The 121896-nt window shown below is 30.4% G+C and overlaps 2 protein-coding genes, 1 long non-coding RNA gene and 1 pseudogene across 8 annotated transcripts; 2 read left to right on the top strand and 2 right to left on the bottom strand.

The window, feature by feature from the left end:
* The first annotated feature begins 515 nt into the window (after window positions 1–515).
* On the top strand, window positions 516–59167 carry LOC121113681 (uncharacterized). The gene is made up of 3 exons (XR_011779019.1): window positions 516–675; window positions 30992–31186; window positions 58828–59167. It is a non-coding gene; the product is annotated as an uncharacterized lncRNA (long non-coding RNA).
* LOC121113680 (beta-hexosaminidase subunit beta) lies at window positions 59052–86572 on the bottom strand. 2 transcript variants are annotated; one of them, XM_040707525.2, is made up of 7 exons: window positions 86307–86572; window positions 60980–61196; window positions 60806–60918; window positions 60211–60740; window positions 60009–60142; window positions 59694–59944; window positions 59052–59640 (listed from the first exon to the last, which is right to left on the bottom strand). In XM_040707525.2, exons 1-7 carry the CDS (start codon window positions 86511–86513, stop codon window positions 59419–59421), a joined length of 1674 nt encoding a protein of 557 aa, XP_040563459.1. In that variant the 5' UTR covers window positions 86514–86572; the 3' UTR covers window positions 59052–59418. The 2 variants fall into 2 exon arrangements, with proteins under 2 accessions (XP_040563459.1, XP_040563460.1); XM_040707526.2 differs by lacking the exon at window positions 86307–86572 and adding an exon at window positions 64008–64907.
* Window positions 86573–104691: 18119 nt separating this feature from the next.
* Window positions 104692–109857, bottom strand: LOC121113683 (uncharacterized). Of its 5 annotated transcripts, none has more exons than XR_011779018.1 (9): window positions 109677–109732; window positions 109352–109574; window positions 108347–108478; window positions 108009–108242; window positions 106839–106992; window positions 106705–106782; window positions 105412–105899; window positions 105157–105344; window positions 104692–104798 (listed from the first exon to the last, which is right to left on the bottom strand). XR_011779018.1 is itself a non-coding variant. In XM_071886747.1 (8 exons), exons 1-8 carry the CDS (start codon window positions 109821–109823, stop codon window positions 105295–105297), a joined length of 1227 nt encoding a protein of 408 aa, XP_071742848.1. In that variant the 5' UTR covers window positions 109824–109857; the 3' UTR covers window positions 105133–105294. The 5 variants fall into 5 exon arrangements, 3 of the variants coding, with proteins under 3 accessions (XP_071742848.1, XP_071742846.1, XP_071742847.1); XR_011779017.1 differs by having other exon boundaries at window positions 104712–104802; XM_071886747.1 differs by lacking the exons at window positions 104692–104798; window positions 109352–109574 and adding an exon at window positions 109783–109857 and having other exon boundaries at window positions 105133–105344; window positions 109677–109726.
* Window positions 109858–115498: 5641 nt separating this feature from the next.
* On the top strand, window positions 115499–116280 carry LOC121132239 (chymotrypsin BI-like; annotated as a pseudogene).
* The last annotated feature ends 5616 nt before the right edge of the window (window positions 116281–121896 follow it).

Genomic DNA, 121896 nt, shown 5'->3' with positions numbered 1-121896 from the left:
AAAAAATCAGTATTGATCTGCTCCTAAACAATTTTTTTCTTATCGAACAATGTCAGTTATTTAAGAAATAAGAAAAAATGACTATTTTTGTAGATAATTTGGGGTTCACAGATTGAATTAAAGTCTACAATATACATTTTGTTCGACAGTTAAAATGACGTTCGTTTCCACCAAAATATCGTTCTAAAAAAACCCTAAGGACTGAATTGAAAAAAAAAAAAAAGTTTTCAGACCGAGTCTCAACACTAACAGATATGCATATTGTATACTACGCTTTAAAACTGTGTCAAGTCAATACAGTATTATATTATTGTGCTTTTTTTTTCGTACAAAAAAGTGTCCAGCTCTATATACATGTATGTTTGTATGTAGAATATAACCACATAAGAACGCGCGCTCATTTATTTACTCCAGACCATGAGGAGCAACTCGTATGTGAAAAAAAGTACATACATACATTCAAAAATAAATAAAACCAAAAATATGAACAGAAGAAACAAATCTTACATTATTACCTTTTTTCCTTACATGAGATGTTGTTGGAGTTGTATATTTATTCATTCTCTTAAAGTGGAAGTGTATCATCAAATAGGCAAAGTACATACTTATTCATTTTGTGTATCATATTGTTTATATGAAGTTGAATAGATTTTGAAGATCATGGACTTATTTAAGGTAAGAAACTGAGACGCATTCTATAAATAAGTGAAGACTTTATATTTAGATGTCTAGGTCATTGTATTATAGGTATATACAAGTCTATCGACATTTTTCCCACTTGAGTCATATATTCTTCTTCTATTACATATACACGTTATGAACATACACGGAGTTATCTCCATTACACAAAAATTATCATTTATTTTCGACTTCTTTTCTCATGATCAATCGATTCATTGAATTGAAGTTAGAGCTCCTTTTAAACTTATAACAATTAACAACAATTATTGAACTAATTATTACATATTTTGCAATTAATTGGCTAACTAACAAATGATTTTAGGACTGTCTCTGCTTATTTTTAGAGGAGAGGTTGGATGGTAGAATAAAGGTTTAGTGCATAGTTTGTATTTAGAAACATATTTCGTTGGTAATTCCTTGGGAATAATATATTCAACGATATCCGTGGTACGAAACGAGCTTTTTGTAGAAAAAAATAATTGTTAGAATTTAAAATGGGTAATGAAAAATCACCCATCGTTGCATATATTGGTTTATTGATATTTTAGAAAAAATGTTGAACTCTATACATGTATTCAGCCCATATTTTACTCATATCTACATATTGTTGTACTCATTAAATAAAAATTGACTCATTTTGGGAGAAGGAAAAATGTCGTCTTTATTCCGGATATTTAGAGTTCCATTAGGCTACATACTTTACAATCAGTATGGGTCAGAGATCTCAACTCAACATGTATATATTTTGAAATTTTCACCATAATTTAAAAAAATGTTGTCAAAGAAATATGCAAATACTATGTTTCTCATAAAACGATATTGCAACAAATACAACTTTGAGAACCTTTTCATTACATTGATTAAATCAATATTTTAAATAATCCATTAGGTATGAATGGATTTCAATTATTAATAGATAAAAATTGATAATTATTTCCACTAGAAATAAAGGCCAAAAAATGGATTATATTTAAAATGATTAATACTGGCAATAATTTTATTTGAAGGAGTCAAAATAGGAATTATGTAATTGAATATAAATATACATAAAATGGTAAAAAAAACTACATAAGCTCCGTTATTGGTTAATCAAGGTAAATATGTCTAACTGAATGAACAGTTAGTTTTTTGTCTGTGTTTTTAATACAAAGTTAATATCCGTATTCACGAGGAGATTCATATTTGAGTTGAAAAACGAGTTATTAGTTTGGATACTTATTATGTTAGTTATTATCTACATAAATGGAAGGTCAGCGCAGCCGGGATGTATTTGCAAGTGTGGGGAGGGGGCAAATAATATCATGGTGACCTCAAAGTCATGCCAACTTAGAACTTTATTAGAAAAATATTACACTTAGTCTAACAAAGTGAGAAGTCAATGGCACTGATTAAGGTGCAAACAAAATGAATGAAAATCAAAATTATAGGTGATATTTGTTTCCATGTACAGTTCGATCTTTCATTCCGTGTATGTACAGGGTGCATGAGGAAACTTTTCCGAAATTGGTCACTTTTAAAACTGTGTAGAATATATAACTAAAATTACATTTTATAGATAATATTTATTTATAAAATAACTAGCATAACTCAATGGGGCTCTCCTTGGAAACAACATCATTCACGATATAAGAACCAAACCTGGAGCAAGTCTTCTGGATGTATTCCTTGGAAATTTACTTTTAGTGCTGCATGACTTTAGTCTTCAACTAGTGCATATTGAGTTATAAATATTACAATTTTGGCCTCCAAAACCCTCAGCCACTTTAGTTAAGAGGATTGAGATAAGACAAGGATGCCGCCAAAAGACTTTGTCTTTTTGTAAGAGGCAAAGTTTTACAGGCAAAACTGTTGAGCCTTCGGAGATGTATAAGACATCCAGAGTACATACATAATTGCCCTTGATATAATTTATACTCATTATCTGGAGGACAGTCAACCTCAAAATATGGAGTACGACTTTTTCCTATTGCTCGAAGAAGTATGAGCCAATATTCTTGTCATCAAACGCAATAACTCCCAGGTACATGACCTGAGCAGCTGGATGATATGTTCTGTATGTCTTCTTAACTTATTTGAATGGTCTTGTTGGCTTAGGGCCTGGTCCATAATGAAGATCTGTCTGCCCAAGAAAATTTCAGCGTCCACAAGATCTGGTGTTGGTAGAAGGCCTAGCACCCACTGCAGATGTACTCATCTGTCATGACATGCCATTGCTTTCTGAGAGTGGCTAAAAGGGCCTTGGTGTTTGGATGAAGGACACTGCAGGCCTTCATTGTCATAAGGTATGAAGGGGGGGGGGAAGTGTCAAAAAAAACTTCAATGTTGCAACGTAAGAGATGGTTGTCTTTCATTACTGGTGTCAAAAGTGCCAACCTCATAAGGCTATTTCCAACCTACTTTTTTGATAGCTATCTTGATTGTCTGGTTTGAAACCCCGAGATCTCTTGCATGGGTCCTAATGAACTTGATGGGATTGACCTGGGCTGGTTTTTTTTAAAATCCTCTGGGTCCAGTCTGGCCTTGTTAACATAAACTTTCTTCCACTCCAACGTTTCAGACTTGCTGACGACGTAGATAGTGGTCCTCGAAACGCCCAACTACTTGGAATGACCGAATAGAAATTTGTCGATCACATACAAGTGTCATTTTCTAGGCTAAAGAGCTTAGATTTGTTGTTTTTTTGTTACTAATTGTATATACTTGAATATATCAAAATATGAATTAATTTCAAACACTCAACCTTCATTAATTATTGAATGGGTAAGTGTTTAGATTTCAATAGACCATCCTTTATAAAGGAGGTTTGAATTACCAATGTAGGAACATGAATATACAAAGATGTGTTCATAAGTGTTTACCATCCAATTTATATAATGTATTTTAACATGCATCTACAAAGTAAAATGAGTAAATAAGAGGTCTTAAGATAAACTTTATTTAGACAATAATTATAATTGATTACACCACTTGTAGCGTCTAGTAAAAATATTTTTTGATCTTCTTCATTATTGCCCATTTTATAACCAGGTACGTATAAAAACCTACAAAAAAATATAATTCTCTCACTCATCACCAAGGAAGTTATCTTAATGTGGAATAGTATACCTATGTTTGGTATATATAATATACATATATTTAAATTGCCTATCTATGTGTATAGAACAGAATACTTATAATTCTTAGGATTACTATTTTACCTTTTTGTTGGTGCTATAATTCTTAACGTTTCATGAATTATGTATTTCGAAGCTTCAGAAAAAAATTTATCTTTCTATTTCTAAAAAACTAGTATAAATTGACAAAGTTATAAATCGTTGGCATTTTGAGTACAAAAATAAAAGGGAGAAATATAACAGTTGAAGAACGCTTAGAGGTGGCAGCTTATTTATAGTGCCTTGCCAGTCCTTATTTAGGCCTGAAGACTGCAGTCCCGTCCATTTAATTCTCAGTCCAGTTTATTCCTGCATATCAGTTCTAAAAACTTATGAAGATATGTCCTTGATGATGTCACTCAACCAAGGACGGATATGAACTCTCCTAAGAGTGGACTAGACCGAATAACTAAGGGCTGACACAACATTATTTAGTTGTCATGACGTTTTATCTGGTTAACTGCTCTAAAAAAGCTAGAAATAAACACAAATCCCACTCCGTATCTATCAACCAGATTACTCTAATGTAAAGCCCCAATTCTACTTTGGCTTCAACAATAACTTATAATTAAAACTCCCCAACAAATCCTGGATGTTACTCTCCGTCATTCATGAGCACATGTATATGTGATTACTTTATATGCATTTATTTGTTCTCTCTTCAATAATAAAAATGTATTATAACAGCTTTAGAAAATAAAAAACTCTGCTCAGATTAACAACAAGTAGAAACTCTACATATACATGGGTTAAATATAAGGTGTATAAAATGTGACCAGAACGCATTGGAGATTTTTTTTTTCCAAGTCAGTAATTTAAAGAGTCTTTATTATTTTCCAAAACTGTTATTATCATTCTTGTATTGTTGATGATAGAGCATCTAAGCAGCATGAGGATTTGTTGAAAGTTATAATTATAGTATATAATAACATTATAGTAGATTTGATGATCGACATCGATGTAAATCTTGCTTGAGTCTTGCTAAATATGGTGTGAGGTTTGTTTTTATTTTCTACCTCCAAGTTTTTATCTGAAATGTAAAGATATTTTGGTTTATTTTTAAATTTTATTCTTCATATGTGAAAACTTATTTAAAAATTTGAGAAGTCAGTTGAATTAGCACAACGTTAACTTTATTGTATCACACAACCTTTCCTCAAAAAAGAAACAGAAAAAAGTCCCAAAATCATTAGCCAAATGAATTAATCACACCTACGACTATTTATCTTTTAAGCTCTCTATACTACTTATTTGTCTACAATTTTAAAATGGTTTTACATACCGGAGGCTGCATAAATACGCGGAATATTTGCGGCAAATAATTAAATGTGTAATAAAATTCGTATGACGTATTTTTTTTGAGAATTATATATTAGAGAATTTATTCCGGTATAAAATTTAATATAATTACTGAAATTAACCGCCATCAGCTGGTATGACACCCTCCAAGCGCCCACGGAAGCCCTTGCAGACATTGATGATGTAATGCTCTTCCATGGTTGCCCATTGCTCATTGACGCTGGCCTTCAATGAGTCCAAATTCGGGTGGCGGGTAGCACAGGCCCTCTTCTCAATTTGCCACCATTCACTGTAGTCAAGGGGATTCAAATCAGGTGATTGAGGTGGCCAAATGTTTTGTTCCAAAATGGGATGTTGGCAGCGAGCCAATCCTGAGTCATTTCAGAAGTATGGGCACCCACTTTCAGATCTTTTCTCTCCTTGACAAGCTTCTGGACCTTAAACACAGTAGTCCTGGATAGTTCAGTGTCCTTGATTATCTCCTTGACAGACTTACCAGCGCAGAGGAGAGAGGCAACCATATGACGTTTGGCCTCGTCATTCATCGTAAACGACTTTGTTTGATGCGAGTAAGAAAAACAAAAACAAAGCCAAAAGATTTACCGAGTTACTTGTGCTGGAATTTTTTCCCGTCACGGAACCTCGAGATATAAGCGTTTAAAAATTAGTCTGCGTATTTATGCAACTACCGGTATATATATATTGCTTAATATTAAAATTCTACTTAGATACTGTATTCTAATAGTGCTAAATAATGGTCTATTAAAAACTTAGCTATACATTTCTAATTGTATATGATACCCAAAAATTTTCTTTGAAATGATAAAATAACCAATATATTTATTACAACTACGAGGGATCAACAAGAAATTGTAATCTTGTCCTTATGGAAAGGACCATAAATATAAATAGTTTATTATTTCGTTAAAATAATAAATTTATGAAACAGCCATGACGTAGAAAGCGAGACGAGGGGATTGGCAGCTGATAACAAAACAAATTTCTTATCAAGGTAACTCCGTGTTTAAGCTTTAAGCCAAATGAGCTTATTTGATACATATTTGAACAAGATATTGTTCTTAGCAGTATTTTTTGCCTGCTACTACTCAATAACTAACATTGTACTCAGTCTCCCTGAATTCTCTAAAATGCATTCGTCATTACGAAAAATGGCATTGTGACGTCATCTGTTTTACAATAAAAAGAGACACCTTGAGTAGAAAAAATATAACTCCAGGACCATGCATCTCTTCAAGCTAACAAGTGGGGTTTCCTACTATGTTCTAACGCTTGAAGTTGAATGTCATCATCTAAATATCTCAAAGCTCTGTATCAATATAGCTGTCTTGAAAACCAAGTAAGAATATCTTAGAATTAGGTGGTAAATAAAGTTGAATTGTTTGTTTCCCATATTTAAATTCATTATTAAATTAGGTGTAGCACTATTTATTTAGATTAGTGTTTTACTATCTATACGGGTTTCGGGAAAAATAAGGCTCTACAGCTACAAATGGAAATATTCTTACATCAAATTGTATATCCTGTTTCCTGTGAAAAAATTAATAATAAAATTAAAATATGAGCAATTTAAAAAAAATAAGATTTTGTGTTATATACAATAAAGGAAGCCAGAATCAATATTAAGTGTAAATAACATCATTTTTATGTATTTTCCAATAAATTACCGTCTATCTCTATTAACAAATTCTTCTTATTTTGTCTTTGAAAGACCTGATAATTGTACTTAAAGTAGCAAAAATTGATAATCACAATAAAAGATTGGGACAGATTATATTTGGAAGGCCATTTTGGAGTTAATAAAAGTATCTCAAATCAAATAAAGGCACTAAATTATAATTAAAATTCTTTAGTATCTTGTCTCATGGACAAATATGAATATCAAGCCTTTACTTGACTTAAATATGTATTATGAAATATTGGGCTGTATGTATATGAAGTAAAAAATATTTAAAGTTTTTCATGATTTTTTTAAAATATTATTTTATGTTGACACACTAAATATACTCGTACTGGCAATTCTCAGTGGCTAAAACTTGGAGTTTTATTTATACACACAATATGATTTTTTCACTCAAGGACACATGCAATGACATATTCACGCAAATTAAATACAAATACACTTTTGTAATTAATAGTTACTGACTCTTTAACTGCAAATTAAGTAAACATACTAGTGATGGGACAATTCCCAAAAAGTCCCAGTTTCATATTTGACATAATCGTTAAAAAATGCGATTTTGCTGTTAGGATAACCCACATGATTAAATTTTGGGGGAGCATATAAAAAAATTTGAAAAATTGAATTCTTTCGGAAAAATAATTCAAAAATTATATTTCAAATAGTGTTTATTTTGAAAAAAAAAGTACAAATATACAATTCGATAATAATTTTTTTTTTCAAAAATCCTCACTTTTAAGAAAATTAAATTTTTTTGAATAAAATTTCAAAAACCCATAGTTATTTCCAAAATAAAAATAAAAATTATATTTATATAAAATTTTTTTTTTTTAAATTCTAATAAAAAAAAAAATCAAATAAAGTGTTCACAGAAAATTAAATTTTTTGAAAAAAAAAGTTTAAAAATGCAATTAAATTATCTCGTAACAAGCAAAAGTTATTTAATGTTGAGGGTGGTGTCTATTTTTAAAGTTTTATAAAAGTAATAAATAGTTAAATACCAGTTATAAATAAGAATTGGAATCGCAAATTCAAAAAAATTTCCCAATACCGATCCCAATTCCAGAAAAACACGTGATTAATGATTTTGATTACGATTAATTGTCCTATCACTAATACATATATAAATATTAATCATCAATTCATCACTATTTATAGAACGTAAAACATTTTTATTTTTAAACTCTACGTATTTTCTGTTTTTTTTATTAAATGAAGGAGGGCTTAATTTAGAAGAAATTTAAAGTGTTTGTCCCAGGGATATATTTTGTACACAAAATATTAATTTCTTAAATTACTTATTTATTATTAGTTTTAATACTCAGTCCAAAGCAGATTTTTTTTTCCTTTGGGTTCTTGTGATTATTTTTAGAGCCATTTGAACCAATATTTATATTCAGACCGTAGACCGTAATTTACTCCTTTTTAAATTGTTAACCGAGTGGCTAATCTCCATTGTGCGAGGTATAATATGCACTCTGAAGCACAAGTACCAGGAACTCTCTTCTTGGCTTTGTGAATACGTCTTTGAAAGAATATTAATTCTGGGCTCCCTCTCCATCGAATGGAAATAATACTAATACTATAATTAAATGCAATATGACTATACTAATATAAAGTGTTTACTCACGTTTACTTGTCAGAACTCGCTCGAGAACCTCATTTCTTGATCTGATTTGTTAATAACGGTTTGTTTTTTTCCTCCTTCGTTATTGTAATTAGAACTTATAATATTTTAAATTCTTACATTGATTTGTTTGTATTTTTTATAATTATTATTTGGACAATGAATGTTTTGTTTGTTTTGGATTACAAACTTACAAGATATTTGATTGGTGTAATTTATCAAATATATTTCTTAAAAATTTATAACTATATAATTTTTTCCTAGCCATTATTTAAAATATTAAAGAATTGCAATCAGCATTGGGAATAGTTATTAAAATTACATGGGAGTTTGCATCAAGATTTTTTTTGGAAATCTTTCGAATAACTACAGCATATATATATATATGAAGTAAAAAAATTGGTATTTTCTCATTTTTGTTCAGGATAGTTTTCATGTTGACGCAGCACATATTTATATTGAATATAAATGTATTTGCACACATGATTAAGGATTATGTATACATATATTTTTGGGGGAGAGGGGGGTGATTTTTGGAAGATTTTTGAAAAAAACATCCAAAAATTAAATTTTAAATAGCACATTTTTTCTAAAATCAACAATTATTGGCAAAAAAAGTAATTTTTTTTGTTAAAAAGATCAAAAATCTAAGACTATTCTCAAAAAATTAAAATTTGAATATAAAAAATTATAAAATTGAAAGCTTTTAACGAAACAGTAAATTTATAGGGGGGAAAATCCTAAAATCTACAAATGTTCACAAAACGTGAATTAAAAAAAAAATATTATGAAAAATACATAGCTATTCATAGAAAATTTAATTTTTTCCAAAAAACGCGAATATTAAGTTTTCTAGTAATAAGCAAACATTTTTTGATTTGGAGGGGTACAACCCCTTGAGGCTACCCCCTGTAGATGCCTTGATATATAATCATTCAGATAATGTAAACTATTGTCCAGATTTACCCTCTCCACTTTTTATATGTACACTGTATATATATAAGTACATATAATTTTTATTTATTTCTTAAATACATACCTATGTACATTTGTATAATGGTATGTATGTTTATATTTATATTTAACTTCAAGGACAAAAAACATTTTATAGTAATCATCAGTCGAAATTCTTAATCATCAAAAAGGTTGAAATATTTAAACCATAAGGAAGTAATGGAAGGAGGATATGAAGTCATATACATAGGTTCATAGATGGAAGTGAGGAGAAGTAAAATCATTTAAAGTCACTTACTAATAGACATAAAAATATTATGAGAAGAAATATTAAAATAATAATTTTTTCACCCTAAGGAAATAATTTTGTTCAGTTCAAATTATGTATTCATGTCTTGTGCATATCGCAAAAACAATCTTGAACACAAATCAAGAAATTGAGATATGTACAAGGGCGTCTACATACATATACTTTTTTTTTTTCTTCGGGGGGGGGGGATTGTGGATTTGGCCCTGGATTTATTGCAGTTTTAGATTTCCAAAAAAGGATTTGATCAAATGACCTTTTTTTATATTAGATTATTTTTTTACTTCTAAAACCATAATTTTTTCTTGGTCACGACAAAAAAAAATGAACTATTTTTTCTTTGACAAATTATTATTATTTTTTATCAAAGAATTACTCTTTGAACTTTTGGGAGCCCCAAATATTGCACAAAAATAACTCAATAATTCATAAGGCATATTTTGGTCAATTATCCTATATATATTCTATAGGATATATAGGATGATTTGATATATCCCAGAATATTGACTAAAGTTTATACCCCTCATTTCGTAAGTGAGAACTAATTTAGCTTTAATATTGTCTTGTAAAAAAAATTTATCAACATCTTTTATTGTGATCTTAATCTTTTGATACTTTAATTTCAATTTGTGGTATCTTCAAAAGATTCATCAGAATTATTTCAATATATGACTTGACGATAATTCGTCGTAGAACACAAATGTAATTCAAGAATTCATGAATATTAACAAAAATGAATTTTTTTGAAAAAATTTCTAAAATCCTTAGGTATTCTCAAAAAATTAAATTGTTTAAAAAATATTTTAAATTTTAAAATTTTTGGAAAAATTTCCTAAAAAGTAATGTTTTTGATAAAAATTCCAAAAATCTACACAAAAAATTAAATTTTTGCGAAAAAAATTCAAAAATTGACAGATAGTTAAAAAAAGGTTCATTTTTTTGCCAAAAAAATCAAAAATCTACAGTTGTTCACAAAAAATTAATTTTTTTTAGGAAAAAATGTAAAAAATTAAATTTCAAATATAAATATGTATAGAAAAAAAACATAAAATCTTTCTATAATTTTTAGAAAGAAATTTCAAAAATCCTATGTTTTCTAAAAAAAATTATATTTTTTGGGAAAAAAAATTAAAATATTTAATCTTCTAGTAAAAAGCAAAAATTTCTTAATTATGGGAAATTCAAACAAAAACTATTCTATATAACCCTTTTGAGTGACGGAAATTTGCACATATCGTAACCAAAATTAATTTAGCATTATAAGAATGAAATATTGATGGATTTTGTTAGGCAAATATTTTTTTATTAATTCCTTATTTTCTAATCACAATAGACTAATTCGACAGAAATTTCTTATAAAGTTCAAAATGTGAAAAAAAAAATACCCACTGCAACTACTTGCTTCATTTATTCTCACTCAATATGCTGGGCAATAGTGCCCATTGAGAACCGGAAGGCTTTAGATAAAAGTTTTTGTATAAATTAATATACCATGCCCATGATTGCTACGTTTGGAAGATGTAAGAATTCTTAGGATTACCACTAAATACGTTCAAATTAGAATTTAAAAATAAATCATTTTGAAGAACAATCATCTAAAATTACGATTCTGCAGTTTTATTATAATAAAAATAATATTATGTTTTAATCTTGTATAAAAATAATGAAAAGGAGACAATCCCAATATTTTTTTTTCATTGTAATAGATCCAGCTCAATGTTCAGGGGCGACCGTAGGATTATATATACATTTTGGGGGGGGGGCAGGGGAGAAGGTTTGAAATTATTCTGGAAAAATATCCAAAAATTAAAAATTCAGAGGGAAAACATTTAAATAATTGAGTTTTTAATATTCATTTTTTGAATTTTGTTTTCAATAATCCACAACTTTTCATAAAAAATTTCACAAATCTTCAGCTGTTTCAATGAAAAAAAAATCTTTGAAACAAATTTAAAAAATTAAATTTATAATATAAAATTTTTTGAAACATAAAATTCAAATATTGAATTCTGAGGAAATACATCCCACAAATCCCACAATGAATTTTAAAACCTATTTTTAATTTTAGAGACTTATATTGGCCATTATTTAGCCTCTCAAATAAACCTGTCTATTTCTCATGCTTTTTTTGTTAGGACCAATTTTTGGTACTTCATGTAAAATTTACGAGTCCTACAATGGGTTAATAAGAATTATTTCTTCAAAAAATGTACTATAATTCTTTGAAGAATACAAATTCTGTTATCCATACTTAATATAGAGAAAAATCATTCCAGTTTGCTTTTGTGTTGATGGGTCACATTTTTCTTCCAATTTTCATTTTATTCTTTATTTTTTATAGGAAATAAGGCTATAAATTATCCTTATCACATTATTTAAAACTGTAGCTACATAGCCTTATTTTTTCCTAAAGTGAATAGATGAGACTGTCTTTCTCTAAACAAATAATGCTGGACCCAAGTTAATAATGATAAATTTTGAGAAAAATCATTTCATCCTGCTTTTTTTTGTTGACCCGTTGTGTTGGGCCGTATTTATAATTGAGATAGAGAGAGGGGAAGTACAAAAATATCGGTTTGAAGAGGATAACATGGTTTCCTAATGTTTCCTCCCGTATTGTTCAAAAACACAAATTTCAAGGATTTCATGGACGTAAATAAACACTCTGCATATATTCAACAGGAAAATAAAACTCCAAGTAAAAAAATAATAGATATCTGAATCGTATAACAAAAACACCAAATAATTATTTTTATGACTTAGACATTATAGTAATACTTAGCTGTATACATACTAACAATTATTTATATATTTCCTCCTCTTCGTCTTAGAAGTGAGTCCACTACCAGTACACGATCATAATATAAGTAGTTATATGTTGGTCCTTACTTAGGACCGAGGAATGCAGTTTATTTCAGCTCAGTCTCATCCCACCTTGTAGTACTTTGACGTCATTGATGTGTTTCTTCCTTATTCATTAACTAACAAGAGTAGCTGGCATTGCTCGTAATAATATAAATATGTACTACCATTTTCTTTTCTTTTTTAATTTGACGCGCTCAACTTTAGGAAGCAGTTTTTTTAGTTCATGCTCCTTTAATTGGTTTGATGGAGTTACCTTGATTAAGTATAAGTAAATGTGATATTTTAGTAATACATTTACTCTAGGAATCGTTTGTTTAGGAGTGATCAAGGCGCAAACCTACACACATTGAGTTTTAATAATCTTTAATTTGACACGCTGAGCTTTACAGAATAGTTTTTAAACGAATATTTTCCTTTTTGTTTTTTTTTAATATTATTATTTTTTTTCTTTTGGTAAAAAAAAATAACACGCTAAAAATTGGTTACACTCACTATATTGCTATTGTGTTATTTTTCAGATTAAAAATATAGTTAAGACATTCATCTAGAAACAATTAGCCTTAATAAAATATATATTATTTAATTTGAATTTAAAGACTGGTCCTAGACTGGACTAATCCGAAGAATTAAAGCCTGCCATAACACAAGATACACTTTGGTGTAGATAGATCTACAGAAAATATGAAGTCTTTTAGATAAGTAAACTGTTTTAAGAATATATACTTTAATATTATAGATAGATAGTCTGTTTTAAGAATATATACTTTAATGTTATAGAAAATAACTCCCCTAAAAATTCTCAGTTTTAATGTTTTCTCTCCTCAAAAATAAAATAATCATGATAACAGCTTGAGAAAATTAAAACTTTGTTCATGGTTGTAAGCAACAAAATAACTCGTCGGTTAAAAAAAGCTCAAGATCTATGACCCCAAATCTATATCTTTTTCTTTTCATTTTTAATATGACATGCTGAGCTTTAGCTACACACACTCTTTTCTAAACCTCATCAAATGTCACATTCATTATTTTATATAATATGTTCTTCATTTTTATACTTTAATGTGAAAGGGTGGGCTATAGCTACTGACGATCGTTTCTAGATAGTTATTTTTTAGATTAAGTAGTACCCCTCAAAAATGAGGAATCAGCAAAACATCTATTTCTTCAATAATATAGGTGATTGAATAGTTTTAATATACATGTACTCAGTACTGGTTAAGGCTTTTGATTTTGTGAAAATGTATCTGCAACACCCTGTATAAGTAATATAATAAAGATGAATGTACATACATATTGAAACAATGGTATACAGGATGAGCAAATATATTATTTAAAAAAAAGAGTAACTAACTTGTCCATCTCAAGTCTCAAGGACGGAAGGAAATCCATATACCTATATATGTATGTACACTTATGTATTTAGATTCTTTGTTTTATATCATGATAGATATTTCATAAAAGTTTTATAAAAATCTAATTCCGTGATGTATGTATTGTGTATACATTTGCTCAACAAAGGAGGCAAAAAAATAACTAATGGAATTGTTTTTTGTTTCCATAACTCTGTTTATCATATAGTTATAACAATCAAAATTCAATACGTCTATTGAGGATATAGTCTTACTTTTTTACATTAGAGCCTTTTATCAATCAACTATTTATATATATTATACTAATCAATAATAATACACATCTTTATGATAAAAAAGATTATATAATAGCTATTACTTACGAAAAAAATGTTATTAATGAACAAAACATTCTTATTAACCTTTGGGTGTGAAAAAATTGATTGTCTCATTTCAAATTGAGGGCAATATAAAGCTCGGAAATCAAATAATGGTTCCAAGCTATAAGTATAATTCTTGGGTACCTAATTTATCTCCTTAATTTGAATATTAAGCTTATAATTGACTCCAGTATGTCTATAAAATATTAGGATTTAGGTACAGGGTAGGTTAGCAAAACGTGGACTTTTAATTAATGTTTATTTTCTCATTATTATACAAAAGTTTTGTTTTTATTTCTAATATTCTGTTTCCGACGTCCTTTTTACATAAACAAACTATACTAATCAATTAATTATTTCATCATCATGAGTGAGAAACAAGCAAAAAGACTGTGCATGCCAGATCTCCTAGATGCTAAAGTTGATGTGATGAAGATTACGGACATTTTGAAGTGTTCTAGGAGCCTGGTTTTTAAGTTTTAAAAACTGGAGAATACCAATCCAGGATGTCAGGAAGTGAAGGGGATAATTTAAAGAGGGATACTATGTTTTTTTTTAAGTTTGAAGAAGAATATAAGGGAGGATCTTACTAAGCCGATAACTCGCCTTGCCAACGACTTCTATGTGGCTCCTAGGACCATCAGGAGATCTAGAAAGTACAACTGGGGATTAGTTTCTTTCACAATCTGACAATTTTCTCGGGCAAGAAAATTCTCACAGTTGATCAATTTTGCAACTAACGGAACGACCACTATCCTGTGGAAACAAAAGAAGAGGTCCAAGGGGTTAACAACACCAAATATTCGTTCTAAAAAATGGTCGTCGGCATTGTGGCCTTTGATGGAAAGAAGATACCTCCATTCTCTTCAAGGTGTGACAGAAAATCAGCCAGGAGACTCGATTCTGGTCAAAAGAGATATATCCCCCTTCCTCGTAATATTTGAATATATGGGTAACTTTGGGGAGGAAACCTAACAGGACCTCACAACCTAATGTTAGCTCACTGAAGTCCTCCATAATACCTGTATGGGACAACTTTTCAGAGGAATTTATCATTAACTCCTGCATGGCCTTCAGGTAACGTGTAAAGGGTGTGGTTGATAATGAAGGTGGCCATATTGAACAAAAAAAGTTTTGTTCAAACCTTACCCACATGTTTTGTTGACATTATTTTTTGCCTATTATTGAAAATATAAAATCGTTGATATATTTTAAGTCCATTTCTCAAGTCCATATTTTTCTTTACTACCCTGTATACATAGGTATAAATGTGATTTTCTACTTTTCTTGATTTTTTTTAGGTTGACGCACCACATATATAGTTGGCTATGCTTGAATATTAACTAACTATGAACGGACAAACTGTTTTTTTTTAAATCTAAGATTGATAAATACTCGTAATCAAAGTTAAATTCAAGAAACTACAAACTCATAATTTCAATATCAAATTTCATTAATAAAACCGAAACTGATCCAACAACATGTTTTTTTTTTTTTAATCTAAATATTGTCACCTTAGAGAAGTATGCAACCTCCATGAGATCTCCATTTTAATTGAATTAACAAGGTATAATTACTAATAGAATTACAAAACTATACACTTAAGGAGGAAACACTATAAAGTGACGTCATATATTGTATTTCAAAAGAGGGAGCATACACATAGCCAAGGAAATCAATTTAATTTATCAGCCGCATTTGACCAGTTGGTCTATAGCTTTGATGTAAGCGTACGAAAATGATGAAAACTCAGTCGTATTGTGGATATAAATAATTAAAGTGTTTTCCAATCGTGAATAAGGGAATATAAAGCCACGTATAAAGTGTTTTACTTATAATGCAGTGATTGTTAATTGGAAGAGAATTTCCTGTTACGTTTTAGAGCATTTAAAAATGTATATATATATTTTTTTAATTAACAAACTTAAATTAAAAAATGTCATTACATTTCTGAACAAAAATCTGGAAGGACTTTATTGAGATTCTGAGATAGGATAACAGAGGTAAAAAGATAAAGCACCATTAATCTGTAGCATGTGATTAAAATATATTAATACATTATTATATAATTGTCAATGGCTGTTTTATGGGATACCTTTTTATATCCAAAAATTATAACAATACATACAAAATTAGGGAAACAAAGTTTGATTGTCACACTTTATATTTATGCATTCTTAATTTTCAATTCAAAAATTATTATTTCCATCATGGTCCAAGATATTAATAGTGTTATTGAAATGATTATTCATGATTTGACTGATATATAATTGGGCATGATGAGATCAATAGTTCCCAACTGGGGTTCCTTGGAGCCCTGGAGCCCTCGTAGCTAATCGAATAAAGTGTCATGATAGCTAAGCTACTCTTCTCCGCAACATACTTCAAATTGCCACGGTTACTATGTTAATTTTCGGTTTCTTTTATTTAAGTAAAAGGTAGGTCATAAATTTATTCAACTCTATTGATCAGGTAGTATACGCTCTATACAAAATACAGTCATGTCCGGTTCAGTCTCAGCTCGGTCTAGTTTAGTCCGGCAATTAAGTCCTACAGCTTATAAAGTTTTGACCGTGATGACTTCATTTCTTCTTTTCTTATTCGGTCTTTGTACTGACAGTCCGAAAATCCAGTCCTAAGGCTGGACTGGACCAAATAAATAATCTTAGGTTTTTGGAATTTAAAAAAAAATACAGAATAAATTTTTTTTGAAATTAAATTTCAAATATTATTTTTTTTGTCAAAAATCCATAATTTTTTACATAAAGTTTTCAATATTAAATTTTTGAAAGAATTAGCATTCAAATACAAAATTTTTGGGAAAAAATACAAAATTTCATAGTTTTTTTACAAAAAATTGGAAAATCTACAACTATTAACTAAAAAAAATTAAATTTTTGGAAAAAAAATTAAGATAATAAATTTTTAGATTTATATATACTTTGGAACTATATATATATATGATTAATCTCATCAAAAAATAAAAAGGGTTTGATCAATCATTAAAAAATAATTCCATCATTATTATTGTTGGTATTATTGATTAATATTTTAGTATTATTAATCCGTGGAAGAAGTGCCTAAAGATTATTTTTCATAGAATGGAATATATTCTCTATATTATATGAGTACATACATATTATCTAAACAATATGTTAACAATTTACAAAAGGAAAAAAAAAAGTTTTCCAAGTAAAGAGTTTTACTTCATCATACTGTTAACAGAAACATCATTTTCATGTCAGAAAGTTTATATATGTTGATGGAATTGTGCTTTATAGCATTAGTATAATACATAGATTCCATACAATTATGTTAATACAAAAATGTAAATAAAATATAGGGAAGATCATTAGTGAATAAACAAAACAGATATAGCATGATGAATTATCCTGGAAGTATCAATGAAATAATGATAGTCTGTTATTCTGTAACCTTAGATATAGCTTATCTATTTCAGTGATGTAGGATTTTCCGTAACACTCATTAAATGATGGATCATGAAGTGAGCCAGAGATTGATTGAAACCTTTATTAGTGCTTTTATTATTTTTTTATTTAAAAAGAGCAAGGTATGAGTAAATATGCAGTTGTAATTTTGGTGGGGCTACATGTGTATAGTTATCAAATATATGACTGTCGGTATGTTAAAAAAAAAGAAACTGTAAATTAACGTCATCGTACCGACAATTTCAATTATATATGGAGGAGGGCAGATGAGCTGTCGTGATATTATTCTATTTGATTAGTTACCAACAGCGATTAAATAAGGAAAATAAAAATAAACCCAACTTTGTATCTTTCAAGGATTATGGACAAAGGCAGGCATTAATCCACTGTGGATCCTTCATTATACTCTAAGTGCAACAGGGACTTTCACTTATAATTCTGCTACAAATCTTAAGTGCTACTCTTCGTCTTATACGGACAATTGATTACTTTATACTGAGATGTTTTCATCTCGATAATTAAAGAATAATGATAGAAGTATCGGGAAAAAAACAGAAAAACACAGCGAAGTTATTAATACAAAAAGTATTGCGCTCGTTTAAGGTAATATCTTCTATCACTCCACTGATAAATATCAAGAATATGACCTAGTCCTACCATTAAAACGAAACTACGTATACAATAGTGGAGATTTAATCGATTTATGACGTACTTCTACGTAACACAGTTTGAGTACAACTGATCTAAAATAAACACGAACATTTATATCATGCTAACTAATCGAAAATAAATCCCTTTAGGGCAGTGATGGCAAAACTATTACACACAGAGAGATTATGTTTGACACGCTGGTGAAAAGCTGATAGGAAACTGTTATAATTATAAGGAAAAATTAAGATTTAAGTGTTTTGAAAATGGATATCGATTAGTTTGCCAGATTTCATTTATTTTTCAGAACCGTTTTTAAATAACTTTATAATTGCATGATGGGGATTTAAAATCCGAATCAATAACTTAGCAACTCTGAAATCTGTGTATATATAAGTGTGATCATTAGATTTACATGACAAAATTGTTTAAATAACTTCGGAAGTCGAATACCGTGCGACCATTATTATATGCCTCCGTGTCGAGAGTACGCTCCAGGAGATCATTGAGTTAATGAAGTACTCCAAACGATACTGGGAACGCATTCAAAGAGTCTGATGGGTAGGAAAGATATGGAAGGAAAACTCATGATCGTTTTGTGTGCAAAAAATGCACTCCAGACTTCCTGAAGCACAAGGGCAAAGGTAATGTGGCCTCGTATTTCGCCGGATTAGAACCTCTTGGACTACAATGTATACAGAGTTTGGTAGAGAGCCTGTGGCAGGTTCAGGACCAGATGCAAGGCTGTGGTTGGTTTGAGTGATTGACTTCATTATAATGGACAGAGCAAAATATTTGTGAATTGTTGAATTAATTTAGGAAATAAATTGTAATATATCTTATCTTTACATTTTCTGGATAACTAATCCCAACCCTTTACACAGTCCATTTTTATCAGTATTAATATGAGTGCAAGCTCAATTAAATTGATATTTTTGAGATCAAGAATTTACCTGGTTCTAAAATGTACTCAAAATGACAGTACAAAATCTAAATATCCAGACAGACACATCTTGGTTTATTAATCTTATGTACCTCAAAAGGGACATCTTCCTAAACAAGTCATTTTGTCTTCATTGCTTTGATGAGGATCCAAGTTTAAATGTTGTGAAGACATACGAGAACATGTGTACATTATATTCATTTACATATATAATTTTTGATGCAACATAATATGTAGACGTATGGTTGCATCTTTCAAAATGACATTAATCTAGATAAACAGGCTCAAGTACCATTAGTGTCATCTTATTTACCTTTCTTTAAATCTTATTTCTTTACTTTGACATATAACAAGTAGCAATGATTAAATTATATTTTTACCTCTGTATGTATGTATATACGTAAGTTTAAATACAAAAGTAAGTTTTAATGAATAATTTAAAGGCTTAATTCAGTAATGTAAATCTGTTTTCTATGATCAAGATTAAATACTACGTATACCTCATGAAAGTACTATTTTTAAGCAGGTCCGTTTTTTTTAATTAATTTTATTTTCCTTAGAATTGGTCATTATTATTTTATTTCTGAGTAGTGAACATCCTTTCATAAATAGATCCAATAATATTCAAACCCTGATTGAACATTCGTGTGTGCTCATAAAAGACCCAAGGATTTGTTGCGGGGTTATAATTGTAAGTCCTTGTTGGACTCAGAGAAGAAATGAGAATCAACGTCAGAGTAATTATTTCTAATGTTATTTCTTCCATAGTTGACTTTAGCTGATCTCTCCCAAAGCATTATTCACATTGTCAAAATTATCATGTTGATTTTCGGTTAGTTTTTTAACATGCCCATTTTTATTACTGACTATTTGGGCCTTATCGCGGGAACTTAAAAATGAGCTATCACAGATTTAGAGATCTCAAAAATTGTCACATGTGAATAAATATCCTTGCATGCATCCCGGAATCCTTACCCAACTCCTCTCTTTTATCCGGAAAGGTTTCTGTATTAAGTAAAATAAAATTATAAGGAATTAAACTTTTTTTTTGTGGTAAATAAAACAGCTTTATCTTTTTAAAGATCCGACTTTGTGTCTGATATATTGTATTTCTCAAGTTAAATCCATCACTTTTTGAGCACGGTAAACGTTGCCCCGTCTTGTACTTGGTAAGAAAAAAGATAAAAATTGAATAGGAAAAGGAAAAATTCAGCAAATATGTTATTTTTTATCTTCTTTAGTACTTTATTTCTTTCTTGACCAATAGGGATAATCAAAACCTATTAAGTTAACTTAAAGACAGTTTTTAGGAAATATAAGAATTTAAATTCTTAGTAGAGGAATTACATTTGAAAAGTGAATATTAACAATTAAGAAAAAACGTAATAATACAAAAAGAAAAAATTAAATTAGTCCCAAAATGTAAATAATATTGATATAAATGTCTCACAAAAAAAAAGAATTAACTAAAAATCGCTTGAGGTCAGCCTCATTTCCATGCCGAAAAGATAGAGGTTTATAGCTCCAAAGACTAGCCGATCTGCTGATAATAAAAAATTTGACTGAAAATGTCAATATTTGGATTTGGATGGTAGATTGTGTTGTTAACGGAGAGTTTTGTTTCGTGGAAAAGGTAGCCATTATTTAATAGGGGAGACAAGTTTATATTTTTGTTTAAAATTCGGCGGAGTGAAATAAAATCCTAAATAGCACGTTTATGATAAGAGTGATCGGAACAAATCTTTTGTTTTTGCATTTATAGTTGTCGTTATCTCCCAATAAAGGAAAAAAGTGACAGAAGTCTAGCTTGCACTTTTTCCAATGAGTTTATTAGGTAGTTCTGAATGGATTCCAGATCTTGAATCTGTAAATTAAAATCAAGAGGATATAGAGCTCACAAAGTTTTACCATAAACGAGCTTAACCAAATTCATTTAAAAAATCAGTTAAAATATGGGGGTATACAGATAAATATTTAACAATTCAAACAAAACAAGAATCGAAGAAAACAGACACAATTACTTAAATATAATTAGGTATGTATCACAGTCACACAAAAGATAGATCGCTATAAATAATCCATGAACTTCTAGAACGTAATTTATTTTACAACTATAAGCAAGAAAAATGAATGGAGGCTGAGAGAAGTTCAAATAACGCAACAAGGCTTAGAGACATTGAAATTCATCACAACAGTCTGTATCCAAATTGTCAATCAAGAACTAAGCCAATGTAACAACAGACCGTTTATACCGATATTGGACAATTTAAAGATAAGTTCACGGGGAGGAACTTTATCGAAGGCCTTGCTGAAATCAACGTATATTACAATACAGTTAAGATTACAATTATAACGACTGACGAACATCCCAGAAATAAATTATTTTCGAAACACACGACATATTAGAACAGAATATGCGTTGCCTGCTAAAAATAAGTTTATTACTCTTAAGGAATTATTGTAGCTTCTGGTTGACGATCCACTCCATTATTTTTCTGATATGGTTAGTAATACAAGACCTACTCGTAGGTCTGTAATTAGATGGGTAAACAGGAACTTTCTTTCTTAAAGATGGGAACTATATTGGCCATTATACATTATTTTTCCGTCACTAATGCTATTTTGATCATTGAAGGTTCTGTCTTTTACAGTAGAATACATTTTTCACTCAAAAGTCATATAACAGACACCTGATTTTAACTAGGATCTTAATTCTGTTGAACCCTAAGTCTCACTCCTGCCTTCACCTTGCACTCTGCACAATGCCCATTCTTACTGATTGGTTAGATTATGCTGAACCCATTAGGTATAGATAAAGCTTATACTGGAAAATGTGCCAGTTAGCTTGAGTAGATTCATGGTCTTAGTGAAATCATTTTTCCAACGTAAGATATCGATTTTCATGAACCACAGATGATGTCATTCTATCTTTTTCGTTACGCCGTATGTAATTATTTATTCCCGTTACATAATTTATTAAATCAGTTAAAAGGGTGAATTAGTTCAAATTAATTAATCCATTAGTTAGGCTATGCAGTAATATTCAAGACTCCTAGCGCACAAAAAAAGTATCACTAAAGACCCTACCGTATAGAAATATGGATCGCATGATTTTTTTTGACAATTGGTTAATATATTTGGGCATAGAGATTGATGTATTAAAAATGTCCTACCAGTATATCAGAAATTAAAAGAAACGGATAGTTATGATCCCAAAAAAGGGTGTGGCTACCAATATCAACAATTGGAGAGCAATCATGGTGCTTAATGAGAGCTATCGCATTTTTTCAGGTGTTCTTGCCAGTAGAATAGAACCCATTTTGAACTCAAAAATTGGCAAAGAACAAAAAGGCTTCCTAAAGGGCAGGAAAATTTCAGACATTTCAAAAAGTATATAGTCTGCTGTGGAAATTATACGTAAAAAAGGAACTTTTGGTGCAATTATAACTGTAGACTTTAGCAAAGCATTTGATTCTGTCCTACACAGTCATATTTTGAAAGCAGTTAAAAGACTTCCTCGAAAAGAATACTTTAATCCTATTAGAGCGCTTCTATTCAATGGACCATCAACTATTTCGATAGGGGAGGCAGAAAGCGACCCAATTACCTTAAGAAAGAGCTGCCTTCAAGGTTGTCCTTCAGCCCCCCTATTATTCGTCGCTCAATTAAGAACACAGTGGAGATATTGGGAATTGTATGGGATTCAAAAGGTGCCTCTTATTCAAACTGGGCATGCCTAAAAAAAGTATGTGTATTCTTCCTTTTACCAATGGAGAAGTTTCAATCTTCAAAAGAGGATTGATCTATATAATTTCTTAATTATTCCTAATATCCTATATAAGGCAACAACTATTCCCTGGCTCGCTGAGAGAGCAATTGCAGAAAGCTGGCAGAAGACATCCCTATCCAAAATGAAGAATTTAGAGCTATCTTTATTTCAACTGCTGCAAGATACTCTGTCTTTGTCATTAAAATTCCGGATTCTTCTAATCTAACGTGGAAGTACACGGGGAATTTGATACGCTACTACCCATATGGTTCGAAAGACAATATGACGTTTTTGTGCCGTCTAATACACATCCACAGACGGTTTGAAAAGTTTATTGGATCCAATGCTTAATTTTTGTCTTTTTGTCTCCATCCTACGTTTTTTTTAGTTGTATGGTTTGATAATTTTTATTCATTTGTTTTTCTACCTCATCATTTTACTAATTTTATTGAAGTTTTTATGAAATGTGATAAACTACTACAGAGTATTTTAATTATTGTTTGACTCACCGTGCTAATTAACTGTTGTTATGACTTTAGTTTAGGGTTTTAATTGTAAACTAAAATGTTTAATTATATATGTAGCTTCTCTAAACGAATAAAGTCTTTATGTGAAAAAAAAAACAAAAAAAAACGAAAATGAGCCAAAAATTCCAGACAATTTGAAAAATATTTGGACATAAATAATAAATGATCCCAAATCCTACTTCTTATACATCAAATAATTCCAGAATTACCCCGATGTCGATTCTCAATTCTACTCAGAGTCCATCAATGATTCGGAGTAGGTTAGAAGTTTGGACTTATAACACCCGACCAAACCTTCATGGTTACTCTCTTTCTTTCATGAGCACTCACACTAGTTATTACTTTATGGTTAAATGTTCCCTTTTCAAGAATTAAATGTAAATAATAGCAGCATTGGAAAATAAAAAGACAGTTCAGAAAAAAAACCCGTGCTTTCTAGGACATACTTTTTACACCTCTGGATACAGATATGTATATTTTCTTCTGTAGGAGTTATCAATGTGGGAACTCACGCACATTGATGCCAAGGAAATAAGTTTTTTCAGGTGAGTGGTTTGACTAATTCACAGTCATAATTAACAAAAAAAAATGAAATATCATTTTGGAGATATATAAGGTTTCATAAATCAAATGAAGATTTTAAACTCTACATAAGATCATTGGATCATCATTTTTTCATTTAAATAATACATGGGAATTTTCTCCAGTTCTTTATATCTATTCAATCCTGCTTTTGTGTTGACGCAAAACCTATTGATTTAGTTAAAAAAATAAATATGATATTCATTACTAGTCTAAGAATAATGATAATAATCAATGTTTACATACATACGCTAGAGAATATTTATTTATGTACTTAGATAGTACATACTTTATATAAAGCACTTTTGACCAATTATGTAATAAGCTTATATTAATCATCGACAACCTACTATATGTAATATATATTCTAAAATAGAAAAAATCTAGGATGGTTGGAAAATATTTTTTGTGTGAAGCTCCATTAAACATAGCTAGTTTGAATTGGACTCGCCGAATTTTAATACAACATTTTTTTTATTATTGAGGAAATCCCTTCGCGATTTTTTAAGTTTTTCTACTGATTAAGATGGGATTGTGGTCCAGAAACTGTGCTTCTTCTTGTGCCACTCATTACATTACATTACACTACAGTGCCTTGCTCTGAGGGAAGTATATTGTTGCCCAAGATTTCCCTCGTGGAGGACTTCTTTTAATTAAATTTTGACACCTTAGATGCTATGAAGTCGTCCTTCCCCTTAAAAGAAAAACGCATCCAAAGCATAATGTTTCACACCCATACTTGACGGTGTGGATTATAATTAGCATTTTTATTCCTCCCAAAACTTTTTTTTTTACTTTCTACATATAATTTATCTCACTCTTAAAATAAACTAACGATAAAAATTATAGATACTTTTGTTTCATTGACAAAACAAAATCTACACGGAATGAAATACTTTTTTTTCCATTGTATTTCTGTTAATGATTAAATATAGTTAAAAATTATACCAATAAATAGTTTTCCGCAAATTCTAATTGAATGTAACTCGTCAAACGTTGCAACTCTCATTGTGGCCAGAGCATTTTTTTACTAAGTATATCTTGTTCATTAGTGGCCACATCGGATCACACGATAAGGTGTTGTAAAGGTGCGAGTTTGTACTCCAAACGCTTTTGAACAATATTGCGCATGGCCGGTTCATTTTTAATGTATCCATGGACAGTATTTTTTATTTTTTATAGTACACAACAGTGGTTTGAGCGATTTTCCCCCTCTGAATTCTGCATTCTATTGTGAACAACTCAACATTTTGAAAGTTTGGGATCCAACAGTAGTGGCTAGCATTGGTGACTAAGAGACAAAAATACATTATCAAGAAAAAACTCTGGGAGCTCAGATGGGCAGTTCTTATGCCTCCACTCTAAAGTCCACACCTGGCACCAATTGACTACCATCTGTTCCTCTCTATGGCCAACACTCTTGTGGGTATAAATTTAGCTGTGATCAGTCCATGTGATATTTTATGTCGAGTTTTTTGCCTAAAAGGACAAAAGCTTCTACTAAAAGGGCATTATGAAGTTAGAGTCTCGTTGGCAACAAGTGTATCTAACAGAATGGGGCATACGTGACTTAAATCAGATTATTGTAACACTCTTTATATAGCATTGAAATCAAGCGAGAAATACGAAATAACTTTTTCCTTAACCTATTACAGGTATTATAAATTATTGATCAATATTATCAATCGAATAAATTATCTTTATGGAAAGTCTTTAGAGTCCTAATATGGCAAAGACTATCCTTGATGTCAAGTATAATTTCGTTAAAAAAATGCACAAAAAATTGTAGCATTTCTTGCAACTGTGCCTTTTTTATGAGCCTTACAACTTTTCTAATGTCACCTGAATAAGTCAACTTTGAATGCTGATAAAATTATATTAACTTATAGCAAAATAGTCAATATCTAAAATGATATCTGATACAGAAAAAACAATGTAAATCTGACTGTATTATTTTTTTAAATATATCATGAATAAAATTACTTTTAAACTTAAAAAAAATGACAAAAATCAATGTTTTTTTATTAAAATGGACATCACATTTGCTATAGCTTATTTGATGTTTGAGAAAAAGGAACTGTTGCAGCTGTTCATTGTTGCAACTGTCCCCGATCTCTCCTGTGATATAAGTCTTTAGTTCAACATTGATACTACTGCTTTTATACACATTGTAAGTACTTAAGCAAATTAAATATCAACATAATTTGCTAAATGATTGAGGGACATGAAAAGTCTTTTTATAATATACATATATTTCACTCTATTACATCTCTGAGTGGGAAAATGCATCTTCATAAATTAAACTTATATATACTCTTAATGTGAATTAAGACATTACATTTCTGCAATGGCACTCATTAAATGATTATATTTTCCTAGTAATCATTTAAAAAATATATCTTACATATATGTAGGTACATTAGACTGCTTGAGAGTTGTAGCTACAAAGGAATTTTTCACGGACAAAAGCTTTTTCTCAGTATTTAGTTGAATTTTATTTCATATAGATGGTTAATATTTCTGGGATCTTGGTATTAAGTATATACTATTTAGGTAAAATTTATTCAGCATGGAATGATGTAACGAAATAGACAACGCGCTCGGGAAAAATTATTATCTTGAACTCAATGCACGTAGGTTCGGGCCCCATGTATGTGCACATCAGTATAAATTAAAAAGCTAGCAGAGATATAAGTACTCATCTAAGCATCTTTTCCCTTTCCCGAATATAGTTATTTATTTACATATATATATAAATTGTGAAAAGTATGAACGGTAAAAGTTAGCATTAATATTTAATGGATTTAAAATCTTTAAAATATTTTCCCATACTTTATAAATGTTAGTGATGGCTTTGGTCTAAAAACCATATACCAGACTGAGACGGCTATTCTTTTTAGTAAACTGAATTATTTCACTCCTCCTCTCGAAGGATTGATTAATTTTTCAAATTTATTTCCAATTCTTGGGGAAAGAAATTCTAAAAAATAAAAAATTTGCCTTGTAGAATAACCACATTCGATATATTATAATCGATATGTAGTATCCCTGGTTCCTGATATACACCCTATCAACTCCTGCATTAGAAAAATCATGATAAAATCGAACAGATATGTAAATCTATTGATCTTCTAGGAAGATTAAATCGATTCGTGTATCGTTTTTGAAGTAGTCATTATGATCATGGATTCAGATCGATGAAAATGTTGCTGAAGTCTATTTAATCTCTTCCGCTTCATAGCCCCGGCCTAATAAAAATTCATCAAACCAAAGATTATATATATATCTTTTTTTTTGGGGGGGGGGACATTTGTCACATAAGAAACTTTTTCAAAATTCACTTCATTCGGAGGGTGCGGCTACAGCCTCTCCGTCTCCTGCAGACCCTTTGCAAACTGACTTATTAAGGACTCATTTTTTTCCATTCAATCTAAACAAACTGGTATACTTTCATAGTACTCGAATCATAGTCTAAGATCGCTGAAATTACCCCTAAATTAGATTACCTTATTTTTGCTGCAAAAAAGTAAACATTGAAAACTATGCATATCGTGTCAAATCCGTTAAAAGGTTAGGTAAGTTTGGTCGAGTATCAGTGAAAAATTTGGTTTATGGGTAGGATAGTGTCTTAGTGGGTCGTAGAGAAGAAGATGTACTTATTGTCACTTAACTTTAGAGACAATTTCTGGATCAGATGGAGTAATTGTAATACTATAATTTTTGCATATCCAAAATGAATGCAAAACTATCTGATTTAAAAGGAACAAAAAAAATAAATGTTCTAAATTGGTCTCGTTTCAATTTATGCTCTGTTTGAAAATGTTGAAGATCAACCAACAATATTGTCACATAAATTTAAATTAGGTTGCCTAAACGACTAAGAGAGAAAACAATTCATTGATTGAGTACTAAAAATTCGGCCCACTGCTTGAAGAAGATGAAATTTTGGTCAGTGGTCTGAGATTGTAGTCAGGACTGTATTTTGATTTTAATAAATCTATAAGAAATCACTTATGAACGAATTGAAAAAAATTAATTCAATTGGATCAACCCTTTACACTAATGTACTAACCGTATCCATATTTATATCTTTGTTTAACTACAAATATATATGTACTGTGTACGTATATAAAATATTAAATCTAACCACATGTAATTGAAATAATAAATATTTAATAACATTGAAAAACATATATGTATATTGTATATATATTACGTATGTATTAGGATATTTCTTTCCATATTCATTTTGCCAGAATTTCTTGGGGGCTTAAACGAAGGAGAAATTTGAGATAAATATATATTTTTACAGGAAATATATAATATATAATAATTTCATAATATAAGTTTCATTTAATTATATATATTGCATCAAAAATAAGCTTGTTCAACACTTAGTATTAATTTAAATATAATGGGATCGTATACGGTTATAGAATTCAATAAAGCTGTATTCCCAAGCTCTAAAAGACAACCCATACACATACAGATCCCATAAATCCCGCAACACCCACTTATTGATTATGATAAAAAAATGAAAAACATGACAAATGATGATATTTGGTAAATTTCACAGTATTTACTATCAGGATCTTGATGTTTTCCGGGATAAGCTGTGTTTAAAAGTTTTTGCCGATGATATCACTCCAAAGTAATGTTCCAGTTCCAATGTTAAATTTAATTTATTTCCAAAAAATTAAATTTTCTGTGAAAAGCTATAAATGTTTGAAATTTTTCTCCAAAAATTTGATATTTTAATTTTTCCAAAAAATTTAATATTTGAAATTTAATTTTGTCTGAACAAATATGGATTTTTTAATTTTTTTTCGAAAAAACTTAATATATGTAGTTTAATTCTTCATTTTTTTCCAAAAAAATTAGCCCCCCTCCCCCCAAATATAATCCTGCAGACACCCTTGTACTATGTAGTCCATCAATAAAAAAACAAGCCTGGTTGATTTTTCTCAAAAATGGGTATTTGTATTAATCAACTAATGAACTACCATTTCTATTAATAACTAATTTTTGATTTGAGCTATTCCATCAATTAAATAGATATTTTAGCAATACACAGCTGAAATGTCCATAGTAATTGCTACATGGTATACTAAAAGTATCAGGAAACAAATTGAACGATTTTTTACCAAGATATCATATAAGATATAAACTTCATAATCTAAAATAGAGAAAATAATATGCAATTTTGTAGACTTAAAAGAATATATTATTTCTAAATTGATAAACTATAATCAAATATGAAATTTTCTATCAAAATAAGACATATTACTTTCCTCTACCTTTTTGATATTCATTTTTGGGATAGATAAATAATAAAAACACACAAAATATATTACTTGAAACCTCGATAGTTGATTCCAGAAATTGTTAATAACTCAAAAATTAATAAAGACCCTACACACAATACATTTTGCGATACTGAGATTTTAATATTTAGAAATTTATAAAAAAGCTTTATCCTTATATACGTATTTGTCTGTACAAGCTGCCAATTCCACAAGTTGCTATTCATTAAAAAAAATGGATAGAAAAAGCTTTTAATAAATCAAGAATTGAAATTAAAATTAGAGCAAAAAAGCGAAACGACAAGATATTACAATGGCATTCTGTTCCTGGGAGGATAAATACTCCAGGAAAGTAACCAAAGGTCAAAAATATTAAGTTCTTGTTACATAGATATTAAATATATTCCTCAAATTAAGGTCATAAAAGGTCGTCAAAGTCAAATGAATAAAAATTCGCATGTTTTGGTTTACTTAACTAAAAAATATAAAAATTTGGTATATAATATATTTTAAATAGTTTGAATGAGATACACTACGAATCATTGTACAAAAATTATCCTTCTATTAGCAAGAACAAGATGCACATAAAAATTTATAAATATGATTGATATCAATTTTATTTAGCTTAATTTGTTATGTTAATCAAAATGTTGTCATGTGTTGCATATGCAAGATTTTATAACAAAAACAAAAAACTTCCTAAATAAGTGTAAAGTTTCAATACTTTGACACTATTTATCGACCTCAAAATATTTTTCAAAATAATGCAAAATTTCAATACAATATATTTATATCAAAAGAAACTGTTTTGACCCTAACATTTTGAAAAGTTAAAAATAAGGGTTACCATTTTATACAAATTCAAATATAAGTTTTTGTTCCTCTGTCGATTTTTTAAGTTTACTTACTGACAAAGAAAAATGAGTTTATAATTTTAATGGTAGGTTTATTTTAACAGTGAGATACATTATATGAATAAAAAAAAGTGCTGGAAGCAAAGAAATGCAGAGAATAAACTCAATAACACCGTCAAGTATGGGGTGAAAAAGTATCTTTTTTGGGGTGTTTCTCTGATAAGAAGAAGAACGAAAAAACTGCCTCGATAGAAGAATGGATCCCTCCATCCTCCAGAAAACGGAGGTACAACCTTATTTCCCCAGTGTTCAGAAAATGGGCGGTGTATTGGGCCTTGTAGCACGACAACGACCCAAAATATACGGCCATGGTAACAAACGAGGAGCTCAAGAAGAAGGACATTAAAGTTTTGAAGTAGCTTCATAGATCTCCCTTCCATAGAAAATACTCATAAGTGACAAATTTACATGATTGGCAAGGGATCAAAAACTTTATTTTTATTTTAGTTTATTGCTTGATATTCAGGAAATAAATTTGATTTTCTCATTTCCTTCTTACGTATTTTTATTTCTATATTATATATATTTCTGATTTGATTTCAGATCATACGAATATTTTTTGAGATATTGCTATGCAACGTAGTTTTTGTCAGTGCAACAATCACGATCAACAACATCATTGGAAGTCCGTACATCAAAACAAAAATTTCCTTACCTCTTGATCCGAATAAAGCTTATTATGAACGCTTTAATTATGCCAGAAAATTTGGTAACTACGGGGAGAATCTTATTAACTTAGTAAGTAATAATAATAATAATCCTTCTCTTTTTCCAATTACTAATAAAAAATAAAAAAGTACACCAAAATACATTTTCATCGACATTATTTCGTCTTAATTGTTTGATTATAATTAGTATACTTGTATACTAAATTAATGTATAATATATTTAAATATTTTAAAAAATCAAGTACATTTATTGAACGTATATAATAATGCGTAAAATTGGCATGAAAAAAACTAACCGTCTAGACAAAACACCTTGAACCAATTAAGTCAAAAAATATTTTATGTAATAATATTTCAAATGCGCTCTGTGGCCTGTGGTTTTTACAAAAAACCAAAATAATTTATGTACGTATATAAGATTTCATACATGATTTTTAATTATTATAGTTTATTAATGTCTGAAAACTAAAGCAACAATAGTATCATTTTTATAGCATTTTGACTTTGCCGTAAAATATTATTTAATGCTCAACCCCTAGCCTTCCAAACCAATTGAATTTGATTAAACATGTGAACATTATGTTTCGTAGGCATATACTTTGATGCCTACAACAGTTTATGCTACCTCATTACTAAGGTGGAGTTATTTTTGTCAACGATTTTTACTTGTTCAAATATTGAGACAAATTGGAATTCATTTATGATGTTTTGCTTTGTCCTTTTTGTTATATTTCGATGTGTTTATTGTAAGTCTTTGCCTAAAGAAACTCAAAACAAAAAATAAGCAAAGTCCGTCCAGAAATAAGAGTGGCATACCCCAAAACAAAGAGAAACGCAGAAATGTAATTCTGGAGCGGTCTATGCATGGAAAATCATCATAAGAGATCTCTAAAGTACTGAAATGTAACGGCTCTATTGTGTACAGAGTGATAGCAGAAAGCACACCAAAAGCTTCCACAAGGTCCAAATTAAGGTCAAAGAGAGCAAAATAGTTGGGTGAGGCACTAAAAGGACCCATTGAAGGTACAAGAGATAATGTGACCGTCAATGGCCTTGATTATGAGTTTTAGAGCAGCCGGATCAACATGTACCGCTTTGTGAAGAAAAAAATTAAATTTTAATGCTTCGAACTCCTCGTTTTAGGTCTTAGACTCTTGAAAAGCTTGTGACCCAGTGCAAAAATCCTCCTCGACATTCTTGAAAAGCAAGACTCTTGACTTAGCCACAGCCTCTGATATTTCCACCCTGTACTTTGGTATTTTTCAACACCTCCAAGAAAAGCTTTCGGGATTCTGATACACAGCAAAGCACCAACTAAAAGCCGCCATTATCACTGATTGAGCCAACCTAGAACGGATCTTTGTAAAGAAATGCCGTGTAAAGTTCCACACCTGGATAGAACTGGTCATTAATGCAAAAGGTCACTATATTGATTGAGAATATGGATAAGGTGTTCCGTGGTTGTATATATATGAATTAAATTTTCCAAACTTGATGATATTCATTGAAATGTTACATTTTTTGTAATTTTCAAAACTTGTTGCATTTTAGACGGAGGAGCATGTATAACTGTTATACTAGTGTATTTGATCAAAATCGGTAAGATAAATCAATTGCCTAGGAAAATAATTATATTTCCATAGAAGGTAGCCATTTTTAGGGACATTTATCTGAGGGTGGTGACTGGGGGACACCTTTCCTCATTAATATCTATCAATATTTATATGCTGATATATTCCCTCAATTAATAAAAAAAGTTTTCTTATTTCGAAATAATTAATTTAAGGTGGTTTTTTGAATGAGTCATATCTTATTGTGTTTAAAGTTTATGATTTGGTTGTTGTTTCATGAAGGAGAAATTATTTTAGTTATGTATACTTTTGCTATAGTTGTAACCAATATCTGAACCATACTCCTGACCATAGTGACGCATAGTGATCTACTTCTTACCAATGATTAGGTACTTTTAACAATAAAATAGACGTCAATAATTCATCCTTTAAAGGGCAGAATTGTTTTTCAAGGCATTATTTAGTACACTATTCATTTCTCTGGATTATGTGCGTCTCAACTAAAAATCATCAAATGCTGTGTTAGTCAATTGATATTAAAAAATTTATCTTATAGTGGGATTTCTACATTTCTGTACCATAATGGACATTACTATATAATATATGTTATGATGGTATGTAAAACTAAATGAAACCAATAATCAACATGGTAATCCTGACAAATTGAAGAATGTTTGGGAGGGGATCAGCTTAGCTCTCATGGCGTTTTATTACATCAGTTGCAAGCAGTAGTGAGAAAGAGGCTAGCAAGGATATACAGGGGCGTCTGCAGGGAGTGGGCTGAATAAGCTATGGAGCTTTTGTGAACAGCAATCGATATTTGAAAAAGAAATCGAAAGAATCTTATTTTCTGTCAAAAGCTATGGACTTTAAAAAAAATTTCCAAAAATTTAAAAGTGGAAATTTTTCATCAAAAATTTAATATTTTACATTAATTTCTTAAATTTTTTTTTCCTGAAATATTATTTTATTGTGAATTGCTATAGAATTTTGAATTTTTTTTGACAAAAACCCAAAATACAATCCTACGGAAATAGTGACATATATGTTGGAATTAATCTTTTGTAGATCTTCAATTATACTCCGAGTCAAACAAAGACTTACACTTATAACTCCCGAAAAAACCTTCATTCTCACTTTCTTTCTTCTCTGAGCACACACACTAGTTGTCACTTTATACTTGTTTGTAATGTTTCATTCTTAAGAATTAAATATTAATGATACAGCTTTAGAACATAAAAAAGTCCTGTTCAGGGTCTGACAACAAAAAGTAGTTTCCACTCTCTAAAACATATTTTAGATACCTCTAATAATGGACTCGGGGTACGGATTCATTTAAGACGATACATATACGATATATGTTTCATATAATTATTTTAAGAGGAAAAAGTATGAGAAATTATCAAAATATCGATACCAGTTTTTGGTCGGGAACTTGTACAACACTATTATGTTATTAACATTTATCATTTCTAATAAAATAAAGTAGACTTAACCTCTATCTATGACAGCTGGAAGTCTTAAATGTCTATAAGGAACAAAGTCTGAAGAATGCAACCTTGATCAAAAATTTAATATGGCTTTATAAGGAAGCATTTAAAGGAATAACTTTGATATATTGTATTTCTATCTGACATTTGAAAGGTAGAATTAAATAAATTGTATCTATCATTTCATTTAAAATTAATGTTTTTTTTTTAAATTTGTACTTGCAAGCCACTAACAAACAAAGCTCTTGATACGAGTCCTAACTTATGTATTGTAAATGTTAATTTTGCTTTGATTTCTTAGGACTACTTTATACATAGTGAGTATATTTATCGATATGTTTATGCTATAAAATCAGATAACATTTTAATAGTATATATCTAATATTGAACTGATTATATCAACCATGATATTATTTTTCTTTAGTTTAATAATAACACGACTTTGTGAGACACTTTGACGGCCCATCTGTATCTTAGTCTTTGACATTTTTGCTGATAAGGAATATTGATTACACAGAAATGTTTTTCTAGAGAAACACCCAAAATATTTATTCTTTTTGTGCTTGCTTCTCTACGAGACCGGGGTTCCGTTTCATCTAGAACGATATTGTTTGAAAACGGCATTTAGAGTGGAAGAATTTGATAACGCAGTTTACGCGTAAAATAGCTTGTAAATTGCAAATTGTGGAAATTACGAGGAGTAGTTAATTTTTACACGCCGAATGTGCGTTTCCCTTCTCTAATAAGGAATAATAATACTATATATCAATTTCCTTAACCGCCTCAAATGAGCAGGTTTCTTTATAATCAGAATAAAGGAAATGTATCATCGTTTCGAAAATGTTGTCGTGAGAATACTACCGTAGATTGTTTATCTTTTTGACTTCCATCATTGTTATGGATGGGATTTTTGCATAGAAACACTACTTTTTTATTATCTATGCGCCTTACTAAAGTCCGATTCAAAGTCATTTTTTGATTGAAGGCATGTATCTCTCGATTCCCTCGTTTCACTTGATACGTCATGACAATTTCATAATTTATTCTTCTTGATAAAGAAACGAAATAATAATTTTTCTCACTTTATGATCCGCTTCCAGAAGTACGAAAATACAATAATTTATTGATTCCTCGTAGCATATATATTTATTGGCCATCTTATTATCTCTATCAATACATTTTGGCTATCATATAGATTAATGAGGGAAAATAATTCAAATTCATGTTAGACATCGATATCTTTTCTCTGAGCTTCCTGGGATGGCGTCGACAATCTTCCAAGGCATCGTTTCCTTTGTGATAAAAAACTTAATCAAGTTGAATTGAATAAAGAAAGTGACTATATCACCGCCAATCTTATCTGGATCGACAACCGTTATCGTTACACACCCTGATACAATTATATACACAGACGGAAGGTAACACAGGTGCGGGATGGACTACTATCACTTGAGGTGACATGTTAATTCATCAATTATCATCATCATTAATTAACGAAGCATCGGTCTTCCGAGCAGAAATCATACCCATCACACAATCAGTGGCAGCTCTTCTTAACACAGACAAACCATGCAAATACGTAATAATTCGATGGGATTCCATATCGGCAATTGCTGCTAATCTAAATCCGTTTGCAAAAAGTGATACAGTTAAGAAGTGCAAGGAAATATTAAACGTCGGAAAATATGAAATAAACATATTTCTCGATTGATACAAAGACCATTCAGATATTTCAGTAAACAAATTTGCGCCTCCTAGCTACGTAAAAAAGGCGGTGGTAACTTCTTCTTCGAAGTTTGGTGCAATAGAATGAAACATACACATCACATGTTGATGAAACCAAAACAAAAGAGTGTCAAACTTTTGAGTCAAAACATGACCTGCAGGCTTGCTCAAGCCTACACATTTATAACCCATCTCAGAAAATGGAAAAATAAATGTGCAATATTTGCGTGGGAGAACTGCGAAGCTCAGAACACTTTAAAACAGATCCCCATCGCCTCCCATATGCAAGAAGACGATAAACATCTTCGTTTTCTTAAATTTATGAAATAAACAAAAAATAATCAAATTATTGATAATAACTATAAAATTAAGTAGAACTACAGTGTGAGACTAATTTGTATGGTTGTATTCTTTGCTGTCATATCTGTAGTATTTTATAATGAATGTATGTACCATAGTAAACAGCAATAAATTCTTAACTAACAAAAACTAGTGTGGGTGCAACAACTCTCAACATAATTACTCTTATTTCATTTTATCTTTGAATATGAGACACTGAGCTTTAGTTACACACAGTCGTAAGGAAACCTCATTGAAATTGGCATTCATTACGCAGTGGAAAACTCATTTTGTACAAATGAACTCAAGACAAAAAAAGAGTGCAGAATCTAAAACGGATTTCAGTTTTTGTCTCAGTCATTTGAATTATGAAATATCTGGATTATAGTACTTCGGAACTATTATCGTTCAGCGTAATTTTTTAGCATTGAAACAATCCTTAAATTAAATGTAAGGATTTATAAAATTTATGTTAAAGTATATTTATTAATTCTGTATCTTGTTCTGACTTTGATTTATTTCCATTTGTAGGCTGAAAAAGGATGAAGAAGAACACTCTTCTATAGACCCTTATAACTTATTCATAATACATAATGATGAAAAATATCATAGCTTACATTATAGAAAATATTCAATGTATAATTTAAAAAAGATCTATTTACGAAATATGCTTATCCAAGGTTTTTTTGTTTCATTTTGTATTTTTCAAGTGATCCCATTTTGAAATATTAAAATTCACTCATGAATGGGCAGTTTTATTGTTTCAATTCTGATATCTCTTTTCCAATAAAGTAGCATTCTACTCCCTTATGAGTTTTGCTAGTATTTCTTGGATGAATTTTCCTTCCATCGTGCCTTGTAGGTTTTTTTTATAAATGGTCCTCTTCAGAAAAACAAAGAGACAGAAATACATAATTTGCTTTTTAAATTTCGATATTTCAAAGTGTTTAAATAAAAAAAATATAACTGAATCGCATATATTTAAGTATATAAGTTTTTCAGTGGGACACATGGAGCCTGCAAGTACTAGTTTCCTGACTCTTACTCTAGAGGAAATAAATTGCAAGGAACATTTATTAACTGTAAAATTATTCTTATGGGTAAATTAGTTAAACTTATAAAAACTCATCAAATATATTTATTTAATTTAAGTTCGATAAATAAAAGTAATTTTGAAACTGGGCAATGGTCATATTTATATATATAATTAAATAAGACCAAAACTCTATATTTTTCACATTAAGTACATAATATATGGATTCTTTTAATTTCCAATCTAAATAAAATAATTTTTAATAATTGAAAATATATGTATATCCGTTAATACTTATTCATACATTTTTCTAAGAATATTGATTTAATTAAATATTTTCCTTGTATATATAATGAGATGATATCAAAAAAGTTTATCCACTAAAGTTTATATTTATGTATATGCGTAGATTTCGTATTTCAAGAGATGAACACTTTTTTTTAATTATATATTTAATGTGGTTATTGAAAAATGATCATAAGTTTCATAACATTCCATTTGGAGTTATTTATCTTCTTCGCATTCATATTCCAATTGAAAGATCCTCCCATTCTTCTGAATAGGGTTGTTTCATGAGTATTCTTTCTTAGTCTTCTATTGAGGGTATACTTTTATATTGGTGGAGAAGTGAATAAAAACTATAAAAGTTCGGCTGGTTTCATCCAAAAATAATAAACGGCTCAGAAAGTAATTTTATGTATTCTTTATAAAAACTACGTCAACATTTGGCAAGAGTGAAATAAGTTTTAACAAGGTTGTAACAATTCTCGACAATAGTCAATTATTTTTGCTGTAGTACTGGTGTTATTGGTCTTCTATACTATTGAAACAAAGTTTGTCTTTTTGCCAACACTTAATTACTCTAGACAGTGCAGGGTACTACCTTTATAAACCAGAGTCTATAGTTTGTTATTTTATATCTTTAAACACATTAAATGTCACTTTTTATAATTTTGGAAATGAAGTTGTATTTATCAACCTATTTAAAAGGAATATAAGATGTCTGAAAAATTTAGCAAAATTATAAGTGTCTAAGGATTGCTAGGATATGATATAAGGTATACATAATCATTTAAAAAACAAAATTAATACTTGGTACCACTTATTTGAATATCATAAAATATATTAGCAAAAATTAAGAAGAACAAATTAAATTACTATAAGATAAATGTAATTTCTAATTATAAGAAATATATTGAATTGAGAAAAGGATGGATTAATTTAATCGGTCTTGAAATATTTAGTGAGAAATGTATCATTGGGACATCAACGATTGAGATGGACCATAATAACTAATACAATCTAAATTATAATGGACTTCGAATGATTAATATATAGCATGTCAAGAAATTGATGTACTATTTTTTACACACACATAAATGAAAGTAAATGTAGCATCGTGGCATAATTTTATTTTCGCATAAATCCCTCCTTAAGTTTTATAAATTTTTTAATGAGTTCCAGTATACATGCAATAGAATTGTCCAAAGTCGTATCGGAAATTTGTGACGAGTTAAATTTTATATTTGGAAGGAGAGTTTCTTCATTGGTTGCAGGCGGTAATATATTAATCTTATTTTGGACAATGGCTCATAGATTTTCTATCGGAGCAAGTCTGGACTGTTGCTAGCCATTGTAACCTTTGGCCAAAATGAGTCTAAGTTAGTCTGAAGCCATTCTTAAGCCACGTGAGAGCTATGAGCAAGAGCTCCGCCTTACTAGAAAATGGCTCTTGACATGTCTGGTAACATTTTCCGCGTCAGAACCGATCTATTTTCTCGGCTCCTTTCCATCTTAGTGGTGAAGCACTTCTTGAGTAGGGTCTCCACATATGGTGACATCAACATCCCAGGTGTCCTCTAGCTTCTTACGGATACGCTGAACAGTCCGTAAATTCACTCTTAAGGTTGAAGCAATCGTTGAATTGGAGATTTCACCTGCATTATTAACCAATGCCATGACTACGGCGGACCTCGAAAGCTCCTCATTCCACTTATAGCTCTTTATCTCCTCATATGATGACGGCATGATGCTAACTGAACTACGTATCGTCAGGTGACGAGAATAGCTTTCCTATTTGGTAACCGGTTTTTATTTCATAATGTCATCTTCAAGTTATCAAGGTTAGAATTAGGCGACAATTTGATCCCTACTCCCTGTATTTAAAAAAAAATATTTTATTGGGGCACCCAAAAAGTAGAAGTGCTAAGGTTAAACAAAAAATATTCTATACTATGATTCTCACTTCTTTTTATTTGTTGACCTATTGAAATAATAAAATTTAAAAAAATGAGAAAGATTTTTTTTTTTTTTGTTTCTTAATAATGTATATGATTAAGCCTGCATATATATCAGTGGAATTGGTAGTATTGAGCAGATTCCGATACTTCAAACAAAGGGCAACTCTTGCCAATTTCGATTTCCCCTAATATTAATACATATTAACTCAGCCATGTATATTTTATTATGCCAAAACTTTACTTAATTACTTTAGATTTTTGTCAATTTAAAAAAAAGGAAAGGTTATAATTAGTCAAAAACCTGTCGTGAGCTTTAAGGGATCAACTTTTCGTTATATATCTGTACTTGCTAACTTTTTTGTAATTGACTTGAAGAAAAATGTTGAAGAAAATGTCTCTAAGGTATCATCACTTACTTACTGCATGTCTAATTTGAGGCATTGTACCTTTAACTACACCAAGTAATTCGGTAATGCTAATGAATTAAAAATTGATAATATTGTGCAAACTCAATTCATTTTGACTATTCTGATTTTTAGTAAAAAAATAAAATTCCCTCTACAGAACCACAATTTAATTTTTTTCAAAAACAGCATAAATATTGATTTTTTAATCAAAGAGCTAAAAATTTGTGTCAAACTATAAATAAGTTTGTCGCAACAATTGTTGCAATTTCCTTCGTTTGGTTTGGTTTATTGTTTTATTCTTTTTCATATGTTTTAGATAATTTTTATAAATTTTGATGGACACTAATCCAATTTTGAATGTGAAAAAAATAATTAGCACACCTCAAAGATGATTTATGTCGTACAACTAGTGATGCTCTATCGAGATATGTATCTTTAAGTGCTCAACACTGCTTATCACTAGTGACTTGGTATTACTCAACTCCATATATTAACTGAAACTATTCATGTTATCATATTTAAAAAAATTAAGTTTGAGATTGGCTTGAAACATAACCAAGGGAAGAATACAAAATATAAAATGTTTCATAGTATCGCCAAGATCATATTTATATTCGTCTCCTAACCACATAATGAATCAGATCAAGATACAACAGTAAAGTTCGAACCAATAAAATAAAAAAAACGAAAAATATACCAATATGTCATGCGTGAAAATTTCCTTGAGGCAAAATTAAAAGTGGCAAAAATGTTTGCGCAGCAAATAAATAAAGAAATAGAGAAGATTGACAGTGAAAAATTACCGTTAGGAAAAATTTCCGGTCATTTACTGACAAAATCCAAATGAACCCGCGATCCATGGTTTTGAACCTGCTTGGTATCTTTGCTGGAGCTTGTATCAGTCCATTATCCTGGTGGTCCTTTCATTGCAAAAAAAAACAATTTTTTCCGAGTTCTTGTGATGTTGTTAGTAAATGATGGGAAAATTTCTCCAATGGCAATTTTCCACTGGGAATTTTCTTCTGGGCAATTTTTCCATACTTCATTTATTGAATATTCCTTAACTAAGTTGTCTTTAAAACTTTAGACAAGCTAAAATTGAGCTCTTAACAGGTTTTATCTTTATAAATGACCAAAAAATTAAAACAAGTTTTTCAATCAACAAGTATATAGGAGATCAAATTATAAATAATATTTTTGCTTCTCTAACGAAGTTGATCATTGTACTTTTTTTATAAATGAACAAATTGAATATACAATTTGGGAAATTATACATAAAGATAGGAAAAAATAGACACGGGTATATGCATTTCAATATATATGTCATATACTTTTCAATGATAATAATTCAAGCGTTTTAATCAGAAAATCCCAATTTCTTTTGACGAAAATTCTATCAAAAACATACATATATATAGGTTGACAATCTATATCTAGGGAACATTAAATTGTAATTTTTTTAGGTCTCACCCCCAAATGTGTTCATTTTGTTGTGGAAATCAGTGTACCAATCAAAAATACAATTCTTCAGATTTAAAGTTAAACATTTCCAATCAAAGGGAAAGTTTTGGTACATTTTATAAGTTTACATCTACACTCTACACAAAGAAGTCATCAGTTGAAAATTATTATTGCACTGTCTGAAACAATTGAAAATTCAGAGCACCTCTTCTTCTTCTGTCTGGCCATACGATAACTACTTTGCAGAGTAGATGAGATTGTAAAGTAAAAATGGAACTGCAAAATACAAAAGGTCATTGGCTAGTGGCAATAGCGATAAGTTAACCCAAAGAAGTTCAAAATAGAAGCCTTTATAACAAAAATACAAACATTCATGTACGCGGCAACAACGAATAATAAGGCAATACCTCAAGGGATGGAACAGACAATCAGGAGATCAATATGAGCCATGGGCAGTTTTGATGAGACTGGAATAGCAAATAAATAAATAAATCTTTTTAGCAGTTAATTAATGAACAAATATTTGATTTAATTAGTGTTTCGATTTATTTTACTGTATATTATATATGTTGACAGGTGAGCTCTTTCTTTTTTTATGGACGGTGTAATATAATTCTTAATCCTGGAGTGTAAATGTATCTTAATTTTATTAGTGTATTAAAGATTTAAAAGGTTGGATAATTTTCCTACCTTTGAAGGCGTGAAGTGACCTTTAAATGTTACAAAAAAAAAGTTATTAATGTTACACGGATTTTTACTACAAAATGAAGACATTTTGGGGAAAGATCTATAAAAAAAATCAAGATTGTATGCTCACTTTATGGTACATATTTGAATTGCCACTCTAATATATAAGTATATCATTAATTAAAGTGAATAAATAAATATGCATTAATTCTCAGAGGGTTAAAACGTGTAGATTGTACATACTTGTATTTGTATGTACATTGTACGTACATATATATTGAAATATTCAAATTTTCATCACATGTACACTGTATATGTGTATAATTAAGAATAAATCTAGCATTTTCATGGATTTAAAAAGGTAAAGAAAGTTTTCCATTATGAAAAAAGTTCAACAGGAATAATCGAATATTCTAGATTTTAGAGAGTCAGGGTGTAGAACCAAGACTTGGAATTTAATGGAAAACTCTGTTTCTCCTTTCTATTCTAATGAAGCTACTTTCATAAGCATTTTAAATTTTTGATAATCAGTTTTTTGTTTATAGCAATGAAGTTTACGGAAACTGGGAATTGTATAAGCAAGAACAAAAAAAAAATGAGTATCTGATATAGTGCACGAGTGGCTCCAAAAAATGGTGACATACATTGTTAACGTATCATTAGCTAAGGGTCACGCCATTAGGAAGGCCTGTGAGAAGACAGTCAGGAAGAAGTAGGTAAAAATAAAAGTCCAAGAGTTTTGAGCCTGGAATATGGTCAACTCTGGGCCAGCTGTATCCCTAACATTAATCTTTGTATTATGCTGTGTAGGGCGTTTTGGAGTCAATGACCAACAGGACCTCTAGTTCCATTTTGGAGTCTCTAAAGTACACCATTAGAAAAGAGTGGTCCAACCTTTCTGAACCAGTTCTTCAAGAAAAGGTGTTTGAAATTCATACCTCTTTGTAGACCTTCATTGAAGAAAAACAGGGACATTTTGTATACAAATTTTGCCTTAAGCATTCCTTTATATTTTTTATGAAAGTAATTTGTCTCCAAAATTGTTTCTACACGCCATATTTTTCTGAACAATAAAAGTGATACAAAACTCTATGTTTTCCTGTATGTATATTGTATGGACTTAATTATGTATAAAGAAGACCAAGGACAGTTGCAACATGGCTCAGTTGCTACATCCTCTTTATTTCGAGCATCAAATAATCAACAAACACACAGTTGACATATTATACAATAATATAATATAATGCAAATTACTGTGTGGGAAAAAAATCAATAATTTTGGTAGCTTTAGATCGGTTCTGTTACTTAAACCGTGAATGAATAATGTCTAGAAATAATGACTTCATCGATACAAAAATTAATTTAATACCTTATTATGATAAATGAATCAATGTCCTTGCCATGAATGATTACTTATCATTGCAGCTAGTTATGTTACTTCTAACGTTGAAATGATGTATTACTAAAATACCAATGAATATCAGTTTTAAGACTGACATAATTAATTAGGACCAAACTGAGAGAGCTTCAGTCTTTAAAGCTTTTTTATACAATAGATATTGGGTGAAAATGGTTTTTGAGGGGTAAAAATAATTTTGTATGGTGCATTATTTGTTTAATAATGCATTCAGTACTTCATTATGTTTGCTGTAACTCATATCATTTGAATTATTGATTATTTTACAATCAGTTGATATTTTTTTATCAAAACTCAAAGGGTACTTAATGAGGAGAAATTTGATTGATTACAGATTTTTGTACAGTTTCAACAAGGAAAATAGTTGAAATATTATATTGTGTTATGAAAAAATTATTCTGGCATGTATGAATAGATACAAAAATAGCAAGTATGGGATGTTCTTTTAAATTTTGTAGTGTACGAGTAAAACAAGTTTAATTATTGAGTAAAAAGTGAATCAATTGTCTTTACTATTCCTCTGTTTCTTCTTATTTTTTTATTTTTTTTTTGTGACTTTCAAGGACCTATTACATATACTTTTCTTTTATTTTACAAAAACTGAGGAAAAGATAAATTGTTGAAAATATTTGAATACTATTATGAATGTAAAAAGCAATTTGCAAGAAGGAATTAATATCTATTAAACAAGGATTTGGAGTGAGTTTGGGGATAAGGACACAAATATCGTATTTATACTACTACTAATTATTTGTTGTGAAATTCATAATGAAGGGAATACTCATAATTTTGCAGCGTTTTAAAAATTATTGCTCTTATTACATTCAGCAAACTCGTTCATTCTCTCCTGATTAATTAATAAATAAAATTCTACGTACTCACATAATGAACAGAGTACTTAATCTGTAAAAGGTTATCCCTATTACATAAATGTTTACTATGTACTTAACTGTCAACCTATTTCATAATCCTTTATGACCTAAGAGGACATATATTTCACCTTTATAATAATGTATATTGCTCAATAATTAAGGGGTATTTTTCATAAATGACTTCATATGACACAATTGTACACTTTCATTTTTCAAAAAAAATCATTTTTTTAAAATGCTTATATGTATATTACAGGGAAATTATGAATATATATAATTTTGCATGTGTATATTTATTCCGGGTATGAATGATTGACCCTTCGTTACTTTTCATACAAATCCTAACACAAGCACTTCCGTTGGGATGTTTAGACACTTCAACATTAAAATGGTAATTTTACCAATGTAAGGTTGTATTTGGTTCTCCGTGGTTGCTAAGGAATTAATTTATTTTTGAACAAGAAAAACGAGAAAATTACTTTTTCCCCAATCTAATATTATACAACTTGTAGCCACTTGAAATTGGCAATGAATTTCCTACCATTGGCAATCCCTTAAATTGAATTAATTATATGATTTGTCCATTCCACCTTTGAATTTAAAATAAAAAGATATTATCTACAAACAAGTGATATATTCAGTAGATATATTTTGTATACCTTTAAGTATTATGAAGATAAATCCAAATGATATCATCTTGAAATGTTAAAATCATACCAATCAAAAACATACAAAATAGTCCAATAATAGGGGAGGAGGATGTAATTGGCTAATTATAAAATACAATTTAAATTTTTTTTTCTTCTTTTTCTTTAATAGGAAATAAAAGCTAACATGAGTTCATGTCCCTTGTGGTTGTGCAACTTATATATGGGGATATTATAAGCTTCTTTTCTATGTATAAGTAATGTAAAAAGATTAAGTCTCCTACTAGATATATTGTCTGTACATGCAATATAAATTTAACCAAATCAAAATCTTCTTAGTAATAACTTTCTGAATATAATGATTATATACTGAAATAAGACAGTAGTCACTAGAGATTTATAACTCCCAAAAGTGTGACACCCCATCTAGAACTAAGGACACGTTTGAATCTGTTCTAAGTGACGTCATCATTGATATCATCATGATTAATCTATTTCTACCATCGAAGATCCAATATTTGTTTATAAATAAATAAATTCTTCATTTAGGTATGAATTAGGATTGAATAGTAAAGTATTCACGTGTTTTCAACATACTTAAATGGTACTATTGGACGATATCGACAATTTGAAGAATGTTCGGGAGAATAGCTGTCGTGACGTTTCATTGGATTTGCTGCAATGAGATATGAGAAGAAGGAAAAAAATAGAACCCCTTTACTCCGTATCGAGCAATGATATAGGAAGGAATTACTCCAATATCAATCTTCAATTCTATTCCGAGTCCAACAAGGACTTACATTTATAACTCTGCAACCAATAATCAGTATTACTCCTTGTCTTTCACGCACAAGTGATGACTTTATACTTTTTGTTCTTCCTTCTATAATTTGTACTCTTGACAAACATAATTGAAAGAAGGATTATTTTGTATTTAAAAAAAACGAGTCAATTTTATATTTCATTGAGTACAATGAAATATGCATCAATAAACCTCATCTAATGTTAAGTGATTTTTTGACACTCTTTCTTTGTAACTTTATAATCAATCTCAGCTTTTAATGAAGTTCTTCTTATCTTTGTGGAGTTAAACAAGACATACACCATGGTTTTAGTACAAATTGCATGATCTACCAGTTAGTGTAAGGTCAGTCCTTATTTATTTGGGACTGTTAGTCCTTGGGACCGTTCTTAAATAAGGACTGGCAAACATTATTTAAGACTTTTGATCCTTCAGACTGTGAATATTAGAGCTCAACTCGAAATATAAATATAGTTGAGTGACGTCATATTAGGATCAACACAACACTATTCAGTTACTAAAAAATAAAAACACATTACTGTTCAAAAAGCAAGGGGGAAAAATGGCTAATTAGTAATTGAATAGTGGTCATTCACCGCTATCTTACTTGTTATATCTCTTTTTACCTTTTATTATCAATCAAACTAACTCAAGTAGATACAATACTACTTGAAAGTAAACGTAGACCATTAAAACTACTGTTGAATCATTAAGCTATATTTTGAAGATCACGTCTTTCTTTCTATTTAAATTGATATTTTAATGTTATTATAGCGATGATTGTATTTTTTTTTTAATTGAATATATCAAAAAAAAAAAAAAACACTAACTAAATAATTTATCTTATCCCAGCTAATTAATTTGGTTCAAACTTTAAAAAAAAATATTTTATACACAAAATGTACAAACTTAATTTATGTGTATAAATATATTATATTTATTTGCTCATAAACTACTGCAAACTATCAAATTTTCTAAGAATAATTGTGTAATGCTTAGTATTTGCTAAGTCATTATTGCAGATAAATAATAAATAAACTTTTGAATGATTGCAAAACTCTTACTTCAAAAACAAGATTATCCTAAAATATTTTCAATATTCGAGAAAAGAGACTTTATGTAGATTAATATTTTGTTAAAAAAATATTTCCTTGGCATAAAAAAATAATCGTATCAGTAAAATTCAGCAAGTATAAAGCAATATTTTTTTACTGCAAGATAGGTTACCCCTAGAGTTTCACAATGTGTGTGAGTAAGATCTTGATAATTTTTTTTTTTTTTTTCATATTACAAGATCCTGGAAAATATGGAAATCCCGTTCGTACATAATAACTACAGTAGTTTAAACATAGGGTTGAATTCTTAAATATCTTAATCTTCATTTGATCGCTATCACGGATCGTGCACAAGTTGTAAATTTTAAGAGCACACGAGTACCTATTTTTTAATAGTTTATAGCCATATTCCAACCGCAATAAAACATTTGACGGTAGATGATGAAATAATTCCTTTCTGGTGGAGCTTGGGATTTTATAGTTGTGAAAAACACAACCCGATCCTTGGATCAACTCTGTATGAATGTTTAATTATAATATATTATAATAAAACAAATTATTTTAGTTTGAATCTAGAAATAAAGCAGTTTCTCATGAGGATACTTAATCTAATAAATAACAATATAATTGAGCGTGCGTATTATTATATAATGAATTGCAAAAAATTGGGGAATAACTGTACATTCTATTGTTGCATTTTATGGGTGATATTTTATTTCTTTTTGACTCAATGGCTTTGAAATTTCTTCTTCGTTTTTTTATTATTTTGAAATAACTGTAATCCCGATTGAATTAAAGCTATTATATATTATGAATTATAATAAGCGGTCAGCAAATAAAAGAAATATGAATACATTTGGATTTTCCTCAAACAGCCAAAAAATTCGTTATTCTTGCAACATGAATACTTATACACTCTTATTTAATAACAATTTTTACGTCATGACGTTTCAGTATCTTTTAAGATCAGTGTTACAAAATAACCAATTTGATGCCAATAGCGGCCGAAAAGTATAAATCAACTTGACATTGGATATTTATCAGAAAAAGATGAATAAAGATTTTTGTTAAATGTATATTTCAAGAATTAAAAACCATCTTCTTCCTTCTTTCCATGTGTTTAAGTTTCAAGTTTACACCCTGTAACTCGGTAACTCCTTGTTGGAATCAAAGATAAATTGAGGATCGAAAACCGAGTAATTCTTGCGTCTGTCTTTGTTTATTTCCTACCCCCAGCCCCCTCCTGTCCATAGCTATTCTAATGAAACATTATGAGAGCTGAGCTCCTCTCCTCTAAAACATTTTTCATATTTTCAGTGTCATAACTTGACAATCCTACCATCAAAACTATTAAGAAGTATTTACTTAATTTAATTATAATCACCAATTTTATCCTCTTTCATTCAATGAAACATCGTTTAGAACTTTTCAAGGTTAATCAAGGAAAAACCTTGAGCGTCTGAAAATAGTAAATCATTACAAATCTTTTTAAAATGACAACAAACAAACAAAAAACGAACAAGGATTTTTCTTCAACTAGAAATATAAATAATAAATATATATACATCAATATGAATCAAGGGGTACAAATTTCAAGTATTTATGCTTTAAACTCATATAAAAATAGAGAAATATTTTATGTTTATGTAAAAAAAAATATCGCAAAGAATAGTGTTTTTCAAAAGTGCCAGCTTTAACCAATGCGAGGCAATATATTGGACAGGGCAAAAATCCCAATTTGCATAAAAAATGCCAAGTGATTAATTAAATTCTGAAGACTTTAAATTGAAACCCACGACATGCAACCACAATATGAAGCCGAGGGGGTTGGCATTGGAGTGTAGGGGGAAGCCAAAAATATCAACAAAAAAAAAGAGTTCAAAAGAACTCAAAAGACTAATTCAAAACTCATTGTCCATGGCTGTTTTTTTTACTCCTCTGGGTCCAGTTTAGCCTTTTTGAGGGAACTTGTCCTCCTCTCAAACGTTTCGGACTTGCTATTCGTCGATCACGTTCAAGTCTTATTTTCCCAACTTTTACGTGTACTAAAGACCTTAAATTGGTTTTGTATTTTAACTAATTGCTTATGCTTTAATATATCAAAATATGAATTTTTAAATCATAATAGGTTCATCAATTATTGAATTAGTAATAGTTCTTCCATTTTCATATTTTTCCCCTATGAAAGCTGTGGTGAATGGTATTTACCCACCTTCTGGACTAGCGGTCCGCTTGCATAACCTGTGTGCTTGGTTGTATTAAAGTATATTAGAAGGGGTTTTTGATGTTCGGGATAGTGGTGACGATAGGTTGTGACCCCCCTTCAGGACCACTTGTCTAACTACAGGACTTATTGGCCGATGTAAAATAAAATTGGGTCTCTCGTGACAATTTTTTATCATACAATATTTTGAATGGCCGAATACAATATAAATTTCAATCAAAGTGAACCATTTTACCAAATTGTCTGTAATGAAATTGTATCATAGTCAAATCCTTAATGATCAAATTGCTTACAATAAATTTTTTAAAAATCGAATTACTCACAATCATTTTACCTGACAATGTAAGTGAACGTAAAATGGCCCCTTATTGGAAATTTTATAGATTGCCGGGTAATTTTTCACATTGCCTGATTTTTATCATTGCCTACTACATATATTGTAGGCGCCAGGCCAACAGCTATTATTTAACCATTTTAACACAAAAAATCTTTTGTTAACACAGGCAAAGGAATACGCCGCAGATACGTTTCTCCAGCTTATTTTACAGCCCTTGACACAACTTATGGTCACTTTTTGCTCTTCCTGGTCGTGTCAGAAATGTTAACTCTTTCTTGAAGGCCGACTTCAGGCAGTTGTCGTACTAGGAAAATTTCCAGCCTGCTCCTGGTGATTGTCTGAGGTCCTTCAACCACATGAAGACATTTTCAATCGTCCTCCTCGAAGCCTCAGTCAGCTCCCACATAGCCTTCTGGGACAATCCAGCGCAGAGGAGCTATAATGAACGTAGTAATGCTTACAATTTGATGAATATTTCGGAGAAGAACAGCTTAGGTGTCATTATAGGACTCTAGGCAAAGAAGGGGCACTCAATGCAAGGAAGGTTTGATTTATTAGTAGTTCTCAATTCTGATTAGCTTAAAATTAGAATCTGCTACATATTCATCCAGCTAAGCACGCTGAGGGGTAAACTCATACTTTCACTCCCCTCCCCCCTTTTGAAAAGAGAAGAATATGGGCGACTACATTAGGAACATATTGTTCCCTGTGTTTTAGATTGAATTCTTTATTTTTCCCTTGACTGTTCTTTCTTTCCCTTGAGTCCTTTAGGTGTCATGAGTTTTATTAGATCAAAAGCAAACACCCGTGAAAGGAAGGAAATAATCACAATTCCACTCAATATCTACATAGCAACGAGTAAATAGCCAGCTATTACTTCCATGTCGATCCTCATATATACTCCGTGTCCAACAATGACTTGAGCAACCTCTTATGCTTACTCTCCGTCTTTCCTGAGCATACGTTCTAATTATTAATTTGCACATAAGGTTAATAGACGTATTGTATCGACTACTAGGCAAGATAGGCAGATTTTGACAAAACACGCAAACACTCATAGTCTATGACGTCACTATTTTTAGAATTTTCAATTTAGTGTATCGTACCGACAGGTGGGCAAGAAAAACAGACTTTCCCTTAACACACAACCACAGATCTACTATGACGTCAATATTAAAAGCGAGGTGGAAGTCAAACATCAGTTGTTCACGCTTTATGGTATAACCTTGTATTTCTCTTAACCTTGATTTATACTTCAATGTTGTTTTTTTACTGTAAATGAATAAGTTAATATCCTATTTTTTTAAAGCACTCTTTCATTCTTAGCATTTATTAAACTTTAGATGTTAATTTGTTCGTATATCCGTGTTATTGTTCTGTGATGTAAAATAGGTCATCCGTGTTATAAAAAAAATGGACAATATATTATGCTGAAATAAATTCCCATTGAATCTCAAGGAGAGACTGAAATTGATAAACGCTTTGAAAAAGTAGGTCTGATTAAACTTATCCTTCAAATACCAAACACTTCTGATACATAATTCCTTAAAATTGGTAATAAGTGTGGCCTCTTAAAACTCTAAGAAATATTACTTATTTCTTAGTAGTTTTGATTTATAAGCATTTTCTATAAAGACATTTAGAAGAACGATATCCTCTGAAAATTATTTATTTACTGCAACCACTACTCGCCAAAATTGAAGTGGAAAACTTAATTAAACATAAAAATAGCAAACTTAACATAACAATCAGCTTTGAATCCAATTGGAGGGATCATGTTTGGCAAAAAGTATCCAAAAAAAAAAAAAAATGATAAGAAATATTGTACTACAGATCGAAGAAACATATCTGAAGCTGTGAATTAATTAATTATTACTATATTTAAGAATAGTCTAATAGTATGAAATAAAATCATAGCTACTAATGATATTTGTCCAGTTTTTCAAGTGATTTATATTTGTTTAATAATTATAGAACTGATTATTGATCTGATTTCTTGAAAAGCTATACGGAAAATCCAAATGTCGAGAAAAACTATATGCTTTATTTAGTGTATATAGCTATGTTTGTTGTGACAACTATTGTGTTTGTGTACTTTTGCTGATCCATCCATTCTTAATGTATCAAATAGATCTCTTTATGGCCAATGACATTTAATTGTTGAACTATATACAGTCTTTTCAGGTATACACAAAGGTAATAATATATATAATTTATCATATATCATCTTCTTGTCTCAGGGTAATTCATAAGAAGAGGAGGGAAGGATTTACACAAGTATTGACATAATACATCCCTTTCGGGACTTTAATATACATAAGTAAAATGATTAATTATTTTGGTAGGGAAAAAAGAAAAAAAGCAGCTGTAAGATGAAAGAACAGAAATCCCACTCTGTATAGACAGAAATTACTACAAGTTCTTACAACATTGCGACAACTTCTTATTGTTAATATTTGTCTTTCATGCAGTAGTGATTACTTTATACTTTGATGTTCTTTCTTGAAGAATAAAAGAAGAGTTTCAGGAGAAGTAAAAAAAGTTAAGTTTGAAATTACAAGAAGTCTGCGTGAATCATGTATCATAACTTTTACAACTGTAAAACTAAATATTTATTAAAAGCTTAAGAGTACACCCGAAATCAATATTAATTATTCATAAGATTAGATTACAAGTTTTTTAATTGAAGAAATACATTTTTGAACGATGAAACAATTAACTTAATTTTGGTTATTCATATTATTGACTTTCATTTATAAATTATTGTTCAATTACTTACAATCTGTAGTTTTCTAACCAAGGATGGTTATGATTTATATTTGTCTGAAGATTATATCAATTATTAATTAAACAATAATGTAATCTTCGTGTGAGTTCCTAAGGAGATCAACTCTGTAGAGTTATACATCCTCAGGTCATACAGCTTACATCATATAATTATATTTTGAAAACCTTGGATTTTTTTTCCGAATCTAGGCCCATAAAAGTAATTTATAGTTTTAGTTCTTTATTACTATAAAAACTTCTTTTTTTTTCTTATGTGAGTTTCATAATTTTTAAGAAAATACTTGAATCTACATAAATGTGGAACGAACTACTCTATTTGTAAACTCTTCCGTTTTCAAATCTTAAATATGTAATCTGTCAACAAAAAAAAAAAAAAAATGAATGATTTTTCTCAAAATGAGTGTGGATTACATATATAAGAATCACAACATACATTATACATTAAGGTAGCCAAAATGTATTGTTAGTATAAAGTAATGTGAAATTGATAGATTTTATTTCGATATAATTCTTTTAAATAAAAAATAAGAATCTAAACTATATATAAATTTCTAAATTCGTGGTTGTTATAACTCATATCTCAAATTTAAATACCTTATCATTAATTCAAATATGTCTATGAAATATTAAACTGTATATATAAATACGAACTAAAAAAATTAATAAGAACAAAATAGAGTAACCCTAGGTAACTAGTATATTTTTGCAAATATTGCAAAAAATATGTAATAAACTTTCCAGTAAGAATAAATACTCTAATTGTTTGTAAGGGTCTACAAATTTTTGTCAAGCATGCCTCGTCTTGTGGCATTTCTTTATTTAAATTGAAAAATGATGTTTCATAAATAAATAAAAAACTAAACTGCATTTGAACATATTTTTTTTCTTTCTTTTTCCCATATTTTTTTTTGATTTTAAAGACGTTTTTAGACAATCTCTTTATTCGAATAGTTGTTTTTGGAGACGCGAATCACTTTCTGATTTAAAACTCAATCCTCTATTTAGTCTCATTGAGCTCTAAACAATCAGGTTCTCTGTTTTGGGTATATAATAAGCCCTCCTTATATGAGACCCCTAAAATCGGCACCCCTGTCTTAGCTCTACCAGGTTCAACGAAGGGATCCATGGTAAGTTTCAGTTCTCTTGAATCCAACAGTGTGGGAAACCATAAAGGATACACACAAATTCTTATATATACAGAGGATGGTTGTCAAATAATGACTGAATTTAAAAAAAGAAAAATAATAAAATTGATTATTAATTAGTGTTCCAAAGATTTATTATGTTATAAAGCCATATATTCCAATATTTCTTAGATTACTCCAAAAACTGTAATAAATAACATTTTTGCTCGACTATGAGTTACAATTGAGTAGTTAAATTTGTAAAACCTGGAGGAAACCAGGGGGGTTAATTACTTATTCATATCCTCTATATACTGTAGCTCTATGTTTTTAAGAAGCTTAGGGACATTTAAACTCCCACACCCAGTTTGTCTAAGTTGTTTTTTAAATGAATACTGAAAATGTAGCGGCGTTTAGAAGCAATGCATGAACCAGTGTTGAGACTTGGTCTAAGACTGACTTCTGCCCGGTTTGGCAATCTTTTCTTGAGCGATGTGCACCAATATTTACGTCCGTACCACGATCTCAGAATGTAAATCAAAATTTAATTGTTTCCAATACCTTGATTGATTCTTTCAGTCTTAATATACCGACTGATTTTTCCCGGCCTCAATCTATATACCAATCTTTTCCCATGCTTATTCCTGTGTTGTAAATACATATGATAAATATAACACATTTAATTTCCTTTTAATTGAGGCTATATTTATAATTACCGATCTAGACATATTTTTTCGTAAAAGTGACCCTAATCGAATTTTTCTTTGAGATCGGTCCAAACAATAACTTATATAAAGGACCAAAATAGTTTGGTCTGCTAAAAAATCATCACCCATATAATTTACACAATCACACCCCAGACACTTGGGATATGTATTGGGTAACTGTGGTACCTCGAGACTGGTTAAAAAATCATCACTTCCACCTTTAAAAAAACCAAAAAAAAAAAAACAGTCATTTAATCCATGTCAGCGGATTAATCCTTACCTCATGAATTAATCTTTAATTGGAATTTAAAAAAAATAATCATGTACACTAGTGAATAGTTTTTTTTCCAGAAATTTAACTTTCTGTGATTATGTATTGCTCTTTCATTGTTTCCCCCAATAATTCTCATGTGACGAATTAGTCAAATACGGATGTAAAAGGTTAAACTGTATAAATTGGGCCCTCATGGGAAATAAAAATACAACTGTAACTTCAAGAACCATAAAAGACCACTCCTAATTTCCCAATTTTTTTTTTTTTTTTACTTCAACAGCTACTATATATTTTCTACAGTCCTTAGTTGTCTCCATGTCCCATCTGTAGATGGGACAGATCGGTAAATGAGTCACTAAATATATAAAATAAATTGAGTGTAATTTTCTGTAGATTATTGATTACTTTTTACATGAATGAAAGAGAAATGGTAACAGCTTTATAAAATAAAAACAAAGCCTGCTCAGGCTGTAACTACAAAATATCGCTCTTGTCTTCTGGTTTATATTTTATACAAGATTACATATGTATGTAATGTTAAATGTATGTTACTATGGTTGTTGTGTACACAGAAGGAGGAACTACAAAAATAAATATATATATTTTATATACATTTTTCTTTCTGAATATACTTACATATATATATAGTCAAAAAACCTTTAAAAAATACATTTTCTATAAAAAATTATGTAGCTTTGATCTTGAGATATATTTTTTTATATATATACATTTTACTTCTTAAAACGTGTGTTGCATGTTCACATTTACAAAATAAAGGAAATGAAATTTATCAGATTATTCTTGTGTTTCTACTAAAAAAAAAATAAAAAAAATAAAGTGATGTATGAAAACTAGTTCCAAAAGATGTGCTATTAGGAATGAGCAAACTAAAAAGATATATATACTGTCCACAAGGTGGTGTGATAGTATGTCGTTCCATGGCACAAAATAAGTTGATTGGAATGGGTATTCTTTTTTAATTCTTTTCTTATTCTTTTTTTATGTGTTTTATATATCAGTTTTTAATAATATCAGGGCTATTACTACCTTTCATGATTTGGGGTGGAGGCTTAACCCCAAAAATTATCGACACCATTGAATAATTACTTAAATAAATAGGTTAATATTTATGTAAATACAATACTAGCAGAGGCTATCCACGTTGCAGGGGTGAATAGTGGGGAATATAAACAAAAAATGAAGGTAGAAGAAAAAAGATGGAGAGAGAAGGATATAGAAATCCAGAGAGGGAGAAGATAAGATGGAAGAGATAAAGAGAAAGATATAGAAAGAGGGAAGGAAAAGGAGGTTTTATTTTGGTCAAAAACAGGCTCTTAATTAACTTTGTGGCACAAGAAAACATGTGCATGTTTGGTTACTTTATACGTCTGCTTGCTAAATTTCAGACTGACCTGTTTGACCTTTTTTGGATTCCATGTGTGATAACAACACAAAGAGACTTATAACTTTGTATATAATATATGATACACATTTTAGAGGGTTTTCAAAAAATGGTGTCCACCCCCGAAATGAGCTAGTGACGCCACTGTGTATCATCATTCAGGGATTTGTACTATTGTGTCCCAAGAAGGCGCACCTTTCGATTGTTTTATTACAACCCCTCCGGACGCCCTTGCTATTGTTGTGCAATTATGAAATAATTAATTAAAGTAAAAAAGTAGACTCAAATACAGTCAAACCTGTATTAAGTGATCAGGCAAGAGAAGCTGAAAAAGTGGCTACTTTGTTCAAATATCTTGGTAAAGGAGGTTGCCTATATTGTACAAATTATAACTGTGAAAACTGGATATGGCTACTTAATCTAGTGTCAAGCTTAGAATAGATGGCTTTTAGACCTGGTTTGACTCTAATATAACAAAATATTCTTAACAAAAATGAGATTTTATGTAAAATTAATCAAGAATATACAAGGGATACTAATTCTTTTTTTAGTGTTAATAGACTCAAGTCAATAAATTATAAAAAGAAAAATTAATAAGTAATTACCTATGAATATTGTCTATTTATTAATTGACTAGCAGTAGTTCCATGTATTGCTCAGAGTTTTTATGTGTCGATGAACAAACAACCTTTGTTTTAAAAATATATATTTACTTTATTAATATAGAAGATAACTCCCCTACAGCCATCAGGGTTACTCTCCGTTTATACAGGAGGATACTCACTGTAGTTGCTCAATACATAGATGTTCTTTAGAAATAAAACATTGCTCAGATTGCCAGCAACAACAAAAAATACCAAGGATTTACAACCCCAATTACATGCACCACTTTCTTTTTTTCCTTTATTAATATGCGTACTGAGCTATAGCTACACAGGATCCTTGCTAAACCTCATCTAAAATCACATACAAGATTTTTATTTTGTCTATGTGTTCCCTTTTTTAATATGACTGGCTCAGCTTTAGCTACAAATGCTCGTTGCTACATTATACTTTATTAAATCAAGTTATCACCCAGATTTAAAGGTGCGTTCAAAATTTATCAACGTTATATTATCATAATATAATCTAGATTAATAAAGCAAAGGTGGTCTGGTTTTTTGCTGTAAAGTAATTTTTGAATGTGGGATTAATATCTAAAGTTAGGTTAACTAAATTTATTGTAACTGCAAGATCAAGAAATTCACGGTCTCTGTTGAGTACCATACAGCTATGAGATGACGGTAATAAAAACAAATCTGACTCCGTATAGAGCATTGCTATTAATAGAAATTAGACAGAGATCCACCCTCAATTCTACTCATAGTCAAGTTATTACTCGTAAACTACTCCTCCGTGTCATTATTTGTATTTCATGAGTACACACACTCATAGTTATTTTATATTTATATATTTTTTATCTTCAATAATTAAAAAATAAAAACGCTGGTCAGATTGCCAACAACAATCAAAAATCACATGTGAGTAAATACTTGGAAATTACAACTCTACTGATAACGTTTGAATCTAAGAAATAGAAAGAAAATAATAAAATATTATTATTTTCCTGTTTTGTCTTAAGCTCATTGAAGCATGTCGCATCGAAGACGAATACAATATCATTTCCCACTCAATGTGTAGTTTGTGACATATTTTTTAACAGAGAGAATAAAAAATAAAGACGACAAATTTAAAAAAAAATCAAATCAGTTAAAATAAATGATTCGAAGGGAAAAAGGCTGAAGAAGAAATAGCAAGGGAAAGAAGGTCAAGGAATAAATAGCAGAGGAAAAAATGGCAAAGTAAAAAATGGTTAAAATCTTTCAAACTGGTATATACCTATCATCAATATAATACCGGGTGATCCAATGAAATCTGAACACTTGCTAATTCAATAATTAATTATTGTTAAGTGATTTAAACTAATTCATATTACGATATATTAAAGCATTATAAATTAGTTAAAAAAATTCCTAAGCTCTCTACCTTACGTAGAAGTCGAGAAAAATACAAATTGAACCTGATCGACGAATTTTAATTCGAACACTCCAAGCAGTTGGGCGTACCCAGGACGTTGCCTGATAGAATACAGGTAACGATGTGATTAATAATTATACAAAATTGGCACATACATTAATTTAATTTATCTTTTATTGTAATGATACATATAACTTTCTGAAATAATTTCCTCTGTACAAATGAATATTTTCTAAAATTACCTTCATTATTTAAGTAATAATAATTGACTTCCCTATTGATGTAGTCATTGAATTGACTTTATTGTTGAAATTAGATTTTATGAATAAAAAAATATTTCTTTACTCGGACTCAAACTAGACTTGATTTAATGCTCAAAAACTCAAAGTTGACTTGAATCAATATTCAATTACTCAAATTCTATCATTATAACTCAAATTCAAACCTACATGGAGTGTGTTGTTGGTCTTTCTAACAACACTATGACATTTTTAAAACCTATTTTTAGATATTATATTTTAATATAATAACATTCATTTGTAAATTATCTACATAAATATTACATTTTTGGCTCGTCAACACAAAAAACATGTTTGAATAAATTTTTCTCAAAATGGAGTTTGGATTACATTTATATTCTTTAACAAATTATCGACAATTTCTAATTACAAAATATTCTTATTAACAAAAGTGTTACCTTTACGTAGCCAAAATGGATTGTCAAAATTAAAATTTGATAAAATTGATAAATTTATATTTGATAGGCCATATCGGGGCCATTGTAAGTCTCATATATTAAATAAAGTTCTTAAATCATAGCTAAAGTTATTAGAAAAATTAGCTCATGACACAAATTGGAATACAAAGCCTTTATTCGACTCAGTCATTGAAATATTTGTCAGTTAGTACATATCTATGATGTAAAAAGATATAATGGGATTTTCTTCTTTTCATTAATTTATTTCAAGATTGTTTTAATGTTGTTCATTAATTCATATATAAACTTACTTAACATAGGTTTGGTGGTTGCTCAAACCAATAACTTCCGTAATTTATAAAATGTTCTTAAATCTTTTATTTTTTTATTTTTTCAGAATGGAAGATTCGCAAATATAAGTCCTAACAATGTTCCTAACTTGATCAACTCACGAAGCTCATATCAACAGCGTCCTCAATTTTTTCCACGTTATATTTATTAGAGTTAGTCAACTATAATTTTTCATCTTAGGTGCATTAATAACTTAAGTCAGAAGATGGTATCATAATTTATTCATGCTCATTTGTTTTGTAAAATTTAGTTAAAGAAATTATATCACAGTTACCACTCTCAACATTTTATTTAACTGGTATAAAATTGAATATTACCAAATATATAACAAAGTGTTTACATAATAATATATAGAATGCATGTTTGAAATATATTGGTTAAGCGTATCTTGGTATGGATCAAAGTTAAACAATTTCCCATTTGAAAGTTATTCATTAATGAATTCACAAAAAACACATAGGTACAATTCAGAAAAACATATAATACAATTATAATTATAGAAATATACTGTTTTTTAAATAAGCTTCACGGAATTGAAGAATAGGACATTATTAATGATATATGAATATATGACGATAATGAAATTGTAGAAGTAGAACAAGTAATAATCATAAACGTAAGTTGTAAAAAAATCGACTTAAAGTTCTTCTATTCCTGGACAATATCCAGCACCGTTGGCTGATCCAACGGGAAACCCTCTTCCCAACATTCTGCACTCATGTTCCTGAAGACGTTTTGCGGCTGATTTTATATCCCTAACATTTTTATCAGACCATAATCGTTCTGCAACAGCAGATGCCCTGGGCCAAATTCGAGGGATTAAATCTCTTGAAGTTAAGTATTCACCCCAAGCACAGGCCTAAATAATATATAATTATATTTCGTTATTGTTGAATTTCATTATTTACTTACTCCACCACCTAAAACATAATGATACTGACTTTCATCACCTAGAAAGTCCAAAGGTTCAATCTCATAGCGTTTAACCCAATCAGAACCGTAATCGGCATAATTTAAGTACCAAGGAGCAGTAAGAACGGCTCGATATCCTTTGGAAGTCGCATCAGATAATAATCTCTTCCATCCAGGCCCCCAATCTTTCCAAGCGTTTACAATTGTGTGAACCCTGTCCAAATATCCACTTGTAAATACTTCTTCCCATACTATGTAGATAGATCAAGTTAGTATTAAAACAAAACTATGTTAGAAGAATTCAAACAAGATTACCCATGATTTCTGTACTAGATTTGATTTTTTGCATGATATCCATCATTCGGGCTACGAAGAAGTATTCTAGCTGCCTGTATTGTCCTTGAGCATTCCATGATACTAATACTTCATTAATGTTTGGATTACTACTCCTAAAAAAGAATGTGGTTTGTATTGTTGATTGAATCATACTCAATATTCTTCTGAGCATTTTGTTTACCAGCATTTGATGGGAACCTCATCTCCACCCAGCATAACGTAATCATCCTTGAAAAGATTTAAAATCTCTTCAAAAATATCATGTAGAAAGTTATATGTTGAGGCAAGGACAGGATTTATGGGTCCTTTAATATTAGTCGGCTCTCCTGAGCTATCATAGCATGTTGTAAGTAAATCCGGATTGCCTTCTCCCCATGAACGTGTATGGCCAGGGATATCAAATTCAGGAATTATTCTTATTCCTCGCAATTCCGCTTCTTGTATAATTTCTCTGACATCACTAACAGAATAAACATGTGTTTCAGAATCATAGGCTCCATATCGACTCATATTTGGGAACTTATCACTTCGAAATGGAAAAGATTCGGTGTCAGTCATATGCCAATGAAAAACATTCAGTTTGTTCATTTCCATAAGGTCCAAATTTTCAAGAATGACCTTTTTTGATAAGAAATGACGAGCTGTATCCAACATAAGTGCTCTGTAAGGAAACCTTGGAAAATCCCGTATATACGTTCTATTTATGAATATCTTTTCAAAATAATAATAATTATGATTAATTTCACATTCATATTGACAGCATTAATTGTAGTTACCTGATATTTATTCAAATACATCATTTGTGCAAGAGACTCCATTCCACGCAATAAACCCCAAACAGATTGAGAAATGATAGCTCCGCTTCCATAACTTGAGATTTGTACTTCATCTAAAATATATTATATATATCAAAAAAATGTAACAAATATTTATGGTCAAACTAATTTTACACTCTTCATTCATGTTAGGAGTCAATATATAATTTTCTTTCTTATGGTGTGGAGATTTGATCAGAAATAACGGAATAGTTCTATTAAATAATGGAAAGTTCCTATTTCTTATGGTGGCTTTATTCCTAGAAGAATTACTTAACATCTTTTTGATTCGTTTTTCATAGCGCTTAATTGCCTGGTTGATAATTTTGCTTGAAGGGGAATCATGGGATACCTAAAGATTATAGAAGAGATTATTAACCCTTTCCAACTGGTACAAGAAGTTTAATCGACAAAATATAATGAAAATAACTTAATTAAAATTGGGCAAGAACCAAGCTTTAAAAAATCCTCTGTAAGGGGGGCGGGATAGTATTGTAGTTTAGGGGTGAAGCACACATAAGTTACTATAGTATCTATTTCATTTATTTATATAATGCACAAAATACAATTTTGAATTTAAATTTAAAATATATCACTGCGTTACCTCGCCGTGATATCGCCGTCGATTCCCTCCTCTCAGGTGATACTTCATGGGTATTTCATAAATGGTATTTTTTGATAAATAATCAAAGTAATAAGTTATTCTATACATATGCTCCGTTTCCAAAAGAATAGGATACGATTTCTTGTTGATCCCTCGTTCTTTATAGGATATATATTGACCATTATATTAATTATATGTGAAATTTTGGCTATCACATAGTAATACAATTTAATAGCTACGCTTTTTATAGAATATTACTTTTACTAAGCACTACGATTATAATCTAACAAATAAAACACAATGTAGATTTAAATATTAAAAAATATATTTTAAAACTGGTGAATAAATAATATCTGACGGGGATAGTCGGGGAGTAAAGAAGAGATTTATAAAAATTGGTATGATTGACTTATTTGACTAACTACTAGATGATTTCAAGTCTTTTTGTTTCTTCTTTTCGGTAGGAAGGTTGCTTGATATGATAATGGTAACGACGTGCTATATTAATAAAGCAAAGTTTGTTTATCCATTAGACTGAGGGGGCTCATTTTTACAACAAAACAAGACATAAAAAAATCAAATTGAGTTATTTGTTGGATGCTAAAGTATATTAAAAAAGAAACGGGGAGTATATATCTGTATTGTGAAGAATGTTGACTAGTTGGTCTTAACAGATTACCTTTTTACCTCCGTTACCTTTATTGTATAACGCAACCTTTCTTCAAAAAAAAAAACTGAAAAAGGGTCCAAAATCATATGGTAGTTAGCTAAATTAGTAAATCATACCAACTGCTATTTATCTCTTATCTCTGACAACCTATCACTGTCATATGATTTCTTCACCATTTTTAAAATGAATTACATATTTTTGAATTCTACAGAGTATTTTATTCTATACTGTATTATAATATTGCTTATATATATTTTATTAAAAGAGTAGTTATGATTAGTTAAAATATTATTTCTATGAAGAAATAGCCTAAATTTCTGCATTGGCTATTTTCATGAAATAGCCAATATACATATTTATATTATATAAGTGACGAGGGATCAACAGAAAATTGTTTTCCTCTTCTTTTGGAAACGGAACATAGTTATTTATTACTTTGTGTATTTATGAAAATAATAAATTATGAAATATCCATGACCAAGGACTCCTTTAAGCAGGGCTGGGCACGTGCAAACATGAATTCAAATACGCGTGCAACATGGGTCTATTAAAAAAAAACAATGCTACGTGTTTGGTATGACAATAAGTAATAACTATTAGCTACTTTGTGGACGCCATCTTTATTGTGTATTGTAATTGCCATCATGCCCACTAAGTGTTGTAATCTAGGGTGTAGGACGGGCTATGACAACGAGCCACAACAGTCTGGTGTTACGATCTATCTGTGGCCAAACAAAGAGAGGAACCCCGAACTTGATAGCGCCAGGCTATGAGCCATTCCAAAAGAAACATATCAGAAGAAGACAGATTAGGGACAGGCTGAAAGTACAAAGCTATGTTCCCTGTATTTCAACGACTCTGATTTAATCTCTGAGTCTAAAAGAAGTCAGACCCTTGGCAAGGTTTTAAAGAACAGGTAAGACAGCTGCTCACTTTTGATGCACATGCTTATAACTGTCCTTCTTTTACGGGTACCTAATAGCAGATGTAGTACCATCCCTATGGTGAAACTGTCCCAACTACCTCTCAACTCCTAAAGCGTCATGAAGGCCATCTCAAGCTGCGGCCACATCACATAGGGCTCAACAGTTCAATGCCATACAACACATTCTGGATTTTAAACTCTTGATTGAGGAGTCAGTCCTTTCAGTGGAAGAAATTGGTGACAAATTGGCCAAGGAGACACTCCCATCAGACTTCATACTCATCACAAAACCAAGTGTTGCCCTTTTGCAGCTATCCCACGATAAGAAATTGGGCCCCCAAAGTAGTAGCCAGCATCCAGTTTGGGACAGATATGTTATTCAAATGTACCATTCTGGTTTGTTGATTGACAAAAAGGCAGTCACACATCTCCTCAGAAGGCAAGGTCAACACTGTAATTCAACCCATCAATTTGACTTCCTTTCGGGGAAGAAAAGAAGAATTAAATCAAACAGAGACCTAGGACGACATTCTCAACGAGTTAGTGAAGTTTCTCAACTCCTCAGAGATTGAACCTACACAACCTTCTGGCTTTCTTTCATTCGTAAGTAAATGGCTCTCCTCTTCGCCATCCCAATAGCTAGAAAATATTCGCCATGTCTTCTTTCAACCACACTCATGTGGGAGAATGTGAGCTCAGGACTTTATTTGCAGATCTGTTCATCTAATTTGGTGACCCTGCCAACCCCAAGACACCTGAAAAGAGTTGCTGTTCTAGTCAGTGTTGAATCTGGTCTAAGTCATCCTCAATCACTTATCCAAAAGCCAGAATCAAAGGCCTCAGCAGAAGAGATAGGAATGTCACCCTGATGATCAATGAAGCATACTCAACTCAGAGAGTAGAATTAGTTAAGGGAAAAGTTCATGGGCTGTGAGTACAATCAAGCTACCAAAACACTTCTTACCTTTAAGATTAAGTCGGCTGGAGGAAAGTAACATGGATGTTGTTGTGCTGGTGCATGTGTCCAATTTGACAGCTGAGTTTATCTATGCTCAGTATGAAGTTGTCATGAAAACACTCTGGGAAGTGGGATTCACGGTAGTGGCACTCTCAGTGGATAACCATACCGCCAACTGCAAGTTCTACGAGAAACTGCTTTACAATGGTGAACTGAAGACTTCCATCCTTCATCCTCAGGAAGAAACAAAGAAAATTCACCTGCTGTATGACCCAGTGCACAACTTCAAAAACATCTACAACTGCTTCCAACGGAGGGAGGTGCTCGAGAGCCCATCATCACTAGGAAGATCTGAGACTCTCAGACCAAATTTTGCCCACCTCAGGGAGATTCACCCTACAAACCTAAAGAAGACCAATGTGAAATTGGCTGATGCTGTGTTTCACGAATCATCAATTGGAGAACTTAAGCACTACTCCAAAGAAGACAACAGACCGGAGTTTAAAGGCACATCCGAATTTTCAGGGTTTGTCAGAACTATGTGGAATATCCTAAACGTCCAGACACGTGGAGTTGGCTACGAAAAGAGAGATGATCTTCGGGAGCCAATGTCTGAGAAGAACAGACTTGGTATCTCTCTCTTGAGAGATTTTGTCGACTTTCTGATCGAGTGGTAACACAGTAAAGCACCTGGCCACACAACAGAAACCTTCCTAGCAACAAAGCAGACGTGCCTTACTGCAGCAGATCTGGTAGAGTATCTTCTTGTAGATGAAGACTTCTTCTTTGTACTCCTTGGCATGTACACGCAATAGATACACAATACATATATTTAATGTGTGTGTGTGTTTTTGTTTGTGTGTGTGTGTGTGTCCAAAAATGGTGAATGTACATTCTTAAAGCTCAAAAAATGGGGTTACCAACATATTTTTTACCTACAATGCCATGGTGGTCTTAAAATAGCATTTTTCTTAAAATAATTTTTTTTTAAACAAACGATTATTTTATATTAAATAAAAATAAAGATGGTTAAATTTTTAGAATTATTATCGCTGCATTTTGGTAAGTACCTTAGTATACTTTTTTTAATTGAGATTATAAGATTTACAGAAGAAAATAAGAAAAGGATTTTTGACAGTAAGATGAAAGATGCGCAAATTGCAGTTTAACTTGAATATATATTTTTTTTCTATGCATAAAAAAGTTTGCAAACTGCAAAAATACAGCGAGAATAATTTTTATAATTTTACTGTCTTTATGTTTTGTATTATATTAAGCAGAATTCTCACTAATTTTAGTTACTTAAGGTCGAGGGCCAACACTGGACAAACTTACTCTGGTATATGTTGCACAAAATAAATTTGTTAAGTAAAGATGTGCAATTGGACAGAGAAATGCATCAAATTGGGTCCAGAACATATAAATATCAACTTAAAAATACAGGGGGGACAAGGTAAATCTGGAATATTGTTAATGGCTAATTATGAGTATTGCAGAGGTGTTGTTATTAAATACTTAATACTTGTTACAAGCTAAATGTGTTAGCTGTCGAGTTTAACATAATTTCCATCATCGAAGCTCACCGCACGGGACACTTTGTACAGGAGATAATTTCCTTCCTCAAATATCCAAAATCAACAGTTTATGACGTGATTAAGGCCTTTGATGAGGAGGGAAAGACTGAAAGAGCAGCTCATTTAACAAGATCTTATAAAATTTAAATTAAAAGGTTCATAATGGCTTGAAACTATCAATTGACACTCATCCAGACACACCAATTGCTTGGCTGGCCAAGAACTGCAACGTCAGCAAAGGGATCATCAAAAATGGCCTCAGGATTGAAATGCATTTTTGTCTAGGATCCGAGCTTGAAAGCATTTGCTGAAAGAGTAGAATAAGGCAGACAGAATGAGCAAAGGCAAGATTCTTATCAAGCAAATGAAGAGCAAAGGTGGTTACGTCCGTTTTTTCGGACGAGAAAATCTTCACCATTGACGCCAAGCAGAATTGTAAAAACGATATATGGATCTTTCTGGAACCTGATGAGGTCTAAGCAGTCCTGAAAACAAAGAATCCAGCTTCAGTTATGTTCCTAGTGGGCATCAGCACAGAGGGATAAGTGAGGCCCCCTCCCCCACATCTCCAAAATGACCAGAAGGTGACAAAGGAGATCTACAAGGACGTTCTCAAGGACATGGGCATCCCATGGATGAATGAAGTCATTGATGGGAAGCCATATGTATTCCAGAAAGACTCATCATCTGCTCATAAGGCCAAGATTGTCCAAGAGCTCCTAGTATAAAATGTGCCAGATCTCGGACCTAAATCTTTGTGGTTTCTACCTGTGGGGAAGGGTAGAGATGATCATTTCCAAGAATAATTATGCCTCAGTTGAAGCCTTGGATATGTCCATGGTCAATACATGGATCCGAACGAGGTAACAAAGACATGCAAGGCATTGGGGTGCCGTGTATAAATCGTAATCAAGAACGAAGGCTTTCATTATGCATAATCATTTCAAATTTATGGTGGCTTTCAGATGTATAAAAAATTATCTTTCTATATCTTATCCAACACTAATAATTAGCCGTTAAAGTTATTCCAGATTTACCTTGTCTATCCTGTATATGCGAGAACAAATTTTTGAAGGTATCAAAATGAAAGACGACAACATTTCCAAGCTTCACAAACATGATGAAATGCAAAGAGTCAGATTGATACTCATGACGAAAATATAACGAAAACACAAAGGAAAACTAGAGCGGAAGGAGGTCTTATCCTTGAGAGGGTAAAATCGAAGAGGGAAGAAGATCATTGCCCTTGGATTCTTCGATTTATGCTATCACTTATATCTTCTTCAGAGAGATAATGGTAAATAATTCTATCATATTCAAGGCAGAATCATCCTGTATTCGGTATTTGGATATTCCTTCCTAATCCCAAAGATTAAAATTGAATGTTCCTTCCTGGATAACGGGGAATACAATTAAAGTTTAAGTATTCAAGTCTGGAGAAGAGTGGTTTTTTCTTGGACTTGAACTTGACTTGAGCTCGATACCATGATAAATCAGAGCAAGGATATTTTAAATTGATTGAAAGTAGAAAACGATCGTTACCCGGGATATTTGACTAAATTTATAAGCGTTGGAGTTAAGGGAAAAATATGGTTTTAATAAAAGAACAAGACGTCATATTAATCTCAGAATAATCAACATGGAATCTTGAAGTTACCAATTATCAAAATTTAATTTACAAAGATTATGATTTTTTAATCAATGTCTTATTTTTTATGACAACATATATTCAGGACTTGAACATGAAATCCACACCCTCTCTTATATTTACAATAAAAAATCTGTAGTTTTGTCTCTTGAGACTTACTCAATGTTATGGCACTCAGCCTCGATTACGGTCTCGATACGCCCTCTGATACAGGAACATGCCTTAATGACAAGGTGCAAAGTGCTCCTTTATAACAGCCACCAGACTTACCTTAGTTGTTTGGAAAAGTCTATTTGTGTGTGCCTCAAGGTAGCTAATAATCTTTCAAATTAAGATCTGAGTTGGTAGAGGAAGCTGGTTGCCACTTTTCCATGGTCACGAGGTCGAAGCAGTTTTTTTTTTTAAGTCAGGAAATGTTTTACACATGGTAAGGTTCAGAATCCTGCTCCCACATCCTGAATGTAATGTATTATCAGCCAGTGGTGTTACAGATGTCACAATTGCTGATTTGTCCATCATTATTAATTAAACACATAACTATGGCGCAAATCTGTTCCTCCTCTGTGACCTGAATCTCAGGCAGCTCCGAGTATAGTTCTCCCAAAGTGACAAAATTAGATTATATGAATGTGGTTTGTCTTTATATTACGCAGAATTGGAAAAAAAAGTGATATGAGGACGACATTTGGTTCCAGAGTGACCCAAAAAGTGTGTGTAGATTACATCTTGAGCCTTATACATGTTTGCATTCAAGATAAAGCAAAGTATGTCTGTTTTGGACGCCTAAGAACTCTAAGAAATCCCAGTTACCCGCTAGTAATAAATACATTAAGTTTGATCTTTTTTGGGAACAAACTAATATAGGTAAATAACGTGCATGTCACATTAAGATAATCATATTGACATGTTAAAGTAAAGTCACTCTATCAAAAAAATGTTAAAATTGTAACGACAAATAATCAATCTCAATATAATACAAAATTTATAATTTTATAATTTTTGTCATTTAATTATTTGAATTCATTAATTTTGAAAGTTAATTGACTGAATTATAACTACATTCACAATAACTATAAAATAATAATTGTATAGTTAGAACTACCAACTGTATACGGGCCTGTTTTCTACAAAAGATGTCAGATGAAAGGTTACCTGATACACTAAAGACAACAATGTGACGTATATAATAATCATTAATTAGAGAATAGTTATTAATTAAATGTTGTTAACAAAAAAATACAGAGGATCATATGTTTTTGTCAATTTTATCTCGTCAATCCCCAATTCTACTCTGAGTCCAACATGGACCTACAATTATAACTCTGTAACAAATCCTCGGGATTACGTTACGTCTTTTATAAGTACATACGAATTTTCAAATAGAATATAATCGAATCTATATAGGAAAGGATGTTCACTACTCAGGAATTAAATAATAATGACAACTGCTAAGGAAAAGAACATTCCTTCTTTATACTACCAATTGCAAATTAACAGGCCAGCTAAAAAACACACCGGATTTACATCAGTGGTCATGAATTTCCCAAAAGAAGAATAAGAACATAGAGAAATAAATTTGTAGAGGCGACAAGATGCATCAATGATTTAGCAAAGATATCCTCTTGTGACGTCATATATGTATGTTGTTATAGTCATTTTTTAATTATTTTTTCAATCAATTTCTTTCATTTTGCTGACGTTAAAAATTATAATATACTCTTAAACGACGCTAACTTGTATTATGATTAATTAAATAACATGACTTATTTGGTTACCTTTTGACAAATTAAACTCTGTTTTTACAAAGGTTGGAGAATATTTCAAAAACACTCTTGTGGAGATTTTAATTCATATCGTTTCTATTCTATGGATTACTTATATTTAATATTTTGTTTTTAAACTTTTTTTACACCAGGGTCCATTAATGATATACAGATATATCCAAATACAATAGTTTCAACTAAATTATTGCTTGTATCCTAACTTTGATCTCATTCGAAGTACCTCTAAAAATTGATTTAATTTTAGTATATAAAATCAGTTATTTCTGTGGGTTTTTTTTAAAGTGTTATATGTATAAGATTTTTCTTCCCATCACACTTAAATATTATTGATGGGATTTATGGATTTGTTGAATACTTATTATGGGCGCTATGGAAGAGATGGTGATTGCAGGAACATGTTTTAAATGATATTTTGAATAAATATTTTTAATTTAAAAAAATATATATATCTAAAAATATCTTTTTGGAATTTGTGTTCGTTAAAGGTACGTATAATTTATTTACGTGGTTTTAAAAACCTGATAAAAAGTTGACCTTACCCGGATTTGAATTTATATATATACTGTTTTGATATTTCATAAATAGGAGTTTTAATACAATATTTAATTAATTTTCTTGTATGAAGCATCAAATACTTGTGCCTATGCAAAATGTCATATTGAAAAAAACAATATGAATTTTTTTTAAATATTATGAAAGGCTAAGGCTAGTCAGTTACGGAGTTGTGCCGTGGTTCAGTTCAGTACAACCCTTTGGTTTGTTTTTACTTCGGTTTGGAACGTATTCCTATAATCACATATTTATTTTATAGTTTGATATTATAATTTTATTTCTATCATCCTTTATTTGGTTTATTTATTTCACATGAACTCGAGCAATTGTAGCTTAAATATTAAGAAAAAAACTTTCAATTACTAAAACGGTTCTTTGTTCTTAGTTACTTCGAAGTAATAGGTATTTTTTAAAGATTTCGTTTTAAACGTCATTGACCAACAATTAGTTATGGATAATAAAACTTGATATGGAGTGGGATTGGTGCTTATTTCAATCCTTTTACGACTGCTTGCAGCTAATTTAATGAAATTTAATCACAGCTAAGTTACTCTTCTCCCAAACTTTTTTTCAAATTGTCAGGGTTACCATGTTTATTTTCTCTTTATTTATACATACTGACAGATCATATTTTACACAGCTTTATAGACTTTATTTTGTTGTATATTTCATAGTTCAATGTTACTTTTTCTCTATTATTTTGTTGTTTTAATTAAATATCATCTCCGTAATCTCATTTAAAAATGAAATAAGCTTCACTATTCATAGGAAAATAAATACATACATACATTAAGAATTATAATTCCTTTGAATTGTTTGTTTCGTACATATTATAACTTTGTCTTTAATTAAAAAGTTTTAACTATCTCAGGCTTAAGTTTATTAAAGTTCTAAATTCGATTCAGTCGGGGAGTTATTTTGCGTATTTAAGCATCCTGGGATTTTCATATTTTACTATTTACCCAATTCGGGGTTCTTTCTTGACAATTAAAATCGACACAGTTATATTTTGGAGTATAGAATGTTTTTTTGTTTTTTTTGTTTAATTTCTATGGATAAATATCATAACTGACCAATGAAGGAAAAGCAAATTAAAGGATCTGCATTTTATTTCCAAAATAAAAAAAAGATTTGGAATAAAACTTATGTAGTATGTAATTTTCTAAAAAGAATGATAAATATCCTTTCTAAGAAGATAATTTCAGAAAAAAAAAAATATTTTTTCTAACAGAACTCATTTGAGAATAATAATAAATTCTACGAAAAAAAAAAATCCAGGGGGTATTTCAACTTATAAAAATAAGATTCGAAATATACTTTTAAAAAAAACAATAAACAAATAAATCTACATTTAACACAAATTTTTTAAAAAGGAAAGAAAGAAAATGCCCCTTGAATTTGTCGTTTTTTATGCGAAAATACGTGTGTCCAACTGAATAAAAATTATATGCTGGCAACTTTAATAAACGACATATCCTCTGCCAGAGATCAATGTAAAAACTATAGTCATAAGTGTATAAAACATGTCCTAAAAACTTTTTTAATTGGTATTTTAAGCATAACTTCTTATTTTCCAATATTCTCAAAAGCATATCAATTAAGATCTAAATACTTTCCACAATTATGTATGGATAGAAAAGTTATAAAATTACAACACAAATGGCGTTGTGTTTGATAAAGGCAACACTTGGAGGGAACACCTGAAAGAAAAAGTAGTTAAGTGTTCCCGTATATGGAGCATGGCAAAGGCAGTCATAGGTCAAAAGTGGGGGTTAACCTCCGATAAAGTTATTTGGCTCTACGAAGCCATGATCAGATCCATCATCACCTATGCGTGTCTTGCATGGGGGCACATCGTTATTGCAAAGAAGGGTGAGGAATAAGGAAATTAACCACTATTCAGGGGGAAAAAAAACCTCTTGGTCATGAATCATACCCTCCGATCAACACCAACATTAGGAATATAGGCGCTGTTGGACATCCCTCTCTTCGACCTCTACATACAAGCGCAAGGAACAAAGTCTAGATGGAGAACAAGGAATATTCTCCATAGCGCACCTGGGATGGCGTCAGTGATCTTCATGGGCATCGTTTCCTTTGCGATAAAATACTTGATCTAGTCGAATTGATAAATTAAGTGACTATATAACTGGCAATCGTATATGGGTCAACAACAAGTATATATGTAGTGTCAGGACGCACAATAATGATTATTTCATTTTTAAACATCTTTATAGAACTTTATATTGAATGCAAGAAATAGGAAAGAAGACTGACTCTTCCTTTTACACAAAAAAAAATAGGAAAATAGAAATTCCAGAAAATCTAAATAAATATTAAGTATCGAATTCACGCTCTACATACTTCCTCCTTAGATTCAATAGGTTTACAAGTTGTATATAGAAATGGATTCAGTTTTTCCATCCTTCTCAATAATAAAATGTTTCCTTAATTTGCATATCACCTGGAACGGGACAGTGTAATTTGGAGTAAGGGATAATCTAATTGGATGGTTTGAGATATATACTGCAATTGCTTTTAATAATTTTGGAAGTATGGTGTATGACTGGGACTGTTTTTTTTTTAATATTGTGATGCGTATTATACATTCTTTTAACCTCACGCCACAGAACTGTTCCAGTAGAACGAATTCGTTCACCGAAAAGTAGTTCTGCCAATGAAAATTTTTCTCCAAATTTCACGGTCGTATGTAAATCCATCAGATTTCACCCAGCTTCGACCAGACTCCAGGATTTTGCAAAGAATTGCTTCTTTAAGATTACAATGTTCCTGTTCTATCAACCCATTGCCTTGCTGATGATAAGGAGTACTTTTTCTATTTTCTATGTTCAAAGTTTATACAATTTTTTCCCAGATAATAGAAGTGACCTGTCCTCCTCGATCCGTAGTTTTAAATTTTGGATAAACAAATCTTGCACACCAGTTACTTTCCAACTATGAAATAATAAATTCATTGTTTCCAAAAGGTGTTGGATATACTTTGAGCCACTTTGTATTTCTGTCGATGACGGTTAAGGCCCTTGTTTTCCCTTTTTACTTTGGGAAAAGGACCACCTATAAAATCTCAATTTAAATGATAAAATTTTTGTCTGGGGATTTGATATTTTCAAACAGTAATCTAACTCTTTTAGACTTCTTTGATTTCTTACAAATATCAAATTCTTCAACATATTTTTTTTTAATATCTGCTGACATAGTATGCCAGTGATATTCTTTTTGGATTTTCCGATTTGTGTTCTTAATGCCCCGGTATGGTTCAGTGTGATAAAGTTTAATTAAATATCAGACTAAACTTTTTGGTACTATTGGTCTATCAATTTTTTCTCGGATGTTACACCAGATATCTTTTTCATCAATAACAATATTTTTTGCTAATGGACGTATTATATTTAGTCAAAAAATCTAGTCCCAACACTCCAAAGTCCATATCAGTAATTACAAATTATCATTGAATGTTTTCAAGCCCTGGCAATTTAATTATTTGAGTAGAATTCCCATGATTCTTTAAAGTCTGATTATTTGCAGCAAACAGTCAAAATGGTTTAATATTTATGAATTTAGAGTAGGGAATTAAAGATCGTTCTGCTCCTGTATCATTTATAAAGGTCAGTGGGTGTTTAAAATGGATAATAGAATCTGTTACGTGTATTTTTAGAGTAAAAATATTTTAGTTATTAATTTTAGATCGATAAATATTTTTTATTGATAACTTTTGAGATTTTTTTCTAGAATCTTTACATTTTTATATATTATAATACTGCTTCGGGAAGACATATTTCCTTCTTTATATGGAACGCAAGAAATATGAAGAAGACTGCCTCTTCGTTTTACACAAAACATAAGAGATTACAAAACAATAACAAAGGTAAATGCAAAAAAAATCTTAATAAATATTAAGTGTCAAATTCAAGCACTACATATATACAGATGGATCCAAAAGTCAGAAAGGCAACACAGTTGCAGGAAGGGCTATCACTCGAGGTGACATGTCAATGTATCAATCATCAGCATCATTAATTAACGAGGCATCGGTCTTCCAAGCAGAAATCATCCCCATCACACAATCAGTGGTAGCTCTTCTTAACCAAGACAAACCATCCAAAAGCCTAATAATTCGATCGGATTCTCAATCGAAAATTGCTCCTATTCTAAATCCGTTTACAAAAAGGGATACAGTTAAGAAGTGCAAAGAAATATTAAACATCCGAAAATGTGAAATAAACATACATCTCGATATTTCAGGAAACGAATTTGCAGACTATCTTTCATAGAGTAGTACTGAAACTGTCGTACTGTTTGTACGATAGAGCGCCACCTGGCGACATAAAGAAGTTGGTGGATGACTTCTTCCTTGAAGTTTGGCGCAATAGAATAAAGCATACACATCACACGTTGAAGAAACAAAAACGAAAGAGTTTCAAACTTTTGCTTCAAAACATGAACTTAATTGTTCAAGACTACATCGGTCATGGGCCATTTTTGGCCTTCTGAGCAAATGGGAAAAATACAAGTGCAACGTGCAGTATTTGCATGGAAGAACCACAAAGTGCAGACTACCCCAATAACAAATGTCCATTGCTCTCATATGAGAAATAACCAGCTATGCAAAAAGAGGCTGAAGATCTTCGTATTCTTAAATTGATTAAATGTACAAGAATGAAACAAATTATGGATCATAACTATAAAATTAAGTAGGACTTAAGATCAATTTGTGTGGTCGTGTTCACACATGTCATATCGGTAGTATTTTATAATGAATGTATATACTATAGTATACAGCAATAAATTATTAACTAACAAAAACTAGTGTGGGTGCTCATAAAAGACGAAAAGTTAATACAAAAGTTTATTTGGGAACTTTTTTTTTACTTGGAAATGCTCATTTGAAGAATGAATTTTTTATTCCTCATATATTTTCATTATCCTTTAACACCTGAGTAGTGAATTTATTTATCTACTATATTTTATTACATTCAAAACCTGATCTTATCTAAATTCAAGTACAACAATTGATGAATTAGACCGAAAAACGGCTTAAAATGACCATAGTTTTTCAACAAATACACAATCCGTGTTTTTAGTTTAAAATTCGTATTTTAATCATAAAATATAGCACTTTGAAGATGTTTGAGCAAAGAAATAACACATTTGAAGGAGTTTTCGAGAATGACTGATACACATCTCCTTCGTTGCAAGACTCTGTTGAATGAACCTATTAAGTTCTTTCGAACTCTTTTTTGTCATTTTTGGCTCACCCCCATACAGCCATTATGCCATAATTTAAGATCGACATCGGAGTAATTCCAGATTATATATCCTTGCTATATATAAAGTGAGATTTATATGGATTTATTTCCCCTCACAGCTATTTGAATCTGATCTAATAAAACACCACGACAGCTAACCTGCTCTCCTCCAAAAAGTCTTCAAATTGTCTGGGTAACGACGTTAATTTTCTGTTCCTTTTATTTTTACATACCGATGACATATATCATACATCACAGACTATAGTATTGTTTGCTTGCTAAAACGTATGCATCTTCAAAACAAGGAGGCCTAATTAATAAAAGTAGTAATCTCTTGCAAGTTATAGAATTTAAGTTTTTTAATATATGTGCACGTGTATTTTGACAATTTTCACATCCTTAACCATGATGAAGGTATTCTTCTAGACTTAAAATTTGATTAGACTTGAAATGGCATTTATTTGAGAACCACTTTTATTTTTTATAGTTGACTTTGTTTCAAATCACAAAATAAGCTTAACTTTCAAAAACATAACACCTTTAAAAACCACAAAATGGGATGTTGATTAGCCATCTAATTTGATTTATAGGAACTAATTAAGCTTCTCATATCTTCCAATCTCATTGACCTACAACACAAATCTTTTTTGTAGAGTGTATTTTCTGAGGAAATGATGCTTGATATATTTAAAGTTATAGATATCATACTTTTTCATCAAAGACTATAAAAATGGTTCATGTATTTTGTTGCATAAGTAAATATAGCTATCAAATGATGTATTATAAGCATGAATCAAATTAGTGTCTTACGAACTATAATCCAAAACATAAGGGTCTTATGGACGATTTTTTGATCAAATTGCATTAACTTTTTTTGGAATTTCCATGTAAATGCCAAATTTGACAAATAATTTTTTTCCAAAGAAACATAAACTTATTTACAAGAGGTTAGAGGCACATTTTTTTGGAAGTGACTAAATTTGAACAAATTATCTTTGTTTTGAAAATACATATGAAAAAAAAAGAAATTACAGAGTTTTAACATTACATTTTTTACAAGAACGAGAGCTTTATTTGACGACAATCATAAAAATTTCCCATAAATGGAGGCCCAATGGCCATTTGGCCTCTATGATTTGGCTGCACAGTTCAGTCGCAGTTGAAATGACTCATTCAAATCATTTCCTCAAATTCAAATACAGCAAACAATGTAATAATTTTTTTTTTCTTGTAACGTGATTTCCTGATGTTATTTAGAAAAAAAGTTCTCGCATTGTAAAAATTCAAGAAAGAATCAATTAATATAGCAATAATACTAACTCTGTAAAAATAAAGGATAACATCTCTCTCCTTCAAAAGTGTGATAATTTCGGAGGTAAAAAATAAATCATTCCTGAGACTACATTAATTATGTTAAAATGATATTGTATGTAGTCTTGAAACAGCAAAGTAATATATATATAAAATAAATATAAAACATTATAATATCGGTTGTTATTTTTTCGATTCAATGTTAAAAATTATTTACAAGGAATTGATAGTCCTTATAGTAGGTTTATGCTTATAAAACCTTACAGATTTGTTACGAAGTTATAATTGTAAGTCCTTGTTGTACTCAAAGTAGGATTGAGGATCGACATGGGGATAATTCCTTCCTATGTCCTTGTTTATTTCTCTTTGCCCCCTCTCTTCTTGTAGCTGATCTAATGAAACGTCATGACAGCTAAACTACTTCCCTACAAAACATTCTCCAAATTGTCAGTGTTACCATGTTGTTTTTCGTTTTCTTTTTTAACATGCCCAAAATACAAATGATTTTCATCACTACTCATTTCCACCAATGAGCTTTTGTAGTTCAAGCTTAATGCATCCTATTTAAAAAAAAAAAAAATCGAAATTTATGTATAACAAAAAATAATGTATTTAACGTTATATAAAAGTTTACCATGCTAAGCTGAAGCTCAGCACGTCATATTCAAACAAAAAAAGGGGTAAAATTTAAATTATTAAAATAAAGTTGATCGACCCCTAATAACTCTGAGCAATGCCGGATACTCCCACAAGTATTAAAAGAAGACCAATTTTTTTCTTTTTGTGTTTGTTATGTATGTATACATATGTCGTAAAACATTGTAAATGGCATTTTTAAAAAAATGAAAATTACAACATTCAGGGTATTAATAGGTGAAACCAGGGTTTTATTTTGATTTGAGCTACCATAACTTTCAAAACCAGGTTAAAATCGTCTTCAATATTATACGTATCATGAGGGCTATGTTTTTTACAATACAATTTTTAAGAAACTCGGGGTTTTCTTATGATTTGTCTTAGTTTTTTAGTAATGTAAATAAAAAGTCCAAGGGTGACTAAACCTAAAGATATTTAAAAAAAGGTTTGTAATTTTTTAAATAAAAGCAATGCAATAAGTTAAGATTCATAATCTACATTCAAAGTTTCATAAAAAAATTGAAAATTTGTTAAAAAAGTCGAGGCTTTTAGACAAATCAAAAAAAGAAAACATTTTTTATTACAACACACTATTTTTTATTAGAATAGGACATTTTTAATGACACCACAGCTAAATAGACTGCACTATCAAAGTGGTTAATAAGTATAAAAATATATATTTCATCTAATAAACCTTTACTTTGGTGACGTTGTCAATTCATTAGACCCTCTATAATATATTTAGCAAGTCTTTTAAAAACTACACGTATCGAAATATTATTATTTTTACAATATGGAATCACAAGTGCTAACAAGGAGGCAATGTATTGTATTCATAGGGATTTGATTTTTGTAGAGTGCAAGGAGAAAGTGGGAGCATGACTTATTGTATAACTGAATTAAGATCCTTCTTAATATCACCTGCCTGTTATATGACTTTTTTGGGTGGTGGGAGAGAACATGAATACAGGCTCGATTACAGAGGAGAATTTTCTACATATATTTGAATTAAAATTTAGTTTAGGCAAAATATTATAAAATTAAATTCAAAAAATGGTCACACCATTGAAAATTTGGGCATTTTATTTATCTGTTTTGAATAAAGATTTTGTAAGTCAAATAATCAATTATTGAAAAAATCAAAAATGAAATTTTATACAAGTAACTAAATCCAGATCTGAGTTCTGACCTCCTTTTCAGGATTAATTTAATCAAAATCATCTTGAAGAAAATTTCATTTTGAATTGTAATTCTTTAGTCACTCATCAGATGGATGCATATAATTCATCATTTGATAGCTATTAAGTAATCCAATAAATAAGTTAGACATTTATTTAAAACTCTGTTATAAAAAGTATCGTTGGCATTAACAATATATTTATAACTTGAAACATTTCAAACCTAATATCTTGATAAACTTTTATCAAAAAAAGATAATATCAATATCTCAATTTAGGAAAAAATAATTGTCATCATAGAATAGCTGATTGTGATTGGAAAAGTTTCTGGCCTCAACATGAAGATGGCAGCAGTCGTAAATAAAAGGTACTTACATCTATCTATTATCCCTTGACAGTTACTCATCAAAATTTTACCCATTTTGGACGCAAAATTCTTATGTAACAGTCGTTTGAGTAATTGATGTGAGTGTTTTTGTAAAAATAAAAAAATTGTGTATGGAGCTGTCATTAAATATTTGTTTTGGAAAGATGTAACCTTTAAATATATTAAAGCAATAAAAGACAGGTTGTGTTAAAATTTGACTTGTTTTGGAGTAATTTAGGCAAAGAAAAAGTGCTTCGTGAAAAATTATATTGCAAAGAAAAATGCCGATTCCTATTTTGACGAGTTACAGAGATGGGAGCATGTCTGGGAGAAGTGTGTCGAGTTACAAGGAGACTATGTTGAAAAATAACTATTATACAAAATGTTTTACATCTTTGTTAGTTTGTCTCTGTTGTCTGAATGTATGAATATATGAAAACGAGTCACGGGATGATTTATACATAGTGCTTCCTTATGTTTATCATAAACATATTTTGATCTAAAAAATAAAATTGTAGTCGTATTAAAGAAATATTGCATGCGTGTGCAAATAGCGTCAAATATGTATAAAGGGTGCATTGTATAAAGTGCCTATCAGCCAAGGAAGGCAATCTATAGCTACTCTTGGTAAGAGTTACACTCTTTGACGCCTCTACTAATCTGTTTCTCTTTGTTTGTGTCATTGGTGTTTTAGTTATATCATAGTTCATATGCATTTTCAGTATATGTTAAGATTTGAATAAAATATAAACGTTATTCTGTTAAAAATAAAATTTATTTATTTTTACTCATAAGTGCTCTCAAGCCTAAAGTACTCATGAGTCATCCCAACATAGCATATATTTTTTTTGTTTTTACTCAAAGTTTTGGTATTACTTTTTCATTCTTGAGGACAGAACCCATGTGAATTGTTAGGTGTGAGTGTGCTCATGAAAAATGGAGAGTCACCCTGAAGATTTATTGAGGAGTTATTTTCTATATTATTAAAATAAAATTTGTCTTTTAGCTGAAACTTATTACTCCGGGAAATGTTCGGTACTACCACTAGTACATAATAAATACGTGATTTTAATATATCAAAATGAAAGGATAGCATCAATTATTTTTTTGGTAATTAAAATGATAGATGATGTAATTTAATATTGAGAAATGAGACGTAAGAATATTAACTTGTACAATCTACTTATACAAGTTATATACAGGGGAGTCTTAAATCTCCCTGTTTTGTACATAACATGTTTGTGTCAAACCTTGTAGAACAATCTGGGTCCAATTCACCTTTTGTGACATACAAAAAAAGGGTTATATGCGTTAAATTTATCAGTCGTTATACACAGTCTAAGTAGAGCAATTGAAAACCTTTATCATAGCGACAAATCACCCCTTCGAATATTCCGGATAGAGGGGCCTTCAATAAGTCTCAGTTCTGTGAAATATAATATAAATAACATTTAAGAGACTGCAAGCATTGGTGACAATTCAAGAAGCGGACACCTAAGGTTGGTTTGGAATTCGGGGAAGGTTCCGAAAATTAAAATAAAATTGAAAAAAACCCTACAGATAGAAGCCAAAAGTGGCCAAGGAGATCGGTGTGTCAAGGATCTCAATGAATCAATAATCCATAAGGACCCACGGATGGGTTTCCTCAAGTTTCGTTACGGTCAGAATATCACAGATTCATCAAGCGTTTTGGAAGGGGCCAAAATTTATAAGAGTTTTGCACACGGAGAGTATCTATTGTGTTTTATGATGAGAAGAAATAGAACCTGGACCAAAACTTCATTCAGCTAAATGACCGAATGTTAGCCTTGTAATCATAAGATATCCACTTGGATCGACAGACTGTTTAATGCTTGTTAATAGTCGGTCTCTAATGGTTTGGTCAATTTTATTATGAAAGGCCTTAAATTTGGAAAATCTCTGTAAGTATAAGGCGTTAGTGGTACCAAATTAATAATGTTAATGAGCCAAACTTCTCAAAATTATGGTGTATGCAGAGTGTGCGTCGTTTCAAAGTTGTTTAGAAGTTGTGAATAAAAGAGGTAGTTACATTGAATTAGTAATAAAATATTGAATATTTTTAGTTATGTTTCTGTAATAGTTATTTGTTGCACTTAACCCTGCGATGAACCCATTAATGTATAAACGAAAAAACTTATTATCGCCCTCTATATGTTCATATACATATAAAGGTCTAGAAAATATTTCGTTTGCATCATATGTAGCAAGTCATATGCAAATAGAGAAATACACAATGTCGGCTATGTGCGAGTATGTTTATACAGGTATATGACTCTGTTATTTAGCCATTAGTTGACTCTTATTTGTACTATTTTTTATGTTCAACATTGAATTGTTAGAATATAATTAGTTGTTTTTTTGCTCAGTGTTTTAACACTAGCAAGTAGATATCTATAAATACCTTTCAAAAGCATGGCAAATTCTAGCTAACTATATGTTAGTGTTGATCATTTAAATTTTTGTGAATTACATCATACAAATCTATATAGTTGCGTATGAAATATAACCATTCTTCATAACTTTGGATGTCAAAAATGTCTAAATCTCGGTGTGCGTAAGTATAAATAAAAGTGTACTTTAACAACTTGTAAGATATTAGGGATCTTAATGATTAATTTACAAATGTATGTGTTGCGTCTTGACGAGGGAGAGACACAAACTTATTTATAGTAGGACAGATCCAGGATGACCGAGAGACATGACGAGAAGAAATGGCGTGGAGGAATAAGACTACACTTATTATAAGATCATGTATATTCTTTATAATACAAAACCATACTCTAATTTATTTACAAAATACACGACTATTCATACTATGCAAAATGCAGTACTTTAATACATAAAAGTAAATACAAGAAGATAAGAACAAGGGGGAAGGAAATATGAAATACATTACAGTATGAGTTAGCAAGGAGGCTATAGTTTATAGTGATGTCTTAGGGACGTCCGCAGGATAAAGGGAGATTCTGTAGGCCCTTCCCTCCCGCAAAAAAAAAAGAATATATAATCCTGCAGACACCCCTGTTTCTGTTAACTGTTTCTCAGAGTTACCATACATTTAACAATTTCTCAGGCAGGATTTTTATGCTTGCTCCAATTTTGATAATTATCAAATCTCTATTCATAAATGTATCACATGAAAATTAATTAAATTTAAATAAATTGGAGAAATGTCATTCTAAAACATAATTCGCCTGTTAATTTAAAATCTGTTTTGAGTAATTAAACTATAATGAAAAATATAACCATTTACATATACATTTGTATTAAGTATGTAGAATCAAACTTCTTTTGAATTAAAAATTTCTAATTGACCTATTTACATTGAGTGATATCTATGGTATCATTTTAACCTTGAAATTGATTAGGTATAATTCGTTGAAAAAGACGATAATAATATAATTATAGGTTATCCTTGAACCACAAACTACTCTGGTTAAAAAATATATTTTTTATTTCCTTCCAACTTCCTTGTAAAAACTGTGAGAAGTACAAATCATAATTTCGATATTCCTGAGCAGGGATTATCTATTTCAATAAAACAACCTTTATGTATCTACTTGGATATGTATATACGATTTTTTTTTTCATTTTAAACATGAACTTTAACATTTCAAATGATCTTAGAAATAAGCAAGCACCTTCAGTATATTATGTACCTTTTACCATAAATTAGCTAATGAGACGGGTTGTATATAAAAAGATGGCCCATACCTATGCATTTAATAAAATTTCTGCTTTGTAATTCTTAATAATTATATATATTTGACCCAAAAGTGTATTAATTAAATACTTATTTCGTATAATATGTTGATTGTAGAAATTTGGAGGGAAGGCTCAAATCCCCCCCCCCCTAAAAAAAAGTTTTCCAATTGTCCCCAAATTAAATTAATTGAAAAAAACAAAGTTTCATTTCTCCTTATTTATAACAACATCAATTTCAAATTACCGGGAGGATTTCTTATTGAAATCTGAACACTTACTAATCAATGATTAATTGAGTCTGAGTGATTGATATTAATTCATATTTCGATATATTAAAGAATAAATGGTTAGTTACAAAACAAAATAAACCTAAGCTCTTTAATTTACGTACAAGTCGAGAAAATGACACTGGAAAGTGAACAAAAATTTCCTTTGAGCGCTCCACTCAGTTGGACGCATCCAAGACCACCGTTTACGTCATCAGAAAGTCCAAAACGTTGGAGAGGAAGACTGGCTCTGTCCAAAATTTCAAACTGGACTCGGAGGAGTGAAAGAGCCCAGGCCAATTCTCTCAAGCCCATGAAGACCCAAGCAAAAGATGCATGGGGTTCACACCAGACTGTTCAGAGAGCTATCAAAAAAGTGGTTGGAAAGAACCATGTGAGTGTGGAAAAACCACTTTTGACTGCAGAAATGAAAGTTTTTTCGAGTTATTTTGTATTTTTTTTTGACACTTTTGGCCCTACTACAATCCTGATGCCAACCCCCTCGACAACATCTTTTGGATGCATGTCGAAGGAAAACCTGCAGTACCTTTCATCCTAATACCGAGGCCCTCAATTCAACTGCCAGCAAGCAATGGGACGCCATGAAAGAGGACTAGATCCACAACGGGTGCCAGGCCTTCCATCGCCTGAAACCATATTGCCGTAAAGGCCGTCTGCATTAATGATTCAGAGAGCTCAGACACACATCATTTATTGCATTAATTTTGAAAAAAAAAATGTTAATTAAAAATTATATATCTTGTTGAAGTTTACAATTGAAAATATTCAGATTTGAATGGACCACTCGGTATTCCTTCAATCTAAAAGAGAATTCGCGTATTTCATTATATAACCATAAGATACAATTTGAGTATTCAGTGACTGAACTGAGTCTAACATCTTTTTTTTTTAGCAAAAAAACTTGTTATGAAAAACTCTATAAAAAGTAACATTGATTCAACTTAAGAGCCATCTAGAAATTAAAAAATTATGTGTGAATGTTTAAAAATATATTTTATTTATATTTTTGATCTAGAAAATAACAATGTAGTCATATTAATAAAACCTTGTAGGCATTTTGCATATAGCATCAAGCGTGTGTAGCTAAGGTAGCGCTATAGAGACTAAAATACTACCTGGGGCATCAGTAATATGTCATATAATCATGGTTAGATGTCTTCTATATTTTTTAGGGAACATTTTTCTATTCAGCGACGCCTAATAACTCAGAGCAATGCCAGGTACTTCTGTGTTTAAAAAATAAACCTATTTATACAAGTAATTATATTACGGCGTTGATAACTTTTAGAGTTATCAACCCCCTCCCCTCCCCAAATAATGAAAGTTAGCATCGCTATAAAGGTATTAGAAATAATGTTCTTTAAAAATTTGCTATAAAAACTAAGGATGTATCAGTCCCAAAAATTTTATTTTCCGTCAAGTCCCTACTAAAACTTTAAGGATGAGTCCAAATTGGACTTAAAAACTGTCCCACAGAATATCAATTAGTATCGACTATCACGGGTCCAATTTTTATAAAAAGTAATGCATACTTTAATTACGTCTCAATTAAGAGTAATAAATAACTTAAAAAGGCCTAAATTAATCAATTGTAACTTCTTTAATTAGGTCTAAATTAGGAATCATGGCAAAAAAAATCATACTCGAAAGATACAAATTGTTGTTTATTATCAAAGCCTATAAAGGGTGACTTATATTTAATGCTTATAAAATATATAAATTATCATTAAAAAGTAAAAGTAATGCATTTAAGATAGGAATATTAAAATTTAAAAAAACACTACGAACTTCTTCAGTAGAAAACACACATACAAAGAGAAACGGGGCTCCAGGAATAAAATCAATAATACCCTCATGCAGTCAATTCACTTTGAGTTGTTATACTGAGGCAAAAGATGTTTTAAAACAAGAAGCTATGCCAGCTTAGATATACTTTACTTTGTAAAAATGTATGTCTTTTAGAAGGACCATTAAATTTTGGAGGTAATTTTCACAGAACAATATAATGGATGGGACTATTAACACATCCTACTTTAAGAACCGCTACAATGTTATATAAAAACATATACAAAGTAAAAGAGGCACTCGGTAGAGAGCAAAACCTCCACCTAAAATCAAATTGAGTTGTACATCTCAATTTGTTCAAAAATTATGGTCCATAATGAACTTTTTACCTTTTGATTTATGTTGACCTTGATTTCTGAAAATTTAATGACCTCTTACAGTCACCATATATTATCTTTGTTACCAAGTTTGATCAAAATCTGTTGTAACTTTGGCGTAATCCTAGCGACCAACAAAGAAATTCAACATTGTTGTGAAGGTAATAAATGTCAATTAAAAGATATTTAGAGTAAATATAATATTATTACTATACATTTTCATAAATTTTTTACATTTTTAAGAATTAAAACCAATTCACATTATACCTATAGGGAATATTACATTAAAAACTCCCCAATTTTGAATATAATGAAGGACACATCCAATGCAATTCTAAAAAATATCATTAATTCATATATATTTATATAAAATGGCTCTACCTATTGTCCTAATAATTGTTTATGAAAATAGAACTTAATTCTTTCAGCTAAGTTAATGATGCGGGAATTATGTTCGATAGGTAGTTGTCCTATTTTTACGAAGAAATGAAACGAGTTTATTTATTATTTTTGCAAGGGCACTGAAGAAATTCGATGTATATACATATAGACTAGAGTTATATTGTCCTAGATGTAACTATAGATAATATTTGATCCTGATCAGCGTAATACAAATAGATAATAATAAAAACATATTAAATATTTAATTTTATCAAGGGCTTCAAACTGTACAAATTTCATTGTGTTAAATGAAGGAAACTAATCATGGTAGATGTTATTGATTATTGTGTTAATTGACCTTGAGAACTTGAGTACAGTTTAAGAAACAAAATAGCAAAAAATAAACTTTCTTTTAAATAATTTGTTGTTTAGAAAGTTTTTTATTTTATTTTTGGTTTTCCCCCTCATTTTGAAGTGAATAAGACCAGTACTCGTTAAACATTTAAACGTTAGCATGTTAATAGTTAAAGTATACTGAGCTTATATTAAAGGTAGTTTATTGATATCTACCTACTTGCTATTGTTTAGAAACTACAAAGAAAATATTAACAATTAAATCTCAAACATATAAAAAAATAGCAAAAGAAAAGTCAGCTAATGGCTAAATATTGTATACAATTGTAAAAACCCTGTGCGAACATAATAGCCATAGCCGGTACATTTGCTAAAATATAGCTCGTTATCTGCTAACAAAATATTTACTGTGTAAATTTGTTCTATAAGACGAATAATAATTTTGCTTATATTAACAGATGATTATTCCCATCTAATGAAAATAAAATCATGCGAGAACAAAGCTGTTGATATCTACTAATTCGCCAATATGGGGACAAAATGTACATCATTAGGTTTACCATAGAATGTACTTTTTTCTGTTATCTAGGTAAAAATAAACACATTTTGCTCGTTGTGTCAGCCTGTGGCATTGGTTTTTATTATTACTGCGTCCTAATATAAAAGTTTGAGAAACACTGTTGTAGAAACACCAATTCCACAAACAAAAATAAAAATATTCACTATGGTAATACAAATTGAGCTGACCTCATAACCCTTAAATATCAATTTACAAATAAAAAAGATTTTTACTTTGATAGATTAATTATCTAATATTTATTTAAGAATTGATAATGAACCCCATGGGATTATAACATTAACAATACTTTTTGCAGTAGACTCATGAACTAATGAGTTAGTATAAATATGTAGGCAATTACTGATTATCATGTATATCTAATGTATTTAGATACAAAGTAATGCAATTAAAAAACAGAAAATGGAGAATTCAAAAGAATGTTTTGGCATTTTTTTACTTTTTTTACATATTAAAACATAATAATTTATTGAACAAAAACAAATAAAAACACTTTCTTACCACAAATGTGACGTCTTCTACAAGAAAGGCTTCATTTGAAAGATCTTGAAACTGAGGTTTTGGCCAAACTTCTCCCATTGTTTGATGGACCCATGGCCCTTGTCTAATGTTCTGATAACCCTTAGGCTTAAATTCGTCCTCAATAGATAGAACCCGACTCTGTGGCGACTTTAAAAGTAATAATAAAAAAATATGGAACAAGTACATTTCTTCGTTCTCTAGTTCAATTAAGGTATAAAACACAACTGACGGTATTTTTCTTTCTTTCTTGTAGGAATGGGAGTTATAAAAGGAGCGTCGGAAAAGAAATATATATATACATAGTACTACATGGAAAATAAGAAATATATCACGTCGTTACCTTTATTGTAGCACACAATCTTTTATCCGAAAAGATTCAGAAATAAAGCCCAAGATCAGTTGGTGGTACTTAGCCAATACCTATTTCGAACTATAAAATTATTATTTAACAATTTTTGGTAATTTTTCACAGCTTAAATAAAACAATTCAAACTCAACCATTCAGCGTTCAGAATATTGAAGAGAAGAAAAACATCGACAGCTGAAAACAAGAGGCAACACTGTGTACATAAAGTATATTCTATTCACTTATATGTATATGAGCGACGTTCAAAACATGAGGCTACAAGAGACATGAAAACCATTCAATATCCAGGATAATTGTCATTTTCAAAAGACTCATTTGGGAGTAAAATATGCACATACCTATACGATTGAGTATTTATAAATATATACAACATTGTAGCTAATAAATTGTACTGCGTCAACATTAAAAAAATAAAGAGAAGGAAAAAATTTCAATTTATTTTTTCATACATCCCAATATTTCAGGGACGTATTTGGGTACTTTATAGGCTTATTATTTAAATTTGTGGGATGCTCTAGGATACCCATACACTTTAGCTATAGTTAAGAGTCTTTATTTAATTTGGGAGACTTAAATTGGACCCGTTATGGGCCCTTTCATATGAAATATATTTATGTATCATTATTTTATTGTGACAATCAATTGAGCTACTTTAAGTACAGTTTTTGGATATCTAGCTTGTGTTTGTGTTGACAAGCCCCATATAAAGTTATTTTCTTCCATTTCAAGAAATTTTAAATCCATTAAACAATAACCATGAACAAAATAAAAAAATATAGCTCCACGAGGTGGTGTGATAGTCTGTAGCTTGCGCACGCAAAATAAATAAATTAAAAAGAGTGTTGCTTCATAGTTTCCAGCTTCGTAAAAATTCACAGCGCCCTCCATGTAAGTAGTAAATCTATATTTTATATTAAATAGTACTGCCAATTAGGGAGATGTACTATTTTTCCGCTAGAAAACGCCAGTCTTTGTTGCTTTTTTACAAACTAACATAAGTAAATAACCCTCAGTCCAATAAGAAATGTACTTTATAAATGTAAATTTAAAATGATGCAAGAATGTATGTAGAAAAAAATAACTCAAAATTAAGACTTCATTTAGAATAGAGATTAAAAATAGGAGCTAATCTGAATTAAAGGACTAACGATTCACAAATAAAAACAATTGGAATGGTTAAAATTATCATTTTTAGAACTGACGAAATTTGATTAAAATTTATTAATATAAACAACCTTTGAGTTATTCAAATGTTTTTGGATTATTTAATGGACGAATAAAATAAAGAATAACTCGTCTTTACATTGAAGTAAAGAACCCCTGAACTTGACGCTAATTCGTTCAGGAAGGAGGGTGGAGAAGGGGTGACCTCGAGTTCTGAATCAATTTCCCCAATAATCAATAACTGAAATCAAATGAATCCGTTCTCAACAATCAAGTTTTTCCTAATTACATGTAATTACATTTTTTAACTTTATTGTTGTTCCAGCCTTTTTTTCTCACCTGTTATTACTTTCTTGGGACCAAGGGTGGAGTGGCAGTTGAGGTCCTAAAATGTACACAATACTTAATACACATATTTTTTGTCTAAAAAACAATAAACAACACCCAAAAATACTGCAAAACTTGGAGTATAGCCTTATAATGGTTTAAACTCTGCTAAAGAATAACTCCAACTAGTGAAACTGAACTGAATCACAAGTTGTATTGCTCAAGGCTAATTTTCTTGCTACTTTGCATTGGATTCTGAAATATATCGAGTACTGAGACGGTGGAGTGCAAGGGTTCTACTACGTTGCAGTTAAGACCATTTATCCGAAAACAAGACCTTGGGAAGCCAAGACTAATACAAGATCAAGGCATTGAGAGATCGATACATTATTGAGAACAAGAAAAAAAAGTATATATTTTTTTTATTTTTTCAATTTTAGTCTACAAATATTTAAATTACTTTGATCTGATCAGAGTTTTGACTTGGACACACATTTTATAAGTAGACAAATCGTTAACATATGTACCATGATCAGAGCTGTATAAAATATGATTCAAACGAGTACAATATATATTTTTTGGTTAGTAATCTGAAGAATGTGTTTTATTTTTCAAAATTGTCATCATATAACAATAATGTTGTATTGGTCCTTATTGAGGACTGGAGACTGCAGTCCCGTCCAGTTCAGTTCTATAACCTATAAAACTCGGTCACACAACTTTGTATATTCTTTCTCTAAATCAGTTCTAGTACTGACAGTCCGAAGGACCGTTTCTAAGACTGTACTGAACCGAAAAAATAAGGACTATCACAACACTTCATAACAATATTTAAAAAATAATAATTATTTATTTTGGAAGAGAGAACATCTAAGCATAAAGTAGGAACAAGTGCGTGTGCTCATGAAAAACACCGCGAAAAATATTTCCGTAGGGTGTGAGCTGGAGGGGAATTTCCTTCCTCCACCCCAAAAAAAAAGTTAAGAAATTTTGGCTTATTACCAAAAAAATTTATATTTCAATTTTTTTAAAAAAAAAATTTCTGTAAACTATAGATTTTAGAAATTTATCTAAAAATATTAAATATTGAATTTTTTTTTCGAAAAATTTCATACTTAAAATTATTATTAAATATGGATTTTAGTAATTTTTTAACAAATTGCCTATTTGAAATTTAATTTTACTTTTGAAATTATTTTTCTGTGAATAGGTATGGATTTTCAAATTTTTCTCCAAAAAATTTATTATTTGAAAAAAAAAATTCAAAAATTTTTTTATTAGAAATATAATTTTCAAAATATTATTATAAAAATTTAATGTTTTGTGAACAGCTGTAGATTTGTGAAATTTATTAAATCTAGTGTGTGTGCTCATAAAACACCTATGTCATTTGGGGGGGAGGGGGGAGTTATATAAGTAAGTTTTTGTTGAACTCGAAGTGGAACTAATGATCGACATCGGAAAGTAATTACAGCCTGTATCTCCTTGCTATAGACGGAGTAGGATTTGTGTTTATTTCCTCTATTTCATAACTGATCGCAGCGAATCTAATGAAACGTTTTGACAGCTAAGTTGTATATTTATATACAAATTTTTTCCTTTTTAAATATAATATTTGATTGTTTTTCAAAAAATTAATTTTTAATTTTTTTTTTCAAAAGAAAAATTAAAAAAACCAAGTTCCTCCCCCAATAAAAAAAAAAAAAATTTTATATATAAGCCTCCAGACACCCCTAAACAAGGTTAAGCAGTCTCTTAAAGAAATAAAGGTCAATTAATTATATGTATGCATGTATTATTGTAGACTCATTATATGTTCAAATTTAAATAAATATTTTCAATAGCAATGGAACGTCATCATTCATAAATAAAACATTTGCTCATAAATAAGTTAAATTGAACTAAATTTAGATCGTAAATATTATGTAAGGGCATTGAAAAGAAAACTAGGCCATGCGTCTTTAAATAAACTGTATTGTATTTAATTGCAATTAAAGTATTTCAAAGGTTGAATGTTCCTACATAAAATACTGTCATTTATCTGAAGTTGATTAAGTTTAATATTTCAATAAAAGTCAATAAATAATTATTTCGTAATAAATAATTTAGAGCAATATAAATATATATTTCAATTTATTATTATTATGTATATATTATTATCCAAAAACTGACAAATTTCATAACATCAAGTCCAATCTCCTCTGAAGCGTGGCAATTAAAGATTGTCAGGTTCCAATTTCCTACTCTTTTTGATTTACTGCTTCATCTGTTCTTGCTAATCCAAAAGACAGAAATTATTTTTGCAGTACTGTTTACCATAAACTATCCTCAAAAAATTATTTGAAGAAGTTGAGTCAGTTAAAGTGACTTGCTGCTAAAAAAAGTGACAATTTCCTTCCATATTTACCTTCTTCAATAGCCATGTCTCAAGGTTCGGAGGTCAGGGTGGCTGCTGTAGCCAAGCTACTTGGTCGTTCGACCCATAAATCTGTTGCTACTGAACTTGGGTCAGTTTAAGGTATGTTCAGAGATGGTAGGCAACTCAAAAGCGAGGAGAGAGTCAAGAAGACAAGCAAATTCCAGGTCGTCTTCCTTCAATCTCACAATTGTTAAGCAATTCATATCATTGAGTCTTGGGAAAAATATCCTAATCCACCCAATAACTGCCAGCTAGGCTGACTGTAAAGGGTTACAAGGTATCTAAAAATACTTAAAGAAATATGTTGGCGCTAAGGCCTACAAGCAGGCTTCCAAGCCCCTTTTGACAGAACAAATGAAGAAAAAGAGAATTGCATTTGACAAGGACAAGCTCTGATGGAATCTGAATGAATGGAAACGTATTGTCTGGTCCGATTAAAGCTTCTTTCAAATCATTGGCTCAAAAAATTTGCAAAGCAACCGTCTATTGGCCAAGAAAAAGGATGATATTCCGTACGTGCCAATTGTGAAGCACCCTCAAAACATCATAGTTTGGGGAGGTTTTGGGCTGTGGGAGTGAGTGATCTTCATATAGTAGACTGCAAGAAGAAGATTGATAGTTTCTACTACCACACCAAATTTTTTGAGAAGTTTGCTCTGCCTGCCACGACTCGTTCGAGCTCCAGGCGAACAATTATCACCCCAAAAATTGTTCCATTGCCTTCTGAGGCTATCTTCATGCAAAATAATGCTCCATCTCATGCTGCAAAATCTACTCAAAGGTTGTGCTCAGAGCATCTGCCTGTCTTTGGGAAAAAGACCAAAGGCCGGGAAACAGTCCAGACCTATAACAAAATGAAAATCTGTGGGGCATCATGAAGGATAAATGGAACAGTCTGCCACCTTGCACAGCAAAGGAGAAGCTAATCAAACAGGTAAAATCTTTACGGGAAACATTGGATCCTAAAGCCCTAGAGAATCTTGCTACCGACATGCCCAGGAGGATGAAGGAAGTCATCAAGAAGAAAGGAGGATTTATTGGTTGATATACTACCTTTCCATGCTTTGGTATCCATGGAATACACTGCTTTTTCCAACACGACAATCTTTAATCGGCACCCTCTACTTAAAGTATTACTATCTGCTTCCCAGCAAGTTCCCATTCTAATTTTTATCAGTCCTAAAATTTTGCACATAATGTTATTAAGTCAAGGTTGACAAAAAAAAAACCCGGATTCCAACCTCTGAGATGAGTTCTGTAAAGTGTGTACTACTTGATATTTGTGTAAATTTTTCAAACGTCCTTAAAAATCCTACATTTTGATTTCATTAATTATTATATCTAAGTATTCTAAGACAATTATGAAATTTTAAATACTTGTAATTCCATTGAATTTGAGGATATACAAGAGAGGTATATTAGTACCTGTGTAGATAATATTAAATGGAAGAATAATTTGTAACGTTCTACATTAACATAGCTTGAAAGAAAATGAATAAGTTAATTTTAAATAGGACATAAGCGTTGTGTACTATATATTATTTGTAGCTAACACTTATTCAGGATCTCTGCGCTATCTTACTCCTATGAAATCTAAACAAAATACTTGTTATTTAAATAATCTAATACAATAGAGTATTGTACTAACGTTTAAAATTATAAACCAAAAGTGACGTCATGTTGAGTGGCTCAAATGGATATACTCATTAAAATTGAAGAAAAACTTCATCAAATGACTTTAAAAATGAAGACATACTTCAAATTTGATGTTCCAAAAATATTTTATATTTGATATAATTAAAACAGACTAACCAATAACGAAAATCCACATGGAATCACTATATTTTTATAATTTATTATCTACAAGCATTTCAATGTTCAAGGATAGCATATAGCTAGTAAAGTATGCTTAGTTCTTGAAATGTATTTTATTGATATCTATTTTCTAGTGTTAAACCCCTGAGCAAATTAATACTAACTTCAACCTAACAAATTAATAAAGAACATGAAAAGAGTGTGTAATGGCTAAATAACACAAGCATATAGCTCGTAATACGCTGTATAAATATTTAAGAGGTTATTCACAATTGATCTGTTCTTTATTAACGTATAGCAAGCTATATGCGAACAAAAAGTGTACAGGGTGCTGTCTTGGGTCAATTATGGAGGAGGGGGGTGGAAATAGAGTAAATGGTGTAAGAAAGTTAGATCCCACAAATTAATTAGTTAATTTTTTGAATACACAACATATGCCGTGTGTAGACATAAAAACAATTATGAACAAAAATATTTAAAAAAGAACATATCAATTAATTTTTGTACATCTCATTATTCTCTATACATACTGAAGTCAATTACTGGGTGTGTATTCAAATTTGTGGTACAAATTAAAATAACTATGAGCTTTAACTATAGTTTGAACTCTTTATTTGATTTATGAGACTTATATTGGCTCGAAATGCCCTCATTCAAATAAAATATATCAATTTCTCATTATTTTTTATTGTAACGATTCCTTTTGAATACTTCCAATGGAATGGATTTATCATCATAATTTGTTGATATACATTAAGTATAATTCGTCAAAGAATACAAATGTAATCAGACTTAATTTTGAAAAAAAAAAAAATCATTTTAGCTTGCTTTTATTTTGACGGGCCACATGTATAAATAAGATTTCTTTAATTATTCAATTACATATTTTAAATACATATAAGGATTGGATTTAATAAAACTAGAAATAGTTTTTATTTATTTACATATAGTAAAGGTTTAAGTCCTTTTATTTGATAATGTATTTCTCGGAGTCTTAATAATAAAAAATTCACATCAACAATGTTGACATCAAGTGAAAGTTACATTGAATTCAAAAATCAACAACTTTAATTCCATTTACTTATACAATACAATGATGTTAACTTATATAAATTATTTATTTTCTGATGAAGTGAAAATGTCCAAGGAAGAGTGCGAGTGAATTTGAATCAAAATATTTTGCTGAATAATTTCTTCCTTCAATCAATATCCTCTTCAATACAATCTTTTTCCAAAGCTGACTAATGAAAACCATCGGGAACTTCCCCAAAAGACATATAGGAACCAAAGGCAACAACAGACACCCATCAAATTTCTTCATGTCCCAGATGATATTTTTTTTACTGTAGAAGAGAAAAATAAATCATTAAGGGAATCTCATGATTTGTACTTTTTTAAATCGTCTTATAACGTAAAAAGTATTCACAATTAATGGATCTCTAGAGTGAACATTTTTGTAATGAAAACACGATGTTTAAAAAGTAGAAAAGGAAAAACAGTTGATGGGTGTGTTGTTTCTTCCTTGTTTAATCGGTCGTGAGAGAGTGTTAACTTATCTCCTGAAGTAAGCATTCTTGCCTATCTTTGCTACAAATTGTTATAAAAATACATAATTAAATAAAATATATATGAATTTACATATAACTATGATCTTTTTCCAGTACTAATGGTATTTTACATGTGGAAGGTTCTGATCTTTATAGCAGTAATTCATTCGCCCTCCCCCCCACCTAAGAGTACATAACAGGCAACTGGTATTAATAAGAGTCTTAATTCAGTATTATTACATGTCTCGTCCCTGCATTCTCCTCGCCCTATTTATTTCCTAAAAAAATGTCAACTTGATGGTTGTAGTAGTAATCAAACATAAATGGAGAGTACCTTAAAAAATCGTTTTCAAACTATTTACAGTGTGTACCACCTGACATTCCATTAAAAACGAAGTAAATTATTCATGAAAAAGACATTTTACTATGTTTGTGATAAATTGAAGTGTGCCCATATCCTACTTTTTAAAGATCCAATATCCCCCCCCCCCAAAAAAAAATAATCTAGCACTGGCCCTGGCTTATTTGCAATAGTTTGAGAATCACTGATATAATGGATAAAAAATAAGAATGTGAAGTGTATGCACACATAAACATTTTTTTTTTTTTTGGAACTACATTATATGGAAATACCGATATATAAATTAGGTCGGTCTGTATTTCAACTTTTTTCAAATTTCGATTACAGCTAGTTCGGTAAAGTTGGGACTTGCTGATAAAATAACCTATGCGAAATTTCAGTTTCTAACAAGGTCATCTTTATGTAACAATTCTAGTACAAAGTTTGAAAAGAGAATAGACTTCTTTGTTTTGTCAATAAAGATTAAAATACAACATGAATAATTATTTTTCATTCGTTAATGATGATAGACATTATTCTAACCAATAAAAAATATTAATAACGTTTTTTCTAAAGCTATCTCATGGAACAAAAAGAGAAAACAACCTTTCTGAAAATATAAAAAAAGTAATGCGTGCTATACGCAAATCATAAAATTTTTCCTAATCTTTTTTCTTCTTCTGGCCAATAAGACAATTTTAGAAAAAAATTACTTTTGGAATACTTTATATAGTTTAGAAAATGACTATCGAAACTATTTTATGCAAAATCATTGAAAATGTATAGTTAGTATTTAACATAACTAATTGAAGATTTTTTGCCTTTTTTCATAATTTGAATGAGATGTGGACCTAAACTTGACCTCGTAGGACAATGCAATTTTGTATTGGTAATTTCCATACCAAATGAAAACTTTTCTGCATTACTCGAAATAATTTGAAAAAAGTTAAAAAAACAAACCGCTCTACATATATATAAACGTCTATGTTGGCTACCAGAGGAATTTTTTGATTACGTGCCCTAAAAAATACATAAAATGAAGCCATTCAAAAATATGCATTAAAAGAAAAATATGAACAATTATAAAAGCCGCTTTTATATTAATGATGTTATGCATTGAAGACAATAAAGAATTGATAGTAATATATCTTATCCTTGATATACATGGATAAAAAAATTTCATTTCCTAGGAAATATTTTCTTATTATTTTGGGAAGTATTTTTATTTATACGCTAAGAAGAAAAAATAAATTCTAAGCGTCAAATTCAACCCATATAAAAACTTTAAAACGACTGAGTATATGTACTTAGCGTTCAATTTAATAAATTATTTATAATTTTTTGTTAGTTGTTCCATTGTTCATGTCCAAAATATATTTACTTATGTATTAATAATCTTAAAAATATATACAATAACAACATATACACATTGTAATCATATTTAAAAGCAGAGTAAATAGTTAAAATAAAGCAAAGTTTATCTGAATAAAACTCATTTCTAACAACGATCAAGTGTACCTATTACTCAGCACGTTTTATGAAAGAATTAAACGAGGAGTAGATATATTTAGGTATTTATATCCCAAGCATTTTTTTAGCGTGCGTGTTGTTTTGTTGTTGGCAACCTCTAAAATGTCCATTCATACTTAAAGAAAGAATATCCAAGTATAGAGTTAATAAGTGTGAGTGTGTCCTCAGGAAAAACTTAAAGTAATACTGAAGATTCTGTGGGAGTTATCTTCGTTTATAACTCCCGAGTAAACTCTCAGGGTTACTCTTCGTCTTCCATGGGCAACTGGTGAATTTATTACTTTATACTTGGAACAGCTTTGGAAAATAATAATTCTAGTTAGGATCAAAAACCAGAAAAAGCTGCGTCCGCTTTCTAAGTAACTCAATCAAACCTAAATTAAGAATAATACAAAACTATTCAAGCATGAAAAATACTTTTTAAGTTTTACAAAAATGATAAAGTGAAGTCCTTTAGTATGATATGAGTGGAAATTATGTCTTGTAGAGGACCCTTTAAAATATGAGACGTTTTTCAAGGAGCAATTAATTATATTTTAATTTCCAAAAAGAGTATATGTGCCCCAATCACTTTCCGTTTTAGGTTTTAATATTTTAAAATTAAAAAAAAAATTAAGAATAAAACACTAATACATTTTGATTTTATTCTTTTTTTATATAAAAATTGACTTATATTTTAAGTCGATATCGAAATTTTGTATGAAAGATATGTGTATCTAGAAGTATAAAAGCAATTTTATAACATAAATACCTGCGTCAAGGATGAGAGTCACTCATTCAAACCAAAGTGTGAATATTTTTTTACAATCATCCGTTCTGAGTGGAGATTTAGCCTAGAATAAAGTGTTTTTATAAGAGGTTACAGGACAGTCTCTGACGTCAATACATGTTCATCATACATAGGTAGCTGTAGGAAACATTTCACGTTCCTACTTCTAGGCTATGAAATAGATGGTCGTATGAATTGGTTAGAAAGAGTTAGATTTTCTTTGTTTTTGGCTTTCAGCATGAACAATTTATATTGATATACTTTCGTATTATCAAATAGCTATAAAATTTTGAATGAAACATTGTTTTAAATTATAGTTTAGCAATAAATAACTAAGCCTCAATACAAATTTGAGTTTAAACCATATAAAGATGAACTAATACTTTGCCACTTGCCTCAATTTGATGTAACTTCCCCCTTTCAGATAATGGAGGATTTGTAAGTTGGATAATCTTTCCACGAATTTTTATATTTTTTACTATTTTCTAGGTCTTGATCTTTTTGAATACAGTTTATCATTTCATTCTTTAACTCTACTGTTTCATTTATATAGCGCTTTTTAGCTGTTGGTGCTTTGAGAGTGTTAGAAAGATTCTTTTGTTATTAATAAAAGTATAAATATTATTTTTTTCGAGTCTATATTAAAAACAACATTAAGGGCGATATTTTTTCAATATGATATTCAGTTGTTGAATTGGATTTCAGCTGTTTAACGTATAAAAACAAAAAAGACTGGCAATTCATATGGAATGTACGTATTGGTCTTCAGTTCTTTATTTGTTTTCTTTGGTTATGACCATGAACGTCCAACGAGGAACACAAAACAAGACTACAAAAAGAGTAAAGTGCACCCCTGTTGTGCCTTCCCTTTTCTTCTTAAACTTCTATTCTAAGAGGAAAGAAAAATAAAAGATAATAAACAACAGGAGTGCATCTTACTTTATTTCTAGTCTTGTCATCTGTTCTCCATTGGACGTCCTTAGTTTTGACAAATAATAAAAATACTTATATAAATTTAATTCATTATTCCTGAAATATATTTAGTCGCTATTGATTGGCCATTGATTATGTTAATTAAGTTGAAATGCTAATGACGTATTTTTGCGTTAATAATAATAGAAAAGTGATCGTCCAAGACTCAAGGATTAATTTAATTTTCCTTTATATATTTTATTTGAACATACCCAAAGTCAATTGATTTCGCCTATAAACATATATTTGCACTTACATACTCGTACGTTTTAGCAATAATAAAGTATTCCTATATTCATGAAACAAAGTTTGTCCCTCTGGATTTTTAAAAAGGTAACATTTTTGAGTCTGCGTTCAATATCTTAAAAACCGTATGACTGCTTGATCTAAAAATATAACAATGTCACAACGAGCCTGTATACCTAAATCTACAGCACGTCATATTTAAAAAAAGAAGAAAACACGAAAAGAAAAGAGTGAACAGTTGTTGGAGTCAATGAAGGAGTTTCATCGTTTTGAAACTAAAATATACACTTGTGATTCTCAAGTCATTTCAGAGGCACATCTTCTTGGTTAAATTTAGTTACTATGTTGCGGATAAAAACAATAAAGTACTAAATATATTCTATATTAATTAAGAAAAGGATGTATGTTTGCCAGTTGTGCTCACCTAAAAGTTCCGGACTATGTTGGGTATAACTGCGAATAACTTTTAAAATAAGTTCGGTTGTTATTGGTCATAACAGTGATAGAAGAAGATATCCAAATCTTGAATCAACAAATAATAAATTAAAATTAATCATTTAAGAACATGAAAACTAAAGTATATCAAAGTATATTGATTAAAAATACTACACTGTATTCAAATTATGAAAATTATTCATATTAATAATGTAACTCAGAACTTTTTAAATACTTCCGTATTGAAGTTTATGCAAATCCTCGAAAGTTCGATTCATACCAGAGTTACCAGTAAAATTCAATCATGGACTACAGGGACTCATTTACAAAATCACACACACTCTCAAATTTCACCTTACTGTATTGATACGATCCTAAAATATATAACAGTTTACTTATTTAGTTAAGTACTTACGACAACGAAGTTAAACAGAAGCTATGTCTTTGCTTGTGTTTATTTATCTATTAATCACAAAGATTAGGGCAACAATTACAGATTAATTTTGATCTAACTCAGTACAAAAGTTACATATAATTAAAGTAAGGGATCATTACATTTTAAGAGGTCAAGTTGAAAGTAGCACAAAAAGGTTAAAAATATATAATCGTCAATAACTTTGAAACATATTGAAGTACGGAGCTTATATTGGTGTCATTATGTAGTTTCAATAAAAATACTTCATATAGCTCAAAATCTGAAGTCAAGATTAAAGGTCAAAGTCACAGAGTAGGTCATAATCGACCATCACTTTTGATATATCACTGCAATCATCTCTGGCACAAAATACATATACCCATATTATTTCTTATAATTATTCATTTTTTGATAAAAATAATGCCCTTTTGTCCAGTTTGTTTCTATATGAACCAACAATTGAAAGAACGAAATCAATACGTAACCCATTATTTCATGGGTATTTTATTGAGGGATAACCAAAAAAATGCAATGTTCAAAATTATTCATACCTGTGACAATAGTGTGAATGAAAACGTGTTGATCTTTGTCTAAAAGTTTTTTCTAGATATCTTAATAGAATAAATACCTATTCTAATGACCAATATTAAACAAGATAAGAAATTGTATCTTTCCAGAAGAGTATAAATATTTAAATAGTCGTTTCGTCACACTCAATTTTGGTCGTCAGGGTCAAAATGAAGAAGCTCATTGAGGACCTGCATCAGCGTCTTGTGATTGCCTACGGTGAAGGAAAAGGGTATAAGGTCATTTCAAAAAATGATGATGTCCCTAGAGTGACCGTCCAGAGCATAATTAACAACACAGGAGGGTCAACACTATTAAAAATCTCAGCAGGCATGGTAGGAAGCGTAAGGTGTCCCTCAAACTTACCAGAGAATTATGATGAGAGGTTAACAAGAAACCCCGTACAACAACTAAGACTCTAATGGAAACGCTTGAGCAGGCAGGGACAATGGTATCACAGTCCAACGATTCTTGCACAGATGAGGTCTCCATGGATGTAAGCCACGGAAACCATTCCTTCTCAGGAAAAAACATGTAGACACTTGCATGCCCTTTGCAAGAGATTATCTGAGCAAGATTCCAGCTTTTGGTCAACCATCTTGTAGTCTGATGAGACAAAATTAGATTTAGTTGTCCATATGAATGTTCAGTATGTTTGAATGAAGAAAGGGGAAGCCTACAAGCCGAAAAACAATGTCCCCACCATGATGCACCATAGTGATAGCATAATATAATGGGAATGCTTCTCTTCCAGTGGTTCAGGAGATCTCTTCAAGGTCCAAGGAATCATGAAGAAGAAAGATTACATCAGGATCCTTTATGACAACTTGACAATTTCATCTGAGAAACTCCAGTTTTTTACCACAACTGTACGTAACAGCAGGATAATGATCCAAAACACAATGCTAAGTTAGTGAAGAAATGGTTCAATGATAACAATATCAACATTCTATAATGACCGAGTCAAAGTCCAGACTTGAATCCTATCGAGAACTTGTGGCGAGACTTGAAGACAAGGGTGATGTCTAGAAAACCGACCAACCTAACCAAGTTTGAGGCATTGCCAAGAATGAGTGGGCCAACATTGCACTGGACACATGGAGAAAACTTCTGGAATCGTACAAAAATTGTATTGAAGTAGTCATATAAAACAAAGGCTATTATTGACTGTTAAAATATATGGGGGGGATATATGTAAGTATGCAAGTATTAAATGATAGGTAAGTATACTATTGTAGTTTCCCAAGCGTACACAAAGCGCAAAAACTCCATCAATAGATTTAACTGGCTTTCTTAATTTCATGGAAACATTGACATAAACAACAAAGGTTGATTTAATTTCTCAAAAGGAAAATATATTATTAAAAAAAGTACACATATTTGTCTGATTAAATTAAAGATACGAATTGAACTCTTCATCCATTTACTTTCACAGTCAGTCGTGATCGAAATTAGGAGAAAAGATATCAATTATTAAACTTCTAAAGTTCGCAGAGTAGAGTTATTGGTGTATAACTTTATAAAAAAAGCATATTTAATTTTTTGCAATGGCGACCATCGCTGTCACTGTATAATTAAAATCAGTTTAAAACGAAAGAAATATCAAACAAACTTCTAAATGTACCATGTCTTCACACTGATAACGACTTTGTTATATGAAATTAGACAAAAGATGCACTAACTACAATTAGGTTTTTTCCATGATTTCAGATTGAATTACTTGAGATTACTAGTGCAAAGTCATGCAGAGATAATATATCATTACATATTTGCTTAAATGGTAATAAATTTTGCAGAAAAGATTGAGATTAATGAATCAGAAATTCAATTTTTTAATATTGTAAATAATTAGAAATAGTGACTAATCTCTTCATTTTATCCCTTTTTTTTAGAGATGATAATAAGTTCATCCAGATACAAGTAAAAACATTTTTTGTTGTAAAAAAACGGAAAATTTAATAACACAGAAAGATATGTCATATATCTTATAGTAATATATATATTCTATAAAATCTTTTCATATTCTTCATGAAAACTTTTCTTGTATGAAATTTTACAATAGTATTTACTTCATAGTCAATAATATAATAGTATTAAATACTATATTGGAAATCAATATAATGAAATTTGATATTTAAATTAGGATTTCCTTCCATCAAATCGAATTATACTTAATTATAATGAAAAATTGCCTTAAAACATTTAAATGAATGAAATCTGTAACTAAATGATTCTCAGTTCCATTTTTATCTTCTAATAAATTTGTGTAAATGAAGATTATTTTCAATTAAATTGAGGAATAGTTATTTTTTATTTTATTATCAGTATAGAGTTGTATTAAATAGGAGTTGAACCACAATCCCTGCAATGTTTTATTCATTTTAACATCCCGTTCTTTTACAACTCTATCGCATAGTAAAGAGGGGATGTGTTTCAAGTAAAAATAATTGTATAGCGAATAGAAAAGAAAAACTGTTGATTTGCGTGCTCCTTCTTTTTTTTCGATATCTAATAATAGAGTCTGTTTTAACCTTAGGGATTAGGGTTAGGGAGTTGGGGAAGGCCTTATGTATCCAAAGAGATCAACAACTACTTTCAACAGCAACTAAGGTCAACTAGATCAAGAGGCCAGAAATTACTAACATGGTTGGAGCATAATATGTCAACAGTTCATAATTGTTCACACACTTTTTCCCCGTCGACTTTAGATTTTGGGCATAGTCCAAAAGAGATCCCATGCTACCCTTCAGAGGAATTTGAATGAATAACTTTGTCAAGCAGGAGTGGAAGGCCATGTCCGAGACCTTCATCAAAAATTGCTTCAGCGCCTTTAGGCTCAGGTTGCAGGCCATGGTAGCAGCTAAAGGAAATCATTTTGAAAAATAGAAAGATATATCAATAAATAAGTCTGTGATCAAGACTCAATGCTGTACTCTGTTTTTTCTTGGAAAAGTTTACACTATTGTATTGTTAGGAAAAAGTCCACGATTCCAACTCGTACACTGAAGTATTCAATGTAGGTGTTGTGTCTTTTTGTTATTATTATTCCTAAAGCTATTTGATTGAGTTTCATCAAGAATTATTGTATGCTTGTCTATTTTATGAAGTAAAAATATCAATGAAAACGCTCTATTGCTTATTCTAAGTATGAGATATCGTTTACTTAACTATTACATGAAAATACATTATTGACTCTGTATGTATAAGCTAATTAATATTATTATAGTCAGAAGCATTCCCCAATATACTGGTTTCTAAATCCGGAATCGTGCTAAGCAATTATTTTTTAGAACATGCAAGGCAACAAATGGTTTTTCCTTTAAAAAATAATTAACTATCTGGTATATTTTTTGGAAAATGAGTTATGATTATACATAATTAGAGCATGACTGAAAGTTTAGTAACGGGTTTCTTAAATACTTTATAAAAAAATTACATATTTACTTATGCATGAATGAAACAAAGAAGACTTAAAAATATAAAAGTAATGCTAAAAAAACGGCTGATACTATAAGTGTAAAAATAATCACATCTTACTCCCAAAATGAGTCACCTTCGGTTAATTACTTGTCAGTGGGTAAAATTAAAAACAAAGTATTCGGATCTTTATTTATTGGTGGGTATCCGTTTTTCTGGATATTTTGATGAATAATCACAATTAATCTAAATTTTATAAGTTCTATGTTTGTAAAATTGATCATATAGGACATGGAACTCTAGAAATCTGCAATAAAGACGGCATTTTTCATTTTTCTATATGATTCAATTATTATTTTAAGTGTAGAATGTTGATTAATAAAAAAGTTTGTCTGTTTGTAGGAATGTATAAAAACAGTCAATGGGTGTATAGTCAGCCACATGATAAATATAAGAAAGAAATTTAGACTGAAAAAATAACAATAAAAATCTAGTCGTATTAATGAAATATTGCAGGATTGAGGACATTTCATTTAATGTGTATATATCCTATACATATTTTTATCTAAAAATAACAATTTAGTCGTATTAATGAAATATAGTGGGCGTGTGCATGAAGTATCAAGTATGTATACATAGTGTAAGTTCTTGTTATTTCCCTCTTATGTAAATACATCGCCATCCTTACACATTTTTAGTAAATGTTCAGATTTGAATAAAATATCAACGCTGGTATGTAAAAGTGAATTAAACCTCCCAGGCGTTTTGTATTTAGCATACAGGGAGTACTGGTTTGTTAGTCAGTGTTCTTAAGACTGGAGTACTCATCCTTTGCCCAAAAAAATATCAAACTGTTATTATTGGCCTTTCATTTTTGAGGACATAACCCATGAATTGATTTAAGCATTGAGTAATTACGTATGAGTGTGTTCGTGAAAATCGAAGAGTAACACTGAGGATTTGTAGAAGAGTTATCTTTTATATAAAAAGAAGTAAAACTTTTATCTAAGCCGACTCCTAATTTATGCAAGCAAAGCGGGTAGTACCATTAGTAATAAATAATATCAAAATAAGGGGAAATATATTTTTCATCAATACATTTTTGTTATATAAAATATATGATATTTTTTTCAACAAAAACTAATTACATACCAGTTATCACAGAAATCGTTGAGTGAGTATATTCCACGAGAATTACCAACAAAAAAAAAAAAAATATCTGTGGAAACACAATTTATAATCGAATACTTTACTGTAAATGTATAAAGTTCATTAAAGAAGGATCTATGAGTCAAGTTGAAAAAAAAAAAAATGACAATAGACTTCCTTGTATTTACAATTCCATGAATGAGCAAACAAAGTAGTTTATTGTTTTTTGTGACGTCCTTACATGTCATGAACATTCACATAGAAATGCTTACAATAAATTACGTCATAAAGAATAGTAAAAGTATTCGTATCTGCACTTTCATTTATTGCCAGGGGTGTCAAAAAAGTCATTCAGGTAATGTACAATACCTAGTTGCATTTTTGCCTTATTATGTACTTCAGAAGTACTTACCTATAATTAAGGCTATATAGCTAAACGTTAAAGTACTTAGTTCATTTTCATGAGCCCTTGATAATTGCGAGCAATGGGTGAAACTACCGCTAGTTCCTATAAAGAGAAGATCTAAATAATGAATGATTAAATTATTATCTCTGTATTCTCGTTTGAGATGTTGCTTATTGTTCTAGCCATTGTTCTACCTAATAGATAATAGTTGATTTGTTTAAGACAAGCTTTTATTTTCATTTATGTGACCTCCCCCCCCCCCCCCACTTATTTGGACAAATGCTGATATCATGACATAACCACTTAGATTCCTAATGAAACTTTCTTAAAATAAAAATACTTTTTTTATATGTCATGAAAATAATATCTTTGTTTCCATTGTAAATTATCATCTAGAATGACCCATTTTATATGTAGTTATTTTTATATTCGAAGACACAAATGTTCTTATATTTATTTCAACATATATGTACTAGAATACCGTAGAATATCGTAGTCGCATTATGGTTGTTGGGTATGCTAATTTAGGTCTATAATTCAGGGCATATTCACTGTACCTTCGCTGTTCCATCGATACTCTTATAACCTATCTTGAGAGTAGCTTTGTTAAAATTTGTTAGTATACAAATACATTGGAGTCAAAACAAGATCGAATGTATTTCCTCCTTCATTTTCGTGACCATTAGAAAAATAAAAATAAATATTTGCGCTACCCTAATGCAACGAAAACATTTATACTCGAATAAAATAAGTTTAGAATTACAAATATTTGTCGAATTTGGGAATATCAATAATATATAAACGAATGATTCTCCTATTTCAAAATGGAATTTAAAGACATTAAGGAATTTTTTTTTTTTTTTTACTTTTAAACAATTAACGTGTATTAGATTAAATTGATTCGAAATTAGGAACTTAAATAAACATATGCATTTTTTTATTACGAGGGCTTGAGAGGAGGAGTAAGGAATTCTTGCTCAGTTGCATTATTCAAAATAAGCATTCTTTCTCTTATCCAAGGGAGAAAAGCATTCACTCTAGTATAAATCCCAGGGTTTCCATGCGATCCACATCCTGAACCTCTAGAAACTATTCCAATCAAAAAAAGCTCTTTTCGTGTCTTCGCTGGTACCTTGAATATTACAGTGGATTGCATTCAAATAAGTTTATGTATTTATCTACTTATATGAAGAACTCACCTAGTGTAATAAATAAAGGTCCCCCCGAGTCCCCTTGACACGCATCCTTTCCTCCTAATATCCATTTGTTCGTCTTAATTGTATCTGATATTTTTAGAAAATGATCAGTGCCATTTGGAAGAACTATATAGGAGTACTTCGTAGGCATTGAAATATAGTGTTTATAACCAGCACAAAGCTCAATTGTAGTATTAACAGTAGTAAAGTTTTGTGTAAATTCAGAGCATTCCTCATCCGTTAATAAATCAACATCCACTGTTTGCAAATCCAGTGTACCTGAATGACTATGAATTACATCAGACCCTGAGCAATCTCTTGCACACCAGCTCCAATCTTCATCTCCATCTGGAATATCTCTACCTAACTGGCACTCAAAGGAGTTACATATACCACACCATCCATTTCCTAAATCATTTTCCGTATAACATCTAACCCAACTATTGTTAGACATTACCACATCAACGGTTGAATAGTCTTCATTGATTTCACTAAAATATATTATTGTAACTTTGGATTATTATAAATGAATGGACAGGGATTACTTTAAAATTGTATAAAATATGGAAAAATTATAAAAAACGAAAATGAACGTGGTAATACTGACAATTTGAACAAATTTTGGAAGGTGGGAGCTTCACTGTCATGGTTACACAGAGTCAGGAGAGAAAGGGAATAAACACAAATACCGCTCCATATCTAGCGAGGATTTAGTTTAGAATTAATCCGATATCGATCCTCAATTCTACTCTTAGTGTGTCTAACAAAGACTTTCATCTATAACTCCGGAGCAAATCTAATTTTTTTGCTCTTTGTCGTCCATGAGTATACGCACCAGTTCTTACTTTATACTTTGATGGCCTCTCTTCAAAAATTAAATAATTATGTTGAGAGCTTTAGAAAAAAAAAAACACTCTTCAAATTATCCAATAGAAAAAAATCTTACACACGGAACGGTCATACTTTATACAACTTTAAGAATAAGCATAATCCAAAGTTAATAGAAATACAAGGTTATACTATAACGCATGTACCACTGATATTTGACTCTGTCTTTTTAATGATCAAAATCTGTTTTTCTTGCCCAACAGTTGGTAAAGTACATTAAATTGAAAATTCTAGCAATAGTGATGTCATAGCTATGAATGGTTGCGTGTTTTGTCAAAATTTGCCTGTCTTGCCCAGTAGTTGGTACAATACATCCGAATGAAAATTGTAGCAAGCCCAATTACATAATGGTCTAACCTTGTATTTCTATTAACCTTGGTAATATCCATATTTTAAACATTAAATTACTTTTGATAAAAGAGATTAAATTTTCGACAAATTGGATTTAAATTGCTTGGATTTGGGAAATGGTTACATTTGTTATACCTGAAAGATTCAAACTTATTAATGTATTCAGAATAGGAAACAACTACATATTTTACTGGACTTTTTTCAACTTCTTCCCTGTGAACATATCAATTTGGGACGCCCAATATGGAAAAGAACAGCTCCTATAAGGATGAGGGCCAATAGCATCAGTCATACATGTGCGTCTACTCCATCTATGACCAAATCCAATCACAGTTGCGTTTAGATCTGAAAATGATATTATAAGAGTTATACAAGTTAGAAATTTGAAAATGGGGAGGACCATTCAAGGATGCCCTAAATAAATTATGTAGATCTAATAAATAAATTTTGAGGTTGCAAAAAAATTGCCATAAATTTGCTATGCCAACTGGCCCCAGAATGTATTTGCAAGTGGGGGAGGGCGGAGGAATGTTGACGTGATCTGGGGCGTCTCCATTTTTTTTTTGGTGTGTTGGGGGAGGTTGACAATTTTTACACATTAATGAAGAAATATTTTTCAAAAAAACTTTTTTGACAAAAATTTAGAGTAAAAAGTTATGGAAGGAATAAAATTTAAAAACTTTTTTCTTAATCTTCAAATTGTAGAGGCGTCCGCAGAAGGGAAGGCTTGGGGTGCTGTAGCCCCCCCCCCCTAATTAAGATTATTTTGTTTTTTTCCAAAAAGTTTAATTTTCTGTAAATAGCTAAAGATTTTTGAAATTCTTCTAAAAAATTAAAACTTTTAATCTTGTATTTGTAAAACATTCAATCTTTTGTAAGCAGCAGTGTCATTTCGATTATTTTTCCCACAAAGTTTAATATGTGAAATTTCATTTTTGATTTTTTTTTCCAAAAAATTTTAATATTTGAAATTTCATTTTTTTCCGCAAAAATTTTCATATTTGAAACTTTTCTTTATAAAAAATTATTTTTTTACGAACCGTTGCGAAACTTTTTTAATTTTTTTAGAATAAACTATGGATTTTTCAAAAAAATTCCCAAAAAATTGAACATTAGTTGTTATTTAAATTTAAAATTTTTTTTTTGTAATAATTTAATTTTTCAAATTTTGTTCCAAAAATTCCAAAACCAAGCTCCCCCCCCCCCAAAAAATATATAAATATAATCTTACGGACGTCCCTGAATTGTGACATTTTAATTTGTTAAGGTATGAGATTTTTTATTTCATTTTGATCATTAAAAATTCCGCAAAATTTTGGCACCTTGTCCCTATGTTTCCGGTGCCAGTTAAGTTGAATTACTTGAATGGTTATCTGGAAATAGGCCCGCGTAAAATAAACAAATTGGAGCGCTTTTCAAATCATTGGGTAGATCTCTATCCATTTTCAAAATTGCAATATCATTTGGCTGAAAAGCTTTGTACTTCATATGAGCAATAAACGTTATTATTTTTCGCTCATGTCTTAGAAGCCGTTCCGATTTCTCAACATATTCAATATCCTCTGTGCTGGAGAGACCAATAATAGCTATCATATGTAGAATAATTTAAATTAAATGTTAGAATTAGTAAAAAAACAAAAATAAAAGAAGAAATTTGTTATTCATTGCAACATGCAATTGAGTTATGAATATAACTTATCTATCTTTTTTTCATCCTTTGGAATTAGTCCATGCTCTCCTTTTATACAGTCTGTATATAAATCTTGACAAACACAATGAGCAGCCGAAAGTAGGAGTCTTGGTGTTATAACAGTTGATCCGCAATGAAAGGCTAATTATATTCACAATAATAATAGATAATTTACAAATTGTATATAACATATACATAAAATTTTGAACAAGTTTTGAAATAATTGGTTGAGGAAAAAGTTATTTCGTATATTTCAATTGATTTCAATCAGATGATTAGAAGTGTTAGAATCATCCGATTTAACCAAAGTATGCCCCGTTCTGTTCTATAACTTATTGCCAAGGATCATTTACCTTATCTCTATTGAAAAAAAACTCAGGCAACCAATTTTTACAGGTTTCTATTGAGGCCAAATTTTTAGACTACAAGGGTTGTGACCATAGACAGGAAAAGGTAGTAATCCCTTGGTATCAGGCCTGAACTATAGGATAGATGCATAAGAACTTCCTATCTGGACTCCTGGAGCTTCTTGCGCGTCATCAAAGATGTGTGCAGCATTGCAGTGTCTTGATGATGTCTTGTTTTTTCCTATTCACCAATGATGGCCACTTCCGTTCGATCGCCAGTTTCAAACGGTCGAGTTATTCACAGTAGAATGCCGAATTGAGTGAGAAAAAGAATTGCACGAACCACAGTTGTGCAACACAAACTGAAAGAATATCGGCCCATTTACATTGCAAATTTTCTAGGTTGCTTTGGACGAGTTTTTCCCTTTCAGATAGTAAAAATGTAAAATATAGTTCATTTCTTCCTTTGAGACCTCCATATTTGACGCACGATAATTCACTACTGAACTGGTCAAGAATAATGTGTTGTAATCACTCACACCTTCACCTTCACGTATGATACAATGTGACCAATAATGACATGATATTCTTTTTTTATTTTTTTAAATAAGGGTGGGAAATACGAAATTACTTTTTACCCAACCTAATATTTATATATGGTTGTTACCATCTCCTAGTTGTTTTCCTGATTTTATTATGAGAAGAGCAAAAAATGGAATATCGTAATGAACTATTTTTCCACCAACAATTCTACAATAATAGACGCCATTTTCCATGCAATTATCGTTGAAATTAGACATGTAATCATCCTGGTCGGATCCATCATTTAATCCTTTGAATTTACCACAAAATAAGAGATCATATGATTCTACGTCTACAGTATTCAGGGACTATGCAATAAGATGTTAGGATAAACTTGATCATCAAATTGATACACGAAATATGATAACCCCATAAAGTTTTACTTTTATTTATTATTCAAAAATATTTACCATCATGAGTCCGTAGAAGGTCCAGGATTTGAACATTATGAATTACTTGACTAGTGTATTACAACTGAAATGTAAAACTTGAAAAAAAAAATTAACGACTAATTACCTTTCATTGTTTCTCATCTTTAGAATTTTAATATTCTTCATTCAAGATCCTAATGATGTCATTTAATGATCGAGCCTATTATAAAGGAAGCTGTTAAATTATATTGAGCATTAAATATGATTAATATCTTGAGGAAAAGAATACGTAATAAATTTAAATATTAAGTTCGTGTTGATACTTTTACTGAATCAATTTTAGTTATTTTCTCTTAGAAAGATCACACCAAGATTTTCTATCTCCTCTCAACCTCGTTTGCCACAAGAGAAAGATCAATTTGAAAGAAAAAAACAAAACATACGGTAGATAGCTTTCTGTATTTTTCTTGATGATAATTGTTAGTTATTATTTAGATAACAGTTATTAATTATTATACAAATGGAATAAATATACTTTATCAAAATAAGTATCTATGGCAGAGTATAGAATGACGCAAGTTATAAACGAGTTATATATCTACGGTTTTCAACATCTTGAACAAGAAATGTTTTTTTTCCTTCCAAAAACATGACCAAAGGCCAAAAAGTAAATAAAACCAGATTCTGTTCAAAACCAAACCTCTGAGTTTAAGCCGGAACCTGATCATAGCTATGGCTTGAAAGCAGAAACACAGGCAAGCTTGAGAAGAGCATGAGTATAATGAAAGAAAAGGTTTCAGTCCATGATTAGGAACAGGCAACAGAAAATAAGCCCAGATAGCAAAGGTTTAAATGGACTCGAAGGCCGTCCTCACCTCCAAAAGAAATTCTTTGGATGTAATTGGGAAATTACTTTATACCTCACAAATATCTATATCTAATTACAAAGCAACTAAGTACAAATAGCTAGTACAGATACAGATGAATGACTACTGAGCAATATGTTGTAAAATGAGTATCAAACTTCATTTTATTCATACCCATATTAAAAACTTTCCTGATAATCTAGGTGATGTAAGACATAAGTGTTGAATAGGAAGAAAGATTTTATCCAGATTTAATAGTAATGTAATAACGTTGCGGAGAAATATAAGATGTGCATATGGTGACCAACTATTGCTTGTGCATAAAATGAGATTGAATTGAAGTTGAATATGCAAAAAAGAAATAAAATAAAATAAATGGAACATAAACTATTAAATAAAAATATAGCAATATATATCTACTCTTTTCAAAAATTATATTTGGTATTGCTATTAGTATATTTGACATGTCAATGTGTTCATATGATAGATTTTTCTAACAAAAAATATTGCCGCTAAAGAGTAATAAATTTTATATTTATAAATAAGTTATAAAATATAGATGTTGAATTACTTAGTGTCAAGTCATACGTCCTCTTTCAGACACTACAACTCCAAATGAATAAAATAAGATACTGGATGTAGCATATGTTTGTATAATAAAGTAAAATGTAAATTATTAATAAAACATTAATATGATACATAAGGTATAGTCATAAAATTAAATGATATTAAAAATAACATTCAGAAGTATTTATGTAAATGGAGCAACAAATTTTAAACTATTTTCATTTGCTAAGATTGATCTTCATTTATGAAAGATGGAAAGAATTCCATGTTCCCTGATAATTAGGACAAAAGAAGGGATCCGATAGACTTTATCCTCAACAAGAATTACCGTTGGGGAGGATGCCCGAATGAAAACTTTTCCGAATTAGAAAACCAAACCAAGCTAAGCCTCAAACGAGAATAAAGTCAACTCCTTTCATTAGGCCCAATCTATATATAATAATGAATAGGGTATATTCAATTGTTGAAACTATGACGGGAACAGTTTACACTCAGATTAAGATAAAATGCTCTGGATGGTAAATAATTTAGATGTAATTTTAATTTGAGTATTGTTAAGGCTTAAGATCATTCTTTATTCATTGCAATCGGAAGAAGTGGACTTTTACCTATGTTCTCCAAGAGTTAAAACCAAAGGAAGATACTTCTAACTTGATCATCCATGTATGATCACAGATATTTTTGAAACCTAACGTTCTAAATACAAACTGGGATCAGTTTTGGATTTTGCACTCAAAGATAAATTATATTCTTGTCTTCATTTCATGGTAGAATTTTCGTGTTCTCCAGTGTTGTTAATAATTTCTTAGTGAGTAAAATAAATGTGGGTCCTTTTACCATCTAATGTGCTACAAAATACTTATTTGCAATTTCCATCAAAAAAAGTCTCTAATTGGCTCTTTTTATACATCGAACATCTATTGGAACTTTTATCACTCCATTAAGCCTCATATCATAAGTATAATATAAATTTTCCCCAGAAGCACTCAACCTGTATAAGAAAGAGCAATAGCTGTTTTTGGATAGCAAAGTTATAACTAGGGCGTACGGGCTGCCAAGACGATTCTTACAGTAATTGTAAAAATAAAGAGACGGCTCCACCAATTGCAGTTCCGTTATCATAGTTTTAAGATAGAAATGGACGGACAATGAATGAATTCCCTTAAATCAAGGGTGTCTGTCTGAATTTTGGGGAGAAAAAAGCTTATTGTACGATACTAAATTTTGAACAAATAACCTCTTTTTTTGATAAAATTTTGACATTAATATTTCTTTAATCAAGCTGGTAGGTTTAGTAATGGAAACGATAAAAAATTTGCCAAAATTTCAGGAAGGTTGCAACACGTCCCTGTTAATAGAGCTGACGGGTATTTAAGTTATAATATCATTGCATGGCTAAAACATCGAATTCAAGATATCTCATATCATAACTACCTTCATAAATAAGACTAAATCAATTATATTAAGGTTTCGAAATAGTAGTTTACATTTCGTAAAATTCAAATGAATTATAATCACTGAAAAGACAAATGAAATCTGATCAAAGTAGTAACAAAGAAAAATAGTTTTAAATCTTGCGCTATTTCACACTCACTCTACTGTGGAATTTCTGAAAAGTATTTTAGAATCAATCCTTGATAAATTTAATTAACATCGATAGCATCCAGGGAACTAAATAAACTATTTTTTAGAACAAAACCCAGACAAGATGAATATTGTCTTTATTGTGATAATCAAAATGTTAACTTTACATTGACAGTTGTCAATGAAATCATTTCCGATCTTTGTCAATTCAATTTGGTCGGTTGAGTATTTGTAAACAGAACTTGTAACTTTTTTTTGACGAGAATCTGAGGTGGTTTATTTTAGATTACTTTAATCCAATTTCCTAAGAATATGTGATTACATTGCTAATAATTCAATTTATTTGTATAATACCCAAGTTTTAATTCGATGGAAGAAAATTTATTAATTTAGTATATTTGTACTTCAGGAAGACTTTCTCCTTTAATTGATTTTAATAAACTTTCTTGGAGATCAGTATAAATGTTAAAATGTGGTTAGATAGCACGAGATAAAAAAATTTTTGTAATATATTTGAGGGAAACATGTTTTGTGTGAATCATGAAAATTGACAATATGATCTTCCAAATTTTTAATTTCATTTGAATAGGAGATACTATATTTTTTATTTGAAGTTTAGGATAACAAATAACAAACATTGATCGTCATTTAAAAACGTGTTGTCAAAAGAGGTAATACATTTCACTGCTTCGGGATTCTGATAGAAGAGTAACAATTTGCTATGTAAATTTGTGTCATTTCGCTTCAGAAATATCATAACGTTGAAGTGCTTACTCAAATTGTCCGTTTGATTTAAAATACTTTTTCCTGGGTAACAGCAAAATAAAATTTCAAAATGTTGATCTCACGAACAACACTCTTACAATTCTAGCTTTCATTTCAGTATCTTTTACATTACCTATTATAGACTATTTCCAAAACTACATCAATTAATTATAATTTTCTAAAACTTCACCTGGGACTGTCCACCAGGTAGGACAAAATTAATTAATGTTGTTTGAATTGTAGGCCGTGGAGTCCCTGATAGTTCTAATATAGCGTGTCTTAGATGATTTTTTCATGAGTTTGCATTTTCTTAAGTTGTAACATAAGAATATTTTTTACCAGAAGCTAAGTTTAGAACTTTCTTATAATAGTGTGTCTACAAAAACGTGTTATTAAATTATTTGATTTTAGTAACAACTGCAGACTAATGACTGGGCATAGATGCAACTCCATAATAATATTAGCCGCGAGCATTTTCTAAACTTAAATTCATTCGTGGGATAATATCTTTGATAAAAAAATATAATTTGTTTGGCAGATGTATATGGTAACGGGTGTAAAATTCGGAGTGACTTAATTTCGCAATTTTCATTTTTGTTTTATCTTTATTCATATGAGACTTGTAAATATATATAAAGATATCTATATGCAATGCATAAAAAATAAATAATATGGATTTCTAGGAGGAATTGCGTTGTATTAACATAAATAAGTATTTTAGCCTAAAATTTGACTTCCTCGCCAAGATATACAACTAAAAATATACAAAAAAAATCGTTATTTTGGCTGACAATCACGGTTCACCTTGAAGACTTTCACAGTGTGCTTCAGAGTTCCTGGAAGGGGCATTCCTTATCACATCAAACAAGGCATGTAACCCAACCATAATTTGATAATTTTTAGCACACATTCGGAAATTCATGAGTACGTCAAGTATCCCAAATTTTAGCACATAATTCTTAGTCGTTCATGAGATATATACTCGTTTTAGTCCCTTTTAAGATCATAATTTTTAGTGTTGCTCTAATGTTTTATTAACGTACGCTACTGTTTCTTGTATATTTTTTATACAAAAGAGCTTACCTATTGAAATTTGGTACGTGACTATTTTGAAGAGTGAGGACTCTAAAAGAAGAAGTCTAAAATGGAATATTGAAAATTTCTTACCACCTCAATTTTGATTTTGTTTAAAATCTGAAATACACCTGATCACGAATTTTAGAAAAAAGTCAATTTCTTATGGAAAGGAAACTTTGGTAACATATTTTAAGGGGTACGACAGTGCTAAAAACTAGGTTGTTTTTGTCATATCTCTCAGCGTGGGATCTTAAAGTTAGATTACTTTTCTTAGGAAATTTTGTCAATTTTATGTTCGTGTTTATGTCTCAAGCATATTTTATTATTTAAATAGATATACAAAAGAAAGCTGATCTACAGTAATTCATAAAACTGACAAGAAGAGTACAAACTTCAAAAAATATGAGTAGGTTATACATTGTACATCAGTTGTCAGAATTTTAAAACCGTTTGTTCATAACTTTTTAAGATTTGGAACTGTCGTTTTGTCACTGTTATGTGTTTTATAATCACAATGGCGTCACTAGCCCCTTTTAGGGGTTCAACCCCGCAAATATTTATTTAGCCCTCTCTGCCTCCAAAAAAATAATATCTGTATTTGAAAAATAAAGTTATTTAAATAAGTAATTATGTTGGTGTGTTGATAATCTTTTTTGGCAAAGCACACCCTGCTAATGATGAAAGGTAGCGTTGTTTCTGATCACACATATAACATCAGTATTGAAAATCCAGCAAATATCATCTCTAAGAGACAAATGAATTGATTTGGCTTTCTACAAACTAACTTCTGGGCCTTTTTTCTGTTTCTTTTTGCGTCGTACAATACAGGTAATTAGGCGCTTTAATTTTACTTTTAGAAAAATAAATAAATATTAATTTAGTTTATTAAATAATCCTTTTATTTATAGAAATTGATAAAGATATTTTTCTCATTAGTCAATTTTGTATAAATATGCTCAGAAAAAAGAAACCAAATATTATATTGAATCAGTTTACGTACCCATGAGGATATTAGGATTCTTGGCTATAATTGCATCTGCTTTGGCTAATCCCAAACATCCAGATACTTGTGGTTCGGAAAACAAACCTTTAGTGGATTCAAAAACTGTTGGAAGACAGGAAGCAGCAAGGCATCAGTTTCTATGGCTAGCTTGTGTATATAACTTTGGTGCTTGCACTGGTTCTGTTTTGGATGAAAATTGGATTATAACTGCTAAGCATTGTATAATATCTCTTGAGAGTGCCAAAGTTCGTGTTGGGGCTCATAATATTGCAGATGGTGATATGAACCATATATGCTAACCCGAAAAAGTTCTGAAATTCACATATCGTCGACTGGAGACTTTGCTTTAATCGAATTGGAGAGCCCTTTGGAATTAAATGAATATGTCGGACCCGTTTGCTTACCAACACGTGAAGATGCTAATGAGACTTTTGTTGGCAAATCAACAACCATAACGGGATGGGGTATTAATAGTTTTGATAGAACAACTTACCCCGAATTATATTTTGCTAAAAATGTAAAAGTTATTGAATGCAATTGGCGAGGTGTTATCTGTACTGATTCAAATCCAGGAAAGGCTATCTGTTTTGGTGACAGCGATGGCCTTCTTAACTACGAAATGGAAGATGGAAAGTATATGCAAATTGGAGTCAACCGATTTGTGACTAATCCTAAATGTGTTGGAGGTATCAATGGATATGCACGTATCACATCTCATCTAGACTTTATTCAAGAAATAACTGGAATGGTGATCGAATAATGCATCTCTCATTTTTCTTAAATAAAGTTATTACGAAAAAACTAACATATTTGAATAAATTTTGTAACAATAAGAGTATTGAGCACCAACTAGCTCTTTATATAAAGTATCAATCTTATTGATGTTGCACTGTTGTAAATTTGACAGCTACTGCTGTTATCACAATGGGTCCAATAATCCCTTTTTAAGGGTTTAAAAGTCCCCCAAATGTTTGTTTATCTTTGAAAACCCTATATTAAGTACATTACATTACTGTTGGTCGTGCAGGTAAGTATAAGATCTGTAAACTTTTTTTGACCCTTTGCCAGCATTTTGATGACTTTGGTGTTAGATGTTCCTGGTCAATCTTTACCACAGGTCAGGTTGTATCACATTTTGATGGAATTGTTGGAACGATGAAAAGATTGGTTGCATGAGCTATTCTGCAGCGACCATTAGAAGATCAAATATTTGGCCCAATTTGTTTCTTCAACTTCTGCCAAGATGTTATAGATGATATCATGTCGCATATTTTGATAAAAGTAATGGGGATCAATTGCAAGAAAATATACAGCAGTGGTCTAAAGATGCAAAGACCATTCTAGATAAAGGTACTTTAAATATTTTCAGCCAATCTTTGCTAGCAAAAGACATAGAGAGGAATCTAATTAATTTATTAAGTTTGATTTTACTTATCCATCTCCACTTACAGATATAAAAATATCACAGTTTAACTCCTTCTCATCTGACCTTCTAGACATCATATATGTTGGGTTCCCAATATATATTATATGTGGGATCAGGAGCGGTTCTAGCTTTCATCATTTAAGGCTTCGCTCGAAAAATTATGAACACAACATTACAATTGCTTAAATAAGAGGGGGGGCGGATCAGGGATTTAGAAACACTTGGGGGCTTTAAACCCCTAAAAGGGGATTATCGACGCCATTGTGATAACAACAGAAGCAAAAACGAAAGGACAACAGTTTAAACTTTAAAAAAAAGAGTGAAGAAACTATTTTAACATCATGTCCAACATTAAAAACAAATGATATACTATAAACTACTCATATATTTTTTTTAATTTGTTAACTTCTAATCAATTATATGAATTACTGTTGTTCAGCTTTCTTTTTTCAGTTTATATAAATGATACAATAAGTTTAAGATATAAAAACGTCAGTAAAAATGACCAAATTTCCGGAGAAAAGAAACCTAACTTTGAGATCCCACACTGGGAGCTATGATAAAAGAGCCAACACGTTTTTTGGCACAGTGATACCCCTAGTTCTATGTAACATGTTGCTAAAGTTTCATATTGATAAGAGTTGGGTATTTTTTTTTATTGTCGATCAAGTACATGCTGTTGTATTCAGATTTTTTTTTTTTAAATCAAAATTGAGATCATAAGAAATTTAAATATTCTAATTTTGATTTCATTTTTGGAGTCATCGTACTTCAAAATAGTGAAGTACAAATTTGATTCGAGTATCTATATCTCAGAAACGACTCAAAATTATCTGCTGAAATTTGGCTCTCTTAATTTACTCTAGTATTTCAGCTTGTGTGCCAAAAATCATTCAAATCTGAGAGGGGCAGGTGATATACCCTCGTTGATTTGACATACAATGACCCTCTCTTCAAATTTTAGGCCTTGGATAGTGCCAATGACAAAAATATGTGAGACCCGATCTAAGAAGGGTGTGTGAGGTTTTTTATGCGCAGTTTACAATTTTTAATTTTATTTTTTTCTAGAGCTAAGATCAATTTTTAATAGGGTTCTACCCAAGACTTATCATTTAATAATTTTTTACTGAAAACTCTTAAAATGGGATATTCAATTAAAATAACTATGATACTATCATCTTTATAAAAAACAGGACCTTCAGCATATTATTTCCATAGATGTGAACCTTTGCCTGTTAAATTATTAATAAGTACTCAAAAATAGCTTGTATTCATTTCCTAAACACATTTTTCAATGCAATTTAAAATATGTTACGGAAAATGGCAGGAAAAAAAACATTTCATTTTCGTGAAACGAATTACAAAAAATAACACACATAAAAGATCGAGCTTCTTTTAAAATTTTAATCGTTCAGTTATACTTATTGATCCAAATAACATTTTGAAGAACCGATTCAATGACACACGTTAAAAATGGCTGAGTTTCAGACTAGGGAGTAGGGACGTTCTGCATTTTTACAAAAAAGTCCAGGGAGATCCTAATGAGATTATTGGAGATCTCTTTTTATTTATTATACCAATGTTTAAAAATTACCCCGATGGGGGACAAAATCTGGATAAACTTTACTGAGTCCCTCGATGGGGTATGAAGATAGGTCGAAAATTGAGTGGGTAATCAAAGTACAGTTTAAACTCTGTCGCCGCCACGATTCTAAGCACCAATGAACCCTTGTAATATACCCTACGATGTGCAGGTGAACTGTTGGAACCAAGTCAAGTTAAATTTCTCCGCTGCCCATCCTTGAGCATCAAGAATCCTCCAAATATCAAAGGTCATTTTGAAAATGGATCAAAATAAAATAAAACTTTCACAGGACATCTCTAAGATGTGGATGATTTTTGGCACACATGCTCAAATTTATGTGTAGATTAAGTGTGCCAAATTTCAGCACATAATATTGAGTGCTTCATGAGACATATATACTCGTCCAGTGCTTTTTTAAATTTCTCCGGAGCAAAATATTTCATTTTGAAAATGGATCAAAATAAAATAAAACTTTCACAACGCTTTAATATCTTATTACAGGACGCTACTTTGTCTTGTATATTTTTTTCTCTAAAATAGTTTACCTTGAAATTTGTTACTTAACCATAAGAAATTTAAATATTCTACTTTTGACTTCATTTTTGAAATCCTCACACTTCAGAATGGTTAAGTACCAAATATCAAGGCAGTTTAAACTGGACTTCCGCTGCATTTACTAGCACCAAGAACCCCTTATAATATACTAAAATACACCCCCGCTCACGGGTTGTGTATGTGAGCTGGTGTTCCTGAGGCAGATTAAATACTTCTGCTGTTACTAATATCCAAAATACATCCTGACCCTTAGGTTGTACAGATGAAATACTAAACACTTCCATTTTAAGGCCGCCATGGACTTGAAGGCCGAAATAATGTTTACTGGCACCATTTCTGGAGCCATAAGAAACTATATTCAAAATTCAGCAAAATCCATCCATTGTCCTAGCCGTGATTTACACACATACCTCCATTCATATTCATTATATCCTACATAATATTAAAATGATCTATGTTTGTTTGTGTCTGATGTCCCGCTTAGAAAAACAATGACAAAACATATTTATTTCAGGTAAACATAAAAGTTATTCAAAATTTTGAGCTACGTACGTCACGCTATATTTAATTCTGATCAGACGGATTCATGGACTCTGGAAGGCAAGTTTGACTTTTTGCAAATAGGTTTCTTTTTTTTTAAAACAAAATCAATTTCCTGTGTCTTAAAGTTTTTTTAATGTATGGGTAGCCGATTCGAAAATGCACAAAAAAAAAAAAAATACAAAAAACCAATTATTGTAGTATCAGAAAAAAGAAGAATGTATATTAAATAAGAATTAGAAAGAAGATGAGCGACTTAATCTTAGTTTGTTTCTTCATTATGGTTGAAGAAGGAATATGGCTAATTAGCAATGGCAATTACAATAAATAAATCACAGGGTCAAAAAACTGCTTTATATATACCAAAATCAATATTTTCACATGGCCAATTATACGTTGCATTTTAAAAAGTGTCAAAAGGGGGTGCAAATTTGATTATATTTACTTTAAATGGAACAGAAACAACAAAAAATGTTGTATACAACGAGGTTTTACAATAGAAATTTACCTATGATATAATTATATTTTATAGTAAATCGTTTCAGTTTAGAATTTTAATATTAATAAGCTAAATATAAATTTACAAAAATATAATGTTTCATCGGCTATCTTTAAGATTGTGTGTTCGTGCTAGTGGATATAAATAATATTTTAAATTAACTTATTTATATATTTTTTATTTTTTAAATTATAATTTGGTCGAGTATGCTTTTTGTTTTAGATTACAAACTTGTATGATTTTTAATTAATGTAATATGTATATATGAAAATTAATAAATAAATACTTATCAAAAATACCGTTTCAAATAGAAAAAGAAATGGAAAATGTATGAAGATTGAAGTCCACCAATTAGTGACGAATAGCAAACGTGAAAAAGTACGGCTTATACGGCTTAATTTGCAAGTTGTAATAACACATATAGAGGTTATTCTAGAAATAACTTGAATTATTATCAAATAATGAATTTATCGTTATCATAACATAAAGACAAATCTTGAAAGTCTATTATATTTAAAAAAACAAAAACAAATTCACTTTTCTCATGTGGATGTTAAACGCTATGTAATCGATGCAACATTAAAAGATTTTGGCGAAATATTAATCCATGTAAAAAAAAGGAATTATTTTATTAATGGCATATTAAAGGACCTTAATAACTAAAATTTTGTACTGAGATTGATTCCAAATTGTAATATTCCGAGGTTTAGAGGTTTCAAGACTTGTATCAACTATGTAGGTCTATCGATTAGATGTGCAAAAGGTGTCAGTTTGTAAATAATTGTATCAAACAGCTTGTAAAATGAGAGATTATCTAATGTCAACTGAGAAAATATTATTTAAAGACAATGTAATGGATGAAGAAAGGTGAAAAAAATAATATTGGTTCCATAATCATAGAGTAGTGTTATTTGGTAAATTCAAACAGGGTAAAAATAGTTCTAGTTAAGGAAAAATTATGGAAAATTACAGGGTAAACACAACTTACTGCTAACGAAGATGATATACTAAGTAGAAATTATGAATCAGACAGAGAAAATTCAAATAAAGTAATCATATCAGTTCTTATATTAATCAATGTATCTCAAAGAACCAAAATAAAAAGAGAAAGATAAAAAGGCCTCCAAATTTTGTCCCAGCGTTATCATCTATGGTCAGTGGTCAGACGAAATATACAGGATATATCTTCATCTCCAGATAAGGTTGATAACTCTATTATACAGTTAAAGTGCTCAAAATAGATAGTTAAGGACATTTTTTTAGACACAGGGTTGATCTTATTTGAGGTACACATTTAATTTTTTTCAATTTTTTAAGAGTAAAATTAAAACAAGATATTTTGTGAAGAAATTTATTTAACAAAATTATCTGAAAATAGTATTTTACACAACATGTATAAAAATATGTGAGCCCTCAGCTCTAATAATTGCCTCAATAGGAGGCTTAACTGCCTTGCAGACCATGACTAGGTAGGCAGACTCGAGTTTAGTCCACTCCTTCTTGATAAAAGCTTCTAATGATTGGACATTTCTGCGAGGAGTAGAACACACCCTCTCCTCCAGACGCATCTAGATAGAGTATTCCGAAGGGTTCTTGTATGGAGAGGATGGTGGCCACATAATGAGGTCCCAAAAATCCGGAAAGTTGTCTCTCGGGAAGGTCTAGGTCCTTGAGGTGTGATGACATAGAGCTCCTTATTGTCTGAAAATAAAGTTGTCACCGACATTTTCTCTGGGCCAATCTAGTATTTTCTTACTCAGAAGTTCGATGTAAGCATCTGCATTGAGCCGCT

Source organism: Lepeophtheirus salmonis, chromosome 2 (genome assembly GCF_016086655.4).
Source record: "Lepeophtheirus salmonis chromosome 2, UVic_Lsal_1.4, whole genome shotgun sequence".
NCBI lineage: Eukaryota > Metazoa > Arthropoda > Copepoda > Siphonostomatoida > Caligidae > Lepeophtheirus > Lepeophtheirus salmonis.
This window is presented reverse-complemented; position numbering and strand designations above follow the sequence as displayed.

What these genes read in the sequence shown, in the direction of transcription:
- LOC121113680 (XM_040707525.2), bottom strand. Translation starts at nt 86,513, where the DNA reads ATGTACTTGTTCCATATTTTTTTATTATTACTTTTAAAGTCGCCACAG. An exon ending in TAGAAGACGTCACATTTGTG is followed by an intron (nt 61,197 to 86,306) that starts GTAAGAAAGTGT and finishes TATAATCTTTAG; the next exon opens with GTATCCCATGATTCCCCTTC. An exon ending in TGTATTTGAATAAATATCAG is followed by an intron (nt 60,741 to 60,805) that starts GTAACTACAATT and finishes TATTTTGAAAAG; the next exon opens with ATATTCATAAATAGAACGTA.
- LOC121113683 (XM_071886745.1), bottom strand. Translation starts at nt 109,712, where the DNA reads ATGTTCAAATCCTGGACCTTCTACGGACTCATGATG. An exon ending in CCTTCTACGGACTCATGATG is followed by an intron (nt 109,575 to 109,676) that starts GTAAATATTTTT and finishes CTTATTGCATAG; the next exon opens with TCCCTGAATACTGTAGACGT. An exon ending in AAGAAGTTGAAAAAAGTCCA is followed by an intron (nt 106,783 to 106,838) that starts GTAAAATATGTA and finishes TGAATCTTTCAG; the next exon opens with GTATAACAAATGTAACCATT.